Source organism: Girardinichthys multiradiatus, chromosome Y, assembly GCF_021462225.1.
Source record: "Girardinichthys multiradiatus isolate DD_20200921_A chromosome Y, DD_fGirMul_XY1, whole genome shotgun sequence".
NCBI classification, from domain to species: domain Eukaryota; kingdom Metazoa; phylum Chordata; class Actinopteri; order Cyprinodontiformes; family Goodeidae; genus Girardinichthys; species Girardinichthys multiradiatus.
In genome coordinates this window covers 33,300,882-33,443,965 of record NC_061818.1, presented here as the reverse complement: position 1 = coordinate 33,443,965, position 143,084 = coordinate 33,300,882, and the positions used below count along the sequence as shown (strand labels likewise).

General features: G+C 40.1%; 7 protein-coding genes, 2 long non-coding RNA genes and 1 pseudogene across 17 annotated transcripts in view; 1 reads left to right on the top strand and 9 right to left on the bottom strand.

Moving 5' to 3' along the window:
* Positions 1-2,660: 2,660 nt before the first annotated feature.
* Positions 2,661-5,905, bottom strand: LOC124864647. Its single transcript, XR_007037332.1, has 3 exons — positions 5,775-5,905; positions 2,820-2,861; positions 2,661-2,722 (listed from the first exon to the last, which is right to left on the bottom strand). It is a non-coding gene; the product is annotated as an uncharacterized LOC124864647 (long non-coding RNA).
* A 91-nt stretch (positions 5,906-5,996) lies between these two features.
* Positions 5,997-9,529, bottom strand: LOC124864176 (supervillin-like). Its single transcript, XM_047358841.1, has 3 exons — positions 9,415-9,529; positions 6,641-6,860; positions 5,997-6,530 (listed from the first exon to the last, which is right to left on the bottom strand). Exons 1-3 carry the CDS (start codon positions 9,426-9,428, stop codon positions 5,997-5,999), a joined length of 768 nt encoding a protein of 255 aa, XP_047214797.1. The 5' UTR covers positions 9,429-9,529.
* An 8-nt stretch (positions 9,530-9,537) lies between these two features.
* Positions 9,538-15,068, bottom strand: LOC124864648. The gene is made up of 4 exons (XR_007037333.1): positions 15,030-15,068; positions 13,737-13,768; positions 10,427-10,488; positions 9,538-9,560 (listed from the first exon to the last, which is right to left on the bottom strand). It is a non-coding gene; the product is annotated as an uncharacterized LOC124864648 (long non-coding RNA).
* A 12,476-nt stretch (positions 15,069-27,544) lies between these two features.
* On the bottom strand, positions 27,545-33,419 carry LOC124864506 (cyclin-dependent kinase 6-like). Of its 2 annotated transcripts, none has more exons than XM_047359313.1 (8): positions 33,048-33,419; positions 32,541-32,804; positions 31,509-31,641; positions 31,260-31,427; positions 31,022-31,131; positions 30,850-30,900; positions 30,525-30,657; positions 27,545-28,526 (listed from the first exon to the last, which is right to left on the bottom strand). In XM_047359313.1, exons 2-8 carry the CDS (start codon positions 32,768-32,770, stop codon positions 28,413-28,415), a joined length of 939 nt encoding a protein of 312 aa, XP_047215269.1. In that variant the 5' UTR covers positions 32,771-32,804; positions 33,048-33,419; the 3' UTR covers positions 27,545-28,412. The 2 variants fall into 2 exon arrangements, with proteins under 2 accessions (XP_047215269.1, XP_047215270.1); XM_047359314.1 differs by having other exon boundaries at positions 32,541-32,799.
* Positions 33,420-33,522: 103 nt separating this feature from the next.
* On the bottom strand, positions 33,523-40,004 carry LOC124864175 (all-trans-retinol 13,14-reductase-like). The gene is made up of 10 exons (XM_047358840.1): positions 39,902-40,004; positions 39,530-39,771; positions 38,700-38,901; positions 38,431-38,628; positions 38,233-38,352; positions 34,880-35,018; positions 34,491-34,600; positions 34,244-34,413; positions 33,942-34,101; positions 33,523-33,842 (listed from the first exon to the last, which is right to left on the bottom strand). The coding sequence occupies exons 1-10, from the start codon at positions 40,002-40,004 to the stop codon at positions 33,682-33,684; spliced, it is 1,605 nt and encodes a 534-aa protein (XP_047214796.1). The 3' UTR covers positions 33,523-33,681.
* Positions 40,005-46,983: 6,979 nt separating this feature from the next.
* LOC124864040 lies at positions 46,984-57,855 on the bottom strand (annotated as a pseudogene).
* Positions 57,856-59,704: 1,849 nt separating this feature from the next.
* Positions 59,705-70,410, bottom strand: LOC124863821 (glycylpeptide N-tetradecanoyltransferase 1-like). Of its 2 annotated transcripts, none has more exons than XM_047358321.1 (12): positions 70,255-70,410; positions 68,133-68,232; positions 67,858-68,002; positions 67,625-67,743; positions 65,706-65,797; positions 65,435-65,551; positions 65,133-65,303; positions 64,938-65,046; positions 64,673-64,846; positions 64,421-64,585; positions 64,193-64,330; positions 59,705-61,200 (listed from the first exon to the last, which is right to left on the bottom strand). In XM_047358321.1, exons 1-12 carry the CDS (start codon positions 70,356-70,358, stop codon positions 61,180-61,182), a joined length of 1,455 nt encoding a protein of 484 aa, XP_047214277.1. In that variant the 5' UTR covers positions 70,359-70,410; the 3' UTR covers positions 59,705-61,179. The 2 variants fall into 2 exon arrangements, with proteins under 2 accessions (XP_047214277.1, XP_047214278.1); XM_047358322.1 differs by having other exon boundaries at positions 64,676-64,846.
* A 2,162-nt stretch (positions 70,411-72,572) lies between these two features.
* LOC124863697 (1-phosphatidylinositol 4,5-bisphosphate phosphodiesterase delta-3-A-like) lies at positions 72,573-107,033 on the bottom strand. Of its 3 annotated transcripts, none has more exons than XM_047358129.1 (15): positions 106,672-107,033; positions 92,020-92,187; positions 84,771-84,999; positions 81,181-81,310; positions 80,540-80,762; positions 78,600-78,801; positions 78,353-78,497; positions 78,059-78,211; positions 77,810-77,962; positions 77,574-77,724; positions 77,332-77,448; positions 76,946-77,124; positions 75,476-75,611; positions 73,661-73,816; positions 72,573-73,568 (listed from the first exon to the last, which is right to left on the bottom strand). In XM_047358129.1, exons 1-15 carry the CDS (start codon positions 106,763-106,765, stop codon positions 73,426-73,428), a joined length of 2,379 nt encoding a protein of 792 aa, XP_047214085.1. In that variant the 5' UTR covers positions 106,766-107,033; the 3' UTR covers positions 72,573-73,425. The 3 variants fall into 3 exon arrangements, with proteins under 3 accessions (XP_047214085.1, XP_047214087.1, XP_047214086.1); XM_047358131.1 differs by having other exon boundaries at positions 77,661-77,724; XM_047358130.1 differs by having other exon boundaries at positions 78,600-78,723.
* Positions 107,034-112,551: 5,518 nt separating this feature from the next.
* Positions 112,552-114,476, top strand: LOC124864314 (protein HEXIM1-like). Its single transcript, XM_047359049.1, has one exon. It carries the CDS (start codon positions 112,889-112,891, stop codon positions 113,990-113,992), a length of 1,104 nt encoding a protein of 367 aa, XP_047215005.1. The 5' UTR covers positions 112,552-112,888; the 3' UTR covers positions 113,993-114,476.
* A 2,505-nt stretch (positions 114,477-116,981) lies between these two features.
* The window catches only part of LOC124864312 (rho GTPase-activating protein 23-like), an 85,682-nt gene continuing 59,579 nt past the window's right edge, over positions 116,982-143,084 (bottom strand). For 3 of the 5 annotated variants that reach the window (XM_047359048.1, XM_047359044.1, XM_047359045.1), the window contains exons 6-24: positions 142,863-142,917; positions 138,858-140,472; positions 134,975-135,130; positions 133,979-134,045; positions 133,849-133,888; positions 133,364-133,501; positions 132,978-133,286; positions 132,802-132,863; positions 131,939-132,057; positions 129,782-129,900; positions 129,532-129,684; positions 128,345-128,423; positions 128,172-128,245; positions 127,998-128,087; positions 127,771-127,896; positions 127,643-127,684; positions 124,013-124,106; positions 119,882-119,913; positions 116,982-119,131 (exon numbers count right to left, since the gene is read on the bottom strand). In XM_047359048.1, coding sequence (XP_047215004.1) covers positions 117,743-119,131; positions 119,882-119,913; positions 124,013-124,106; positions 127,643-127,684; positions 127,771-127,896; positions 127,998-128,087; positions 128,172-128,245; positions 128,345-128,423; positions 129,532-129,684; positions 129,782-129,900; positions 131,939-132,057; positions 132,802-132,863; positions 132,978-133,286; positions 133,364-133,501; positions 133,849-133,888; positions 133,979-134,045; positions 134,975-135,130; positions 138,858-140,472; positions 142,863-142,917 — 4,759 coding nt within the window. In that variant the 3' untranslated portion in view covers positions 116,982-117,742. Of the gene's footprint in view, positions 119,132-119,881; positions 119,914-124,012; positions 124,107-127,642; positions 127,685-127,770; positions 127,897-127,997; positions 128,088-128,171; positions 128,246-128,344; positions 128,424-129,531; positions 129,685-129,781; positions 129,901-131,938; positions 132,058-132,801; positions 132,864-132,977; positions 133,287-133,363; positions 133,502-133,848; positions 133,889-133,978; positions 134,085-134,974; positions 135,131-138,857; positions 140,473-142,862; positions 142,918-143,084 lie in introns of all 5 variants that reach the window. The other 2 variants (XM_047359046.1, XM_047359047.1) reach the window with 2 other exon arrangements.

Below are 143,084 nucleotides of genomic sequence, written 5' to 3'. Positions count from 1 at the left end.
ACGTTTTTTGTATTAAAAACACTTTTCTTTTATTGGTCGGATGAAATATGCTAATTTTGTGAGATAGAAATTTTGGGTTTTCATGAGCTGTATGCCAAAATCATCCGTATTAAGACAATAAAAGACCTGAAATATTTCAGTTAGTGTGCAATGAATCTAAAATATATGTATGTTAAATTTTCATCATGACATTATGGAAAATAATGAACTTTATCACAATATGCTAATATTTTGAGAAGGACCTGTATACAAGGGTTGAACAATGAAACTGAAACACCTGGTTTTAGACCACAATAATTTATTAGTATGGTGTAGGGCCTCCTTTTGCGGCCAATACAGCATCAATTCGTCTTGGGAATGACATATACAAGTCCTGCACAGTGGTCAGAGGGATTTTAAGCCATTCTTCTTGCAGGATAGTGGCCAGGTCACTACGTGATACTGGTGGAGGAAAACGTTTCCTGACTCGCTCCTCCAAAACACCCCAATGTGGCTCAATAATATTTAGATCTGGTGACTGTGCAGGCCATGGGAGATGTTCAACTTCACTTTCATGTTCATCAAACCAATCTTTCACCAGTCTTGCTGTGTGTATTGGTGCATTGTCATCCTGATACATGGCACCGCCTTCAAGATACAATGTTTGAACCATTGGATGCACATGGTCCTCAAGAATGGTTCGGTAGTCCTTGGCAGTGACGCGCCCATCTAGCACAAGTATTGGGCCAAGGGAAAGCCATGATATGGCAGCCCAAACCATCACTGATCCACCCCCATGCTTCACTCTGGGCATGCAACAGTCTGGGTGGTACGCTTCTTTGGGGCTTCACACCTGTTTTCCCACACCGTAACTCTCCCGGATGTGGGGAAAACAGTAAAGGTGGACTCATCAGAGAACAATACATGTTTCACATTGTCCACAGCCCAAGATTTGCGCTCCTTGCACCATTGAAACCGACGTTTGGCATTGGCATGAGTGACCAAAGGTTTGGCTATAGCAGCCCGGCCGTGTATATTGACCCTGTGGAGCTCCCGACGGACAGTTCTGGTGGAAACAGGAAAGTTGAGGTGAACATTTAATTCTGCCGTGATTTGGGCAGCCGTGGTTTTATGTTTATTGGATACAATCCGGGTTAGCACCCGAACATCCCTTTCAGACAGCTTCCTCTTGCGTCCACAGTTAATCCTGTTGGATGTGGTTCGTCCTTCTTGGTGGTATGCTGACATTACCCTGGATACCGTGGCTCTTGATACATCACAAAGACTTGCTGTCTTGGTCACAGATGCACCAGCAAGACATGCACCAACAATTTGTCCTCTTTTGAACTTTGGTATGTCACCCATAAAGTTGAGTGCATTTCAATATTTTGAGCAAAACTGTGCTCTTACCCTGCTAATTGAACCTTCACACTCTGCTCTTACTGGTGCAATGTGCAATCAATGAAGACTATATATATATATATATATCACCTTCTGTCTCCACTGGGGCTGGATCGGGCTCTTTGTAGGAGGGGAGACTACTTGGGCCTCAAAGCACATATTGGTCTGAGGATGAAGAGAAAAGAAAACAACATTCAGAGACATTCATGATCCAGATGAATGTAAGCTAATGACTCAAAGTCACCCAACAAATATTTAAGGTACAAGATGTATAGAATTCACATGGAGGAGAGCTGTCCATTGCAATGCTTCAACAGCAGCAAGTTTGTACAACACATTTTACGTTTATTATCTAAGGATTTAAAGCTACATTTGTAATACTGCTTTGGGATTACAAACTGACTTCAAGGCTGAAACTATGAGGGTAAAATAAGATCCCCAAGAAGAAGCACAACATTGGATAAAGAAAATGCTCTTTTGGTGACAGACAGACAATCTTACAAAGCTACTCGCATGCGTCCAAAAGTGTGAAAACCACTAATTTCCAAAAGTGTGAAAACCACTAATTTCCAATATTCATACAGAGGAACATCTCCTAAAATAGCAATACCTATCTTGAGTGGGTCTCTTAAAGGTGGGAAGACATTTTTTTTTTTTTTTCTTTTTTTTTCTCTCCCTTTCATTTCTTCTGTAAAAAAAATATTCATTCTATGCATCACTCTATATGACTAAATTAAGCAAAAAAATACACTGAAAAGAATACCTATCTGTGCAGTTAACCCACATTTAAATAAGGTATTATGTAGGCATTCAGTAGAAAATCTATACTTGTATGTATGTAATAAACAGCCAGGGCAAGTGGTGTCAAATTCTGGAAGAGCAGTGCTGTTCTGGACAGGCAGACCACAAGTATTTCTATTTCTTTGATCACCTGGGTGTGTTTCCTGTTGAATCAAAGACATCTGCAATGCACTAAAAAGATGCTCATTTTGTTGGACATGTTTGACTCTGCATGTATTTAGTGCACACCCTGCTCCTTGTATTCAGTGTGGAAAAGAAGCAGCTGGAGCGTGCAAAATGTGCAAACGATGAAGTAAACTGCAAAGCTTTGTGAATTTAGCAGAGTTGGGCTTTCAGAGTGAGTTAAACTTCACGCTTTAGCTGCAACAATCACATTTATCTGAATGTGTGCGCCTTCAAAAACGTTCCACTGCATACTGAACACTCCAAATCATGACAAGCAGCATTTAAGGTCCCATGCACCAGGTCACGCAGTTACTTGATTAAAACACATGATATATTGGGGTGTATTGATAGCATAGACAGAGGCAAAGACAGGTTCCTGGGAGAGAAGAGAGAGTGGCAAGCTAAACCTGCTTCATTCAAGCTATATTTCGTTATGAGGATGAAGCGTTTCGAATCATATTGTAAAGCTTTACCCAGCACTGAGGTGTCTCACAAACAGGGCTTTCTGATTGGTCCTACATAAGAAAAACAAAAGAGGAAAATGATGTAAAGAATTAACATAACCATAAAAGAGTAACAAAAACAAACACAGTAAATATCGTTGATACATGTAACGCGGGTGTGTTGCTGCAGAAGAGATCTTTAGGTCATTAAGAGGGTAAAATTTAACTGGCACATTATAAGTCTGTTTGCATTCCACATTCCCACCAGCTGGTATAAAACGCATAACTGGTCTGAATATGCCTCCCAGTAACATGAGTCTGATCTCAAAATATTAAACACATACCAAATGCTTGTGCTGAGAGATGCTATATCTGGTTTCAGTGGCACGGATAATGGCCCCATCTAACTGCAGGTTGAGTCTCAAAATTTAAAGCCATCTGGAAAAGTGAACCCACTAACCTCTAACACAGCAAGCAAAATATTCAAATGAAATTGATGCAAAAATTTATCACATAAGCAGTACACTAGGTTTAAATGCTTTACCCATGGTAAAGAACGATGCTCTGCAGAATCTAAGACTAGATTTATTTTCACATGTGTATTTCCTTGAGATTTGGTGTATAACCCACACCAAGTAGTGAATTATGGTAAACTGGAAGGAAAAGGATGTGTGGTTTTCCACTTTTTAACAAATATAAGTCTGAAAAGTATACCATGCATTTGTAACCAGCTTCTGATACCCATAAATAAAATCTAATCTGTAAAAATACAAGTATAAATACAGCTACCTACCAAGACATGCCATCCACCTAAACTGACAGGCTGGTCAAGGAGCGCATTAACCTGAGAAGCAGCCATGAGGCCCATGGGAACTGTGGAGGAGCTGCAGAAATCTTTAGCTCAGGTGGAAGACTTTTTTGAAAGAAATGGAAGAAGAAAGCCATGGTTGAAAGACAGCCATGAAAAGTCATCTCCTCAGAGAAACATGGTGGCGGCATCATGCTTTGGGGATGCTTTTCCTCAGCAGAGGCAGGGAAGCTGGTCCGAGGAGACTGGAATATGAAGGGTTGTACAAAGTCTCCAGTCACTGATACAAACACATGCTGCAATTTTCTGTTGGACCACTTGTTTGCTGACCATTTGCACGTTGCTGGACGCTACCAGGCCTTCCGGCATTTTCGGCCATTTTGTACCGCAGGATAGTCTGTCCTACAAATCCCAGCGGCCACTGCGGCTGATAAGACGGGGCGTCCCAGTTCCGATGCCCCACTGAACCATATAAACGGACTATGAGACTGCCCACACTTTGCTTCACGTTGGAGACCGGACCAACATCTCATTCTGGAGAAGAGGTCCCCACGTGGATTTCATTTATTCTCCTTGTTGGCTAACAGAAAAGAAAAATTCATGAAAGATGTTTATGGAATAAGAAGGCCAGAAATTTCACTTTGCCGATTGAAGACGTGAGTTTAACACGTAACAGAAGAAAAAAAGCCTCACAGTGGTTTCAAGGAGACGGATTGCCACCTTGTTTGTTCCAGTCAACTGCTGACGGTCAGATCATATTTTTCCCTTTTGCCAAGGAGGCCAAAGGACAGAAATTGAACATTTCTTGGAGTTTAACTGCAGATGCGCAGAAAGTCTTCACCCCTTTTCTCTCTCACTCGCTGCCCCAGAAGGAAGACTTCAACAAGTAAAATCCACCCTTTTATTTTCATTTCTTTATTAGGAATAGCTTGGGCAGGGTAGAGGAGGGTTTTAGTGCGATGTAGAATCGCCACTTAGTGTGAAATGATGTTCTGAATTGTATGTGCATGCCATTGTTCTTTTGAAACGTGATTACTGTTGTTTTCTGAGGCCGCCGAGTCCAGCAAGATTGTGCTTTCACCGTGTGAACAGCTGAGAGCAGGTGCGCTGTGAAACTGGACCGCTATAATAACCTTATGGTGAAAATCAACCATTTTCTTTGTCTTCAACTTCATGTTTTATGAGTTGCTGCCAAAAGTTTTATAACCCTTTGTGTTCTCGAACATCCCCAGCGGCGGGGGATGTTTTATGGCTCACCGTAACTAAGCTATACTTTCTGGCGGGCCGCTTCCCAAAACTCCGTTCAACACCATATTCCTTTGTCATATTATCACCTTTGCCATAACTGCTGGTTTGATTCCATACACACCCACTGCTGTTTTGTTTTATTTTGTTTAGTGAGATATATTTTTTTCCTTCTGAGTAGAACTTTGCATGTTTGATTAGGTGAAGATTATTGAATCGGAATAGCGAGGGAGATCAGGCTGTTGATTTAATAAATATTCACATAGATAAGAGAAGGCGTTTTGTGTTTATTGTGTGCAAGAGTGATTCGTCAGTCAAAATAAGGTTAAAAGTTCCCCATGTTTCGGTAGAAACAGTTGATTAAACAGTGACATCTCTGGTAATAGTTATCAATTATTACGGAGTATTTAACGGTTGTAATTATCAAAGGCGTTGAGCCACAATTACAACATCAGAAGACATCCCTGGTTTCGATTCATAAATGAGGATTTTTGGTTAAGAAATCTTTTTTTTTAAATATGATTTTTAATTATAATTATTGATAAATATTAATTAATCAATAATCATAATCCCAACATTTCAAACATTTATAATTGAACATTATTTGAAAACCATGTATCGGTTAATCACAGGAAATCCCAATAAAATACACCAAAGTTTGTGGCTGTAACATGAAAAAAATCAAGGGGTGTAATAACTTGTGCGTGATGCTGTATTTCTCCATAAAGAGATATTTTGGTAATTTTTGGAGATAAAACATGTTGTGTTGAATTTTTTACTTTTCTATTTGGCCTGGTGGGTCCAGAAAATGTTTTTAGATGTCATAAACTAAAACAGTTTTAAAACATATTTGGGCTGTTATTTCAAACAAAATTCTTAATTGATAAATGTTTGCAGTGATGCGGGGACATAAATTCATCTCTATTTCTCACCCCTGCTTCTTCCTGTAGTTTAGGCAAGCAAACTCCGACAGAGACCGAAACTGTTGGTTTGGGCTTGTCTTCTTCAACACTCTGCTCTTCAGCTTGTGTTCTAAACAAATCACAATATAATTCAAATAAAAAAGTTGTTTGCTATCTGTGTTTTTATATCAGAACCATTATTAGGTAATAATATTGCATGTGACATCTATAAAGAACAACAGCTCATATGACTCATTCAACTTGCCCAGTAACATCTGAGCTGTTTGAAGCTGAGGAAATGATCTCCTGTGGTGAGCTCTGAGAAGGCCACTCCTCCTGAGGAGCATCCTGCTCTGACAGGACTTGTGTTGGAGTCTCCCTCCTGTTTCGAGCTCTCTGCCTCCAGGGAGCTACTTTGACAGAACTACGCTCCACTTCTGATGTCTCTCTCTGTGATTCCAGCCTCTCAACTCCTTCTATCCTCCCAAACATCTCTGCATCTGTGCAGTCTTCACCATTCTGTTGCTGGTTTTGTGGCAGTTCCCGACCTTCGTTCTCGCTCCACTCTGAGCCTTCAGGCCGTCTCTTCTTCAGGATCCCCTTCAAGCACGGGTCAGAATTGTACTCCTGTGAGCCCTGGTGTTTTGATTCAGGTTCTGAAAGTTCAGATTTTGGTTGTATAAGGAGCACCTCGCTGGGTTTTAGATTAACAAACGAGGCCTGCTGTCTGTCGTACAGATTAGGGGACAAACTGAAGGCAGGAAGCTGAATGGGGCCTTTCTGAAGCTGCAGAGAAACATGAAATGAACATACAAAAGTCAAATAGACACAAAGCAGAGATCATGAATGTCATTTCTGAGTTTACCTTTGACTCCATTTTTATTTTTTTCCCTTACCAGATTGACTTCGTCTACTGTGATGGGCTGGATACGGTACCGAGCTCCTTTTTGCTTTCGCCTCTCTGGGGGTCCGCCGGTGGGGCTGGCCCCATTCTTTCCATGTACAGACAGTCTGTTAAAGAGGGCCAGCTTGTCTTTCATGCTCATCTTGCAGCTTTCACCTCCGTCCCCCACTGATTCAACCTGCCCAGACCGGATATCTGCTGATGGAGGAGTGCTGCAAATGTAACAAAATAAGCATCAAACATGCAGAACTGTCATAAGAATATTTATTATTTTTAAGACCTATAAAGTATTGAAAACACATTGGTGTGTACTCCATGTTCCTTCACCGCCTTTATCACACACAGTGTGGTTTATTTTTAGTGAATCCACCACACTCCATACAGCAGCTGGTGATACAACTGTAGAGCTAAAAAAGATCTGCAGTTTGATTTTGCCCAAGTAACTTATGAATGACTGCATGAACTAGATTTACATCTGTATTAAAAATGTACATTGTACAGTTAAGAGCAAAGCAAAGAAGCTATATAGCACCATGTTTGTAGAAAAGCCCAATACAGCATTTCAGCACAAAGACCCAACCAATACCAGTGTCAGTCACTGACATCCATCCACCTCTATTCCACCTCTGAGCTGCCAAGCGAGGTAGTCACAGCTCTGCATCAGCTGATTTATGAAAGAATTATGTAAGGTTTAGCCAATTAGGATTAATCTTGACGCCAGAGATTGTGAAGTAGTTATGGCAGGCAATCTGTGCGACTGCCACCCCAACAGATTTCAGGCTGGGATCATCGTGGAGCAGAACAGATCAATGGTACTGGTACTGCCAGAACAGTTCTTTCAAGTAGCAGTGGCATCAAACGCCACAGCACACCGCCCTGATGCATTTTACCTTTTAGAACGGGAGATGTCTGTCACACATTTTATGCATAATGAGTTGAACTCCACCCAGTGAATACTTTGGTTCCATGATGCTGGCTTGAGTTTTAAAAGCTCACGTCTGCAAGACGTGGCCAGTGTGATCTGGGATAAATGAATGTCAAAAGGCAGCTCAGAGAGGAGGCTGTCTTTGCGGCTTTATTGGGGAAGTGTTTTGTGAAAGAGGGTATTAAATCAACCATGATCTCCTCTGCATACTAACATACTGAAGAGTAAAACTAAGGTCTCTAGGCCAACCACTAAAACATTGCCCAACCTCGGTGATGCAAGGGGGCTGGAATTACACCCAACAGAATAGCAAGTTCATCACAGAAAGACTGTAAAAGGAAAAGAATCGAGGTGATGCAGTGGCCCATTGAAAGTCCAAACTTCAGCCTGATTGAAATGATGCGTGGGAACATTAAAAAAGCTGTGCAGGAACCAATGCCTGCAACAACAATGTGCTGAAGCGAGCTTGTGTAGCAGAGTGGGCCAAATTCCCTCCACAGCAAAAGACAGACTGAAAGAAAATGATTACTTTAGGATTTTGCTGCTAAAGTTGGTTCTAAAAGCTATTGACTCATGGCGGTTACTTAGTATTTCCACTGACTGTGTGTTGATTTTTGCAAACCAGCTGCACCAGTATTAAGGAGTTAATAAGTATGTAAGAGTAATAAAAACACATGAGATTAGTCTTTCTTAAAAGACTAATGTCACAAATGTGCCACCTATATCCCAGAAGAAAAAACACGGCAGACCTGCTACTGTAAATATGCTCCAAAGTAGTTGTCTTAGCTTGCTAGTCCAAAAGAAATCCACCAGTGCTCCTAAGACTGCACTCTTCTGGACTGGGGTCTCCGATGTTTCTCTGGGTATCTGTAACCGTTGGAGCCATTTCTCCAGGTTGCGGGTCACTGCCCCGGGTAGTCCACAGGCACTACCTGCTCTCTCTAGCTTCTCCCTGAGCCATTGGTATTTTTCCACTTTTAGTAAAAATTTTCTTGATGTTTCCATCGTTTAAGATGGCCACATTGATCGCAACAGCTGTCCTCTGCTGCTTATTTTATCAGTCTGTATGTAAAAGTTCTACAGGATCTTAGCTCGGTTATTTTCCAGCATTTTGGGATGTGATTTCTACTTTTGTCCTAGGGGTCACCAGTTTCTGAATATACATATTTATATATGAGTTTTACAGCATTTTACTCCACGTGAATCTAGTGGCAGCTTGCTGAGGACTTGGTGGCAGCAGAAACTGAGCTTTCAGTAGCCACAATAAGGCACATGCTCATATAAAACTGTTCAGGCCTTTGGATCAGCAGTATGTCTGGAGGAGGAAAGAAAACATATGCTGAAAAGAGCACCATGCCTTCATTAAAGCATGGCAGAGACCCAGTGATGCTCTCTGGCTTCCTTGCTCCTCTTGTACTGGAAACCTGCAGCCTGTGGAGGGAAAGATGGAGTCTATCAAGAATCAGGAAATCCTGGGAGAAAATGTCATGCTGTATTCCAATATGTCAATGATCCCAAAGTTCACCAAGGGTTGGTTTCAGAAGAAGTCATGGAGGATACTAAAGTGGTAATGCCAGTCGATGGACTTGAGCTCTGTTAAAAAGCTCTGGAGGGATTTTGAATAAGAAGGTTACAGCAGGCAAACCAAGCAATATTAATGACCTGGAGGCTTTGCCTGTAAGAAGTGAGTTAAGATTTCACAGAAAAGTTGTCAGTTTTGTTTGCATATTTTGCTAATAAACCTAACTGCAGTGGGGGTTGAATGATTTTAGGTGAAACTGCTTCACAAAGTAAAACCATTTTATTATTCAGCACTGGTTTCATAGCACATCCCTACCCACCTTATTGCCACCATTTCCTCACAGGTGATTGGCTGAGTGAGAAAGCGATGGTCGTTGCCACGGCGCGTCCTCCGTTCATGAAAGCTGCTGCCTGATCGAGGCTTCAAGAGAGCAGAGGAATCGGGGGCAGATGACTTCTCCAGTTCCTCAAAAGGCAGAGAAGGTATTAATATCACCTCGTCAAGGCAGAAAAAAGATCCCAAACCTTTCCCCAAAGGTGGAACCCAAATGTAAGGTTTTAGCAAGAAGGCTTGAACTTCTGAACACCCTAAAGATGACGAGTGGTCTTGGTCAATAGTCCAGAACTTATAAATCATCTACAGCAGATCTTCAAGAAATAGGAAAAACAATTTGAAACAGAAACTAAGAGTTGCATTTTTCTTCAGTTTTAAAAAAACTCCAGGAAGCCTGAACTGATTAAGAGTGTTTAAAAATTAGAAAAGAGCCTGGTTACGCGGTAGAAAATTTTAAATAAATGCGAGATGACTCAATACTTTGCAATGTCCCGTATTTATGTAAGAAGGCAGGCAAAGTGGCACTATAACTAGCGGATAAAGCATCTTGGCAGCTTACGTCCAACAGGTCACGGTGTAACCAGAGACTTGCATGTATCAGTTTCCCTGCTGCCAGTCTCTACAGAGCAGCAGGCTAATTATACCACAGCTGCTGGTTGTTATTGGCACTACAGGGTCTGGCACATTTTCACCTGAGTCACTGGGACTAAAACTGAAACGTTTCAGCTTCTGGGTAAAAAAGAAATATCAAGGCTGATCCATATTACCACCACATGATCAGGCTGTTCTGCATGATCAGAAAAGTGTCTCTAAGACTGTTCGAAGCACAGGTCAGGAAACTGTTCTTTTGACTTTCTGTCTATTTCTCAGCAGGCATAACAACTCCATTACATCAGTACTGCATTAGCACTTGTTAAGTTTAGGTTAGAGTAGCTTCCTTAAGGAAATAAACTGATTGAGAGTAGCAACGAGGTTCCTGTTTCAGAGCACAGACTTACTTTAAACAGAGACATCTTGGCTGCCACGCTCATTTTGGATCTATCATCTGTTTTCACATCCACTGGAAAGGAGAATTTGGAAATTATCAAGGTGTGAATGTGGAGGGAAAGCATTGCAACTCAACACACTTAAATTATTGCTACATACAGGTCCTTCTCAAAATATTAGCATATTGTGATAAAGTTAATTATTTTCCATAATGTCATGATGAAAATTTAACATTCATATATTTTAGATTCATTGCACACTAACTGAAATATTTCAGGTCTTTTATTGTCTTAATACGGATGATTTTGGCATACAGCTCATGAAAACCCAAAATTCCTATCTCACAAAATTAGCATATTTCATCCGACCAATAAAAGAAAAGTGTTTTTAATACAAAAAACGTCAACCTTCAAATAATCATGTACAGTTATGCACTCAATACTTGGTCGGGAATCCTTTTGCAGAAATGACTGCTTCAATGCGGCGTGGCATGGAGGCAATCAGCCTGTGGCACTGCTGAGGTCTTATGGAGGCCCAGGATGCTTCGATAGCGGCCTTTAGCTCATCTAGAGTGTTGGGTCTTGAGTCTCTCAACGTTCTCTTCACAATATCCCACAGATTCTCTATGGGGTTCAGGTCAGGAGAGTTGGCAGGCCAATTGAGCACAGTGATACCATGGTCAGTAAACCATTTACCAGTGGTTTTGGCACTGTGAGCAGGTGCCACGTCGTGCTGAAAAATGAAATCTTCATCTCCTTAAAGCTTTTCAGCAGATGGAAGCATGAAGTGCTCCAAAATCTCCTGATAGCTAGCTGCATTGACCATGCCCTTGATAAAACACAGTGGACCAACACCAGCAGCTGACACGGCACCCCAGACCATCACTGACTGTGGGTACTTGACACTGGACTTCTGGCATTTTGGCATTTCCTTCTCCCCAGTCTTCCTCCAGACTCTGGCACCTTGATTTCCGAATGACATGCAGAATTTGCTTTCATCCAAAAAAAGTACTTTGGACCACTGAGCAACAGTCCAGTGCTGCTTCTCTGTAGCCCAGGTCTGGGGAATGCGGCACCTGTAGCCCATTTCCTGCACACGCCTGTGCACGGTGGCTCTGGATGTTTCTACTCCAGACTCAGTCCACTGCTTCCGCAGGTCCCCCAAGGTCTGGAATCGGCCCTTCTCCACAATCTTCCTCAGGGTCCGGTCACCTCTTCTCGTTGTGCAGCGTTTTCTGCCACACTTTTTCCTTCCCACAGACTTCCCACTGAGGTGCCTTGATACAGCACTCTGTATTCGTTCAGAAATGTCTTTCTGTGTCTTACCCTCTTGCTTGAGGGTGTCAATAGTGGCCTTCTGGACAGCAGTCAGGTCGGCAGTCTTACCCATGATTGGGGTTTTGAGTGATGAACCAGGCTGGGAGTTTTAAAGGCCTCAGGAATCATTTGCAGGTGTTTAGAGTTAACTCATTGATTCAGATGATTAGGTTCATAGCTCGTTTAGAGACCCTTTTAATGATATGCTAATTTTGTGAGATAGGAATTTTGGGTTTTCATGAGCTGTATGCCAAAATCATCCGTATTAAGACAATAAAGGCCTGAAATATTTCAGTTAGTGTGCAATGAATCTAAAATATATGAATGTAAAATTTTCATCATGACATTATGGAAAATAATGAACTTTATCACAATATGCTAATATTTTGAGAAGGACCTGTATAAACAAAAATAGAACCGCTAGTGACTATTCTTTTTGAAAGAGATTGAGATAAATGGAGAACTGGTACATGGTTTAGGTATTACCACTTTATGCTCATTTTGCTTTATTTGATGGTATTTGTTCATTTTCTGCAGGAATAAAAATAAACTTTTTATTTTTGGTTAAAAAGACATCCAAATTTCTCTAATGGTTTACTTTAAACGGATAATTCAATAAAATAATCCAGTAAAATAATCCAAAATGCCAACAATTTTGAGCTACGGTATTCTGCAAAAATATCTACATGAACCTTTCAACATTTTGTCAGAACAAATATCAGTGTATTTTATTTAGATCAACACAAAGTAGCATATAACTGTAAAGTACAAGAAAAGGGTTTTCAAAATGTGTAACTAGTAAAAAAAACTGAAACATCTAACATGCATTTGTAATCAACCCTCTTTACTTTGATAACTAAATAAACTCCAGTACAACCAAATGTCTTCAGAGGTCACCTAATTAGTACCTAGATACCACTAATGTGTAAATTAATCTTGGTTGAAATGCAGCTGTTCTGGGAAGGCCTCAGAACCAATCATCCACCGAAAACCGGCAGGTCAGGCAAGGAACCCCTTAAGAGAAGCAGCCAAGAGGCCAGTGGTAACTCTGGAGGAGGTGCTGAGATCCACTGCCTAGGTGTGAGAAACTGTTGACAGAAAATGAACAAGAACAAGAAGAAGACCGTTGTTGAATGAAAGGCATAAAAAGTCCTTGTAATGTATAGTGAACAGCAAACATGGAAGGAGGTGCTTTGATCAGATGAGAAAGAACAGCTCAAAATATCAGTCTCTAGATGTCAGCGGTAGTAGAGGTATGCTTCATAAAATGTCCTTCTGTAATTGCAGCAGAAGGTGGTTAGTATTGACTCATAGGGGCTGAATACAAACACAAGTTACAGTTTTTAGATTTTTATTTGTGAAAAACTTTAAAAACTACATTTAATTTCCCTCCCACTTAACATTCGGCATTTATTTGTGTTGGTCAGTCACATAAAATCCAATAAAATAGACAAATTAACAGTTTTTTCTGTAGTGTACATTATCATTTTCAAAAATATATGTATATTTAAATATACATATATTTGTCAGTAGAATAGTTTTGTCTGAAAAGATTTTGTTCACACAACTTCACACCACCTTAGATGAAATACAGTAGGAAATAGTCCGATACATAAACTGTATGTGCAATAAAAGGTACCCGTTTATGGTGTGTTTTACTAGAGGACTAAACCACTGAAAGGCTCGTCTGTGTATAGACTTGTAATCTTTTTCTGCTGAGGTCAAATAAGAATAGAAGTGACTTTGTATCAAGCCCACATAGTTTCTCAGTCATAAACCTATCATCACTCACCAAATTTAATAAAGTGAGCATCCAAATATAACCTGGTTCATTTCCCAGGCAGTTACAAGAATTTATCAGCGCAACTCTGCAAGTTGGATGGACAAATACAAACTGTATTTCCTACAAAGCATGTAAAGAAAAAGCATATTCTTGCTGTAACTAAACTCTCTTTGATGTTTTGTTTCTGTGCTGAAAACATATTTTAAAAAAGTAAAGCTCTACCTTTCTTGTTGTTTTCCTCTGCATCCATGAGCCTGGAAGAAGAAACCGTAGCATGAAACATGAACATTGAGTGAGAGCTCTGTGTGTTCCTGCTCAGAACCAGCTTTATATTTATTGTAAATGTCCTTGTGCTTTCGTTTACGGACTCAGAGAATCAATATACTGTGAAATATTTGCATTCTTGATGAAACGCCACAGTTGTTCTCAGGATGAAGGACAGACTCATGCAAATCACCCATAGGTCTCTGTTTAAAGCCTCACCTAAAGGGTTATTTTTTAAACTGAAGAAAGGCTAAATATCAAATAAAAATCTGTTTAAGTTTAGACAAACAACAGAAAGTCCAAAAGAAACATGTGAGCATTGGATGATGACTAAATTGAGATTTCCGTTTGAAATATCTGAATAATATCAGTTAATTTATATGTAATTTTTATATATTTGTATTTAATGACTTCCTGTTCCCTAGTGTATAAAAATAATGCAACACAGAGGCCCTTTCTTTAAGCAACTCTTTAAAATTGGAAACATAACAGAACATGTAAGGTTGTTGATCTACAAGTCATGAAATGGCTACAAGCAAATAATTTCTCACCTGAAAGAGCATAAATTAAAAAGTCTTAAACAACTGGAACTTTGAACAAGGCTGGACTAGCACCTAAGTCTAGCTTGCTACCAAACACAGTGAGAAGGATGGTAAAGAGGTAAAAAAAAAATATCTCCCCGAAGCTAACAGAGCAGCGAAGAGCAGGCAAGTCTCCATGGCAACCATTCTGTTTAGATACCAACCAGTTGTTGTTGCCTTTTCTATCCTACCATCTCCAGCATACAGGTGTTGAGTTTGCTAACCGATAATGGCTCTTTACCTGGAACCATGCACTGGAACAAACACTCCAGGTGGTTTAACCACCTGGCTCCTTATGCTCATTGTTGAGTATGGTGGAGGATCCGTAATGCTGTGGGCCTGTTTTGTTCCAAATACCCTGGAAATATTGCCAGAATGCCTGCATTTTTCAAATACCAGGACATTTTTACTAGACAAAAAGGAATGCTTAGAGATCCCCATTTCCATATGCTTCAACCTTGTAAAATGTCAAAGGAGAATCCCTAGAACTGCCCTTTTAACAAGGTATTAATAGTAGGATTCACATTAATAGTGACACAAAATATTAAATATTAAATATCAAGTATGTATATATAGGCTAACATAAAAGCTACATTTATTTCAAAGTTTTTTTAAACAATCTTTAACAGAGTTGCTAAGAAATATGGAGGGCGACAGCAAAAGTTCCTACCCGGTGCTCTCCTCCATCTCATTGGCTGTGATTGGCTGTCCTGAAGCGCTCGCTGGTTTTGTGGCCCCCTCCTGATCCACCTGGAAGGTAACGCCTGGTCCGCCGCCGGCCTCCCTCAGAACCAACAGCCAGCTCCAAAGAGGACGTGGTTTGGCCAGCCTCAGGATCACTGGTTTCCACAAACACAGAGAAATAACGGAGAAGAAAATGCGAAGATGAAGGCATATACTCGGATAAGAGTGACTCAGTTTGGATCACGCACATGCAGGTGACCCTACAGTTTCTCCTGGCCTTCTCCGCTCTCTATCTGCTGCAGGAGGACACTCCTCAACTGGCCCACTGACACCCGAGGGTGGAGCTGTGGGGCATCGGGTCTTGGATGGACATGGTGCCCGTCCTCACTCTGGACGTTTGCAGAAGTTTGGCAACTCTGGCTAAAGGGGGGAGGGAGCAGGTTTAAATGCAGGAAAAGTGAAGGTAATTCAGAATGGCAAAGTTTTCCATCAAGTGTTGAAGTATTGCAGAGAGAGATGCACCTTCAAGAATAAACAAAGAGTCTCCTCTCAACAACACCAGGTCTCAGATCACATGCGATTTGGAGCTCTCAGTTTTTAATTAGCGGCAAAGGCCACAGAGCTACTGAGGAAGTCAGGTAGTCAACAGCAAAGGTTTACTGAATGGGTGCTGGGATTTACATTTACAACCCATTACCTGATGAAGTAGCCTATACTGTGTACATGAAGGTCTAATTACAGCAGAGTGGACAGCATTGGCCGTCCATTTGCCATCTACTCAAGCCCTTAGGATGTTTTGTCCTGGATGACTGAGAAGCTACACCAGCATAGGTCAACACACCTGCTCCCTAAACATGTGCCTGAACTATGAGGGACAGACAGACAGATTTATTGTGACAGACCAACACAAAGTAGGACATAACTGTGAGGTGGAAAATAAGTTGTATTCAGTGTGATGCCCCTAAATATATCCAGTGCAACCAACTGCTTTCAGAAATCCGCTAATAAAAACGTCACCTGTGTATCTTTTATTGTCAGTATAAATTGAGCTCTTTTCTGAAGGCCTCAGAGGTTTGTTAGAGATCATTAGTGAACAAGCAGCATCAAAAAGACTCATGAACACAGCAGACCAATTAGGTCTAAAGTTCTGGAGAGGTTTATTGCAGAGTTAAAATATAAAACAATATCTCAAGCATTGGACGTCTAACAGAGCTCTGTTTTATCCATCATCTGGAAATATATGGTACCACTGAAAACATATCAAGACCTGAACTGACAGTACGACCAAAAGGACCATTAAATCAGAGAAGCCATAAAAAAGCCATGGTTACTCTGGAGGAGCGGCAGAGATTCACAGCTCAGGTGAAAGGATTTTTAACTAGCAGTCGTGTACTCCACAAATCTGTATTTTACAGTTAAAGTTAGCCACAAGCCATGTAGGAGGCACAGCAAACATGTGGAAGATGGTCATATGGCAAGAGGAGACCAAAATGTACATTTAATCTTAAACATCAAACACCAAGTGTAGTGGAAAACACAAACCCTCTATAACACCCGGACCACACCATACCACAATATGAAACATGGTGTTGGCAGCATGTGTACCAGCCGATCCACCTGCTGTCTGTATGCAGATTCATCACCATCCTGGATCAGTCCAATGACAGTGGTGTCATCTGCAAACTTAAGGAGTTTCACGGACGAGTCCGGTGAGGTGCAGTCATTTGTGTACAGAGAGAAGAGGAGTGGGGATAGAACACACCCCTGGGGGGCAACAGTCCTTATTGATCTGGAACGGGAGAAGATGCTCCCCAGTCTCACCTGCTGCTGTCAGTTCGTCAGGAAGCTGTTGATCCACTGACAGGTGGAGGCTGAGACGTTGAGCTGGGTGAGCTTCTGGTGGAAGATGTCTGGTATGATGGTGTTGAAGACCGAGCTGAAGTCTACAAACAGGATCCTGGCGTATGTCCCTGGACGGTCGAGGTGTTGCAGGATGAAGTGTAGGCCTAAGTTGACACCATCATCTGCCGACCTGTTTGCTCGGTAAGCAAATTGCAGGAGGTCCAGCAGGGGGCCTGTGATGTCTTTCAGGTACTTCAACACCAGCCGCTCAAAGGACTTCATGACCACAGACATCAGGCTACAGGCCTGTAGTCATTTAATCCTAGGATGGTGGGTTTCTTGGGAACCGGGATGATGGTGGATCGTTTGAGGCAGGAGGGGACCTCACATTTCTTCAGTGATTTGTTGAAGATCCAGGTGAAGATCGGAGTGAGTTGATTTGCACAGGCTTTCAGGCATGATGGGGAGACGTTATCAGGTCTTCCAGCTTTCTTTGTTTTCATGCGCTGAAAGAGCCTATTTACCTCTTCCTCGGAGATCTTTATTGCAGGCAGAGGATCTGATGGTGGGGGGTTGGTTACTTTATGGGAGGAATTTGTTCCTGACTGGGATGTAGAGGAGATGGTTTGAGGTGTGAACAGCTTCCTGTCATGTCTACAGTAGAAGCCATTCAGACGGTTGGCCAGGTGAGGATTCTGTTCAGGATGGGTGGGGCTCCTGTACTGCGCCCAACCTCCATTGTTGTGAGCTTCTTCCTTATCCCTGCGCAGGTTCCTGAGATGTGGAGTAAACCATGGCTTGTTGTTCACAGAAACTGATGTATGATGTCACCACATCAGTTAGTTGGTTTAAGTCAGTGGCTGAAGTTTCAAAAACAGTCCAGTCTGTGCAATCAAAGCAGGCCTGTAGTGTCTGCTTTGATTCCTCAGTCCACTTCTTAACAGTGTGAACCTTGGGTTTGGAAGCTTTTAGTTTCTGACAGTACGGAGCTAAATATAAGGCACTACCAGAAGAAAAGCTGTTAGAACAAACCTTCCCCATTGTGAAACATGGTGGTGGAAGCATGATGCTATGGGGATGTTTTTATCTTTCCCTACGGGGACAGGGAAGCTGGTCAAAGCTAATTGGAAGATAGATGGAGATAACTACTGGACACTGAAACCCTTCTAGAAAACCTCCTACAAGCTGGCAGGTTCCCCTTCCAGCAGGGCAATGACCCAAAACATATAGTCAGAGCTGCAAGGAAACGGTTTAGATCTAAGGACAATCATGTTACAATGACCTAGTCAAAGTCCAGACCCTAACCCTAACCCTAAACCCAGACAATCTATGACAAGTGACAAAATGGTAAAACATTTAAGGGGTTTGGGTAGCTTTATGTTCTCATTAAAGAACATTTACTAAAACCAGCTGATATTACAGAACTCACACAAAACTACATTTTGAAGGCCTACCAAAATACTTTAACGTGTATAAAACCACAAATGCTTTGCCTCAAATCCTCCCTATTTTCCTCTGACTGTTGTTCTGTGAGATAAATTTGTTTTATTTCATGTGGGCAGCTATCTAATGAGCAGCTAGATATGCCTAATTCATATATGTTACTACCTCCATGAAATATGTTTTTAAGACAAAAATATACCTAAGACAATTTCATTAAAGCAGAGCAACAAATCATAATCTCCTTGACAATCCTTTGGACTGAAACCTTAAAATGAGACAAAATCTGTATCATACACAAGTGTTTTTTTTTTTCTTTTTAGTGTGGCTCATATACAGTAAAAACCTATATATGAATACAACCCATTGGTTTTAGAAAGAGTGAACTCATCATTCTTCTCTCAGGCAGGACTCACCTTCTCATGTAGTTTGGCTCTGCAGGAGCATCGGCCTCGACTCCATTTCTAACTTCTCGTGTTCTGCCATTAACTCTTTCACTGGAGCCACCTGGGTGTAACACCCCACCATGGGCTGGGGTGGCTGAGTTGTTCAGCTCCTTTCCATCCCGTCTCACCCACTTGGAGGGAAGCTCCTCTAAATCTCCATAGCGTTCAGCCAGCTCTCGCCTCCTGTCGGCCTTGTAGCGGGCGATCCGCTCTGCTCTGGGCTCCAGAACTGGCTTCTCTGTTGCATCCATGCCCCTCTCAAGGATTTTGGTATTTATCTGTTCATCAAGTAACTGCAGAGCATGGGGGAAGGAAAAGCAGATGGGTTGTTTGTCTCTCAATTTTCAGATCGAGCAAAGCACAGCATGAATTTTGCAGCAATCAGATTCCATCGGACCTGAAGACTTTTTAGCTTTGCTCATTGGTTTCACTTATGAGGTGTTTAAGACCATCTGTCCCTTTGTAAGTGAGATATTCTTCCTAAAAGATGAAAAGAGCCATTTTGAGTAACTATTTCCGGTAGATAACGTGGGATTGGCTAAACTCCACCTCCTCTAAAACTCAGACGCAGACACTGAAACTGTCCTAACAACTCATTTTTCTCCATAATCAATTTCCCATTTTTATAGAGACTATGGACAGATAGTTTTGCAAAAATATTATCTCTTGAACAATTTGACTGGCCCTCTGAGTCTGCATGTGGTTTACGATATTATTTAAAAACATTGCATTTATAATGAAAATAAATTACACACAGGTGAACTCTATTCACTAGTAAGGTGACTTCTTATAATCAATGGTACAGACTGAATTGCATTTTGGGGTATCAGAGTAAAGTTGGATGAATATATTTGCAAGTTTTCAAAGCTTTATTTTCCCAAACCCCTCAAAACTTCACATTAATGCACTGCTTGTGTTGGTCTATCACATACAATCCCAATAAGACCTATTAAAGCTTGTGGTTGTAAAGTGTGTTCTGGGGGTATGAATGCTTTCTGCATGGCACTATAGATTTTCCTGTCAAAATTTACAATTTTAAAACCAAGATAGAAAAATCAGACCACATTTCTAATACCAGAATAATGTGCTTTTATTCATGTTGTTTTCCAAAAAAGCAACAACAAATGTTGAAATGTCTTAGGCAACCTGTGACTACTTCTAAAACTATGAAAACTATTGTTTTTCTACTCTATTCTCATAGGACTGACCTCTTTGAGGGACACATACACAGTTGTGACATAACCTGGTAAAACCTGCAAATATGAGTGAGCCGCGACTCACTTTGCAAAGTGTTAACTGTATGTTTAACTATGGATAAAAACAACACATCATTGTGTGTTGAGGTACAGCTGAAGTCTAATGCCAGGTGTGAAATAGTTTTGTTACATCTTTGTTGTAACTCCAGCAGATCTTCATGCAGTCATCTGCATATTAAAAGGTCAGCAGTCCAAACACAAAATTCTGAAGCATCCTTAAGCAACACACTGGCCCTGTGGATCAATAAATGTAGAGTGCTTGGAAGTTGTCTTAGAGGTAATACACTTAGATTGGAAAAGCTCAAAGCACATGCAACACTTCCCACAAACCTTCCTTGGGTTTTCTGTCATTACTTACCGTCTTGCTTTGAATATTCTAATCATTTGTTGAGGCTATATTAAATACTAAATACTTTAAATTTCATACATTAAAACAAATTAAAAACCAAACAAAGTTTTATTACAAGATTCCCTCCATTCTGACATTTGTGGGGTCAATTTATGGCTATTCGAAGCACAGCACAACAAACCTATAGGACTAGTTAGAGCACAGAAAATGTAAAACTGTATGAAATCGCTCTTGCACAGACCTACCCCAGAAAAAGAAAGAAAAATTAAAGGTTTGTCATCATTTGTGTGTAAAATGACTATGTGGCAACACTTGGCAGTTTTTAAAATGCGTATCGTTGATCTAGTTCCACTTCTTTTCCTCTCGTCCGTGTAAGATGATCGACACCAGCCTGCCAAGTCAAGAATCTCCTCTTGCACTGAAATTGAACACCACAGCTCGGCTCCACTCAAAGAACAAGCTCGATGGCACACAATCTGCTGACCTTTTCTGAAAAACTACTTTAAGGAACCTGCATCACCAATTATACTGCTTTCCAACGTATTTAAGCACACATACACCATTCTGTTTGAAATGACACGTTCCCAAGCAACATGGACACAAAAACAAACTAGAAAAGTCCCTTCAGTCTACAAGGAAGACCTGAACCTGTTAAATATTTTTAAATTGACATAACATACTTAAAAACTATAATTTTTAATCAATGATGAAATGTGAACAAGTGCAAAGTACTTTAAAATTCCCAAACGTATGGAGAACTATTGATCGAAACCAGTTGAGATTACATGGACTTCTTCCTCCATTTAAGAATAATAGAAACAAATGAGATGTGGCTCAAGATTTTTTGCACAGCACTGTATGCAGAAAAATAAATGTGTGTATGCATGTCTGTGTGCTTTACTAAACTGTGGATGTCAGCATTCCTACAGCAGGAAGCACAATGAAAGAAGAACAAAGAGGTGGCAGCCACAGACGCTGTGCACCAGATGAATCTGCCGTGAGGCTAAATGGATGTTCTGGCAGCAGAAGTCCCACTCTAAAAGATATTCATTTTAGCGGTTTAGCTGCTATTCTCAGGCTGGTGGATTGAAATATGGACAGATCTACTTCAAATGAGACTTGGTCAAGACGGCACACAGTTACAACCTGAAGATTTGCCCTTAACTACAATATTACATAAAACTGTTTAAACAAAATCAAATAAGCAAGAGTTAGCATAATATGGAAAGAGCTTCCAGCTAAAAACCAGAAGATGCATACTGCAGTCTAAGATAGCATTAAACTATCTCAGAAAGAAAAAACATTAAGCTCTAATTTACTTTGAGAATGAATCTGAGTGGAAATAAGAAATAATGCTGTTCTACCAAATTTAGAAAAACATCCGAAAACTCTTAAAGGAAACCAACTCTAGTGGGTGTCTGAAGGTGTTAAAAATTAGCTTAAATAAGATAGCTTACCAAGTTTAGCTTTGTACAAAAGAATATGTGAGTGTTGTTATCTCCTTAAGCTTAACAAAGGCCAAGAAAGCCTTTGTTAAGCCTAAAGTACACAGTGATGCATTGTATTCAGCATAATTGTAATAAAACATAAAGAACAGTGTTTCAAAGAATGTAAACAAATGTAGAAGAAACAGCATCCAAATGAATATGATCAACGTTAATCAATAACATTTAAAAATGTACCTTATTTTTAAGAGTATAAACTAATTCCAAGAAAAACATTGTTTTTTTTTACCAAATGCTCAATTATGTACTCTACTTGCACAATGATCACCTGCACTGTTGTATTGCTCTTGCATCTTATACTGCTCTATATTTACTCTCACTCACTTAAAACTGTGCACATATATTTATATTATATTGTAGATATGTTTATACTGTTTAATTTGTACTGTATTGCACCGACTACGCCAAAACAAATTCCTTGTATGTCCAAAAACGTACTTGGCAATAAAGCTTTTCTGATTCTGATTCTGATTCTAAAGGGCAGCCTATCATCTATCTGCGTAAAGGTGCACTTTAGCAATACTTGCATGTTATTTATGAAAATGTTCAGAAACCTGGTAGTACAGTTAAAGCCAGATGTTTTTATACAGTATATAAAAAACTGTCAGACATTAAATCAGACCAAACATTTCCTGTTTTAGGTCAGTTAAATTATTTCTATTTGCTTAGTACCAGAATAATGAGAAATAATGAATTTGTTTTAATACTTTCTTCAAAGTCTGCAGTCTACCTACAAAAAGATTGTTTTGCCTTTAAAAATTGAAAAGCTCAAAATTTTATTTTATGGCTTTGTAAGCTTCTGATAGGTCAATTCAAAACACTTAATCTAATTTATGTGTAGGCACAACTGCAGATACATTTTAAGGCAGCATCTTAAAATGCTTCCTTTTGTGACAGCATGGGAATATCAATGGAACTCAGCCAAAGTAACCGAATATGCTCCAAGGTGCCACGTTCTTCTGTTCAAACAAGTATATCCAAGTATAAACACCATGGGAATGTCCAGCCATCACCCGGTTCAGGAAGAAGACAGGTTCTATGTTCCACAAATGAATTTATTTTGGTGTGAAACGTGTATCAACACCAGAACAAAGATGTAAAGAATCAGGTAAGAAAGTGTCATTACCCAAATTAAGCCCTGTATGGATATGGGCTGAAAAGCCACTCAGAAGGAAGAAGCCATTACTCCAAAAGCAAGATAAAAAAACTGGATTATCATCTATGTTTGGATATAAATCGTGTGATCTGCTTAACCTAAATTGAAGTGTTTGGTCATTGTGATAAACCTTACATGTGGAAGAAATGAGGGGAAGCTTGCAAGACCATGTCAACTATGTAGTACGGTGTCAGCAGCATCATGTTGTGATATAGTGAGGGCTTTTTGCTGCAGAAGGGACATGTGCAATTCACAAAATAGCTGGAAACATAAGAAAATAACATTATGTGGAAATATTGAAGCAACATCTCAAGACATCCTTTCAAATGGACAATTACTCTAAGCATAAACAAATTAGTTAAAAAGTTTCTTAAGGAGAACGAAGTCAATGTGTTGGAGTGGCCATCACAAAGTTCTGATCTCTATTCCCTAGAAAATTTGTGGAAAGAGTTGAAAAAGTGTGTTTTAGCAGGGTACCCTACAAACCTGACCCAGTTACCTGTTCTCTCAGGAGGAATTCCAGTAAACTAATGTGAAAAGGTTGTGAAAGGAAACACAAAACGTTTGACTCAGGTCAGAGTGCTATAAAATACTAACCAAACATATGTAAACCTCTGAATTAAAGAATAATTAACAAAACATATTTCTCTGTCATTATCCTATATTATTTCACAAAATGAACAAATTTTGATAACCTTAACTGAGCACTTTTTATACATTGTATGTAAACTTCTGGTTTCAACTGTAAATGCATCAGCAACAATAAACTGTTTTCTAACTGAATGTCAAAACAGAAAAAGCATAATGAGAAATCAATTTAGACCCATGCTACAGATAATTATAATAAGCTAAGATCCTGTGGGAGACAACCAGCTCAAGTAATCATGTCACCACATGATAACATCTGAGCATGTGCTTTAAAAAAACAAGAGAGCTCAGTTCTTCATGTAAATCAAGGAATTCCCCGAGTTCCTTAAATCATTCCCATGTATGCTTTTGTCATTTCTGGCTAATCACAAGAAAGAACAGAGTATGGTCAAACCTTTGCAAAGACCAACAGTTATGTGAGCTGGAGGATTGTGGACATGAGAGAGGAGTATGCCACCGAGGCTCAACAGGGATCAGAGGCTTCTAATCCGGGAGCACTTTCAACACAAGCTGGAAATACACCCAGCAGCAGTGAATGAGAAGAATGAGACAGAAATGGATCTGAAGTTTGGCAGTGGGAACATTTTCGACTAAGTTCAATTAGTTTTACAAAAAGCCCTTAATTACAAACTGAGTAATTTAATACTGACCTTCTAAAGTAGCCATAAGAATTATTTGAAGTGTTTAAAGTTAACTTTTTATAAGAAGGGGATGTCGGAGTTCTGCAGTAGACCAGATTAAAAGGCTGGCCAAGAATAAGCTTACCAATTACACCTTCCCTGCCGAGTTACCTGCACCAAAGCTCCCCAATGATCTCTGCAACTTAAGCACACATTCTCTAAGGATTTTCCTGCATAGTGGAAAAACAGCCTTGCATTGCACTGTCCATGGGTAAGATTCACAGGTAGGCATTTTACTATTGTCTGCAAACAGAGGCATGCAGCAGGAGGGATGACAGGAAGGTCTTTCTCTCCACCTTATTATGCACCATAATTCATCTGCTTCCACTCAAAGTGCATTTCTGCATTATGCATAATGTTTAAAACTTCCTGCATCAATTACAAATGAAATATACAAACAGATTTTAAAGCTTCTAACACGGATGAGATGGTGAGAATCTTCACAATTCCTCCCTAATTATTGCATATTTATACTGACAGCAGATCATGTAAATAGGACGCCACAGTACTCAGTGGAAACAGTTTCAATGGAAACCTTAATAGTTTGGAGAAAACAGGAGCGAAATTTCACATTCCGAGAAATACTTTAGGGAAACCCTTACAGGATCACATCGGAATTGCTGCGTAATTTGTGCGTAAACTTTGGGTAAAACATGTTTTAATATTGGACATATATTTAAACATCAGTTTCGCACTGTTAGTTTAACCTTTTTTTAACTCAAGACAAAAACTTTGAAAATCCGAACAACAAACTTCCGCATGTCAAACCAACAGGTGGGTCATTTCTGTGGACATGAGGGTAATAGTTCAACGTCCATTCCGAACTGCTGCATGGTTGTGGGCTATTGGTGCGTATTTCTAACCGTTAGGTACCAAACTTTACTACATGCATATTAAACAGAAATGTATACTTACACTGAATGGGCCCCGGGAGCCTTATTGCAGCCGGTGGTCCCTCCCCACTGATCCCTCACTGCAGCGAGTCGCTCCAAATGTAGTCACAGTCGCCGCTGGGGGTGGCTCTGCGTTTGAAGGGGAGAAGGTATAAATAGATGGGCGAACCCTGGGACGCCCATGAGGCTGGACCGGAGCCGGACGTCAACGCGGTCGGCTCTCCCTTTGGGCTGGTGGTGTGCGAGTCCTGAACGAGTCGTTCAAAACTCACTGACTCGGGAATCTATTAACTCATTCCCTGACTCCTCTCTGCTATTACTGGCTAGTGAACTACAAAGAACACACAATATGCAACTGAGCCACCGCTAACTTTATTTATGTTGATATTTCAACTTCGCCGCTGTATGGGCAAATTAACTCAGACTCAGTTTGGAGAGTGACTCACAATAACGAGTCAGTAAAAAGAATCGCATTTCCCTTCCCTGCTTTGAGCTGTTGTTTACATAAACCCCTAAAGCTACAAGCCAGAATTGTAACACCAAACTCGCCTTAGGTATATTTTGTCATCTATATAATAATATAATGGTCAGTTTGTCTGTTTAATTTAGCTTTTTTTTTTTTACAATAATTCAATATTTAATCAATATAAAATCTAGCCGCTCAAAAACGAGCTGACGTACATGCCTGTAGTGACATCACATGAGATGTAATGCAGCTGATCAGTCATTATGATTAACTTTGTTTTTCCCCAAATTTCTTTAGACTTTTTTTTTAATTAAATCTCCCTTACAAATGTTTTAACTAGTTTTCTGAAAAGCTGCAACAAAACAAACTATATGACAACCGTGTATGGATTACAGGAAAATCTGACAATGGCCATTTGGAAACAGGAAAAGGAAAGATTGGTCAGATTTTACTGATTTACAGCAACTATTCTGAGCCAAAATTATTGTAAAATCTATCTCGTCTGATCAATGTGTTCCAATAGGATGATTTCCTATTCCAATGAAGTTTCCTGGACAACTGCTGCATCTCATACTTTTGATTGTTTTTCAGACAGATTTATAATAAGCCTAATAATACCAGTTAGCCCAATCATGGATGCATGTGCAGGACAACTTAAGCCTTCCTCATCATTCCTGTAAAAATGAGTGAAGTAGTAAGACCAAAATCCCATCGCTCAGCAGTTGAAAGTTGGTTACCTAAAGTAGTACAAACAGCATACAGGTACCAGTAAGTCAAGAAACTATTAGGTGATGCAAGCAAAAGTGGTGAAGATGACTACACATATCAATCAAATGGAAAAATTTGAACAGGAATAAAAACAGATTCATACCATTTAAAGTCCTTCAAACAACCACTGTCATCTTCACTGGTTGCTTCAGCTTTGCAGCAACCATGAAAGCTGGAGGGGCCATCAGAGCAATACACTGGCTCAAACATGTAAGGATTGGTTGCAACCTTTGCCACTGGGTTAACATCTATAAATCAAAGAGTTATTTCATGTCTGGCTAATAAAGCAAATCAAACCACTGTATGCAAGTTTCAGCATTTTGGCAGACAATGAACAAAAAAACCTGCTAACGTTTAGCAGACAATTTTCATTTTCCAATCTATGTCAGGCATTTACTGAATTTTTCTCCATTTCTAAAATATAGAACTTTATTCTTCTTTTGCTTTCCACTTGTCTCCTTTTCTTGTTTTTATCAAGCACATACAGGTACATAACATGGTGACATGATTAGTTACAACAGCTCATGCCGAACTGGTGAATAGACCCTTTATAAAGTGAAACAACTGGTGTTCATCTCTGAAAGAAAATCTTTGGTGTTTATTCTGAATATATTTTATTTAAAGTTAACTAACTGTGTCATTTATTTTTCCAGTTTGCTTCCATGTTTTTCTTTTCCCAACATGTGGGATGCTAGCTATGCTTGATTTTAGGTCACTCCTTCTCAGCTGATACCGAAAATAAAAAGGACAGGGTTTCATTAGGCTCGCTTAAAAGCAAAATGTTGCTGAGAGTTGTAAAACTATCATGAACTGGGAGTCGTTGAACTATTTCATAGAGAAACATAAAGAAAAATAATGGCATAAATTAGATTCTTTAAAAAAATGTAAAAGGTACAGAAAATGTATAAAAGTTTACTTACATACAAAAATATTACATTTTCAGCTACAATTAAAGAACAAATTAATTTAAAAAAAATGTATTTGTATTTACCTATATTCCAAGATCTCACTATATTTTCTGAAATTGTATAAACCAAACGTATTCTTTTTAATTGGAGTTCTTTATTCTTTCCTCTTTTTATTTATCATCTCAACTGTCGATTATTAATAAATGAGACAATCTGAGTTGATAATTTCACTGGATTTTCCAGAAATTAGCTTGAAAACGAGAGAAAGATGAGTTGCAGGTTAAGAGGAATCAACCCACTCCTTATAAACAAACCAAACCTACTTCAACAGTGCCCTCTTCTTTCTGCAAGTGAAATTACATCTAATAAAAAAGTAACACAAAACACAGAAATATGTCTAACTGTGTTGAATTTAAAAGAACAGACATGCATGAAACAATTATTTATAGACATATTTCATGAATGAACAACATAACTCAGAAAGAGAAAAAATACTCACAATATGTCAATAAAAAAGTAAAAACAGGTGCAATCTGCATCCATTACACCATACATATCCTCCCAAAAACAAAATGAATCACATCTATAAAGTCCTGCAATGCAACAAAAACTCTCTTGTAAACAGAAACTTGTCAACTTAAAAGGTGCTCATAATGTGTTTTTAGCAGCATACAACCAAACAGACTCCATATGTCTAACAGTAAAACTTACCAACACAGAAACTGAAAAACATACTGTTCCTTCTGCTACGTGAACTTCTATAAGGTTTTAAAAAAAAGGTTTCTGGGTTTGAGAAAAGTATCAAAAATAAATCTTACTTTCCTAAAGTTTTTGTGCCATAAGTTCCACAATCTGTGAGTCAAGCTTGTTTGTTAGAAATGTTCAGGCAGTTCCCCACCTCCAGTCGGACCACAGTTTCTCATGATGCTGCTGATTAAAGCTTTAACAGCTGGGGTGAAGAAGACGGTGGATTTTATGGCACAGCGATGCTCTCTATATAAGACATTTCTGATCACAGCACCTTTGGTTCCTCATTCAGCTGGAATCTTAAGTGCTTCACAAAGAAAGGATGAGTCAGGGCCTTGGCGGCGGAGATGCGGCGGCTCGGATTAAACAACAAACAGTGCTGCAGGTAAGAAGATTTCACACCATGTTAGTACATTGAAGATAATTGCAAAACAAAGCTTCAGTGTTGATGCTGTTTTGTCTTAATCATGGGTTGATCTCCAGTAATCATGACTTTATTTTGCTTTTTGGTCAGTTTGACGTGCTGCATTCCAGTAAACATCTTTCAGAGATGTTGGAACACAATCAGTTTTTGTTCTCCAAAATAGGATTTTTTTTCCTGCAGAAAGTCCAGTTAAAGAAAAAAAAAAAAAAAAGACAGCACAGTTTTGTTTTTATGTCATTATAAGACATGTTTCCACTCAAACTACTGTTCTATGATAAATCTGCATTAAATATAAAGCCTTAAAAATAAATGTAAAGCCTTCAAATTAATTTATCTTTTATTGCAGCTGTAGAGTCAAAGTTAATAAATTAGAATATGGGTTCAGACGAGGCTCGTTTGTCAGCTTAAAAGTACCCTTTGAAAATAGGAACCATTAAACAGGTATTATACAAATTCTTCCTTTAAAAATTATTTTTTATTGGTCTACTGTAATAATCTAATCTTAAATGTTGTGTTTTTATAGGCTGCAAGCAGAAAATTATCATAATTACCAGAAATAAAGGCTTGAAAACATCAGTCTGTGTGGAATTAACCTATATTACATGGTTTCATTTCAGTTACTGAAATTAATGAACTTTTCAATAATATACTAATTTATTGAATATGACTGTATTATCTCACTCTGAAAAATGTAGAAAAATATTACCTTTAACTCAAGGACATTGATTCAGTTAAAAACTATTTCTATGTTAAGAAATAAAATGGGAATGTGCAAAGTAACCATTGCTATACGTACTGGGATGCCAGCTGTTAATATTTTGTACCAATAAGACATTGCTTAGTCTTCTCCTATAATGTTTTACAATGCCAGAGCATACAGAGCCCAAAAATCTCTCTTCATTGTCTAGACTCCTGCTTCCTCTTTTAAACTCTCTTTTTACAACTTGCTTCACACGTTCTTTTTAAGGTTTAGGTTTTGGAACAAGGATGCCAATAGAAAAACACTGCTTTTATGTCACATGATTTTGGCCATATCCTTTGGAATAGAAAAAGGCCCACAATGTCACAGATCCCCCACCATGCTTAACAGAAGGGCTGAGATGCTTTTTCACATTGTAACCCCAACTGAGTGTTTGTTACTGAAAGCTCAGTTTTTGACTTATCTGACCAGTTCAAGTACCAGTACAGTTTAGCGAACTCCACCATTTATGTTTGTGATGGTAGGACAAAAATGCTTTTCCCCATTTATATAAACTCTTCTGTGGTGGCCATTGAGGAAGACTGACTGTGTCTGGTGAATCTTTTCTGTGTTGATTTGGCTATATGTTTTTAGGTCTTTATCACTTTCAGTTTACTGGTGGGGTAAACTGGTATTCTCCTGGTATTTTCAAACAGCGTATGCTACCGTACAATTTAAGAAAGTTCCCTCCACATGTGGAAGACAAACAGGCTCACAGCATCACAGATCCTCCAACATACTACACCATATAGTGGCTATGAGATGCTTCCTCACATGTTTATTCTTTATTCTTTATTGTTGCAGAGAAGTCCAACCTTAGCCTCATCTGACCACAGCAAAAGGTCTACTAAATTCCCTAGATTTTAGCAAACTCCACATTTATATTTGTGATGTTTGGACAGAAAGTGCCAGCACTGTGAAGAAAAATTTAGAAAAAAAAAGAGTGCACACTGTCCTTAACAAAATCACCTTCTTAAACTGAAAAAAGATTGCTATTTACTTGAGTGATCAGTGGTATTTTAGCTGTGGTTTATCAATGTCCCTTTATTTCCTCTATTAAGCCTTTCATTATGGAGTGGTAATTTATTCTCCATAGAATATAAAGAAACATGTTCTTAATAGCAGCTACTGTTTACTTCGGTTAGTGTGACTACAAAAACATTTTTGCAGAGTTTGTGGAGTTAAACAGGGAAAATAAACATAGATGTGCTTACAGAGAGCAGATCGTTCTCATCTTGGTCCAGGTTGGGCAGCAGCTTGGTGCAGGAGCTCCTTGGCCCCAGGCTTTCAGAGTACAAGATAGGGCTTTCTCGAGGCCAGTCCTCCTCACTAGGCAAGCCAATCAACCTGCCAAACAGACGACAGGAGCTGAATAAATACAGAGCCAGGTTTTTAAGTGATCTTCACCAATCGTCTCAACAGGTAATAGCCATGTTAATAAAAGTTTAATAATTAACCTTATGATTAATTAAGAGAAATAATTTCTGCTAATTATTGGGCAACATGGAGCAATAACACCTGACGATATTTTATACTCACTCAAAAATTTGTTGTAGCTGCTGCACCTTTGTGTAGCCCTTGAACAATGGCCTGCAGAACACAAGAGCAGGGCTGCAGAATACTGTGCTTCATCGGTGTTTGTGTGAAATGTTACAGTCCTAAATTTAAGATGAAACTCCAGAGACAGATATTCGTGTTTATCTTTCCTCACCTCAGGAGGAAAAGCTCAGCAAAGATGCAGCCAGCACTCCACATGTCTACTGAAGACATGTAAACAGCGTTTAGCAGTACCTCTGGAGCTCGATACCACAAGGTCATGACCTAAGTAGAAGTCAGAAAAGAATTCGAGACAGAAACATATTCAAACAGGGGTGGAGGAAAAGACAAAAAAAAAACAGACTGTTCTGGTGCAGAATATCAGTAAAACGTCTGACTTCTGTAACACTTACACCGGGTGTAAGAGCGACATTAAAGGTTTGAATCCGTGCCAGTCCAAAGTCTGCAATCTTGATCTCCCCATGATTGCTGACTAGGATGTTCTCCGGCTTTAAGTCTCGATGCAGGATGAGGTTTGTGTGCAAGAAGTCCAGTCCTCGCAGCAGCTGCTGCATCACATCCTGGGACCAACATGGCAGAAATTCAACAAATCTGTCCCAAGAGCTGCAGCGTTCAAGTAAAATCAGATTAGGTGTTCTCACCTTTGCCAAGTCACGGCTCAGATCACAAGCAGGAGCCTTTGACAGGAACGTGGACAGGTCCTGATCAATATATTCCAGCACCAGAGTGAGGTCCAGGCCCAAGCCAACAGATACAGCAGATGCATCTAAGAGCCTGCAGAACAGGTTTGACTGTAGACATTATAGATATCATAAAGTAAATATGAAAAAATATAAAATGCCTACAATAGAAACAAAGTCCGAGAGTCTGTGAATCCGGTTTATAAAAAAATCATCTAAAATATTCTCAATTTTCAACCCCACCAAATTTTTCATTTTCAGACTGACACAAAACGAGAGACAAATCAAGACTCTAGCAATTAGTTTCTACTGCAACATCATTATACATTTATAACTGCAACAGAAAGATCTCTGAACAAATATAGATGAGTCAGAAAATCTCTCTGTGCAGCACATACTCATGTATTTTCACAGATGTATCCTTAATAAAAGCCATTTGGTCTTATTTGGTTCACTTTTTCTCCATTAAAATATAGGCTAAGGGTTGGACTTAAACTCTGCTGTTCGTCTATGAGGCATTGCAGCACGTTACAGGCTTTTTTGAGAAAAGCTGTAAAAATAAGAAAACGAAATAAAAATGTAACCCAGTTTTGGTGGAGCACACATAAATTAAAACTTAAGTTATACATGTGAATGTTTTGGCTTGAATTAACAATGCATAAGAATAAAGGGAATAAGCTAAGAAGGTGCAAGGTGCGTCTATCATTTCACCAATACATGTATATCCAATACCTGTGTTCTTAATTTAAAATTTCTTCAAATTTAATAACAAAAGAAAGCATCTGCCAACATAAACCTATTTTAACTCATTCCCCACAGGGAAAATTGAGATAACCAAGTTAAGGACAAGAAAATTCAGCAAACTGAAAAAAATGTCTCTTCAAGAGAACATGTCAATAAAAATAGCTAAAGAAATACAGTATTTATTTACTGTAAACCATAAAAGGTGAGCTCAGTTTGACTGTATTTGCAGGAAAAATCTAACAAACTTACTTGACTATGTTCGGATGGTTGAAGTAGCCCACCTTGCGCAGCAGCGCCACCTCCCGGATCATAAAGGGAGGGATTCCAGACTCCTCAGAGACCCAGCGAAAGTTGAACTTCTTCACCGCCAGGAGGCGCCGTTTCTCCCCAATCTCTCTGGCTTTATACACTTTCCCGAAGGAGCCTTCACCGACCTCCGCCAAAAGCTCGTAATGCAGCGATTCAGGGAACACGTCCATTTTTCCACTAAATTCAGCAACAGTTTAATCTGAACTATGGAGGAATAATGTTAAGTTTAAAGAAGCAACACATGAATATGTCGTGTTTTCTTGCTTTAGCTGCACTCGGAATAAGCTAGCAAGCATGGTTCTCTAGATAAATATTTTGCAAGGAAACGTGACGGGATTTAATTATCTGTAAGAAAGCAGCAACAAAACCACTCATCTCATAAAGTTATGATGCAGCACAAAATTTTTGATCTTCTATCATTTGCACAAATTATTATTTTTACTTTACCTCGTCGACTCGCAGCAAAATCACCATCGCCCGCCAGCGGTGGAAAAATGTATTTGCATAATTCTGGCCAGCATAAATGATTATGAGAAAAAATAAATCACACCCCTTTTAGTCGCCAGCTAATCAGAAAGCTTAAAGTCTCAATTTTAACTGTTGCTGCTATGCGTTCAGGGGGAGCCAAGGAGTAAAATACGCAGTGTGTGTGTAAAAACATAAAACGCTAATATAAATATAATGAGGATGGAGTGTGCTTTCCAGGAGAGAAAGAACAAGAAAGATTTGTTAGGTAGGAGTTATAACATGTTTGTTATTTGCAATCTTTTATACAAACAATTAAAATTGCTAAGAGCAACAATTCAATCATATAAACATGCATAAATTCAAGACAAAAACCCTTTTTTGTGAAATTCTGAGTGCCTGACACTCCCTGCTACATGCATCAGACTTGAATCATATTACTGTCTATTCATAAAGCAAGCAGTTTAACATGAATTAGTGCAAAATGTGAACATGCCAAAGCAAAGACATGGTATATTTCTGTTCAACATGTGTGCATATAAATTAATTCGTAAGGGATTTAGCTCTTAGTGTGTCATTGAGCTGTGATGTTGCAGCATATTATTAGTTAATTTAATTAAATGGAAGTAGCTACTCGTCCTTTAGCTTCTTGTTTATATTTTGTTTTCATTGCCAAGACGAAGGAATCCAGATGGAGATTTCGATTAAGAATAACCGAGCCACAGGTGAGAGCTCCAGCGAGGCCGGCAGCGAAACCACACAAAAACACATCCTGTCCTGCAAACAGCACATGGAAAACCATAAGGTGTGAAAAATTCAGGAGGAGGGAACACTAATCTTTATTTTCAGTTTGGTGTAAAGAGGTACAGGACACACCTGTCAGATAGAGGTTCTTCAATGGAGTCTGAGGTCTTATTGTAGCGTTGAGTTCAGGGCTGAATTGAGCGATGCCGTGGTCCACTCCGTAGATCTCACCTTTGGGTGCTCCGATGTAGTGTGTGTTAGTGATGGGGGTTCCAGCATCGACGTACTCTATCTGTACAACCACAACACACTTCTGAGTACTAAGGACAGCTAACCTGGCTATTTATACACATTGTAACTCTCTAGTATACTGGTAAAATATTTACATTTTTCCAAAAGCAATAAGTAATAAAAAACAATCCAAAAGCCTTTACCTTGTCTCTGCTGATCTTTGGAAAAACATCCATCACCACATCCAAGGCCGACTTGATGAATGCTTGCTTCAGCTCTTTGTAGTCGGCCCCTCTGTTCGTCACTTTGCCGTCCTTCCACTCCTCAAACCACGAGTATTTGGCAAAACTGACCAGGCTCAAAGTAGACTTTCCTAGATAAAAAAAAGACAATGATCAAGAAAGCATTCCAGATGAGGGTTTATTCCCATCATCGAGTCTCATCTAGTACCTGGCGATCTCTCCTCCCATGATGGATCTTTGGCTGATGGGGAGGCAACAAACAGCAAGGGGATTTTTTTAGAAGCCTTTTCTCTCTCCTCATTCATATATTTCTCCATCCTTTAATAAACAGAGATAAATCTGGTGAATTTACACTAACAAGCTGCTTCCCCATGCTTCCTGGATCAGTAAAGTTTGCATTAAAAATGATCATGTACTGTTGCTGCTAAAATCTTGACCACCTAATGATTGCATTTTGTCAATATGCACCTTACCATGATGTACTTGGAATTTGATTTTTTCAGACTATGTTAACAGAAAAAGTACAGGACGAATAGTGTTAAACAATAAATGCAGATTTTCCAAAAAAAACATGAATTAAAACAGAAACAGGCATACAGTTCATCAAAATTGTTCTCAGCAAAGATCCAGTAGTTGTTTGCTTTCAGGCCCAGCTCCTCCTTGGTTCCATTCAGACCCACAAAGATGCTCAAGCCTCCTTCACCGTGCTTCACCATACTTAGCTGCTTCTGAATGTCTGCAAGGAGAATAATTTAAAAATATCAATCAATCAATCATTATTTATGGAGCCCTTTACACACCCAGAGTGACCAAAGTGCTGTACAAGTCCATAAATTAAAAAAAAACAAAAAACATAAAGTTAACAGAGCCTTACAAAAGTATGCATATCTCAAAGTGTTTCCCATTTTGTAACGTTACAACAACAATATTCTATGTATTTAATTAGAAGTTTTTATAATGGACCAACACAAAGTAGAATAAAACTGTGACGTTGTAGGAAAAGGATCCACTGTTTTCATATTATTTGGGAAATAAAATTCAGAAATTTGCATTAGTATTCATCCACTTTACTTTGATATCTCTAAATCAAATCAATTGCAATGTATTGAGTTAGCCTTAAATATGTGACATTTTTAACCTCAGATTTGTTCTCATGTCATTTCCAGTATTCTGGCTTGAAGAGATTGTTTTTATTCAGGCACACAACTGAGGCCTTCAGGTCTTCACAGCAATTTTCTGTCTTACACACAAATAGACTGTGTGTTGTGGGTAATTATGAAAGCGTGATGGCTTAAGTCATTCTATGAATAATTTGGTACAAATAATAATTATTGTGTCACAGTTTTATTTGAACATGCTATCCCTTGAATAGCAATAGGGTAACAATGATACTTTTCATGTTTAAAGTCTTCTAAAGGGCCATTGTGATGTGTTTTAAGACCCTGGGTCCACCTAAAACCTCAGGGAAATATCTCCATCCTTGATAAGTTTACCCGAGGGGTTTCCATCCAGAGGTTACACATCCTTTGCCAACACATCATCCTAAATGGATACTGGTCCTAGAATTGATCCTCCTTAATGGAGTAACATCAGACAGACACTTGTTGCCTCCTCTCATTACTCAGAGCAACCCAGGGAAACCGTAAGGATGTTGAATCGAGACTCTTCCCGAGACTGAGAGCCAGAGATCCAGAAAGCAACAGACTGCATTTCCAATGGACACAAGGTGGAAAGATTCTGTTACTTGTCTGATGTCGAACTTGATAAGAACGGATGTGGAAGAGAAAATGTCGAACCCTTTTGTCCACTTTTCATCTTAAATTAGATAAGAAAGAATCAGATAAAGTGGAGATCTTTTAATACAAGGCTCCACGAAAGCCTGAGGAAGTCTGGATAACCATTAATGCTCAACTGAATAAATGACAAGAGTTCCTTTGTTACTTCAGACACTCTTTCATTCTTATCTGTAGAAGTGGATAGTTTTTTCTTTGTTCATCCTTATTTTTGTTGTTGATTTATTAATTATTTATACCCAGTGTATATGTGTACTTGTATTAGTTTTATTAATAGTAGATTTACAATGTATTTTACTGTGATTTTCTCATAATCATCGGATGATGTGTTTCTAATGAATCTTACGCCTGAAAAACAAATTCAACGCTTGGTTTCCTTAAATTTATGATATTATTTGTTCTGGGAAAGTACATTATTCTTGCCAGATGGTAAATAGACTGTTATATTTCAGACTAATTTATTAATCATACAGTACTATAATTTAATAGTGCTAACAAACAATAGCTGATTAGCTTTATCACTCGCATAATTACTAAATGAAGTCCACATATCTATAATTGAATCTCAGAATAAGTCGGTTTGTTTGTTTAGTTAAAAATAAATAAATAAAATATTCTAGCTTTGAAAATCTCACAGGTCACTGTTTATTCCATTTTTTAAAGTCCTTTAAAATAAAAAATATTTTTAAAAATAGAAAGAGTACTGCATACCACCACTGCAAGCATACATTTGCTGAACAGACAGGCCAGGGTAAGCAACAATCAGAAAAGCAGCCAAGAGGTCCATAATAATTTTAGAGGAGCTACAGAAATCCACCGCTCAGGTGGGGGAAATCTATTGACTGAACCACTATTACTCATTCACTCCATAAATCTGACCTTTTTGGAAAACTGTCAAGAAGAAAGTCGTTGTTGAAAGAATGTCAGTTTGAAACAAGCCATGTAGGAGACAGCAACCACATGGAAGAAGGTGCTTTGGTCAAAGGAGACCAGATTTAACATTTTTGGCCTATATGCAAAATGCTATGGTTGGTGGAAATCCCTCACTGTTCATCACTATTCCCATGGAGATATATGGTAGTGGCACCGTCATGCTGTGGGAAGCTTTTTTTCAGGAGGGATGGCGGAGCTGTTCACAGCTGATGGGAAGATGGATAGAGAAAAAGACACTGTTAATGGCTGCAAAAATCTTGGGGCTGGGGCGGAGCTTTACCTTACAGCAGGGGGACACCCCTAAACATATATCCAGGGCTACAATGGAGCAGTTTAGATCAAAGCAAACACATCTCATAGAATGGCCCAGTCAAAGTCCAGGTTTAAATCTAATTGGGAATCTGTGGTTAGACTTAAAACATATTCATATTCAAGGATGTTAAAGTAGCAGCTTAGATTATTTATCTCCGGCAGCGAATTGTGTTTATTTGCAAAACTGTTCAGGTGATTGTAATAAACAAATTACACAAGAACAGTTTAAATAGTTAAATAAAGCAAACATTAAAAGGATTGTGTCCAAATTTCACACTAAATCCAATTTTCAATGACTACCTTTCGTCTCAAATGTATTCAATCCTACCAAAAGCAGACATTTGCGAATCAGGTGTGGTCTTCCACATGCAGCCTAATCAGGTGTGCTGGAGGTAGAACACCTCCAACACTTAGGCTGTAGGTGCTAATGTTCCATGTGGCTAAGAACTGACCATAGACTTCAGAGATCATTGTGTTTAACAAACAAGGAAAAGGAAACAAACATATAGCAAAGACCCTGAATGTTCCCAGAGATACAGTTGGAAGCATAGTTCACCATTTTAATGGGAACAGTGGCTATGGCAGCTTATAATATTAGCTATGTTGAGATATATATAAACTGTTCTTGTTTGATTGGTTCATATTAAACGGCTGCTAATTTGTAAATTTGACCAAAAACCTACTTTGCCATAGGGGCTGAATTGTTAGTGATTAGTTGCACGGAATGGGGAAAAAATTAAACCAACTATCTTTAACATTTAAGCACTATTTTGTGCTGATCACACAGTATTTCAGTAAAATAAATTGAAGTTTGTCGTTGTAACTTTACAAAACCTTAAAAAGTTTAAGAGAGTGTGAATATTTTTGCAAGACATCATAAGGTACTTAGACCATCCATGAATGCTGTCTGATCTGGCATGGCCTGGAGCTCCTTGGGCAGCAGCTTCTCGTAGGTATTGAAGATACCAGCATCAGAAATGACCATAGGGGCATGGACATGCACCTCCTCTTGACCTTTTAACACACTCACACCTGAAAAAAGAAGAAGCAAAAGCTATGGATTCATCTTATCAACAGACTAGCTTAATGAACTCATCAAGTCAAGCTCACCATAAGCTTCCTTTGCATCGTTGAACAAGATACGGTTGACTGGGGCTCGAACCAGAACGGCGCCCCCTGCCTTCTCAATGATGGGAATCATATGGTAAGCAATCTCACTGCTGCCTCCTTTAGGATACCAGGCTCCGCTTAGGTAGTGGGTTATCAGCAAACTGTGCAAGGCAAAGCTGGCATCTTTTGGTTTGTTCCCTGAAGATCCAAACAAAACATGTTAGCAGTATGCGTGTGAATAAACATCTCCTAAATGCAGCAGGATGTACCGTAGGTGCCAAAGATGTAGGTAAAGACAGCTCTGAGGTCCTTGTTTTCTGTCAGCTTGTTGACCACATCTGTCAGGCTGCGTGGCGCCATATTGAAGAAGGAAGACAGATGTTTGACGAGACCAGTGTGGATCAGGAACTTGGCCAAGGGTAAAGGACAAAGCTTCTGCACAAGAAGGAGCCAGATGCCAAACTCAGTTTTCTGCAAACAAAAACACAACACACACAGAGAGTCACGGGAGAACACCAAGGACACGCACTTTTATACACTTAAGTCACATTTTCATTAGGATACCATTTTAATTTGGCAAACTAAACACTGTTGCTTTGGTTTAAACAGTTATTGTTTGTTTTCTCAAGAAATGTTTCCCCAAGACTGAAAAGGTGCAGATTTTCTCACCTTACCTTAACCTTGAACTTCTCCCATTTCAGTTTCTTTAAGATCATAAATATCACAAAAAATGGTCAGCTCAAATGTTACCATCTAATCCATTTTTAATTCACAAATAAAATATCTGTAGTTTATTATCTTCCAGGGATGTCAGCCAGAAATCTGAAGCATAAGATTAGGAGTCATTATCTTCTTAGAAATTATGATTTAACTTTGAAGTGAGCATAAAAGTAGGAGTTCCTTTATCTTTAACCAATAAGCTTAGCACAGATTAAAACTACCCTTGCCAGGAACTCTGACCTTTGATTTTGATGAGCCAGCAGCTGAAATTTGAATAATAGACTTTATCAAAGTGCACTGGAACAAAAGGCATTTGTATCTAGAGGGGTCAGACCCTTTTAAAACTAGTTTGTCTAATTCAGATGTCACATGATTCTACCTTCACCAGCCTCATGTAGTCATCAATAGCCTTCTCCTCCCCTGGGAAGCGTTTCTTGAGCTCTTCAGGGAAGCGAGTACTACCACTGTAGATGGGGTAGGAGCGGCGGTTTTCCAGAGGTCCCAGAATGACGTGGTCGTATGCATTCTCCAGAGGCTCCCACTGCAGCTGTCCATTGGACATCTGGTCCAGCAGGCAGCGAAAAGGCGTGTGGCCCAACAGGTCACCAATGTAGTGAATTACTAGGGATAAGACAGAGTTAGTCAAATATATATATCTTATAATAAATAATTGTGAGTTTTTACATTTCTGCTGAGAGTATAGTTATGTTTGTTTTCTTAGCATATTTGAGACACACAACTACCATCTTACCAACATCAAACTCAAAGCCCTTCTCTGTGAATGTGTGGCAGCATCCCCCGGCCCGATTGTGCTGCTCCACAACCAGAACCTTCTTTCCAACTTTAGCTAGCATCACAGCCAACCCGAGTCCACCGATGCCACTACCAATGATGATTGCATCCAGGTTGTCTGGTACTTTACTGGCAACAAAACCTATAGAAAGACAAAATATGAAAACGTGTGGTTGGTTAAAAAGTGAGGAATAATGATGAACAAGTTTATTCCAACATTAAGCCAATACATGTTTCCTGCATGTTAAATTAGAGATTTTATCTAAGACCACAGTGTCTACAACCAATGGTTTCCGAATGTCAACTTCACAGAAGCTAACTAAATAATATATCAAAAACTAATATGTTAAACCATTTTTCTGTAAAGACAACTCCCATTCCAGAGCTGAAAAATTTTACTTTGAAATATACATATTCAATAAATTAGAATATGCTTTCTGATAGGACTTGTTTGTTAAAGGTACGTCTTGAAAATAACAACCTTTTAGCAGGTATTACACATCATTTTGATTAGGCCCAGATTTCTGCATTAAAATATATTTCTATTAGCCTGATGTATTATTCTATTATTAAACGTCTCTTTTAATTAGCTGCAAGTGAAATCATGATAGTTAACAGAAATTAAGGCTTTAAAACATCAGTGTGAGTGTAATAAATTGACTTTTCAATAATATCCCCATCTATTGAATGGTCTGTATATTTAGATGAGTACAATAAATGAGATCATTACCAGAGCAAACATCCCTTTTGAATTTGGAAGCAGGTGTGCTTAAATTAACACCTTTATTTCTACAGCAATGTGACCAACTTATTTCAACTTTAATTCTATTTTTTAGAAAATAAACCATTTAATACGCGCACGTACACAATTTACACGACTTCTTGTTATCGTTAGAAAGCCAAAATGCCAGTCTTCATTAATGGACTGACCTTGCTTCAGCACTTTATTTTTCACTTTCTCGTCGTAAACCATCTTCTTCACTGGTTCTCGACAGTCCTTCGCAAAGGGGTTCGACCCTGAGTTGCCGAAGACATACTTAAGTATAAATATGACCAAAACTATGCAAACAATGAATAAAATTGTAAACATTTCAGAAAATGTCTCTTCACATCTCAGTTACCAACTCAAGCTGTATTAAATCAGTTCCTTTCCTCGTTGAACGATATCGCACATTGGCGAGGACAGTAGCCAATCAGAGTATTAGGTTTCTTATACGTCATGTGATTCTAACCAATGAGCGATATGCTTAATATGACGGTAAGGCATGTGTTTTAGTACACAGCTGAGGCTAAAATTGACCCCAGTCTCATTTCTAAGCAGAATAAATTACACCTCACAGGAATATAAACAATTTATTTAGTTTTCTATTACATTGTGAAGAGTTTAAAAATATTCCGACATAAAGTTTAAAGTTAGTCGTTTTTCTTTCTTTCTTTTTTTTTTTTTTTTCCAAAAAACTGTATTAAACTATCATGTGAAATACCTTTTTGGATTGCTATAGAAAATCCTAATAATAAAATCCCAAAACATTTGAAATTCCTGCTCTGTACAGAAAATAAAACACACACACACACACATACACACAAAACATCCAAGCTTTTTTTAAACAGAGCTGCACAGTGGCGCAGTTGGTAACACTGTTGCCTAGCAGCAAGAAGGTCCTTGGTTCAATTCCTGTCCAGGGGTCTTTCTTCATGGAGTTTGTATGTTCTCCCCTTGCATGTGTGGGTTCTCACTGGGTACTCTGGCTTCCTCCCACAGTCCAAAGACATGCCTGTTAGGTTAATTGGTCTCTCTAAATTGCCTTTAGGTGTATGAATGAGTGTGTGCATGGTTGTCTGTGTGTTGCCCTGCGATGGACTGGCGACCTGTCCAGGGTGTATCTCCCCCATAGACTGCTGGAGATAGGCACCGACTCTCCCGTGACCCACTATGGAATAAGCGGTAGAAAATGACTGACTGACTTTTTTAAACAGACTCAAGAAATGTTAATAATAAATCCAGTCACAGATGACAGATTTTTTTTAGATCAAGAATAGAAAAAAACTATTTTCTACTCTGGAGTGGCCCACAGGGAGAGGCGGCGGGCTGGTGTGGGTTTGCTTGTTGCCCCCCAGCTCAGCGGTCTTGTGTCGGGGTTTACCCCAGTGGATGAGAGGGTCGTATCCCTGCGCCTTCGGATTGGGGATAGGTCTCTGACTGTCGTCTCGGCCTATGGGCCGAGCGGTAGTGCAGAGTACCCGGCCTTCTTGGTGTCCCTGTCGGGGGTGCTGGATAGTGCCCCTCCTGGGGACTCCATTAATCTGCTGGGGGACTTCAACGCCCATGTGGGAAACGACAGTGACACCTGGAGAGGCGTGATCGGGAGGAATGGCCTCCTCGATCTGAATCCGAGTGGTGTTTTGTTATTGGACTTCTGTGCTAGTCACGGATTGTCCATAATGAACACCATGTTCAAACATAAGGGTGTCCATCAGTGCACTTGGCACCAGGACACCCTAGGCAGGAGGTCGATGATCGACTTTGTTGTTGTATCATCAGACCTTCGGCCGCATGTTTTGGACACTCAGGTAAAGAGAGGGGCTGAGCTGTCCACTGATCACCACCTGGTGGTGAGTTGGATCCGCTGGAGGAGGAGAAAGCCAGACAGACTTGGCAGGCCCAAGCGCATAGTGAGGGTCTGCTGGGAACGCCTGGCAGATGTATTCAACTCCCACCCCCGGGAGAGCTTTGACCAGATCACGGGGGATGTTGGAGACATAGAGTCCGAGTGGACCATGTTCTCCGCATCTACTGTCGATGCTGCTGCCCGTAGCTGCGGCCGTAAGGTCTGCGGTGCCTGTCGCGGTGACAATTGCAGAACCCGGTGGTGGACACCGGCAGTAAGGGATGCTGTCAAGCTGAAGAAGGAGTCCTATTGGCTGTGGTTGGCTTGTGGGACTCCTGAGGTGGCTGGCGGGTACAGTGAGGCCAAGCGTGCCGCGGCCCGGGCTGTGGCAGAGGCAAAAACTCAGGCCTGGGTGGAGTTCGTTGAGGCCATGGAGATGGAAGACTGGTTGGCCTCAAAGCGATTCTGGCAAACTGTCCGGCGCCTCAGGAGGGGGAAGCAGTGCTTCGCCAACACTGTTTAAAGTGGGGGTGGGAGGCTGCTGACCTCGACTGAGGACATTATCGGGCGGTGGAAGGAGTACTTCGAGGATCTCCTCAATCCTGCCATCACGCATTCCGTGGTGGAAACAGAGGCTGGGGACTCGGGGTTGGACTCTTTCATCACCCAGGTTCAAGTCACTGAGGTGGTTAAAAAGCTCCGCAGTAGCAAGGCTTCGGGGGTGGATGAGATCTGCCCCGAGTACCTCAAATCTCTGGATGTTGTTGGGCTGTCATGGTTGATACGCCTCTTCAACATTGCATGGCGGTCGGGGACAGTGCCTCCGGACTGGCAACACTGGGGTGGTGGTCCCCCTTCATAAGAAGGGGAACCGGAGGGTGTGTTCCAACTACAGGGGGATCACACTCCTCAGCCTCCCTGGTAAGGCCTACGCCAGGATATTGGAGAGGAGAGTCCGGCCGATAGTCGAACCTTGGCTTCAGGAGGAGCAGTGTGGTTTTCATCCCGGCCGTGGAACACTGGACCAGCTCTATACCCTCTACAGGGTGCTCAAGGGTTCATGGGAGTTTGCCCAACCGGTCCACATGTGTTTTGTGGACCTGGAGAAGGCATTTGACTGTGTCCCTCGTGATGCCCTGTGGGGGGTGCTCCAGGAGTATGGAATTGGGGGCCCTTTACTAGGGGCCATCCGGTCCCTGTACGAGCGGAGCAGGAGTTTGGTCCGCATTGCCGGCACTAAGTCGGACCTGTTCCCAGTGCATGTTGGACTCCGGCAGGGCTGCCCTTTGTCACCGGTCCTGTTCATAACTTTTATGGACAGGATTTCTAGACGCAGCCAAGGGCCGGAGGAGGTCTGGTTTGGGGACCAGTGGATTTCGTCTCTTCTTTTGCAGATGATGACGTCCTGCTGGCCCCCTCGAGCCAAGACCTACAGCATGCGCTGTGGCGGTTCGCAGCCGAGTGTGAAGCTGCTGGGATGAAGATCAGCTCCTCCAAAGCTCTCAATTTACCGGTCGGTCTACGTTCCTACCTATGGCCATGAACTTTGGGTCATGACCGAAAGAACGAGATCACGGATACAAGCGGCTGAAATGAGCTTCCTCCGTAGGGTGGCCGGGCACTCCCTTAGAGATAGGGTGAGGAGCTCGGCCATCCGGGAGGGGCTCGGAGTAGAGCCGCTGCTCCTCCACATCGAGAGGAGCCAGTTGAGGTGGCTCGGGCATCTATACTGGATGCCTCCTGGACGCCTTCCTCGGGAGGTGTTCCAGGCACGTCCCACCGGGAGGAGGCCCAGGACACGCTGGAGGGACTATGTCTCTCGGCTGGCCTGGGAACGCCTTGGGCTCCACCCGGAGGAGCTGGAGGAGGTGTCTGGGGAGAGGGACGTCTGGGTGTCTCTGCTGAGTCTGCTGCCCCCGCGACCCGGTCCCGGATAAGCGGAAGACGACGAGTACGAGTAAGAATAGAAAAAAATGGTTCTCACCTAAAAAAAGGTGAACTGCACACTTCGGGAAGTTCTAGTATCTTCAGAGTTTTGTTCACGAATGAGGGAAAGGAGCAGGAGATGGGTAGATGAATTGGGTTCTTGTCTGCTGTAATGTGGGTTTTGCTCCTTCCCTCTATGTTCAAGAAAAAAAATAAATCCAAAAGAACCAAAGCTATCAATTTGAGATCCCATACACGGTAGGCTTAAATTAGTCAGCTGAGACAGGTCAGGCTACGGATTATGCCTCCAGGGCCCTTCCCATTGGAGGTTTTCTAGGTATGTCCCACTGAGAGGAGAGCCTGGAGCATACCCAAAACCAGCTGGAGGAACTATACAGGGCTGTGAAAAGGTGTTTTCCCCATACAGGTTTCTTCTGTTTACACGTTTTTCTTTTTATCTCACATTAACGTTTCAGACCATCAAGAATGCACACTTTAAATTATACTTTTATTTATCAAGAGAAAACGCCACCTGAATCAACCTGCCCGTATATGAAAAAAGTAATCACCCTCCCTAGTTAATCAACAATGAATAAATATTTTTGGAAAGTTGATTACTACCAGACCTGGGGAGCATCAAGTAATAACTTGAATGGAACCTTTCTGACAACACAAAGTAGATCTCAAAAAGCAAAACATTATGCCCCAATCTAAAGAAATTCCAATGCAGATGAGAATCGTTGACATGTATCAGCCTGGAGAGGGTTACGAAGCCAACCTAAGGGCTTAGGACTCCTGCAAACCACAATGGGAGCCACGGAGAAAACATGGAGGTGTGGGAAACCTTCCTAAGAGTGACTGGCCTACTACAATTACTGCAAGGCATCAACAACTCATCCAGGGGGTGACAAAACAACCAATAACATCTAAAGCATCACTACCCAAGGTTAAGATCAGTCTCTTTCCTGCTGTTCATGATTCAATAATAAAAAAAAGAGACTGAGCAAGAATGACATCGATGGGAAGAGTTCAAATGTGAAACCCGTGCTGCCAAAAAGAACACAAAAGCCTGTTACCCATGAATTTTAGAAAATATTCTGTGGACTGATGAGACAACAAAGGAGCTTACTGGAAGGTATGTTTCCTGTTACATCATGTGTAAAACTAACAATTTCAGAACGAAACATTATACCAACATTCAAACATGGTGGTGGTAGTGCAATGGTCTGGGGCTAGTTTGCTTCTTCAGGATCTGGATGACTTGCCATAACCAATGAAGCTATGAAATCCGCTTTCTACCAGAAAATCCTGAAGCAGAATGTTTGGCTATGAAATTTTTTATCTTAAGGGCCAAAGCACTTGGTTAATATAGCAGGACAATGATCTGAAACACACCAGCAAATCTACCTCAGAATAGTTGAAAAAAAAGGTAGGTTTTGTAGTGGTCTAGTCAAAGTCTAGGTTTAAATCCAATAGTGTTGTAGTGGGATGACTTTAAAATGGCTGTTCATGTTTGGAAATCCTCAAATGTGGGTCAATTAAAATAATTCTGCAATGAAGAGTGGGTCATAATTTCTCCACAATGATGTAAAAGAGTCATTGCCAGTTGTTGCCACCAAAGATGACAATAACTTCTTAGATTTAGGAGGTAATTAGTGTTTTCAATATAGACCAATTGGTTGGGATAACATTTTCCCTTAATAAATGAAATAATCATTGGAAAACCGCATTTTGTATACATTTAGGTTACCATTTCTGATATTAACAATTTGCTTGATAAGATAAAACATGACAAAAATATAAAAGCAGAAGAAATCTGTAAGGAGGGGAATAGTTTTTTTTATAGCACTGTATATCCTGTCTGGCCTAAAAACACCTGAGATCCTTCAGAAAGAGTTAGTGTTATTGGGGAGACGAATGTTTCCTTCCTGAACCTGTTACCTCAGGGACATGATCTTGGATAAAGAAAGAGAAGGGATGCTGGAAAACAAATGGCAGGCAAACAATGACAGGTATGGATTAAACTGAATATAAGCCAATGTGTTTAAATAATAGGATCAAAATTAACAATTAGCTGAAGCTCAAAATAAATTTATTTAAGGTTTTACATGTGTACAGAAGCCAAACTGCCAATCACATGTGTGCTTAAAATTAGGGGAACATGTCATCGGTGTTTAATAAAAGGTAAATAATTCAGTTTATTTATACACCCCCAATTCACAACACATGTCGTCTCAAGGCACTTTTCAAAGTCAATTCAATCGCACCATACAGATTCCAAGTTAAATACATTAATTCCTGTTGATCCTATTAAACAATGCAGTCAAATTCATTATTCAAGTTGATTAAAAGGTTTTCTAAGAAAATAGGAACAAACAATCTGAATAAATCGCCGGCAGACAGATAAAAAATTATTTTGCAGATCTGTCCCTTTAGTGACAATGAAATTAGTCATTATTATTTACTTCTTTGCAAACAAAATCAACATATATACACAAACATTTCAATATAGGCATTTCCTCACTCGTCATTATCCAACCTGCACCAGACTGTGGACTCCATCATTCACTATAAAACCTCACCAGATTTGACAAAAGCTGTGTAATCAAACTGAAGAATATGTTGAAATACAGTAAATAAGAGCAGCTACTCGTCTTTCAGCTTGTTGTTCACATATTTTGTTCTCTTTGCCAAGGCGATGGTTTCCAGATGCAGGTTGCGGTTGAGAATAACCGAGCCACAGGTGAGAGCTCCGGTGAGCGCGCCAGTAAAACCGCACAAAAACACGTCCTGGCATGCAAATGGCACATTTAAAAACCATTAGCTGAGGGAACACTAATCTTTATTTTCAGTTTGGTGTAAAGAGGTACAGGACACACCTGTCAGATAGAGGTTCTTCAATGGAGTCTGAGGTCTTATTGTAGCGTTGAGTTCAGGGCTGAATCGAGCGATGCCGTGGTCCACTCCGTAGATCTCACCTTTGGGTGCTCCGATGTAGTGTGTGTTAGTGATGGGGGTTCCAGCATCGACGTACTCTATCTGTACAACCACAACACACTTCTGAGTACCAAGGATAGCTAACCTGGCTATTTATACACATTTTAACTCTCTAGGATAGTAGCAAAAAAATTAAATCCAGATGAAAATACTTTAAAAAACAAAAGAAAAAGGTAGCTATTATAATAGTAAAAGTACAAAGAAATGCAGCACATTCAGGCAGGCGAAACCCCTTGAAAGCACTCAAAACTACCTAGAATTATCCAGACTAGTCACCAAGATAATACTTTTTTAAATTCTCTTGTAGATATATGTTTTGTTAATGTATGAATCAAGCATAGAAGTTTAACCATCTTGGCGTCTTATTTACAAGCGATAACAGGATGGATCGGGGCCTTTTCTGTAGTCTGTCGTGATCAGTGATGGGAATAATAGCATTAAAATAAACGGCATTACTTTTTTCAGTATCGAGTAATCAAACAAATTACTTTTTCCATTGTTACAACACTGTTACTAACGGTTATTAAATGGGGTGTGTTATAAACTATCTCACTGAAGCTCTTATCATCTGTCGTGGCTCTCAGCCACAGAAGCTAAGCTTTTTTCTTTGGTGAAGGGAAGAGCAAGGAGCGAGACAATCGCATAAGTGATAATGATTGGCTAAGGTAGAGTAAGCCTTCATGGTTAGCCGATCAGAGGCAGAGTTCATTTACACACAAACCACAAACGCACAGAGCAGCCCTGCTCAGGCAATCTAGCAGATGTAAGCTGAAACAATGGCGGGTCTGGAGGGAAAGATTGTGTTTTCAAAATGGAAGTACAGACACTACTTTATTCTCCGTGAGGTAAAATGGCAAGAACGTACATGTGAAGTAAATATTAAATGTTTGGTACAAGTAGGCTACTTGTCTATGTAATTCCACTTTATGCAACTGGCTTGTGAAACCTTAGAAAAAAATCTAAGTTCGTAGACACATTTAAAACTTAAAAAAAGTAACAATAGTTACGTTCCCTGTTAACTAGTTACTTTTCTAGTGGAGTAACTAGTAAAGTAACTAGTAACTATAACCAATTACTTTTTCAAAGTAACATGCCCCACACTGTGATTGTGATGAATAGGAAGGTTAGCCAAAAAATGAAGCACTTGTTTTACTGGTCCATCTATGTTCTGACCTTCATGTACGGTCATGATGTGAATGTGGATTGAAAGAGCAATATCCCTGATAGAAGTGGCCGAATGTGCCTCCTCTGTAGGGTGGCACGGCTCAGCCTTTGAGACAGGATGGGAATTTCTGTCATCCATGGGGATCTTGGAGTAAAGTCAGTTGATCTAGTTTGCCACCTTGATGGCTCCCTTTACAGGTTTTCCAGGCAAGTCCACCTGGGAGGAAAACTTGGAACAGACCCAGAACTCGCTGACAGGACGCAAAACGGCTCCATAAAACTTCCCTGGATCGCAAAACAAGGGTCACGTTTGGGACATATCTGTAAGGCTTAAATTATTTATAATCTGTCTTAGTCACAAGTTTCCTGGAGGGTTTATGATTCAGTTCCACAGAGTAAACGCTGCAAGGAAATCACAAGTTAAGGCTGGTTGTGTTCACAACTGAAACCGTGTGCTTTAGTTGTGCTTAGAAAGAAATAGTTGGTACCTTTCTGTGGACTTTATAGTGAATTCAAATAAATTATAAAACATACACTCTGTGACAGTCATTGTTTACGCCTTTATTGCTAAAAATCAAAGATTTTTTATGATTGTGTCGAAGGCTTTTCTCCCACATGCTCTGCGGCTGAAAAATAAGGCGGTCATGGCGGACGGATTACCTGCTCAATATGAACTCACATATTAAGAACCACATAGTTGAAACAAGTATGAGAAATGGCAAGGGTAAATGGAAGTTCAAGCAAAATAACCTCCTCAGAATAAAAAAAGGTAACAAACTTTCCAGGTTCTAAAGTCAAAATGTGCCCTAAATTGTCAGATAATTAAATACATAGATAAAAAAATAGTAGGTGGGCAGATGGATGGATGGATGGCAGACTAAGAGACTGCAGTAAAGAAGGAAATTTACCTTTTTGTAAGTATTGATTTAAAGCTATATTTATCACCTGATGGTGGTCAGAGGGCCCGGTGGGGCCAACTGTATGGCAGCTGCACTTCTGTCAGTCTGCCTCATGGCAGCTTTGGCTACAATGCAACCTATTGCTGTCAGTGTGTGAATGTGTGAATGACTAATTGTAGTGTAAAGGACTTTGGGGTCATCTGACTTGATAATGAGCTATACAAGTGCAGGCCATTTATCATGGTGCATGTGAACTCACCAGACAGAGAAAACAAGCCTTTACCTTGTCTCTGGTGATCTTTGGAAAAACATCCATCACCACATCCAAGGCCGACTTGATGAATGCTTGCTTCAGCTCTTTGTAGTCGGCCCCTCTGTTCGTCACTTTGCCGTCCTTCCACTCCTCAAACCACGAGTATTTGGCAAAACTGACCAGGCTCAAAGTAGACTTTCCTAGATAAAAAAAGACAATGATCAAGAAAGCATTCCAGATGAGGGTTTATTCCCATCATCGAGTCTCATCTAGTACCTGGCGATCTCTCCTCCCATGATGGATCTTTGGCTGATGGGGAGGCAACAAACAGCAAGGGGATTTTTTTAGAAGCCTTTTCTCTCTCCTCATTCATATATTTCTCCATCCTTTAATGAACAGAGATAAATCTGGTGAATTTACACTAAACATTCAGCCTGAGCAGCTTGAATCTGTAACATCTGCATTAATAACAACCTTGGAAACATTTGACTTGAGGTTTTGTACAAGCAAAGACTACATGGTATCTGCCACTGACACTAGAACAACCAGGAAGTACATTATATATATATATATATATATATATATATAATGTACTTATATATATATATATATATATATATATATATACATTGAACCGCAGAGGGGGAGTCATTCTGACCCCATAGAAACAATATAAAACGCTGCATGCTCAGCTGGCAGTGAGCTTGATAGCACAACAAACATGGTTTAATAGATATTTATTTAAAAAAAAATACAATATAGGTCTTCCTGTATTAACAGGGTTAGTTATACTCACTTGCTGACAGAGCAACAAACAAGGTTATAAAATAGCTCTATGGCCTTTGCATATTGCAGCAGGCTGTAAACTACAGGCTACAGTCATACTGATGCAGAATCTGGAATAACGAGCAACAATGAAAGACTAAATGTGGAAGCTTTGGCCTCATTTCAGGACATGATGGCACAGGATTTTGGACTAGGGAGAATTACGTTGGTTTGCATGAAGGAATCCAAAGTCAACAACTTCAGTCATCAATATTATTTAAAAACAAGGCTGAAAATGACCCTAAAAACACGATGGAACAATTTTCCAGCGGGGAACAGATGACAACAGGCCTGTTTGCTGGCATCAGTACTGCATCAAATGCAATGACTCTCTACTGCAACCCGATAAATTGCATCTATGAGCTCTACAGACAATCTCACACAGAGTATGTTATCACATAAGGTCCTACAAAGGCAACAAGCAAATAAAGGAGTAAGAACTTTGGAGCAAAATGGCAAGCACACATAACGTAAACCTATAAATGCATTATATGGACAGCTGTGTGCTGCATGCTGTGCCTGCTCTTCATACTTCCAACTCTGTATTGGGCAGGGGAAATGAGGTACTGAATATTTTGTGAGAGTGTGTTTCAGCATTTATAAAAACATTTTGTCAACAATTACAAAGCTGTCTAAAAGTCACAATTTGTTAGTCTCATTTGTTCATAGTTTATATTTTTTTGGCTTCACCTAATTCAATAAAACATGAGAGTTTCCTATAGCTACTGTACATTTAAAAATATTGAGCGTAAAAAAGCTATTTTATAGTTAAATTAACACACAAAAAAATATTTTGTGTTTTTTGCTGATCAACTATCATTTCATTTACAATGTATAAAACTGTTAATTTTTAGCATAATTAGCTGTTTGAATGTAATTTTCTGTGATTGTTAAGGCACTTCTGACATGGACGCAAAATGTCTCTCTCTGGTGGCCATAGGGGATATGGGACTCCTCGTTGCTCTTGTGATTAACAAAAAGTAAAGATATGCTAGATTCAAGAAAAAAATCTTATAGGAATTAAAAGAGAAAACATACAGTTAATCAAAATTGTTCTCAGCAAAGATCCAGTAGTTGTTTGCTTTCAGGCCCAGCTCCTCCTTGGTTCCATTCAGACCCACAAAGATGCTCAAGCCTCCTTCACTGTGCTTCACCATACTTAGCTGCTTCAGGATATCTACAAGGCAGCAGAATAACAGCAAGCTGCCGAAAAAATGTCTGGCATCAGCAGCACAGAAATGCATTCAGGCCAGTGAGAATGCTGTCTGACCTGGCATGGCCTGGAGCTCCTTGGGCAGCAGCTTCTCATAGGTATTGAAGATACCAGCATCAGAAATGACCATAGGGGCACGGACATGCACCTCCTCTTGACCTTTTAACACACTCACACCTGAAAAAAGAAGAAGCAAAAGCTATGGATTCATCTTATCAACAGACTAGCTTAATGAACTCATCAAGTCAAGCTCACCATAAGCTTCCTTTGCATCGTTGAACAAGATACGGTTGACTGGGGCTCGAACCAGAACGGCGCCCCCTGCCTTCTCAATGATGGGAATCATATGGTAAGCAATCTCACTGCTGCCTCCTTTAGGATACCAGGCTCCGCTTAGGTAGTGGGTTATCAGCAAACTGTGCAAGGCAAAGCTGGCATCTTTTGGTTTGTTCCCTGAAGATCACATATGAAACCACAAACACTGAGCAGCCTGCTCACAAAATGAATTCATGAAATAGCAGAGAACTGCTATAAGTCAAGACTCAAATCCAATTCTAAATCTGATTGGAGGGAAAAAGCAACATCAATAAAACTCCAAAATCGCAGATTTTACATTAATGTGGGTATCATATAATAGTAAATAATTTTTTTAAGAGCAAATTTCTCCAACCAGAGCCTTGATAAAATGTGGAAAAACCAATGTCAACCACTGTCATGTGTTCTGGATATGTCATCAGTCATTTTCTACCGCTTATTCCATAGTGGGTCGCGGGGGAGCTGGTGTCTATCTCCAGCAGTCTATGGGCGAGAGGCGGGGTACACCCTGGACAGGTCGCCAGTCCATCGCAGGGCAACACACAAACAACCACGCACACACTCATTTATACACCTAAGGGCAATTTAGAGTGACCAATTAACCTAACTGGCATGTTTTTGGACTGTGGGAGGAAGCCGGAGTACCCGGTGAGAACCCACGCATGCACGGGGAGAACATGCAAACTCCATGCAGAAAGACCCCCGGCCAGGCATCGAACCCAGGACCTTCTTGCTGCAAGGCAACAGTGCTACCAACTTTTTGAGTCTTACCACAGACTTTCAATTGAATTTGGATCTGGAGTTAGTAGGGTTGAAGCCATGCCATACTGTTTCCATTTTGTCCAACGTGTTATTATTGTTTTAAAACCTAATCTTCCTTTAAGCCTTTTCACAACATTCCTTCTACCGGTCTGTATGTACTATACAGAGACATTTAGGAGACCAAGTCAACAGCATCTCATGTGATGTTCATTGTTTGACCAAAAAAGAAAATTAAACTATCACCAGGCGTACCGTAGGTGCCAAAGATGTAGGTAAAGACAGCTCTGTGGTCCTTGTTTTCTGTCAGCTCGTTGACCACATCTGTCAGGCTGCGCGGCGCCATTTTGAAGAAGAAAGACAGATGTTTGACGAGACCAGTGTGGATCAGGAACTTGGCCAAGGGTAAGGGGCAGAGCTTCAGCAGAGCCAGGAACCAGACACCCCGCGCAGTTTTTTGCAGACAAAACACAGCACACACAGATGGTAACAGTAGACCAGCAAGGACACTTGAGTTAAAACAACTGTTCCATTTACATGATAATCCAACATTTCTTGGCTCCCTAATCACCGCTGCTTTGGTTTCAGATGTACATCTGAGGTGTTTCAAGGAGGTTTCAACAGCTGTTTATCCTAACATGTGAATACAACTAAATACAAACATTACTCATCATCATTACGAGGTTCAGGAAGCAAGGCCGCAGGATTTGTGATCTTTGTCTCTCTGTTTTGTTTTCATTTCAGCCAAGCAGTGTTCAAGAAGACAGAACTAAAAAAGGATTAAATGCCAGTACTCACAAACCTATTAGCTTACTAGCTAATCCATTTTTATTTGGAAAAATTTCACAAAAGTTCACTGTGTTCTTGAGATGTCAGCTATAAACCTTAAGCATTATTTCAGTGTTCTAAATACAATAGTATAGCAGGCATTTGTGGCCCCCTTTATCAGATATACATGAGTCTCAAATGTCACCTGCCATCCAGGGAACACAGCAAACATGTTGAAGATGATCCTTAAAAAACATAACACTATGCATCACCCCACAGTAAAACATGATGGAGGCAGCATCATGCTGTGGGAATGTTTTTATTGGATGGATGGAACTAAATACAGGGAAATTCTAAGAAGAAAATCTCAAAGATGCAGCAAAATACTTGTGACCATGCAGAGATTCACCTAGCAGCAGATTACGAACCCCATTAATTCACATAGACCGACACAAAGTAGTGAAGAATAGTGAAGGTGAAGTAAAAAGATTCATCGTTTTCAAAAGTTTTATAAATAGAAATTGTGTGTTGTCTGCATGCATTCAGACCTCTTGACGCAAAATCACATTTTGCTGCAATTGCAGCTGCAAGTGTTCCAATGTGTTTCCCTACCAGCTTTGCACAACCAGATACTGAAATATATATTTTTTTAAATAGCCCGAGCTCACTCAGGCTGGACGGACAGCACCAATATTCAAGTCCAGCCACATATACTCTATTGGATTTAGGGTCTATTCTTTGACTTGGCCATTGTAATACATGAATATGCTTTGATCCAAACCATTGTACCTCTTGAGTCCTGCTAATGACCTAAATGATTCATGTGTGTTAAAGCAGAGAATATGCAGAGATATTTCTAAAAGTTGCAGGAGACCATTGAAGTTTATCGTTGTAACAAGAAAAAATTTGAAAAATAGAGTTCAGACACTGAATGGTTGTATAATGTCCGTCTAATCCAAGAAATACATGATGTCACAGGATCGACCAGGAATGGGTGAATGATAAAGTGAACTATATGGAGGTGGGTTCATGAGTGTTTATGTTGTTGTTATGTGTATGTAGAACATTGATCTTACAAGGACTTTGAACAGATGGCAGTCAAAATCCAAATAATGCAGTGTGTTTATGTCGAGGCCTACTAGGAGAAAAAGCATTGCATGTAAGGCTAGAGACTGAATCATAAGTAAGACTATTTTGGAAATGGTTAATGCTATTATCAGTTTAATATAACTTGTCACGGGACCCTACCTTCACCAGCTTCATGTACTCGTCGATGACCTTCTCTTCTCCAGGGAAGCGCTTCTTCAGCTATTCACAGAAGCGAGTGCTGCCGCTGTAGATGGGGTAGGAGCGCCGGTTTTCAGGAGTTCCCAACACAACGTGGTCAAATGGGTTCTCCAGCTTCTCCCACTGCAGTTGTCCATTGGTCATCTGGTCCAGCATGCATCGAAAAGGCTTGTGTTCCAAAAGTTCACCGATGTAGTGGATACCTGCAATATGTAACGGTGTTATCACAGAAATTGCTTCAACAAAATAATTTTCATCAATTATAACTTTCACTGGAACAAATTTATGGTGCTTTTTAAATGTATTTTCTTGCATATTTGAAAGACATGCGACAATCATCTTACCAACATCAAACTCAAAGCCCTTCTCTGTGAATGTGTGGCAGCATCCCCCAGCCCGATCATGCTGCTCTAGAACCAGAACCTTCTTTCCAACTTTGGCTAGCAACACAGCCAGGCCGAGTCCACCAACACCACTGCCAATGACAACTGCATCAAGGTTGTCTGGTACTTTACTGGCCAAGAAACCTATCGGGGAAAAAGGGTAAGATTAGGCAATATAACTGTGGTTAAAAAATATATCGAAAGCAAACAAACATGTTTGTTTAATTAGATTTAATTTAAAAACACTTCATATGTCATTCTGATAAAAATTTTAGAAATGAAAATGGAATTGGTCAAAATGAGAATGGGCAGCTAAGACCTCAAAGAAAACTGGAAATCAGAAAAAGCCTGATCAGTGCATCTCCAGCGAAAATGTTCAGTTATTGAAGTTACAGTCTTTGATTCTGTGAAACCTTTTGTTAACATTAACTCCCATCTCAAAGCTTTGATGTTTTACTTAAAATAAATGTGTTTAAATGAGCCCAAAAAACGGGACAAATTACAGGTCCTTCTCAAAATATTAGCATATTGTGATAAAGTTCATTATTTTCCATAATGTCATGATGAAAATTTAACATTCATATATTTTAGATTCATTGCACACTAACTGAAATATTTCAGGTCTTTTATTGTCTTAATACGGATGATTTTGGCATACAGCTCATGAAAACCCAAAATTCCTATCTCACAAAATTAGCATATTATTAAAAGGGTCTCTAAACGAGCTATGAACCTAATCATCTGAATCAACGAGTTAACTCTAAACACCTGCAAAAGATTCCTGAGGCCTTTAAAACTCCCAGCCTGGTTCATCACTCAAAACCCCAATCATGGGTAAGACTGCCGACCTGACTGCTGTCCAGAAGGCCACTATTGACACCCTCAAGCAAGAGGGTAAGACACAGAAAGACATTTCTGAACGAATAGGCTGTTCCCAGAGTGCTGTATCAAGGCACCTCAGTGGGAAGTCTGTGGGAAGGAAAAAGTGTGGCAGAAAACGCTGCACAACGAGAAGAGGTGACCGGACCCTGAGGAAGATTGTGGAGAAGGGCCGATTCCAGACCTTGGGGGACCTGCGGAAGCAGTGGACTGAGTCTGGAGTAGAAACATCCAGAGCCACCGTGCACAGGCGTGTGCAGGAAATGGGCTACAGGTGCCGCATTCCCCAGACCTGGGCTACAGAGAAGCAGCACTGGACTGTTGCTCAGTGGTCCAAAGTACTTTTTTCGGATGAAAGCAAATTCTTCATGTCATTCGGAAATCAAGGTGCCAGAGTCTGGAGGAAGACTGGGGAGAAGGAAATACCAACATGCCAGAAGTCCAGTGTCAAGTACCCACAGTCAGTGATGGTCTGGGTGCCGTGTCAGCTGCTGGTGTTGGTCCACTGTGTTTTATCAAGGGCAGGGTCAATGCAGCTAGCTATCAGGAGATTTTGGAGCACTTCATGCTTCCATCTGCTGAAAAACTTTATGGAGATGAAGATTTCATTTTTCAGCATGACCTGGCACCTGCTCACAGTGCCAAAACCACTGGTAAATGGTTTACTGACCATGGTATCACTGTGCTCAATTGGCCTGCCAACTCTCCTGACCTGAACCCCATAGAGAATCTGTGGGATATTGTGAAGAGAACGTTGAGAGACTCAAGACCCAACACTCTGGATGAGCTAAAGGCCGCTATCGAAGCATCCTGGGCCTCCATAAGACCTCAGCAGTGCCACAGGCTGATTGCCTCCATGCCACGCCGCATTGAAGCAGTCATTTCTGCAAAAGGATTCCCGACCAAGTATTGAGTGCATAACTGGACATGATTATTTGAAGGTTGACGTTTTTTGTATTAAAAACACTTTTCTTTTATTGGTCGGATGAAATATGCTAATTTTGTGAGATAGGAATTTTGAGTTTTCATGAGTTGTATGCCAAAATCATCCGTATTAAGACAATAAAAGACCTGAAATATTTCAGTTAGTGTGCAATGAATCTAAAATATATAAATGTTAAATTTTCATCATGACATTATGGAAAATAATGAACTTTATCACAATATGCTAATATTTTGAGAAGGACCTGTATATTTAAATGATCTAGAAGTCAAAATAACATTACACGATCTGAACACTACCAGTTTAAATTTTAACGCTGCACATATTGCTTTGCAACCATGAACTTTACATCAATGTCATAAACTAAGCTATGAGATTTAAAGTGTTTTGACGAAACAAACCAAACTATATTCGTGACTTTACAGCTTGCATGAGTTTCTACTGTTTTGACTGCAAACTTATCTACATAAACTCACCTTGCTTAAGGACTTTATTTTTCTCTTTCTTGTCGTAAACCTTCTTTTTCAGCGGCTCTCGACAGTCCTTCTCGAAGGGGTTCGGACCTGAGCTGCCGAAGACATATTTAAGTATAAAAATGACCCAAACTATGCAAGCAAAGGATATAATTGTCAACATCACGCCAGTCTTTCTTTGCAATGGCCTGTCAACTGTCAACTCTGAGTTCACTTCCCTGTTAGTTATATAAGACCGCCCACATTACTGACAGGAGACGACAGTAGCCAATCACAGAATTGGATTTCTTATACGTAAGACAATGCCGTCCAATGAGCGACGGGCACGATATGGGAGTTGTGTGTATGTTATACTGCTTGGGTGCAGCTACAATTGACTTTTATAACATTAAAATCTAGACACAGATCATACATTTAAACAAATTATTAAGTTCTGCACAACATTCTAATGTGATTTAATTAAATTTTGCCATTAAAAATAAAAATAAATAAATAAAGTTTATTGATAGTGGTTGCTTTGATTTTTTTTTCCGGTGTCAAACCATGCAGCTAAGCCTTTGCTAAATGTATGTAAAAATGTCAAATAAAAAGCTAGATGGTTAAGAATAAGAAAACAAATGGAATAACTACTTTTGGTAGCAATGAAAAATATACATCCCATATATATATATAGGTATGGGTTTCTTTTATTAGTACAGTGAATTCAAGAGGGGTGGTCCTGAAAAGTTGATATGAATGAGTGGAGCTCTCTGTGGAATGTAGGTCAGGTCAGTTTGCTGGCCAATCAAGCAGTGGTATGTTGGTCATAAAGCAGGTGTGTAAACTTTCCCCTCTCTCTGCTCCCATTTCGTGGACCTCAAAAAACTTGGATTCTGTGTCTCTCCACCCTTCCTACAGACTCTGGGACCTCGTTTGTGCACCTTTTTCCATACTTAATATAAAACGATTTGAATAAATTACCCCTTATGTAATGAATTTAAATGACTTTCATTTATATTTAAACATTTAAACAATAATCACATTTTCTGGGATGTCTCTATATGTGTGTATGCTTCACACACCTTTCTGGTTTGAATGTATCTTCAGGAAAACAGCTCCACATACAGGGCTAGCACAGTTTTTAAAGCACTATGAGCCATGTTTGGTGTTTTTATGAGTATCAACAGTTACAGAAAATACCATGTTTGAGGTCCTTTTAAGAACGATCAAATAAATTGTGGAAAAACATGTTTTAGACCAATATTTAATGATTTTTGGTTCTCGACGTCATAGTTTCATTAACTTTCTGCAGTTTTGCATTTTTTCCTGTACTCGGATCTAAATAAATTATTCATTCATTCATCTTCTATACTGCTTATTTCATAGTGGGTCATTGGGGGCTGGTGCCTATCTCGTGTAACTCTACGGGCGAGAGGCAGGGTACACCCTGGACAGGTCGCCAATCTATCGCAGGGCAACATGGAGACATACAGGAAAGACAACCATGCACACACTCATTCATATCTAACAGCAATTTTAGGGACCAATTAACCCAATAGTCATGTTTTTGGACTATGGGAGAAAGCCAGAGTACCCGGTGAGAACCCACGCATGCACAGGGAGAACATGAAAACTCCATGCAGGAAAACCCCCAGGGAGTCAAACCCAGGACCTTCTTGCTGCAAAGCAACAGTGCCACGGTGGCGCTACCAACTGCGCAACCGTGCAGCACATCTAAAGAAATTGATGTGCTGTTAATCACATTTAATTTTGTTTAGGTTTTTATTGCAAACTCAGTTTGTTCAACTGTGAAACAGAATATTTCGTCAACGTTTTGTATTTCCTAAGGGAAAGAATTGAACCTCATCCAGCAGCAGTGAATTTGCAGTAATCTGGCCACATGCTGGTTACTCATAGTTATAAGAAAAGCAACATTTGTGTATGAAAACATCTTCACCTTTCATGGAAATAAATACACCTGAAACTTCAGAAAAAGTTAATAACTGAATCTGAAAACTTATTTTTGCAAGATGTATGATTTTGAAATATAAATATACAGCCTGTTTGATACGTTTTCCAACAAACTCGCATCAACTTCTAGAAGTTATTTATTTTCTGCTCCAGAACAAAAAAACCTCACTGGCATCTTCACATTCATTTCCTGCACCACATCACAGCAAAATCAACTTTTTAGATTTTTTTTTTTTTTGGAAAAACCAAGTTTTACATAAGAAAAGATTTCTTAGAAGCATTTCCCCAGTCATCAACCGTGCTCCTCTGCAAATTGTGACTCCATCATTCCATTGCTCAATCATATAAAACCTCACCCAGTTTGACAGAAGCCAAGTAGTCGATATGCAGGATATGTTGAAATAAATCATGCTGTGTAGTAATATTAGTGTGTTGTCTTGTCCTTATCATGAAGTTAACTGGCACAATTATCAGTCCAGCCAGGAAAATCCAGCACACTAAAACTCCATGTTTGTTTACATTTAAATAATTTAAGTCTTTATTGAAGTAATACATCTCAACTTAATTCTTGGACTTTCCCATAACGGTTACTTGCATTCCAGGCTGGAAAAGTAATTTAGATTTCTCTTCTTGCCTTGAAACCTCACAGATGTTTAGGAAACGTAATTTAAGGAGTGTGTGGGACCACAAGGGGGAACAATTTTCAACTGGGGACACATTTAAATTAAAAGACAGTATTACAAATATGATCTCTGGTGATAAGCATGCAGCACAACCACCCCATCAGAATGCCTTCAGCCCCTTTGTAGCAGTCCAGCCTGATCAATATGGATCTGGGTTTCTTTTATTAGTACAGTGAATTCAAGAGAGATGGTCCTGAAAAGTTGATATGAATGAGTGGAGCTCCAGAAGATGAAAGCCAGCTCTGGGTTTAATTCAAGCAGTGCTGAGCAACCTTAATGGCTGCCGGGAAACATTAAAAACAAAAAGGGGTCAAGAACAACAGCAAAGATCTAACCGGAAGCCCTTATCTTAAGTTTGTTTTTGGTATTTATTAACCACATCTTTTTGAGCCTCCTTTTTAAAATCTCTTTCACCCATTTTGTTTTTTTATTTCTAAAACTTAAGAATTACTTTTATTTTAGTTGTAAAAACCACTTCCAATATTTGAAGAAAAAACCAAACAGTAGATTCTACTCTGCATGTGTTAAGCCATTAACTGTAGTTATGTCTGACATATATGTACAAGTACTGTAGGTTTCACAGATAGTAGTAGCCAGTAACCCATGAAATCAGAGGGTGTGTGTGTGTGTGTGTGTGTGTGTTTTGGTACAATTTAAGACAGCTTTCAGAGGAAATACAGTTGTTTGCAATGATAAACTACAATGGCTTAAGGTCCATGTGGTTGAGGGAGGGGGAAGACCTGAGGGCTCTCCCAGCCCCATACACCTGGCAGCAGTAGTGCAGGTCAAAGTTCAAAAGGTCAGAAAGTAAAAATGGGTGGTGTGTTTTCTTTTCTGAAAGCATGAAGTCATCAGTCCATGGTGCGGTCTTCAGGCCCATTGGTGACGCGTGCTTATACTGTAAAAGGATGTCACTGCAGAACCAATCCAACCTGGCAAAGAAACAGTGGAGCCGTTAGCCAAAAACTGCTCAAAGGAATTTTAGACGGAGTAAGGAATATGAATGACCAGAAACTTTTACATGTTGACATTATAAAATTTGCCCAATACAAAATATAACTGGCAAAGGGAAAAGAGAAGTGGAAAATCCTTCTGGAGAAATGACTCACAAAATGTCATCTTAAATTAAATTTTTTCTGGTACTTTAGAGAAGTATATAAAAACATTTTTATTTGTGATATTTAAAAGCCAAAATTTAAATTTGATGGGTATATTGTTATAAGACTATCTATAATAAGAATATCATTAAAAAGGGTATTTATTTCAGTGATTCAAGTCAAAAACTCAGCTCATTTTATTTCAGTTCATTTCGATGACTACAGCTTACAGCTAATGATGGAAAACCAACATTCAGTTTCTCAGAAAATTTAAACACTACAGGTCCTTCTCAAAATATTAGCATATTGTGATAAAGTTCATTATTTTCCATAATGTCATGATGAAAATTTAACATTCATATATTTTAGATTCATTGCACACTAACTGAAATATTTCAGGTATTTTATTGTCTTAATACGGATGATTGTGGCATACAGCTCATGAAAACCCAAAATTCCTATCTCACAAAATTAGCATATTTCATCCGACCAATAAAAGAAAAGTGTTTTTAATACAAAAAACGTCAACCTTCAAATAATCATGTCCAGTTATGCACTCAATACTTGGTCGGGAATCCTTTTGCAGAAATGACTGCTTCAATGCGGCGTGGCATGGAGGCAATCAGCCTGTGGCACTGCTGAGGTCTTATGGAGGCCCAGGATGCTTCGATAGCGGCCTTTAGCTCATCCAGAGTGTTGGGTCTTGAGTCTCTCAACGTTCTCTTCACAATATCCCACAGATTCTCTATGGGGTTCAGGTCAGGAGAGTTGGCAGGCCAATTGAGCACAGTGATACCATGGTCAGTAAACCATTTACCAGTGGTTTTGGCACTGTGAGCAGGTGCCAGGTCATGCTGAAAAATGAAATCTTCATCTCCATAAAGTTTTTCAGCAGATGGAAGCATGAAGTGCTCCAAAATCTCCTGATAGCTAGCTGCATTGACCCTGCCCTTGATAAAACACAGTGGACCAACACCAGCAGCTGACACGGCACCCCAGACCATCACTGATTGTGGGTACTTGACACTGGACTTCTGGCATTTTGGCATTTCCTTCTCCCCAGTCTTCCTCCAGACTCTGGCACCTTGATTTCCAAATGACATGCAGAATTTGCTTTCATCCGAAAAAAGTACTTTGGACCACTGAGCAACAGTCCAGTGCTGCTTCTCTGTAGCCCAGGTCAGGCGCTTCTGCTGCTGTTTCTGGTTCAAAAGTGGCTTGACCTGGGGAATGCGGCACCTGTAGCCCATTTCCTGCACACGCCTGTGCACGGTGGCTCTGGATGTTTCTACTCCAGACTCAGTCCACTGCTTCCGCAGGTCCCCCAAGGTCTGGAATCGGCCCTTCTCCACAATCTTCCTCAGGGTCCGGTCACCTCTTCTCGTTGTGCAGCGTTTTCTGCCACACTTTTTCCTTCCCACAGACTTCCCACTGAGGTGCCTTGATACAGCACTCTGGGAACAGCCTATTCGTTCAGAAATTTCTTTCTGTGTCTTACCCTCTTGCTTGAGGGTGTCAATAGTGGCCTTCTGGACAGCAGTCAGGTCGGCAGTCTTACCCATGATTGGGGTTTTGAATGATGAACCAGGCTGGGAGTTTTAAAGGCCTCAGGAATCTTTTGCAGGTGTTTAGAGTTAACTCGTTGATTTAGATGGTTAGGTTCATAGCTCGTTTAGAGACCCTTTTAATAATATGCTAATTTTGCTTTTGTGAGATAGGAATTTTGGGTTTTCATGAGCTGTATGCCAAAATCATCCGTATTAAGACAATAAAAGACCTGAAATATTTCAGTTAGTGTGCAATGAATCTAAAATATATGAATGGTAAATTTTCATCATTACATTATGGAAAATAATGAACTTTATCACAATATGCTAATATTTTGAGAAGGACCTGTACATAAGACCAATTAATAGGAATTTTAATACATACGTGTTATTTTATGGCCAACGCAACCATGGAGAAACCCGCTGACTTTACCCCAGTCCAGCAGTCATAAGCCTCTTTCACAAAACATTTCTGTCATGAACCTGTAAAGACGAGCTGCTTCTGAGGTCCCTTTGGCCGTTTGTAAAAACCAAGTCAAGGTGAGTGACATCCCACAAACAAGTCGGCAGCGCGGGCCGAGAGGGGTGTTGTGCGGCGTTAACATCAGCACTACTTCTAAAATCTGCATTGGGAGGGAAGAGTGCTCTCCTCATACCAGATCAAACACAGGCATATCCAGGTCATTCATCTCATAGATGAATGTGGCAAAAAAATCAAACTTATTGCTCAGGTGCTAATCTTTTATGTTTAATCAGTAAGAACAAAACTTATTTGACAAATAATGGAAAAAGTCATATTCTTTTTATCCTTCCGATTAATACCTCATATGAGTTATAGTTAAATAAGAAAGTTTACTTATAACCATTTGGCATCCAGGTGATCTGCTCCTCCAAATGTTGCTATTTTATAAAAGATACCGGCTTAGTTTGGGAAAACAATGAGACTTGTATAGCTTCCATTTTTTAGTTCAGTGTAGTGATGATCTCTGCCTCATAATTCGTTCCCTGAAAAGCAGCAAAATGGACTATACTGATGAGCGTTTCTGAGATGTTATATTAAAGTGCTCAGAGGGGTGACAAAAAGGTTGAAACCCGGTCATATTAAGCAGCTGGCTCTTATCCCTCAATAAGAAAAACTGGAATGAAGAGACAGACCAAAAAAAAATGCCTGACAGTAAAAGACTGAGCCCGCTCTTAAAAGAACAAACACATTTTTAACTTTTACTACTTTCAGAGTCTTTCAGGCAATTTTTGTGCAAATACTATAAATTTTGTTTTACCTTTTCTGCTCCCATGCTGGGACACTTCCAATTGTACAGATAATACTGTAGGTTCCCATCCCCAATGCCAAACTTAAGCTTCTCCAAGAAAGTCTTGTTTTCCATTAGATCCAGTGCATTAAAGACATCGAAGCCTTTCTGTAAAAAGGCACAAAACAGAATGAGATTGCCTTGTCTGAAAGACACCCAGGCAGCTCATGTAAGTTTGTAAAACTGTGGGAAACAAACCGATTTCGCCAGAATGAGAGCATCAGACATCAGGTCCAGCAGTGGTGTGCTGGTGTGCACATTGTAGAAGGAGTACGCTGCTTTAAGACTGCGATGTACAGGGTGATTCATTATGGTGGAAGGCAGTGTGTAGAAACTCAGGAAATCTGTCACTTTGCCTTCGTTCTGTCAGGCAATAAAATCACCATTACCAAGATGTCTTTATGAAGGTGTGAGTAATCTATGCGGAAATGTTAACCTAAATATATTCACCACCTCCACCACGTATGTGTCAATAATGGTCTCCTGCGGGAGCAACCAGTGCTCCACCTCCTCCTCGTTCATGGCAGGAACCAGGTTGAACTGGCTAAAGTATTCTCGGAGGAGGCGATGTACGACTGGCACATCCTTCTTGGTCATTGGTCGCAGACCAGAAGTCTTTGGGGACTGAAGGAAAATTAGACAAGATTAAAAACATGACAAAAGAAGAATTTAGTTAATGATCTGAGTCTAAATCTGTATCCATTCTCCCACCAACCTCAGGCAAACGGTACAACTTCATGGTGCGCTGCATAGTCATGTTCCTGCTCAGATGGGAGAACTTCACTTCAATTAGTTTTCTGGGGTTCAAAGAGCGATGCCAGTACCTGTGCACATGAGAAGTGAATTAAAGGAGGCAATATTCAAGGCATTACATCAAGTAAAAAGAGATATTCCCTTCTGCCATACAAACCTGCAAGTTCCCACAGGTTTGGGCAGAACCACTCCGGCAGTGTACACCGCCTGGAAAATACCCTGAAGGTTGACCCGTCTCGTGATCTCTCGGATCAGAACTGGAGCGACCCGTTTAGCTCGCAGTTTCTTGTGGACGCACAAGAAATTGATCTCTACCATTTTCTTTTCTCTAAATCACAAGAAGAAGTGATGAGACATAATGACTTTGCCTGGTGATGGACTATTTCCATGTTTAGTCACGGGACACACCCTCAATAAGAAACATAAATAAAACCACCCCACGTTACTGGGTTAACGTACATGTCATATATGCGGATGGTGGCTGGAATCGCACTGATAAATCCAACCAGCTTCTGATTGGAGTTCACTCGAACTCCACAATGCCACTGAGGCAGCCAACCTGGAGGTCGTAAGGCCCTAAACAAGACCCAGGTGATTCATTTTGATGTCAGAATACCAACAAAAAAAAGGGTAGATATTTACAGTGTACTTACACAGGAAATAAATTCACCTGTAAAACTGAAAAAAATTAAACTGTAATGAACTTCATTTATGAAGCTTTGAGAATTACCAGAGCAAGAACTCCGGGGAGTAGTCAAATCTGAACATGTTGTCATCGTCTTCCACGTAGTTCTCGTTGAGGAGGGTGTAGAGCTCCTTAAGCTGAAGGACAAATGATACATTTTAATTGCATAAATATGACTTGAACTACAGCAAACAATAGTAAAGAAGCATGTTCTGTGAGCTCATTTCTCCATCATCTGTTACCAGTGTAAATCTGACACTAATTCTGTCTGCATGCGTGCGCAATGACAGTTAAACCCCCCCATGGAGTGCTCTAATTTCAGTCTCCCTCAGACAGGAATATACCCATCATTTAACAAAGTCATTCAGATCATTTTAAACAATTGGTATATCTGCATTAAAGCTTACGTTACTTTTGTTTTAATTAATTAATAAAAGACAAAAATTGGCTTGTTTAAAATAAAATAAAAATCAGTGTTGTGCACTTTGACAGTGATAAATGCTTTGTTGAACTTTGAACCTGATGGGGTTTTTATACCGAGGGACGCTGTCCTGTTAATATTAAACATGGCTCTTTTCAGAAGAAAACTTGGACACAGGCATCATCCTCTGGGGGCTGCTGTTACTGAGAAATACAGATTTTATATTATTCTGAGCTACATCTGCGTGCCAGCTTTTGTTGTTACCCCTCAGGAACCTGCTGCAGGAAGCGATTATGTCCAGGTGTGGGTTTGCAGGTACAACAAAGTCTAAAACCACAGGAAAGTGGCAGCTGAGTGCATTCTGTCACTTTCTAGTAGAGGCACATGTAGTCAAACTAACAAAACATATGATGATTTAATTAATGTGGGAAAGGGGGCCAGTTGACAAGCTTAAAAAGCATCAAGCAACAAAGGAGACAGGCGAGGAAGAAAGCTACTGAGAAGTCTAAAGCAAGGTTAGGTTATAAAAGAACATCCCAACTGTGCACTTCGCAACCCATCATCTGAAAATGGAAACAGTATGACACAACTGCAAAGCTAGGAAGACATGGCTGTACATCTCAACTTACATTTCCAGCAAAGAGCGCAACAACCAGAAAATAAGTCAAGAAGCCCATGGTAACTGTGGGGGAGCTCCAGAGATTCACAGCTCATGTGGAAAACTCTGTTGGCAGGACAACGTCTAGTCAACACATCCGGCCTTCATGGTAGAACAAGATTGTTGAGAGAAAGTCCTGTTTGCCACAAGCCAGGAAGGGAACACAGCAAGCATGTTTAAGGAGGTACCCTGATCAGATAGGACCAAAATTTAACTTTTTGGTCTACATGCAAACCACCAAGTGTGGAGAAAAATGTAAGTTGTTGTCCCCACTATTAAACCACCATGCTGTTCTTATGCTTTCCTCCAGCAGGACAGGGAAGCCAGACGGCATTGAAGGGCCGGTGGATGGAGCTAGATGGAGGGTAATTCAGGTAGAAAAACCCATTAAAAGGCTGCAAAAAAAAACTGGGAATGGGGCAGAAGTTCTGCTTCCAGCAAGACAATGACCCTCAACATATAGCCAGAGCTACAACGGAATGATATAGATCAAAACAGATGTTTTGGCCTACATTCAATAGAAAATATGTGGCATGATTTGAAAAAGTGATGTTCACAGAACCTCTTCATCTAATCTGAGTAAGCTTGAGCTATTTTGCTACAAGGAATGGGTTCACATCTCGGTCTCTAGACCCCAAATGGCTTTCAGTAGTAATGGCAGCAAATGTGGTTCAAAAAAGTACTGACTAAGGTGGCCTTGGTTAGTACTTTGTCTTTACCTTCCACTTCACCATTATTCACTCTGTGTTGTCCTTATAAATAAAACAACATGCATTTGCTGCACTAGGTTATAATTAAAGAAAGTAAAATGAAGAGAAATGAAGGTTTTACTAAAAGATTGTTTCATTTGAACGTTTGCTTGAATTAAGCTTTACTGCGTCTTACCACAGCAGGGTTCCCCAGGTCGAGGGTGTCCCAGCTGAAGCCCTGAGGAAGGCTGTACGGCTCTTCTCTAATGTGGTCTTTATCAGGTTCGATAGAGCCGTGTGATGTTACAGTCTCCCCTGAAGGAAAACAAAAAAAGATGGCATGAAGCACAACCCTGCAATAAAGCGCATGAGGCCCAGAGGATTTTTTTTTGTTTTACAAAAGAATAAAAGCTGTGACGATCATTATACCAAGCTTGGGAACAGGTTGCGTGTCCCAAAACTGATAACTCCTCCGACTGGCCTCCTCCATGGTTTTGGCTGGACCTTGGCCAACGGAAAACAGTTCGATGGCCTTTTGGATCTCCTGTAGCTTATCAGCTGGCAGTGAATTCACCTGTTCAGGGAATAAAAAAACAAAAAACAGTTCAGTTGGTGTGCTACTCCACACTCTGAAGATCTCTACAGGTTGCATTTTGTAGTTGTACTTTAGATTATCTTTCATGCTAAAACAAATGATTTTATGCCTTGGCAAGAGGATCTGGAGCTACTTCTGTGGCACCAGCCTTCTTCTTCTTTTTCTGTTTCTTTTTCTTCTTCTTGGCACCAGTGTCATCAGCCCGGTCACTGGAAAACATGAAAGATATATTGTGCCTGGGAAAACCTTGTCGTGATGACAAATTGAATTGATTACTGAATGTATGATAGAAACAGTCACATTTTAATTTGTGTAAAGGACAAAGATAAGTTATAAGTATAAATCCATCCCAGACTCAATCCCCTTGTTAGTTTTTTGTTTTTGATAAAACAAATGCAATGAATGTAGGGCTGCAACTAGCGATTATTTTGCTAAGCGATTAATCTGTGGACTATTTTGTTGATTAATAATCAGAATGCAAAAGGTGCTTAATAAGAGATTATTTTTTCTTACAGAGTTTGAATCAGGTGAAGCTACAGCTTATGCCACTCAAGGAGTTATTTTGTGTACAATTTTTGCCTAATTACTGCTGAGTGGGTTGTTCTTTCAGCAAATAGCGTGTTTTAGAGTCTGTATACTTCAGTTAATGATTATTCAATTACTAAATTAGTTGACGATTATTTCAATAATCGATTAATCGTGATTAATCCAATTAATTGTTGCAACCCTAAATGAATGTTTACCATTAAGCAAAAAACACAATCAAGAAACAGACAAATTATATTATTATGGCTGTTGTTAATCTAGGTAATAAACACTATATTCACATTGTATTTACTTAATCTCTGTTTGTGTTAATCCCTTCTATTGGCTGTGTAGAAACAGCTGTGTGCATCTAAGCACAGTGCCATGTTTAGCTTTAAAGCAGGTGAGGAAACAGCCATAGCTGTCCATCAGCCAAACTGAAACAGATAAAGTCACAACAGGCAGGACTGATAGTACTGATAGTCTTCTCCAAACCTACTCCCATCCATCCTGAGAATGACTGGATACTTACAGAGGATTATCTCTTTAGTGTCCAACAGAGGACAGAGGCCAGGCTCTGGGCCTGTATTTTAACCCCCAACCCCCTCCCTCCAGTGCTGATGGTGAATCACATGACCTCTGGACAAGAACTACTTGGTATCCAAGCGTGTCTACATACCCATGTACAGGAGGTCAGTGAGTGACAGGGACAATGGACAACAAAACATTAAATAGTTTGTTCTCCATGCATCCATTGCAGTAGAGGAGGAGCAGCTAACAATCAGAACCATTCTTTGTTTGCGTGTTGGGTGGAGGACTGAATTTCCTGCTGATTTATTTCAACGGAATGACCAGGGTCATCACTTTCCCATAAGACCAAAGTGATACCATGTTGTTAATCTCCAAAATGTTTTCAGAATAAACACATGCAACACCATGACCTTATAGAAGCCATGACATAGGAGGGGTCGCAAATGAACTCTTTCTGCAGCTGCCTTTAAAAGCTGAAAAGCTGTGGCTCGCAGCTTAATGAATGGCCAAGTAGGATTTCCATCAGAGCCTAGTTTCCGTATGAGCTCTTCTGAGTTTTGCATCTTCTAGACTTTGCAGATATGTGTCAAAACAAAAACAAAAATAAAAGCTCCCAACACACAATGGTTACAAGAGTCGAGGCACATTATCATCAAAACGTATCCGCTCGTTTCGCTTTTGATTTTGTGTTCAGGCTCGGACAAAAGGGGTTTGACAGCTTTGTTAGCATGGCCAGCTAACTCGTATCTGTCAACCGCAGACAATCAGCTGCCACCTGCAAGAAACTACATGGTGCCACTTTGTAAAATAATAAACATCAAAGTTTTAGATTCTTTAATTTTCACGGAGGACATGGAAGTATGTGATTTGTCGCAAGACCAGTTTCCAACCTCACTTTGATCATTCTTTGACCCCCCCAACGACGCCTTGCTGGAGGCATTTGATGCTAAATTTCTTCTACGTTACTGCAAAAAACGTTCCCTCAACCAATCACATTACAGAGTTAACGCGCAGACATCGGTTGTAACCAATAGGAAGAAAGCTAGTAGGCTGGACTTTAACGACCGACAGTTGCCTTGCCTTCTCGCTAAAGCTTCGGCTAGCATTCGCTTCGGCGTAAAGTAAGATAATAAAACCCGTAAACCGCCGCTGTGTGAATAAGGCTGCCACATTACCCGTCGTCCAAGTGGTGCTCTTCATTTTCACAGTCGCTACAGTGTCCGTGGTCCTCTACATCTTCTTTCTCCGGGATCGGTGCTGTCTCATTCTCATCCGCCATCTTCGACCAGGAAGTGAGGGTCCACGGCGTGCGCTGGTCGCCTTTAAACAAGCCTTGACGCTATTGGCTCAGCTGGGGAGGCGCCTTTAATGTCGCCCATGGTGCTCATGTCAAAGTGTTTGCTGTAAACAATAGCGAAATCAATGCAATAACAACAGTCATGACGGAACGTTACCTAAGTCTCACACAGTTCAAATAATTTTAAGAATATACAGGACATGTTCCCTAAGATGTCGCAAATATTTACACGGTAAAACCTTTTTGGATTCCCTAAAGTTATATACAGTATCTTTTAGAGAACCTGCTGGAAAATCCTATTATAGTTAGAACGGTGTAAATAATTTTACGAACATACTGGGAACATTCGGTGAGGTTTACAGCATGTTAAAAATTCTCAGAATCTATTGGGAGCGTCCTCTTCATAGTCACTGAAGATTACACAGTGTAATTTATTTTTGGAAGCCACAAATAAAATTCCTTATTGGTCAGACAGTGTAATTCTTTTTGAATACCTACAGAGAGCTTTCCCTAAAGTTTTATGCAGTGTATCATTTTAAGAACCTACATGGGAATGTTCTCTAAGGTTTATACAGGGTAAATCGTTATGAGAACCTATTCTCTAAATGGCACTTGAAAGTTACACAGTGTAAACCATTTCGAAACCGATAGAGAATAATCTCTAACTGTTCTGTAAAATTTACACAATACAATTCAGTTAGAATACCTGTGGAGAATGATCCATAAAGGTCACAGTGTAAAAATCGTTTTGAGGACCTGTGTCCTCACGGGAAAAAGTGCCTCTTTAGCATGAATACAATACAACAAAAAAATCAAAGAAATTCCTTGAATTATTCTGTTCCCGTTTATATTTCTTGATTGCAAAGAATATATTAGCATTGGCATTTTGGGTTTTTTCCCCATATTTATTTTAAGGTATGCACATAATTTTATAAATCTATTTGTTCTGTATATTGCATACAATGTCATATGGAATCATTTTAAGTTATATTTATGTACCCTATCTATGATCAATGATTCAAACAGAAGATGGACCAAGTAGGATTTTCATTAAAAGCTTATTTTACAATCTAAGTAATAAAATATGGATTTTTTTTGATTTGGTTCCATGTAAAAAGGTGGATTGCTGCCTCCTGGAAATGTGTCATTCTTGGGTGAAGGAGTATCTTGCTGGCTTGTAAAACAACGATTGCAGGACAGAGTGTGGGGGCTGCTTCGGTTTGTCAAGGCCCATCTATATTGTGACTCTCACCTTTCATCATGGGCTGCACAGTGGTGCAGTTGGTAGCACTGTTGCCTTGCAGCAAGAAGGTCCTGGGTACGATTCCCGGCCGGGGGTCTTTCTGCATGGAGTTTGCATGTTCTCCCCGTGCATGCGTGGGTTCTCACCAGGTACTCTGGCTTCCTCCCACAGTCCAAAGACATGCCTGTTAGGTTAATTGGTAACTCTAAATTGCCCTTAGGTGTATGAATGAGTGTTTGTGTGTTGCCCTGCGATGGACCTGTCCAGGGTGGACCCTGCTTCTTGCCCATAGACTGCTGGAGATAGGCACCAACTCCCCTGTGACCCACTATGGAATAAGCGGTAGAAAATGACTGACTGACCATTCGTCATGAGATAGGGACCAAGACAGAAAGAATAGGATGTCTGAAATTAGCTTTCCCCACAGGGTGGTTGTGCTCAGCCTGAGATGGGTTGAGGAGCTCCATCCTGCGGTAGCTTGAAGCAGAGCTGCTACTCCTCCACACTGAAAAGAGCGAGCTGAGGTGATCAGGCATCTGACCAGGCTGCCTCCTGGACACTTAAGTTTGCAGGCTTTCCTGTGCACTAATAGGAAATCCTGGAGTTAATCCAGAACACAGACAGACTTTGGCACCAATATTTAAAAGATTATGGTAAATGTATGCTAAGACCATGTATAATAATTTTCAGTCTGGAATAGAGTGTTTCCCAGCTATTTTCCAGCTAGTGCAGCCAGCGGTCAATTAAAAGAATAATTGCAGTTGTGTGCCGTATAGTAATTCACCCTGGAAAAGAATGATTTAAATAAATCAAAAGATCCAAATTAATATTCAGGCCCCTGGTGAGCTGATGGATCAGAATTGTACATCCACACTAGCTCTTGATGACATTCAGAAAGCAAACGGTGAAACCAAAAAAAAAAAAAAAACACGTTAATAAGACAAGTCTCAGACTAAGATGTTATCAGTGCTTTATAAAGATGCAACCTCTAAAACACTGCAGTATTTCTTCACAAACCGTACAAGTAAGAATCTACAAAACACAACCTTGTGGTGTTGAACTTAGAGGTTGTAAACATTTGTTGCTGTTAGTGTTAAATAAGGAACTGGCAACAAATTATTAACCCGTTTGCCACTTAACTCGAGACATGGACTCTACATGCAAGTTCAACACTAGTTCAGTTAACACTTTTTCTCAATATGTGTAAAAGATAGGCAAACACGCCATAGCTACTAATTAAATTCAGATAAATATTATCTACATTCTAAAATCATTTTAAGTCAGACTGACTGAGCAAACTCTAAGACATCATAAAAAATACAATTAGTTAAAAGCTTAGTACATCTGAATTAGAGCACAGTGTTTAAATAGTAAAAAAAAAATACTTTTTAAAGCCAGAGCTAGTTATGGCTAGCTTTCTTTTTATAGCACCCATAGCATCTAATGATAAATTGCTCTGTTTTTGTCAATTTCATCTCATTCTTTAAAATTTAACATATAAAATGCTGAAACATTTCTAAAACCTACATTCCAAAAATCAGTTAAAACAAATTTGCTCTATGCAGAAGTCTCTAAGTGTTAGCATTAAAACATAAGTGCCCAGTAAGGGTGTTTTAGAAGACTCAGCTTTTCCAATCTTCATCTTCTTTCCAGTACTTTGCAGCAGCTGAGCAGAAATGGACCACTTCAGGTCCTGGTGAGGAGAGGGGCTGGCAGTAACAGCAGCAATCCCCTCAGATAAAATTCTTCTTCCTATGAAGACCTTTTCATGCATAAAAATTTATCTTCATCTGGTTCAGGCACGTTTCACACTTTGCCTTTCGCCATGGCCATACGCTCTGCCACACTCTTGACAGGAGCTCCTTTGCGTATGACTTTTACATGGATGAAGAGAGTGGCTGGGGACAAACTGGAACCATCTGCCTTCAGTAGGTGAACATGACAATATCCTGAGAGAAAAAGAGAGGTTTAAAAATGTTGCAAAACAACAACGTGGGAGAATGTGACACTACTGAGATGAGGCAGAGCCTTTCGTGAGCACCTGTGCGGAGGCTTGTGAAGGGCAACGTGAACTGTCCCACAAAGTCATTTTTGGCAGCATGGTCGTGATCTTCCACAACAAAGCGCACCAGAGCCAGTTCAGGAACCTGCAGCTGGAAACTCAGAATGCAGTCCCATTTTGGGTTGAAACCTATAGCTGTAAATGCATCATCCCGTGGCTTACCTTTCAAACAGCTGACATTAAAAACACCTAAAGTGCTGTTGAAAAGTATTTGGCCCCTTATAGCTTTTTCTATTCTTGCTGTTTTGTCACACTTAAATGATCGTAAGATCATCAAACTAATTTAAACATCAGACAAAGACAATTACAGTAATACAGAAAGCAGTTTTCACATTATTATTTAATAACTAATTTAAAAATCTGTCCAAACCAACCTGGCCTTATGGAGAAAAGTGATCACTCCTCAAACCTAATAACTGGTTGTGTCACCCTTGACAGACAACTGGCATCAAGCATTCGAAATAATGGCAGAAGTGTTTTGCATCACTGTGGATGAATTTTGATTCATTGTTCTTTGAACGAATGTTTTATTTGAGCTACACTGGGTGATTTTCGTACATGAATGAACTGTTTAAGTCATACCACAGCATACCAATCAGAATAATACCAGACTTTGACTAGGCAACTCCAAAATCCTTTCTTGTGTTATTTTATTTTCTCACCACGGAGAGGTTTAATTGCTAGTGTGGTTCAGATCGTTGTCCTGCTGCATAATCCCAGTGTGATTGAGCTAAAGGTCAAAACCTGATGGCCAGACATTCTCCTTCAACATTGTTTGGTAGAAAGCAGATTTAATTGTTTTATTAATTAAAAAAATTCATCCAGGTCCTTGAGCAGCAAAGCAGTCCCAAACCATCACCCTACCACCACCATGTTTGACAACTGGTATGGTGTTTTTATTTTCTGAAATGCTGTTAGTTTTATGCCAGATGTGACAGGATGTATGTTTTCCAAATTGTTCCACTTTTATCTTGTCAGTCCATAGAATATTTTCTCCAAAGTTTTGGAGATCATCAAGACGCTTTTATGTAAATCTGAGATTTGTGGTTTTGGTTTTTTTTTAATCAGCAGGGGTTCTCGCCTTGGAACTCTCCCATGGACAACCTTTATGCCCAGTCTCTTTCGTACTAGTAAATCATGAACTCTGACCTTAACTGAGGCATGTGAGGGCTGAAGAGGTTAAGATGTTTTTTTTGTGACCTCCTGGATGAGTCGTCTGTGCGCTCTTTGAGTATTTCTGTTTTCTCTGCTTCTGGATAATAGCTCTCATTGTGGTTCACTGGTTAGAAAAGGCTTTCTTTTACCCTTTCTACTCAGATACATGATGAAAACTTTGTTTCTTGTCTGTTTTTGAATTTCTTGAGATCAGGGCATTGCCTACACAAGGTGCTGCTGAAGCAGAACAATAAACAAACCATCAGGGACACCACCCTTCCCAGTACAACTGTTTATGCCCCTGAACTCAGGCAAATGGGTCTGCAGGCTCAGAACCAAAACTGAGAGACTCAGGAGTAGCTTGTGTCTTCATAGTATAAGGCTGCTCAGACTGGACATGCCACACTGTCTGAAATCCCCCTGGGAAAATTCACCACTACAACACAGCATATTGTACATTCCTGTGTGTACTCTTTTCCATACTCGCCATTTGTAAAATCATTATGTCACTTTTTCCATTTGCCAAATTTATGTTATCATATTAACTAATTAACATTATTAAACTCTAGCTGTTTTAAAACTGATTACACCTTGATGCCAGTAACCTACGGTAATTAGTTTATTTGGAGAACACATTACCATTGTTGTCAATGTGGTGGTTTTTTTTCCTCGCCTTATCTATATCCACTCCATGGATTTCAACCAGCACCTGTGGGTCCACGATCGAGCTGGCTTTCTCTGTGTTTATTTTTGGCAGTTGTTGAGCAGATATGATCTAAAAAACAAACAACCCAAAGAGCAAGAATATTGGTAATGAAAGACGGAGGAGAAATGTGTTAAAGTGTGTTGATGTTGGTTATTTGTCAAGCCCCGAACTGGAAACGCAGAGAGTAACGTGCAAAGTTTTAAAACCACCATTAATGTTTTCATTATTACGTATTAAATATAACAAAATGGTTATGGATGGCAGAAAATAAAATTTTACTTTCAAAACAAGGATCGGATTGCTGATATCCTAACTTTGTAACTGTTTTTGTCTGCCACGTTCTGTAACTTTTTACAAACAAGTAAGTTACATAATATACTTTCACTCATGTTGAATAGACATATGTTACTTAGGGCAAAGCTACAACCTTCTTTCCAATGTAATTTGTCATCTTAAAGACACTGATTTGGCGAGATAAACATAAATTTAAGCTGGAGAAAGGAAAGGAGGACTCATCTTGGAGTTATATTCTATCTCTACTGAGGGGCCCTCCTCCGTTAGGAGGAAGTGCCCCTTACCTACCAACGGGACATTGGGACCAGGAGACTGTGGATAAAGAGACAATTAAAACATTTTTTAGATTCATTAGTTCTTCCATTAATAGGAGAATCACAAAACTCAATGTTATGTGCACAGATTACGGAAAAAAATAGAGAAAAGGCAGTTAAGAGAATGAAATCCAAACCACACAAAAATATTAAGGACCACAATGGCCGGACTGGGTCAAACTGAAAGCTGTGGCGGTGGTTCGAAATCATGGATGCCATTTATGGTCATAGTCCCACAAGTTGTGGACAGGAGGGTGGTCTGGACTCCACAACTGCATTGTTTTAAAAGGCCATGATGTGAGACCTTAAGTGTTTATTTCACTTTGAAAAGCACATGAAGCTGACAGCTGGATGTGGGGCTTCAAGCCACACTTCAAGCAGTCAATGGAAACAGCAGGTTTCATGACGAATAGAGTGAAGTCAAGCACAGTGTAGCTCTGCGGTGCTGGAACCATGAATGGAAAAGAGGCAAATGTCACCAACAACCAAAATGTGAAGATTTGTGGAAAACATTGACAATTTATAGAAACTGTCACAAAACCAAACAAATGAGCGCTGTAATAACCAGGTATGATGTACACATAGCACTTTGTTCTGTATGTATTGTAATTTTGCTTTTGTGCTGTAATGTATGCTAAGAAAATAAGAAAAAAAGTATAAAAAAAAAAAGAAAAAGTCCTGCTTTCCACTAAACTCAAACCAGTACAGTAACCAGAAAAATAGTTAACATTACAGGAAATTGTTTGAGTTCATTTGTTTTAAAAAAGCTCAATTTTAACAGAGTACACAGCTCACCCGTATGGTGAGCTGGGTGGGGGTGTGGCCGGGGCCTCCGCCTGTGTTCTCAGGGTCAAAGTTGGATGTTGGGTTGCACATAAAGGTGGATTTTAGAATATAACCACAGCGACCATTGGGGAGAAAGCGACCCTGGTTCAGGTCCATCTGCTCCCCAGGAGTCTGGAAGTTCAGAGCCACTGAAGGACACAGAGAGGGACGTGAAGCCAGCAGCACAGCAGAAAATAAAGAAGTCACACAGAAATATGAAACAACAACAGTTAATCAAAAATGAGCAGGAATGAAAGAAAGAATATTTTCACACAGCCTAAGGATGACTTTTCTACGTAAACAAATCTAAACTGCTGATCGGAGCAGCATCCCGGCTCTTAGTTTTGATTACCAACCCATGTGGCAGCCGCAATTCCACATTTCCTGAGGATCAAAGTTGGATGACTGGAGACGCTGGCCAGAGGGGTAGATCCGGCTCAGGTGCCTGCTATTGTGCCGTACAAAAAGCTTCCCTGCATATGAAAAGATAGAAAACAGCATGCAGTGAAGCACTGGAGGATGATCACACATTCAGCAGACCAAGCTGCACATAAGGCTTCAAACCAGAAATCTCTTGTGTTATTTCCTCTGTTTATACCAGAGTCTTTGATGAGCCTGATTGCTTCATTTTCAGAAAAAGAAGACATTTCATCTGGATGTACATTAGATGTATTTTCAAACCCACGGAAGGAGACGCTCTTGCAGTACACTACCAGCTCCGGCAGCTCAGGGCTCAGTTTGGAACAGACCTGGGAAACGAAAACAGGTTAATTAGGTTAAACATTTGGTTTCAATGTTTCTCAGACCTGAAAAGTCTGAACCATCCGAACTGACCCTTGCAGGGTCACTCTTGGGTGTATTCTTGTTCATGCTCGCTTGTTCGGCTTCAGAGCTTGAGAAGAAGCTGGTGAAGCTCCCATTCTTTTCCAGCTGACCAAGGTGAGAAATGTGCCTCCTCCCCTTCACCAGGATATGCCCCCTGAGCTCCTGGAAGAAAAGTCATTGGTAAAAATGGTTTAATTAGAAAACCAGACATCCTGAGAGATTTTGAAAGAACTCAGCTGTGTGTGTGGGATTGTGTACTTCAGGCGAAGGCAGCTCTTTTAATGGCAGGTCGCTGAGAGGTTTGGTGAGCAGTTTCTTTCCCAGAATGGTGTGAAGGTGTTTGGCCATGACAGCCTGCTGCTCCACAGAACAGTGGTTCTCGAAGGACAGGATAAGAGGGTACGGGGATGCCTGCAGGGTGAAAACACGCACATTTAGGCAATGATAAACAGACACAATGCTTAACAGTGTATACCAAAATAACAACTACAGGAAGTGCTGTAGAATGTTTACTGTAAGAAATAAAAAACGGGAATAGGTAGTAAGTCATACCTTAAAGGCGTACTGGTTGATGGTTTCAATGACCTCCTTAAAGGGAATTTTGGAGGTTAAGGTGTGGCCATGGTAAATGGTGGGCTCACCTTTATCTCCATCCCAGCAATCCAGCTTCACACAGCGGCAGCCCTGATTCAGAGCCCTGACAGAGACAACACAGACATGTAACACCACATATTATTGGTCTGGTGTGTGGTTAAAACTAAACTCTTCAAAGAGGTTTCATTTCTCTGTGTCAACACACCGGATGTAAGGCTCGGTGCTGCTGGTGCTGGTGATCTGGTCCTTGGTGAGGTAGGCGTTGTGCGACGAGGAAATGAAGTAGTGGGCCAGGGGGCAGGTCATGTCCTGGTAGATCCAGCAGTGATCTGGGTTAAAGACGTCATTTTCCATAGACAGCATGTACATTGTGAAACCATCCTGCGTCATGAAAGACTTATTTTGAGCTGCAATAAATGGTGATAAGCTTCAGTCAGCGTGATCAATTTAAAATGATTGTTGCAGTATTGCTGGTGTGTTTGTGGGCTATAGCTAAACTATATAGTGACGGACATAAAAATCTGCTTTTGTCTGAGAACATATAGCTTTACCAGCTCTGATATTTTTGGGCAGTGAATGCACCATACCTACAGCCATGTGGAAAAATTAAGAAACCCTATGACACCCTGTATTTTTTAAACATATTAATATTTAACATAAATTTGAACAAAACTTCCAAAAGTTCAAGTAATATAAATAAACAATAAGAAATGAAGAAATTGCTTTTAAAATAATCTGTAAATTGTAGTTAAAAATAAAATTTCAAGGAACAAAAATAGGAAATTCTCACAGTAAGTCCCACTTACAGTTTATGAGAATAACATTATTTAACATTTTAAATTATGTTTGCCAAGTTTAACCTCAGGTATTATGTTAGTGTGCTCCCGACTGAGCTATAAGTAAGAGGAAATGCCATAATAAGATCAGAAGAGTTGTGTGAGGCCTTCAGAAAGAAGCTTATAAGACTGATAGGAATACCATTTCCTGGTCAATGAGACCATTTGGTGAGACTAAATGTGGGAGACATTCAAAATAAGTCCCAACCTACTCAGGTTTACCCTAAAAGTGGACTGCAAGATGCTAAAAGAGGTCTCAAAAAACAAAGGTTTGGCTGTTTCATGTTTTCTCCATTTGAGAATAATGGCTCTTACTGTGGTTTACTGGTGCCGCAAAGCCTTAAAAATTGCTTCCTAACACTTTCCAGACTGAAATATATGTCAAATCACTTGGTTTGTCATCTTTCTTGAATTTCCTTAGATCAGGGCATGATGTTTTGGTTTTTGGAATATTTGCACCTACATCATATTGTCATACAGGTACCATTTCAATTTACTTGATTCTTCAAGTCTATCATCAAGCCTTGGTGTGGTAAGTGAAACTGAACTCCACAAGGATGTGTTTAAAAAATGTTAATTCATGATTCAACAAGTGAGGAATTACTTTTTTCACATAAAGCTGCTTTAATTTAAATTGCTATGTGTAATAATATTTATTTTGCATTTGGTTTTAGTGGAAAATGTGTTCAACTTTAGTTGATCATCCAATTTATGCTAAGGTTTCAGTTATTAGCTCTTTGTGAATCAGCTTGTTGGGAATAAAATAGTATATTAAGTATATTACTGGGATTTTTCATAGATTAACTAACTAAATAGAAATAAATTGTATCTTTGTGAAAGGCTGCTGGTATCTAAATCCATGAAGAGCCAAGTAAACATTGGTTCTCTGCTAAGTTGTCAGTTATTTGACAGCATAATACATTCATAGGTGAGATTTAAGTGGCTCAATAAACATTCATCTGGAAATGATCAAGATCTGGACTGAAAACAAGTACAAAAACAACTAAAGTAAAAATAGAACCTTTAGAAAGACTGAAGAAATATTGATTAAAACAACTTAAAAAGATTACATGAAAGTCTGGCTTATGGAAATAATGAATTAAGGAATTTTTCATTTGATCTTAACTTCTTAGTTAAACCATAAAAGAAAACCACTTCTATGCAACAGCAGGACTAAATTGCAACCTCTGTGCAGTTTATGTTTCCAGACATAATTACTATTATGACTTCTTCATAAAACTGAAATGTCGACACAAAAATAAAATGAGCTCCACCTTTATTACTGTAATAGCTGGTTTTAGGGACCTACCTCTTTCATACTCATAGGTGAGTATGAGATTTTGAGCATGATTCAGTGAGGCGTTTTCTCCCTGGTCTCCCAGGAAGTCACGCAGCTCCGCAATAGAAAGCACAGAACCGTTGCTGGAGTAGTGTCTGAACACGGCATCCAGCTCGGGTCGTCGCATGAGCTCCCTGCAAAACTCTTCGATCTCATTGTGATCCAGGCGGCCGTCGCAGGATTTGTCACAGCGCTGGGGACGCACAGCAAAGAAAATATACCAGATACAATATGTTTTTTTGTTATGAAACTGTTTCAAAATCCTGGCTGGACATAATCCAGTCCAGCTGTGAACACTTTATAAATATGGTGAGTGAAGGGGAAGCATGAAAACAAGAGAATGCTGCAACAAATCCCTGACACAGCAAGCAGTAATTCCACCTAAATAAAGAAATAACCTCTCACAGAGCAGATAAACATGCAGAGGGGAGCTTTGTTGGCCCGCCGCCTGGTTAGTAATTGAACACAGACTGGAATTTATGTAAGAAAAAACACTCTAATCAGATAGATAAACTCTACATCTTAGAGTTTCTGGTCACTGACTTCAGCTGATATTAGTGACATGAAACACAGAGGAAACAGATTATGAGGCCCAGAGTTATGGCACCCACCTTGAATAAACAATGAGTGTGCTGCTCATTCAGGTCAATATTGATCATCGGCAGCAGCCCTTTGACCTCGTTGTAGGTCATGTTGCCATCCTGGTTTTCATCTGCCCGCTTCAGGTAGCCTCGAATCCAATTGTAAGGAGTTAACAAAAATAAAAGGACACTGAAACATGAAGACACTTAGCAAAGACTGTACTCAGGTGGACCAGGATGCATTATCTCACAGACTGAAAAACACTGTCATTAGCAACCCTAAAACGTCTCATTAGAAAACAGGACCCAAAGCATTTTTGTAGTTTAAACTTTTTTACTTTGATTGGATTATTTTAATAATCTATGGCTTCCTCTTTTTTCTGGGATATACATAAGACATGAAAAAGAGGCCAATTTAACATAGCCATTTTCCAAAATGGGAAAGACAAGAGAACATGTCATTCAAGTAAAGCAGGTGTCCGCTGACCTTTATATGCCAGAAGACCGCTAGAGGAAAAATGCTAAAGACTTGGGTCTCAAAGATTCTCAGAGTCCTCTCAGAGAGATCCTAACTTAGCCTAAAAATTCCTGCCAAGGACTCCTAGCTTAAGAGTGATTCAGTTCTCTGCTGAGAGCGACTCTGAGAAAGGAGATGGCAGTGATTCTTATCTTAGTGATGGGGTGTAGTTGACCTCGTTTCTATGTGAGACGCTGTCTGCTAAGAGATGTGATTGGTTGTTGCAAAAGAAAAAAAAAATACAACAAAAGCACTCCTAGTAATCAATGGAGAGAAATTAACCAATCATAGAATTTAGACTGGATTAGGAAATGTTTAAGTCATGATGATGAAACCTAGCAAAATTACATTAATTGTCACACAGCATCAAAATGTTTTAATGTACCTTATTTACATGCTCGTCATTATTTTGTTTTGCTTATTATTATGTTGGTTGTGTTTCTACTTAATCTATTTGATATTAATGTGGACACTTACTTGTCAGCATTTTACTTTGATAATCCTCTTGTATAAAGTGGTTTGATTTGGTAAATTGGCCAAAACAAAACGGAGAAAAAAGGTGGAGAAAACCGAACTGGACAGAGGAGCAGAGCCTGCTGTTGGCACAGTTGGTGGAGAAGAAAAGAGGTGTCATATGTTGAGGTTTTTGTTGTGGACCAACATGCAGATGCAGGCAAGGAGTCGGCATGGCGAGGCAGAACGATGATTTATTTAAATAAAAACAAAGGCTAAACTCACAGGTAGGCAGGCAGGATGAAAACAGAGAGTTTAGGAGTCCAGGTCTAACAGAGCACAAGAAACGAAGGGAACTTGGCGCAAGGAAGGTGACGCAACAAACTAGCCTTGAACACAAGAACCAAACTAACTAATATACAGAACGAGAACAAAGGCGGGTAATCGAGAAACAGGGAACAGCTGTGGCAAGGAGGCAGAAGGGACAGGTGGAAACAATAAACAATAAAGAGAAACATAGATTCTAAGCAGAACAATAGATAAAATAACCAAAACATAAGAAATATAGAATAACCAAGAGGTAAAGGAAACAGGAACTGGAAGGAACAGAGGAATAACAAGAACCTAAGGCCTAAGCAAAAGGAGACCATAAAGAAACCCTGACTACGAAAGTAAACACTGATAGAACAAACTGAGAATGAAGCAGAGGAAATGAGGACTAGAATAAAAGTAACAGTAACTAAAGCTATCCTATAAAAGGAGGGACTGGAGAATAAAGATAAATAGAGGAAACAGAGCTAAGAGGAACAATGAATGTAAAGGGGACAAAAACTGAGTATTTAACAACTAAAAGAGGAAAACTAATGACGAGAGGAGAACACACTGGGAGGCAAAAGGAAACCAGAACTGTCAGAACACAGAAAGCAATAAACATGAATACAAACCCTCAAACAAGGAACATCTAGCACAACAAAACAAAACCACAAACAAAGTACAAAATGTCACATCCCGACAAGAGGAGTGTTGAAAAGGTAGATTTGGTTTCGGGATCAAGGTGCCAACAACTTATTTGACTTTTTTCAATTGTTTCCAAATGTTTATTTTTGAAAGCATTTTTATAGTCTGTAAATATTTAAATAATTCTGTACTATATTATTTGTTTTCACTCTTTATTCATGGTTATTCGTTATTTTTTCTATTATTTATTCATCCTTCCTAACATTACCTTACTAGAGGTGCACCTTTAACCTGTCCTGCTGCTGATACCATTTAATTTTACCATAGGGGGATGATAAAGTTTATCTTATCTCTATATTAATAATTGTTTGATTGTTATAGAGGTTTATGTGCTCATATTCTCTGCTTTTTAGGGGTGGATCCCTGGACAATTGAGCCAGTAGTATCTAATTAATTCACTGTCATATGGAGAATATCTTTCCTTTCTCTGTCTTTCTGCCATCTTCTCTGGTTAAGATAGTCTTAGGCTCACTAAAAGTCGTGCTCAATACTCTTAACATTTTTTCACTTTAGGAGCTCTCTTAAGGCTTAAGGTGCTTTGTGAATAGCTTATCTTACTGAAATAAAATTCCAAGAAAAATCTTAGATTTTGAGAAATTCTAATATTTTTCCTTGACCCGAAGGTTATCCTGCCATAATACAGTGAGAAGCAGGGGAATGGAGGTAAATAAATAAATAAATATTACTGTTAGAGTATTAGACCCTATCTAAATGGCAACAAGCTGTTTGAGAGGAATGCCAGGAAAAATCCTTTACTGTCCAACCATCACAAATGTAATCATGTGGAGGTATTTAAACGTAGCTGGGAGTTTAACTGGAAACCAGCATTTTGGTCAGATGAGCAGAATATGTGCATAAGTAAGTCACCCTACCATAAAGTTACCATACAATAAAGGTGTGGGTATGTTTGTCTTCTAAAGACTCTGGAAATCCTGCTTGCATTATTAGCTCTTTAAAATACAGGAAAACCTTAAACAAAAACCTGGTGAACTTTCTGAGAAAACTAAAAACAGACCCAGGTCGCCCAAATTCAAGGCCTCGAGGGTCAGTTTCCTGCAACTTTTAGACCAGTCTCTGGTTCAACACACCTGAATCAAATAATAAAGGCCTTAGTATGCAGTCAAGTTCAACAGAACTCTGCTGAGGAGGCAGCCATTTGATGCAGAAGTGCTGGGCCAGGGACACATTTAAAAGTTGAAGAACACCGACTCTTGAGGACTGGAGTTCGAGACCCCTGATCTAAAAAGATTATGTTTTTTTTTTTTTTATCTACTGAATAAATTGACTTAAATTAAAGGTTGGATTTCAGTGTGAGATTATGCTGCTTAAATTAAAGATGAATTTATTTGAAGTCTTTTTATGGATCTTTACCAGGGGTGCAAATAAATGAGGAGGGTAGTGCAGATAGAAATACACAACACCATGGATAGTCATAGATCTGATACTGTGACTCAGTCTAACCTGAGCGTAATTGACAGCATTAGTTTAACTTTATTTAGAAGTGCTTTTGAAATGTAATAATTACTTCTCATCTCAGTTATGCTCAGTGCATGTGATTGCAGAGTTAGATACCTTAGCAATGCTGCCTCAGATACAGTGGGTTTGCTTCTGCATATATATTCTAGCAGGATATTGGTCGAGCTTGTCCTTCTGTGTCTTGCAGGTGACACGCTCCTTTAAGAAGCGGAGGCCTCGCACCCAGCGCTGCGCCTCTTCAGCTGAGGGGCACATCAGGTCCAGGCTTTTCTTGGATCCCTTGAAGATCATTGTGAAGCACTGGTCGTCCAGCGCCGTCCCGGACAGTCGCTTTAGAGCATCCGACTGGCAGCCTTCGCGCACACAGTCCACCTCTGTCACTGCAACTGGTGGTAAAACACAGGCAGAGTTTGGCTTGATTGCACGAGTACAGCAGGAGACTGCAACAACACACAAAGCAGCTAAAGGTTGGCTGTTGTAAAGGGTTGTAAATCTCGCTAAAGCAAACAAATTGTAAAGTTTAAGGTTGTGAAATCAAAGTCAAATCCTAAACATTTAGTTTGTAGATAAAACTTGACCTGAAACATTTCATTATGCAGCTGTTTTTTCAGGTGTGAATATTTGTCAGGCTTTTATTTTAACAACTGCAAGACAGAGCCTTTCCTCACTTGACTCCATCAGGTTCTTGATCACAATTACCTTTTGTTGAAGCAGCAGGAGCTTTTCTAAGATTTGTAAATCTGTAAATCTCACATTTAAGAAGACCCCACAAGCTCTCAATGAGATTTCAGTGAGGTGAGGAAGGGGTTGGTCATCTTTGAGGCCGTTTTTAAAGCTACGACCTCTTCCTGAGCCTCTAGCCATCATCCAACATGCCCACGAATGTTGAGTGTGTGTGCATGAAATATCTGAAGGATCCATCAGGCTTTTATTTGCCTGATTTTGATCATTTAGACAGCATTCCTAAGCTTCAGAAGTCATGTTTCAGCTTTTGCTGAATTTAAAGATTAATTATCCAACTACAGTATTTCCACCTCTAAGAAGAATTAAACGCAATATGTCTCTTTCATTGTACCGGAGCATCAAACACATCTTTTAGTAGCATGTACAACTGTTTAAAGTAAAGGCATTGTACAATGTTTACCCTATTCACTGTTGACTAAAAGTCTTTTTGTACATTTTACCTCAGATTATCTTCTCTTAGAGTCAACTGAAAATCCTACAAGCAAAATTACATGGATTGTGTTTGGAACATTTGCAGAAATTTAAATCAGATCATACAATGCCATTAAAATTGTAAAAATTCAAAAATCCTAACACTGTAATTATGAACTTCAATGTATGTTTATTATGATTTTATGTGGTAAGCCAAGACAAGGTACTGCATAAGTGGCAAGTTGAAGGAATTTGATATGTGATTTTTAAAATGTTTTATAAATAAAAACCTGAAAAGTGAGGATTTGTAATTAACCCTCTTTACTTTGATATCCTTAAATAAAATCCTACCAACATCCTGAAGAAATCACCTAATTATTACACAGTCCACCTGTGTGTAGTTTAATCTCAGCAAGCAGCTATTCTATGAAGGCCTGATTGATTTGTTAGAGAGCATCAGTGAACAAACAGGATCAAGGAGACCATTGAACACAACAGACAGGCAACAGGTAAGGGAGAAGTTCGAATGCAAGGTTACGTTATAAAACTATATCCCAAGCTTTGGACATCTCATGAGGTGCAGAGGTGACTCTTGGTCTTCCTTTCCTGGGGCGGTCCTCATGTGAGCCAGTTTCTTTGTAGCGCTTGATGGTTTTTGCGACTGCACTTGGGGACACTTTCAAAGTTTTCCCAATTGTTCGGACTGATTGACCTTCATTTCTTAAAGTAATGATGGCCACTCGTTTTTCTTTACTTTGCTGCTTTTTTCTTGCCATAATACAAATTCTAACAGTCTATTCGGTGGGACTATCAGCTGTGTACCGTATCCACCTCCTGCACAACACAACTGATGGTCCCAACCCCATTTATAAGGCTTGAAATCCCACTTATTAAACCTGACAGGGCACACCTGTGAAGTGAAAACCATTTCAGGTGACTACCTCTTGAAGCTCATCAACAGAATGCCAAGAATGTGCGGAGCAGTAATCAAAGCAAAAGGTGGCTACTTTGAAGAACCTAGAATATAAGACATTTTCAGTTGTTTCACACTTTTTTGTTCAGTATATAATTCCACATGTGTTAATTCATAGTTTTGATGCCTTCAGTGTGAAGCTACAATATTCATAGTCATGAAAATAAACAAAACTCTTTGAATGAGAAGGTGTGTCCAAACATTTGGTCTGTACTGTAGCATATCTGCTAATCTAGCAAGACATGATCCCGCTGAATTGACAAACCAGATCACTAGTTCATTAATCTGAGAAGCAACCAAGAGGCCCTCAGTAACTCTGGATGAGCTTCAGAGATCCACAGCTCAGGTGGGAGAAGATGTTGATAGGACAACTAGAAGTCATGCACTCTACAAATCTTGTCTTTAGGGAAGAGTGGCAAGAGGAAAGCTATTGTATAAAGAAGGGTATAAAAAGTCCTGCTTGCAATTTGCCACTATCAATGTACGAGACACAGCAAACATGTAAAAGGAGGTACTCTGGTCAGATGGTAACAAAAGTAAATTTTCTGGCATGCATGCAAAAGACTGTTTGGCGAAAAGAAACACTACACATCACCCTGAACACACCATCCCCACACTGACACACAATGAAGGCAGCATCATACTTTGGGGACAAGATGGGCAGAGTTGACAAGAAAATGAATGGAGTCAAATACAGGGCAATCATGGAAGATTACCTGCTGGAGGCTTCAAAAAAGATCAGACTGTGGTGGAGGTTCACCTTCCAGCAGGATCACAACACCAAACATACAGCCAGAATTGCTATGGAATAGTTTAAATCAAAGCCTTTTCATGTTTTACAATGGCCTAATCAAAGTCCAGATATATACACAACTGAGAATTGAAAACTGATAGCTATTTGAGTTATGTTCCAAAGAAGAATAGGCGGAATTGTTAGACTGTATATCTGAAAAGCTGGTAGAGACATACCAGATCACACAAATGAACTGGCTCCTCGCTCTATCACAACATTTATTCACTTCAGAAGCTACTGTGATTCTGCAGCCACAGTCTGTTGATCACCCAGTTGTGCAACAACCAGTCTGTCCTCACAATAGCCACGTTCTCTCACTAAAGGCCATAAAAGCCTCCTCCGCCCACCTCTTCAAATTATCCCACATTCTTTCCCTGTGGTTTTCCCAGAGATGTGGTAGAAGTAACATGTATGTATCTGTGTTTGGAGTCCAACAGCAGAACATTTAGGAGGTGGACTGTAGGCTGAGTGATTTGGAGCATTAGACACAACAGTTCATACCTGCAGGCATCAGATAAAACTGGACCCTGAGAGGCTAAAAAAAACAAATCCATAAACCAAGCAAAGCCAAGTTTGATCTTCAGCTGCCTGTAAAGTATGTCATCATCAGTGATTATCTGATTGTCTCATGTAGCTTTGTTGTTATCGCTAGAGGGAGTGTAACAGTCTGAATGCATCTATTTTTAGCTGCAATACAATCAAGAAGGCCGTCACCATGAGCTCAACCTGGGCCTGCCCACTTCCTCACCCTGAAGGTCTCTCAGAGGTTCAGCATTAAACTGCATTTCAGCATCAACACAAACAGAGCAGGAGCACGGGAGACAAAGGTCGGGCAATAAAAGAAAGTGAGATATTATTTCCATTTACGTCAGCAGACAACTGTGCAGTAAACCTTCATGAAATGGAGAATTCAGTATATCAGCTGTAGATTTATCACCCTTTGGATATAATTTTTGTTTGCAATGCCACATATCAGCCACTCACTACATATATCTTTGTATATACACGGGGCTTCAAGAAAAAATGTTTTTTTTTCATTTATCAGGTCAGAGATTAGCAAATAATTTGTCATACAAATCGCCCCATTCATATTTCTTCATGTGATGCAGTAATGACAAGTAAAGAAGAAAGTGAATGCATCTGGATAAAAATAGATCAGCATTATGTCAAAATCTGTTAAATTCGTATTTGACAAACAGGAACAAAATATTACATGGATTCTTTATCGCACAGTTTGAGGATGTTGGTATCCTTATTCTGCTTGTAAAAATAAAAATATAAAGAGCGTTTTGGTTCTTTGTTTAGCATTTTAACCAGACCCAATTTAAGAACCACAGGTTCGGTTCAAACCTGAATTTAAAGTTGTTGATTTTTGCATGAGTGTGCATTCAGTCAGTCAGTCAGTCAAAATGATGTGGCAAATTAAAGCCAAAGCACGTGATTTACACATAAATCAATGTAAAAATCTATTTGTTTACCAAACAATATTCGATTTTTGTAATTTTGAAAACTGAAAGAAGGAAAAATATTTTTACAAAATTGACATTTTTTTTGTTCTGTTTGTGTAAGAAAGAGAGAGTGTGTGTGTGTGTGTGTGTGTGTGTGTGTGTGTGTGTTATTTATTATTTATTCATTTCCTCTTGCTTTATAAACTGATTGGACAATTTAATTTCATTGTATAATGACAATAAAGATGGTTCTGAGTTTTCCAAACTCATCCTGACCTGGTACTGTACTGCTAAATATAGACACCAGCCCTCTGTTATTGTAGGAAATATCCATGGAAAAAGGTTGGGTGGATATTTGTTGTGGCCACGTGACATTTCTCCATTCATACAGCAATTTCCTCCTCAGAAAGACTTTTCAACTCTGGTAGAAAATTATACCAATGTGTTGGCCTGCATGAAGCCTCAAAGCTCTCGATAGGCTGCTGTCTGAAACAATAACTGCTGTAGTTTTCTGAGTGTCATGAAATTACTCACATGTGCCATTTATATTATTTGCAGTTCACATTTTATTATATATATATGCACAGCTTTTAAATTATAACATTTAGGAAGTCTCTCACCAGCCACGTGATTAGGTGCCCCTTGGGGTGGGGTTGGACGCCCTTTTTGCATTTATTGTCTTAATTCTTCCTAACATAGATTCAACAAGGTGTCAGAAACATTCCTTAGAGATTTTGATCCATATCGACATGACGGCATCACGGTTTTTGCAGATTTGTTGCTGCATGTCCATGATAGGGATCTTCCATTCCATCACATCCCAAAGGTGCTCCTTTAGATTGGGATCTATTGACCGTGAAGCCCATTGGAGTGCAGTAAACTAATGTTGAAGAAAACAGTTTTAAATTACTTGAACTTTGTGACACGGTGCTTTATCCTGGTAGAAGTAGGCAGAAAAATGGGTACAGTGTGGTCATAAAAGGATGGACACGTTTAGTAGGTACTGAGGGACCCAAGATTATATTCCACCCACCATTACAACACCACCACCAGCCTGAACTCTTAATACAAGGCAGGAGTCCGTCTCCTTTGAATGTTTGATGTGTTGTGGGTTAAGTCTGCACAATATATTGCATATTTATGGGTATAAAAATATCACAGAACTTAATATGCATTCTGAAAATAACCACCTGGACTTCAATAAGTGTTAGCTAATTATTTAAGCACCTTGGATTCAGACTCTCTTTGCCTGTAAAACATTTAATGATGTGTTGTTGCAGCTTACGAAGTTTTCAGAAGGTAAGTTGGTCAAGTTATCAATGCCAAAACAGTAGACCCCAGCCAGAAGTAACCTTTTCAATAAAACTTCGGTGTTTCCAGTAGCTGAATAGACTACTCATCACCTGGGATCAATGTTTGAAATTAACCCAAAGCAGAAAGATATTAATACATTTTTGTGAACTATTTATCGCAACATTCACCAATCATCTCATAGATCACTTGTCTTCCTAATATTGTGCATTCCTGCTCTGTGTTCAGAGATGTTATCCTGCATTCTTCGGTGGTAATGAGTCCTTATTTAAGTTAATGTTGCCATTTCATAATCTGAAACCAATCCTCCCATTTTAGTCTAACCTTAGCCAACTCACTTTTATGCACACAGCTATTGCTCACAGGATATTTTCACTTTATCGGAGCAGTATCTGTAATCCCGGGAAATGGTAGTTCTTCAGAAATACTCAGACCAGCCCTACCAACAGCCAAGCCACCTTTAAAGTCACTTAAATCACCTTTTATCCTTATTCTGATTCTTAGGTTTAAACTTCAGAAAATTGTCTTCCCCACAACAAGATGCCTGAAAGGCAGTGAGTCACTGTTTTAAAAAAATAACCTGAACTGGTGTGCCTAATGAGGAGGCTGGTGAGTGTGTTTTTGTAGATACTTGGAAGGAGTTGAGGTATATGAATCATTTTAGAGAATCATGATCTCTGGGTAAACGATTCTGAGAAAAAGTGATTATTTATTTATTTCAGACACAGAAGATATAGTCCATACAAAAGAGAGAAAAAAAAAACAAGAACACAGAAAGTTAAAAAGCTTTTCTAAAAAGGCTCAAATGCCAATGAGTCCATAAAATAGAAAAGTATCGCATAGAGCTCAGTCTAGGGCTGGTCAGTGTGGCAATGATGGAATTTACAGATGAGCAGAGCAAGCTTTAACATGTTGCTACACTAGTAAGTTTGTTTCCAGGTATAACTCAGACATTATCTATCATCTGCATGCCACAACACAACATCCCACTGTATCAGAATGACAAAGCACTTATAAGTTTTGTCTGTGAATGAATACGTAAATAGGAAGAACACTAAAGAAGCGTAAGAACCTGTTTCCTGTTAAATATTCAACACTATAACAGGTTATGAATCATGTCTAACCTTATGAGTTTGCGAGGTGATGACACAGATGACAGGTTTGAAAGACAGGTGGAAGGAGCTGCGCTTCGCTTGTTTCCAATTATCTTTTTGTTTCAGTTCCTGCCAGCAATGATAAATTCCTGTTTGCCTGTGCATTACTTAATACTCATTTCTCCCACTTGAAACAGGAATAAATGTTAGGATCTTAATGGACCTGTTCTTTATGATCTACTCTGCCTTTTCAAGCATTCATATTTGGATTAATTTTTAAAGAGTGTAAAAGATTTACGACGACAATAAACCTAATGTTGAAAGAAGCATTGATAGAGATAATTTTGAGCCGGTTTTATTTAGTTTTAGATTAGAAACATTTGATTGCAGCGTGTGTGTTGTTTGCAAGTTGACTACCTATGGGTTGTGCTAAACTTTTGGCAGATTTTGATAATGCCCAAGTTTCCTTTCCTCTCATTCCCAAAGACAGTATATGTTCCTGGGAGGGCTTAATCTTTCCTCCTTCTTTCTCTTAACCTTTTCCTGTTAGATAATTGTATTATTCTTCACCAAAAATCCAATCCCAGCCTTCTGATGATCACTTTGCAGACACTGCTTCCAGTCCATCTTACATGTCTGTTGGGATTTGCCTTTGCGGGAGCTTTTTGTCGTCTCGCACCACACAGTGAGCCCGTCCTCCAGCAGCCGCATGCTCCGGCTCTTCTGCCACCTCAGAGAGCGGACTTTCACCATGCTGCAGCCTTGCATCATCACACGGATGTCCTCATTGTCCAAAATCCCTGCAGTCAACACAGACAACAGAGAAAAATGACTTATTTAATAAAAATAGAGCAGCAGGGCTTTGGAAAATGTGTCTTTATAACCACAGTGGAACTGATTGCCCTCTTTTATTAAAGACTCATGCTGATTCAACAGATATTTGAACAGATATAAACCTCAGCTCATTTTTTATATACAAAACCTTAGTGAAGCCTGAAGATCAGTGTTCACTAGGGAGTGAGTTTGAAAGGTTACCTTTATGCTTTGGCAAAGTAAGTTTCCACCAAATAAGAACGACACAAATTCATTTCCCTTATTCTGGTATGCATTTCTGTTGTTAATCTGTAAATGCATTAAAAAGTTTTATAAAATCAGCAAAGCATGGTTGCTGTGCATCAACTATAATCAATTTAGGGTTTTATTGCAAGACAATTTTACATTAATTTTATGGGTAAAAATTAACATAAAAACAGGGTCTTAAAAAAGAAATCAGAAATAACCTTGATCTTTAGTAAAATGCTAATCCTGATTCATTTTCAGTTTATCAGTTGAAAGAACCAACTAATTAACAAATCATTTAGTGGGAATCTGAGTCTGACACAAAAGAAGATTTGGTTGCAAACAGCGTTTTTCTGTGCTAATGCTGTCTGTCCATATTTAAGGGAGGCTTTATGCATGCGTTTAGGGGAAAGCCCACCTATATTTATCAGGATTTTAATGCAAATTCAAGCCAGAGGAAATGGCTTCATATTCTCAAAGACTGTTGCTGTTTGAATTACGCAGATTACGTAGAAAAAAATACAGCCTGTAGAAAGCTCATATGAATTCTGGTGCAGGAGAAGATCGAGAAGACTGGATTTACAAAAAACAAAATGGGTCAGGGATGTCAAAGAAGGTAGACTCGCTCTTCTCTTCCAGTGAGATCCACCTATAGGTTTTCCACAAATTGTTCTCTAAACACATTTATTGTTTAAATTATGCTTGAAATCATATTGCTTCTTGAAATTCAGAATGCAAACGTTATGCCCGCAGAACATGTCAATAGATGCTTCACATCCAGAGGTCCGAACAATATCTTTTTTAATTCATTAAGTGGAATTAAGAGGATGTAGTCATGACCAAGGTTTTTGTCAGGTGCGGTGTAACGGAGCACCCCGGAAAGCAGACGAGCAGGCAGCATGATGGTAAGTGAAATGGTTTAATAAATGAAACTTACTTCAGCAGGTGGTGGCAAAAACAGACATGGACAGGCAGGCAAGACAGGCTTGGCAAAAACTTGACATGAGTCGTAACACAACAGAGTGAAGTGATCCATAATGTTTCCGCGAGGAATGAACAGAACAGAGGTGTATATATGGAGCAAGAACCAGGTGAAACGAGGAGACTGAATGCTAGGTGCAGGTGAACCGGATAACGTTAATTGACCGACTGGACAGAACAAAACGTGGCTGAAGCAAAACAGAGACCCTTGAATACAAACTTAAACACAACTAGTAAACCATGGAACTAAAGCATAACCAGATCCAAAAAACCTAACTTGACAAAACATGAACTAGAAGACAAAAACTAAAGCATGACCAGGAAAATAACAGAAGCATGATTCAAAACCAATCGAGAATAACAATAATAATAATAATAATAAGAAGAAGAAGAAGAACCCAAAAACACCCACAAATTATGACAGTTTTTTTTATTATTATTCTAAAATAATTACAAGTTGGTAGAGTGCATTTGTATAGATAACTTACAGTATGATACATGTTTAACCTTCAGGTCTCATACACCTAATAGCTTCCATCGGCAGGACTTTATGATTGTGTCAACATTTATTAGATGTCATCAGGTTCAGAAATCCAGTGCAGAAATAAAGTGAATGGCATGTGAACAACAATTGGAAAAATGAAGGGGTTGCGCTGAGCATTTGTTTTTCGTGTAGACAAAGAGGTAAATTCACAAAACTATAAAATCTGCTCCATTTTCTGCCCAGTTCAATTTGAATTCAATTCAGTTTATTTATATAGCAACAATTCAGAACAAATATTGTCTCAAGCCAAAAAAGAAATCAATCAGCTTCAATTCTGCACTTAATTCAGAAAGCAAATGGCACAATATACACTGCCAGTCAAAAGTTTGGACACCCCTTCTCATTCAGTGATTTATTTTTATTGTATTCCTATCTCTGGGAATTCCTTCAGGCCTGTTGGAAAACCATCTCACGAAGCTCATGGAGAGAATGCCAAGTGTGCAAAGCAGTAATCAAAGTAAAGGGGGGCTACTTTAAAGAATCTATAATCTAAAATTAGTTTTGAAGTATTTCACAATTTCTTGTTTGCAACAAAGTTCTATACATTTTGGTTAATAGTTTTAATGTATTCAGTACGTTTCTACAATGTAGAAAGTAATTAACGTATGGAAAAGCTATTGAATGACGAAGGTGTGTCCTAATCTTTGACTGGTAGTTTATATGCAGATGCAGAAAAATTAGGCGTAGACTAAATCTTTAGTTTGCACAGACATTTAGCTTTGTGTTTTTGGCCCAAAGTATTTTCTCTGGTTGGTCAGTATTTAAGCATTTTAATTGAATGAGGCTGAATAGTGATGAGAAAAATCATTAGTAGTAAGTCCAGTCCAAAGATTGTGATTTCTCAAAGCCAGGCCCAGGTCAAACCAAGCAGTTACACAAATGTTTCTCAAATCCCACTCCAAAGGTTCAAAGATACAGACAGGTCTTTTTTTAATTGAGGCCAAGAATGTAAATGTTGGCAACAGTTCAAACATTCAGGTGTTTAACCTGTTTTTTACAAACATTCAGGTGGAAAACTGGTCTGATAGATAAACAGGAAAGACTGGGTCGGTTAATTACGGTGTTATGGCTGAGCTATGAACCTTGTGGAGTATGACAGCACGAAGTCTCAGCTAAGAGGGAATAAGCAAAAGATTCACACCTTGAAGGAGCAACCATTAATGCTTCTCAACTGTTTTTAAAACAACGGCTCCATTTGATAGTTACAATTCAGGCTAAATACAGAAATCAATCTGAGAGTTGAAATATAACTTTTTTCCAGTGCATGTCATCTATTTTCATTATATCTCCACAGTCCAAATGTACTTTTTTACATTTTTGATACAAGAGCGCTAGTTTGAGAGTTTTGTTTAAGTCTGTTAAAACCGATGTTGTTAAATATCAATAATAATTCAAAAATATTTTTAAAGAAGGGTGTTGTTTGGTAAATGTTGTTAGTAGTTAGAACCTCATTTTGAATAAATGAAAGAATTTTTCTGCTGTCATAAAATATCTCTAGTGTGAATGACTCTCTAATGTCTTCATGCATGCACAGTGGCTTGCAAAAATGTCCCTTGAACTGTTTCACATCTTGTGACATAACAACCGCAAACTTCAGTGTAATTTTTAAAAATTTGATGTCTCGCACCACACGATGAGTCCGTCCTTTGACTACTTCTAAATATCAGTAAGAACCGATCCCTGCTTTGAACTTGCCAGTGCTACCCGTGTCTGTTAGAGCTCCCCTCACACCACAGCACATTCAAACCATGCTTCTAACATCAACCGTGTCCTCCCCCCAGGACTATGACCTGCATCATGGGGGGCTGTGCTTTCTGCTCTGCTGCTCCAAACCTGCGGAAGACCCTCCTTTACAAACGTAAGAGTCCCAGAGACATTGGAAAGTTTTAAAAGGGGAATAAAACCTTCCTTTTTGAGAGACATTTTAACCTTTAGATCCTCTGTGCTTTTATTACCTCTTTGCTGGTGAAGTTTTAGCTGCTGTTCTGCCTGCAGATTTTTTTTTGTTTTACTTGTTATGTAGCACTTTGAGATTGTTTTAAGATGTAAACTGCTTTACAAATAAAGTGCATTATTAAGATCATTAAACTTCACCACACCTTCATCTCTGACCTGTCTGCTGTGTTCCTTGGTCTTTACTCTGCTGCTTGTTCACTGATGTTCTCTAACAAACATCTAAGGGCTTCACAGAACAGTGGAGATTAAATTACACAAAGCAGGTGCACTCTATTTACTAAACAGATTGCCTCTGTAGGCAAACTGAGTAAAGAGACCTAAATATAAACATACATGTACACGTTTTTTAGATTTTAATTTATAATAAACATAAAAAATGTATCCTTTGTCCATTTTATGTTAGTCGTTCACATAGAATCGCAATGGAAAACTTTGTGTGTATGCATGCATATAACTACATACATAAAGTGCCTTGAAGAAGTATTTTTTTCTGTTTCTACACCATGCGGCATAAATAATCAACTTAGAATCTTGACATAGCCCTCAAAACTGAATCAAATCTTGAAGTGCCCTGAGAATCCTGTGCCTACTGAGAACCACTGCCAACCAAAAAGTACACAGAGGCCCATCTCACATTTGCAAAAAACATAACAAAACATCATAATTATCTCCGATAGTACCAGCAAGATCACCTTTGTAGTTAAAAAAAAAAATGTTTCAGAAGTGGCCTAGTCAAAGCTGGACTTAAATAAATTTGAGAGGCTGTGGTTTAACCTTCAAGCTTTAAAACTCTTAAATGTGGTTGAATTATAACAATTCAGTAAAGAAGTTTGGGCAAATTCTTGATGGCAGTTGTTGCTGCTTTTCACTTGAGCTATATTCTAATTATGTTTTATGGATTAGTGTCTGAATTTCAAAGTGTATAAAAGAAAGTGTCCCCATCTTACAGCAAAGTGTATTTCTCTCACCCATATGTTTTCTTTCAGCAATATCTTGAAAGCTGTTCTATTTGATAAAGGGTGGATATTTCTATGCATCCAAAGGTTGCTTTAATATAACATATGTTCTGAAAGAACTTAAATGAAGTGTAGTCACCAAATCCAAGCATGGTTACTGTAACATCTAAGCTAGCTATAGCATAGCTTATTTTTTTTATCAGGGAACTAAATTGGATGCTAACAAATGTTGTTAACAGCAGGGTATTTGGGTATTTTGCACAAATGGTACAAAATCAGGTCTAATTTTTGTCCTGAGAACGAGCTAACTACAGTGCACTACTTACACATCAGAATAAAAGGGTGTTTTAGTAGGGTGTCAGTTGTTTTACAAAGTTGTGTTTCAGAGGTTTCTTTTAATGTGCAACCGAGCTGCCATTAGTGATGATATGATGCTTGCCCTAAACTCTTTAGGAGGTTAAAGCTACCTTCAGCCATGCCTGAACCATCCGGATCTGTACTTTGGCCTTGTTGCAACGCTGGCATTCATGAGAAAAAATAAAGGCCACTAGTGTCGAAAAAAAATAAATAATTTATAGCACGTTATGCTGTATTTTATACAACAGTAGGCCTGGAAATGGCTGTTGCTTTTACTGTCCTGCTGTACATTAGTTTAACATTAATTTTACCATAAAATTATAATACAATGGCTACTGGATACCTGTTGCCTGTACGTTATGTTCATCTTAACAATAAATAATTTACAGCGTACAAACAGATGTATGGACGTGCTTTGGTCTTCAATCCACCCCATCTAAAAAGTAGCTCGCCTATGCTGTCCAACTGAAGATAACATACTCTTTACTTTCAACCTCTTCACAGAACATCCCTTGAAAAAACGTTCTGATCTGTCCCTTTAATGGATCCATGCCTCCGTAATTCTCCGGGGTTGAAGAGAGAGATCGTCCTCACAGAGCTTTCTCAGCCCAAACAACTTAGACTCACATGTTTCTTCTGGGTTTTGCTCCTGCAAGGCTACCTCTGAAGATTTGTCCACTCACAGATGGCATGGCTCCTTTCTCCTCTCCCTACAAATCTCAGTCTTCATTGTTTCAATGCCAGAAGGATGACAGGGTTGGGGCTCTGAAAGCTAAAGCACACACAACCTCTCCTCCCTACATACTATTCACCCCGCTGAGCTCGAAGACAAAGGCAACCCCCTACCAGAGCTCCATTCATAACGAGCGGCCTGCTTTTCCAAGCTGTTACAACCATGTGATGCATTCCCACAAGCAGCACAAGGACCTAATTAATGCAGGTCAGTGACCACACCAAGCTTCCTCAAACAGCCATAACTCAACTTATTGCTTTCATTTTTTACCATTAAATGCATTTTATCTCTTACTAATAATGCAACAAATAGACAAACAGTGGCTGATAAGTCTTTTCAAACTACTTCCACCAATACTGTAACATAAATCCTGTATAACTTAACTTAAAAAAAGCAAGTAAATCTGTGAGGAGGAAAAAAATTATAAATAAAAACAGATGGAATAACCAGGTCGCAAAAGTGTGGATACCCCTAAACTATCGTTTAGTTACAACACTTTTTGTTTCAGTGTCAGCAGTCTTCTTGGAAGGATCTATTAACATTGCACATCTTGCACTGACAATATTACCCCTGTGCACCTTAGAAAAGTTCTCTAAATCTATCAGATTGTGAAGACATGTCTTGTCCACAGCTCTGTTCAGTTAACCCACAGATCTTCTCTTAATTTAGACCAGTGTAAAACTTTAACTTTCTTGTCATTAAATATTTTTTGTTAATTCACTGTATGCTTGGAAACACTGAAATAAACTCTTTGTTTACTAGCAGATGCCTAGGGAACAAAACTGACTCGTAGTTTGACCTGATTATAATTTCATCCACCCCAACAGAAACCTAAGGTATGCCCAGATAATGATGCTGCCACCACTTTGTTTCACTATGGGTATATTCTTTTGATGATGTCCATTCACTTTGGTGATATTCAGTTAATTTGAACATTCAAAACTGGATGATGAAATTAAATTAATGCTCACACTTATTACAACTGGGTTACTGCACCTCTTATTTTGTTATTATTTGTTATAACAGATCTGTTTGTTTTTTCGTTGAATAAAAAGGACAAAGCTCACATAAGAGTGGAACATTATTCACAAGATTTATAATGGTGTCATTTTTTTTTACATGACAAATGAATGGAGGTGTGTAGATTTTTAGGAGCCACTGTTGGCCGGCAAATAAAGGCCTGTACATATATTACAAGCACATCGGTTAATTTATCCTTGAATGTTCTGTACTCCTCTGAAAGCTTAGCTGTAAATTTTGTAAACAGATTGAAGGACAAAACTCTCCAGAGGGTTGAACTTTTTTCTTTTCATCGTCCCACTACAGAAACTTTGACCAGCGTCCATCTTAACAGCTTGTTAAATTCCTGCCTGCAGACTGGTTAACAATCCTGCTACGTCTGTGAGATGAGCTTCCTCCCAATATTCCCAACACAATTTAACCTGGCACGGAAACCAGAAAAACAAGATCCTCAGTTATGCATAAGTAGCTCAGATATGACAGATATTTTACATCACCTAACTTTGAAATACAGACATGGTATGTTTTGATCTTCAAAAGTCAGGAAACGGCAACAAGACAACATCTAATCCCCTAAACTTGTCTGAATCTACAGTCAGAGCAACAACTAAAAAGTTTAAAACAACTGGAACTGTGAAAAATAAGGTTGGATGAAGATCCAAGTTTAACTGACATCATGCACAAGGAGGAGGATAACGAGGATGAATGCAAATAAAATCTAACTGATGGAAAAGTGCAGCAGCAAGTGGCATCTTGGAGTTGCCAGGTCTCCATAACAACCAGGTGTTTTAAGACAGATCTTTACCAGTGGTGACTATACTTGTGGAGGTGCTTTTTAAAAGAAGTTATGCAGTATTTTTAACTCATAATAACTTGCACGGTGGTGTGGTGGCACAGTTGGTAGCACTGTTGCCTTGCAGCAAGAAGGTCCTGGGTTCGATTCCCGACCGGGGGTCTTTCTGCATGGAGTTTGCATGTTCTCCCTGTGCATGCGTGGGTTCTCACCGGGTACTCCGGCTTCCTCCCGCAGTCCAAAGACATGCCTGTTAGGTTAATTGGTCTCTCTAAATTGCCCTTAGGTGAATGAGTGTGTGCATGGTTGTTTGTGTGTTGCCCTGCGATGGACCGGTGACCTGTCCAGGGTGTACCCTGCCTCTCGCCCATAGACCGCTAGAGATAGGCACCAGCTCCCCTGCGACCCACTATGGAATAAGCGGTAGAAAATGACTGACTGACTGAACTTGCAAAAATGCCCAGTTGAAGCTATTGGGGAAGCGTTTTAAATGTTTACAAAATGTCATGCTTATTCATCAAACTGTAATTAATGTACGCCATGAGTAGAATTCATCTTCTGGAAATAGAATAGAAATATTCTCTATTGAAAGGCATTTGCCTTTCAATAGAGAATATTGAATATTGAATATATTGAATATTGAATATTGAAGCGTGCAGATTCACACAAATTTAAAATATATATAAAAACATAAGAATAAGAGATTGTTCAGTATGGGAAACATTTACAGCATAACAAAAATACTGTACAGTTCCTAAAAATAGCATATTCAGATTGTATGAAATGTGCAACTAAGTAGTCAAATTCCCTGTTTGTGCACACATTCTTGGCCAATAAAGCTGGTTTTGATTCTATTTTCCTCTCAATTTATTTGCTATATTTATATTTGCTTATTTTTGTATAATTAATTATAAGCCACCCTGGTCAGGTAAATAGATTGACCTAAAATAAGTGAAAAGCTGGCAAAGACCTTTAGAAAACCTGAAGAACTCATGTTCAAGATCTGTTTAAAAACATCACAAGAAAATCAGGCAATTTGGAAGCCTTTAAGAACAAAAAAGCGTATCAACTCGTGAGAGGACATCTGCAAAAGTTCTCTCCCATGATTTCTCTGCATGAAAAAAGGTTCATGTTTCTCTCAGCATAACAACTGTCACAAGAGCCAGCTAGCACAGATTCTGCACTAAACATATGGCACAAACATTTTAGGGTGTTCTGCAGCTGCTGCTGACCCAATTAAAAGTTTCTCAGCTTTGTCCTATAAGCATCAGAAGGCAAGCAGGAACCTTCTCTCTGCCTCGACTTCCAGTCTTCGACAGCAGATTTGCTGAAAGCGTGATAAGAAAAAGTACTCTGTTGTGATATAAAAAGCTGTCAAAACAGTTTGAGAAAAATAAAAAAAGGAATAGAAACTAAATGAGAGGTATTGAAAAATCCAGAACTGCAGCCAATGTTTGTTGGGCAGCTGATTATGAAATTACTGCAGACTCGGATGGAAACGAGCAACTTTCAGTTAAATGTTCCCCTTTCTTTACTTTAACTATTGACAGATCAGTGATGTTCTCATAAATAAGTGAGATACATCCGCACCAGGAGAGGCAATTTTAACACAAAACAGAAACAAATAAATCAGTCACACATAAAAAGAAAAACAAAAATCATTAATCACCATTTTAATCTGTAAATTGAGAAGCAGGATAATCAGATTAGGTGCTCATTATTTGGGAGAAATGCAACAACGGGCTGGCAGTAGCGTGAAGAATTTTTGAGAATTCTGTTGTTAATTAAGTCTGTGGTTTCTGTCATTACCACCATAGTTCATTAAGCTTATTTAAAGACTGAAAGTATTAGCATTCTTGTGAGACTTTAAAAGAACATTCCGCATGTTTTATAATAAAAAAATTCAAAGCAATAAATATCCTCTAACAAATTATCAGGGCCAACATATTTTACACAGGTAATAATCAAAATTATTAAAAAACTAAAATTTCATAATTTACATAATTCATTGAAATCTGGAGCAGCCAATGTTGAGCACATGGGTCAAGAATCAGAAAGACATCACAGGAGCGCCAGCTTTATAAAAGGGTGACCAATATGGTCGTTTCCCAACCACTAGCAGCAGTCTTGTGACACTGGCTGAAGACCTTTGCACTCAGTTTATCCGAGGATGACAAAGCTTTGTGGAGTTGTTAGTTCTGATAAGAGTAGGGATTAAAAAAGGGGGAGTGCAGGACTGAATGCCATTGGACTGATTTACAGTCACACATGGTGGCTGAAGGAGTCAGATGGGTGAGAGGCGGGTGACCTCACCTCCTTCAATATATATTATATTAGCAGGAGATTCAAATATAGCTTTGGCACTTAGATATCATACTTTTCAGCAGAGTGATACAGTTACACGGTTGAGACGTCAGTAAACCCTCAACAAGTGTTGGCAAATAGTCTCATCTCTGAAGCTTTAAGAGTTGGATTTAACACATGTTTGGCTTTATTACAGCACATTTCTGTGTGATTGCTTAGTCCATAAACAGCTACATCTCAATAATTTAAAAGTTATTTAATCCAAAAACCAAAAATTATATATTGTGTTTAACCCTTTCTCTCTCCTAGACATGGTGATTGACTGAGCTTTTACTGTAACTAACTGTATGTGCTCTCTTTCAGACTCTAACATTGAAAACTGGCTCAAAGTTTATCTGTTCTTTCTTTCTAGGTGAAACGACTAAAGGAGCTACATCCATTAACATTTACTTTTCCTTCCCATAGAAAGTACTCCTGCATCAGTGCTTCTGTGTTCTTTTTGTGTCTCTGCTCTGTTCTCTCTAATCCCCAGTCGGTCGTGGCAGATGGCCGCTCACACTGAGCCTGGTTCTGGTTCTGCTGGAGGTTTCTTCCTGTTAAAAGGGAGTTTTTCCTCTCCACTGTCGCTACATGCATGCTCAGTATGAGGGATTGCTGCAAAGTCAACGCCAGTGACTTACCACTGTCTCTACATGCTCATCCGGGAGGAGGGAATGCTGCAAGTCACTGACTGGATGCAATCTGCTGGGTTTCCTTAGATAGAAAAACTTTTTATCCAATTTGAATAAATAACTGAATCTGACTGCACTGTTCAATGGTTAGGATTAATTGGAATGTATGTACCTGACTTTTGTGAAGTGCCTTGAGACAACATGTGTTGTGAATTGGCGCTATATAAATAAACCGAATTGAATTGTAAATTATTAACACACAGAGTGATCCTCCACGTGTTTATTTCTGTTAGTTTTTTACTATGCAGAATAAGCAGTTAATTCTTGGTCAGCGTTCGTTTTGCATGAATTACTGCATCAGTGCGGCGTGGCATGTAGGAGATACGATTGTGGCTCAGACAAAGAATGGTTCAAGAACCCCTCATGAAGAACAAAATATCGAGGCACGTGACGTCGCCCGGTACGGCGGAGCCGGGGTCCCACCCTGGAGCCAGGCCTGGGGTCGGGACTCGTCGGAGAGCGCCTGGTGGCCGGGTTGCTCCTCGCGGGACCCGGCCGGGCCAAGCCTGAACGAGAGACGCGAGGCCATCCCCCAGTGGGCCCACCACCTGCAGGGGGAACCGTGAGGGACCGGTGCAAAGAGGATTGGGTGGCGGACGAAGGTGGAGACCTCAGCGGCCCGATCCCCGGATGCTTAGGCTGGCTCTAGGGACGTGGAATGTCACCTCGCTGGGGGGGAAGGAGCCTGAGCTTGTGCGGGAGGTCGAGAGATATTGACTAGAAATAGTCGGGCTCGCCTCCACGCACAGCGTGGGCTCTGGAACCCATCTCCTTGAGAGGGGTTGGACTCTCTTCTACTCTGGAGTGGCCCACGGGGAGAGGCGGCGGGCTGGTGTGGGTTTGCTTGTTGCCCCCCAGCTCAGCCGTCTCGTGTTGGGGTTTACCCCAGTGGATGAGAGGGTCGTATCCCTGCACCTTCGGGTTGGGGAGAGGTCTCTGACTATCATTTCAGCCTACAGGCCGAGTGGTAGTGCAGAGTACCCGGCCTTCTTGGCGTCCCTGTCGGGGGTGCTGGATAGTGCCCCTCCCGGGAACTCCATTATTCTGCTGGGGGACTTCAACGCCCACGTGGGGAACGACAGTGACACCTGGAGAGGCGTGATCGGGAGGAATGGCCTCCTCGATCTGAATCCAAGTGGTGTTTTGTTATTGGACTTCTGTGCTAGTCACGGATTGTCCATAACAAACACCATGTTCAAACATAAGGGTGTCCATCAGTGCACTTGGCACCAGGACACCCTAGGCAGGAGGTCGATGATCGACTTTGTTGTCGTATCATCAGACCTTCGGCCGCATGTTTTGGACACTCGGGTGAAGAGAGGGGCTGAGCTGTCCACTGATCATCACCTGGTGGTGAGTTGGATCCGCTGGAGGAGGAGAAAGCCAGACAGACTTGGCAGGCCCAAGCGCATAGTGAGGGTCTGCTGGGAACGCCTGGCAGAGCCCTCGGCCAGGGATGTATTCAACTCCCACCTCCGGGAGAGCTTCGATCAGATCCCGGGGGATGTTGGAGACATAGAGTCCGAGTGGACCATGTTCTCCGCATCTATTGTCGATGCTGCTGCCCAGAGCTGCGGCCGTAAGGTCTGTGGTGCCTGTCGTGGCGGCAATCCCAGAACCCGGTGGTGGACACCGGCAGTAAGGGATGCTGTTAAGCTGAAGAAGGAGTCCTATCGGCTGTGGTTGGCTTGTGGGACTCCTGAGGCGGCTGACGGGTACCGTGAGGCCAAGCGTGCTACGGCCCGGGCTGTGGCAGAGGCAAAAACTCGGGCCTGGGAAGAGTTCGGTGAGGCCATGGAGAAGGACTACCGGTTGGCCTCGAAGCGGTCTCGGGGTCTTGTTCACGAGTGAGGGAAGAATGGAGCGGGAGATCGACAGACGGATCGGTGCGGCTGCCACAGTAATGGGGGCGCTGTGCCGGTCCATTGTGGTGAAGAGAGAGCTGAGCCGAAAAGCAAAGCTCTCAATTTACTGGTCGGTCTACGTTCCTACCCTCACCTATGGCCATGAACTTTGGGTCATGACCGAAAGAACGAGATCACGGATACAAGCGGCTGAAATGAGCTTCCTCCGTAGGGTGGCCGGGCACTCCCTTAGAGATAGGGTGAGGAGCTCGGCCATCCGGGAGGGGCTCGGAGTAGAGCCGCTGCTCCTCCACGTCAAGAGGAGCCAGTTGAGGTGGCTCGGGCATCTATACCGGATGCCTCCTGGACGCCTTCCTCGGGAGGTGTTCCAGGCACGTCCCACCGGGAGGAGGCCCAGGGGACGGCCCAGGACACGCTGGAGGGACTATGTCTCTCGGCTGGCCTGGGAACGCCTTGGGCTCCCCCTGGAGGAACTGGAGGAGGTGTCTGGAGAGAGGGACGTCTGGGCGTCTCTGCTGAGTCTGCTGCCCCCGCGACCCAGTCCTGGATAAGCGGAAGACGACGAACGAACTTTGGAGTTGATGCAAATCAGTCACTAAGGGAGCATTACAATGGACCCCGAGCAGCTTGAATTCTTCTCCTCTTCATTCTTCCCACACTCTGGGAACTTAGTTTCCAAAAGAAATGCCAAATTTTCTTTAATCTGAAAAGAGGACTTTGGACCACTGAGCAACAGTCCAGTTCTTTATCTATTTAGTCCAGGTAAGATGCTTCTGATGCTGTCACTGGTTCAGAAAGGGCTCTACACAAGGGATGTGACAATTGTCATCCATGTCTTGGATATTTCTGTGTGTAGTCGCTTTTGAAACACTGACTCCATCCAGAATCCACACCTTATGAATCTCTCCAACACTCTTTAATGGACGTTGCTTCAAAATCCTCTTAAGCCTGTGGCTATCTCTGTTGCTTGTTCCTTAAACATTTTTCCTTCCACCAAGTTCTCCATTCATATGCTTCGATATAGCACTCTGTGAACAGCCAACCTCTTTAGCAACGACCTTTTGTGACTTCAAAAACTGCCTGCTGGACAAATGTCAAGTCAGGAATCTTCCCCATGATTGTATAAGCTATAACAAATGTATAAAATCACCATCTTTATGGGCCTTATGCAATGTTCCAATTTCTGGGAAAAATTTATTTAGGTTTTCATCAAACCAGCAAACCATAATAATCAAGACTGAAAGAAATAAATGATTGAAATATGTCTCATTTTGAATTAAATCAATTAAAAAAATTTAATTTTCATTGATATTCTGAGTTACTGAGAAAAACCTGTTTGATGTATATTGAAAGCCTGCCAAATGAAGCAGAAAATCATTAGGGTGTGGGCAGGATAAGTAAGTCAAATGGCACAGAGAGCCTAAAGTGTGGTCCAAATTTACAGTCATCTTGATTCTGACAGGTGCTCAGTGGCTGCTCCGCAGGAATCTATTTCGGGATAAGGTGTAGCTGTTAGAAAGAAGAGTTTGTTTGTAGGGGCTCATAAGGATTAAGCTGTGATGGGAAGGTAGAAAAGTCTGATTCACCTCCTTCTCCGCAAACACCTAATAGATTTCAGCTCTATTAGATGTGTCAGTAACCAGAGATTATCTAGTGACCAGCAGGAAACTCTGCCATTTACCATAAGAGCTCTGACAGCAGAGCTGCCGCGCTGTTTTCTTCAAGCACAACAACCTTAGCTGTTGAACTGCAGGTGAATACAAGCAAAAGAGGCGCAGATCCAAATCAAAAGAGATCAGGAGGTAAAAACAGATCTTAGTTAGAACAAGACGTATTAGAAGAGGCCCCAGTTTCAGTCGACGTACAAAATCAGTATCACATAGTCAGCACAATATGTATGTTTACATTAAGACATAACCAGCCGAGGCGCACTTCCGTTTCGCCTCACGGCTTTCTGACAACACTGAGATTTCAGACGTACTTACCGAGCCTCCTAATGGGGTCCGTGGTCCTCCCAGCCGCTGCCCCCATCTGCCCCTTATGGCCGGGGGTCGCTGACTTGTTGCCGCTGCCTAACATTGTTAAAACTTTACTGTAAAACTGTATTTTAAGCTTTCGGCTATTTTCCGGGATTTTTACGCGCGCCCTTACTATAGATGTGAGGACGCAGGTGTCTTAAAACTGCTCCAGAAAGACCCCGAGCTCTGGAGGAAACAGCTGAGAGCAACATTTATTCCCTTTTCCACGTGTGAAAAAAGTCCCTCCCCCGACTGGGATCTCCATGCCAGGGCGTTACGCGATTCCCGAGCCAAGCGTCGGCTCACAGCTTGTTCCAGACGCCCTCTCCTCGTCCCGCTTCTAATGTTGCACCAGCAAACAGGAACCCGGATAAAGGAGCGCAAAGACGCTCAATTAACTTCATAGGGCAGATATGGTTAATTCTCCTAAGCCAAAAGCAAAAGGTCCGCAATCTAAAACAAGAATATTTTTTTCAATCAATATTTATATGAGGGATCATTAAATTATTTTGTAGAAAATACGTACAATAAATACAAACGTGTCTAAGATAATTCAATCGTGCCTTTGATGTATTAAATGCCAAATTAAATGCTTTAAAGTCAAAATAATAAATACAAAATTGATTCCCCTATGTGTTAAATCATATATAAATATTTTTAATATTTTTATTTTTAATTATTCCAGTACGTCATTAAGCACTTTAAACTGTCCACAACTCGTTACGTTGTTCCTGACACAACTGCAGACCAATCAGCTTCTCTGTAGCAGTGTTAGCCCCGCCCACTGACTTCAATGAGTAAAGCTGCTATGCTGCAACATAGAACTATAACAATCAAATACAATAATACCTAAATATCTTTATTTTTTTAACCTGTCAGTACAAAAATGCATACCTGCAGTTATGCGTTTCTTAATTTTTTTAACATTTCAATAATTTTCAATAAATGTACAGTGCTGTGAAAAAGTGTCTGACTCCTACAGATTTCTTCTGGTTTTGCTTTTTTTCAACCAGGAGGTCACAAAACAGCCCAGAACAAGATCTAAATCTCCGCAGACCTCACTTGCCTTGGTTCAGATCTGAGATCAAGATCTAACAATAATAAAAAGAAACTGGGCATCCGTAAGGCCATCACCACTGCAGACCAAAAGGAACATGAAGACCCCCTCACATTTGTCAAAAAGACATATTGATGCTACCCAAGATTTTAGGAAAGATATTCTGTGGACTGATGAGACAAAAGTGGAGCTTTTTGAAGGTGTGTGTAATGTTATAGCGGACCTAAAACTAAGGTTTCAGAAACAGACCATTGTACGGATAGTCAAACATGGCAGAGGTAGTGTGAGGGTTTGGGGGCTACTTTGCTTCCTCAAGACCTGGACAACTTGCCATAATTGATGGAATCATAAATTTTATTCTCTGCCAGACCTTAAGTCCAATCACACTTTGGTAATGCAGCAAACCAATGAGTCAAAGTACAGTAGCAAGGCCATTTCTTAAAGACTAAAAATAATGAAGTTTTGGTGTGGCCTAGCTAAGGTCTAGACTTAAATTCAATTCAGATCCTGTAGTGTGACCTCAAACATGCTGTTCATACTCACAACCCCTCCAAGGTGACTGAATTCAAACTTCTGGAAAGGAGAGTAGGCTAAAATTCAACCACGGTGATGTAAAAGACACCTTCCCAGTTATATTAAACTCTTGATGTCATGTGTTGCTAAGGGTGGCACAACCAATACAATTAGGTTTAGGGGGCTATTATTTTTTCTCACAGGTGGGTTTGGATAGCTTTTCACCTTTAATAAATAAAATATTTAGTTTTTACTCAAATTATCTTTATCCAATAGTACATTTTGTTTGATGATCTGAAGCATTTAAGTGTGACAAAAAAGCAAAAATAGAATTAATCTGTGAGGAGGTAAACACTTTTTACAGCAATGTATTTATTTATTCAATTATCTACTCAACCTCTTATGTTACTGATAAACTACAAATTCTTGTGACACTTTTGGGTCTTAATTTACCAAGGGAATGCAGCTCTTCTTTCTTTAAAGATGGCGATGTCTTGAAAAAAGATTTTTGAAAAGAAAAAAATTATGGAACTAAGAAATGGGCATGATTTAATAAAATATTTTATAAAATATCCTTTACGGCTGTATGCTCAGGCATAATATTTGATTGGGCATCTGCTCTGCACATACTCATTTAAAATGTTACTGTTTTCTTTAAAATGAGGGATGCCATGAAAAAAATGTTCCTCTTATGTATAACTTCTATAAATAGACACTAGAACAAACAAAAAAACACCATTTTACATACTTTCCTTTTAAGGAAAGACACGTTACAGATAACCATCGGTGGCCTTTATTTTGAAGGCCAAAATAATCCCCTTTTCATGACTGGTTCCATCAGTAATGAGGAATCTATTTTTGCAATAATCTGTTCTTCCAAATAGCGAGGCTTTTTTTTTTACAGTGATTTACTGTGAAAGGACTTGCACAGGTCTAGGGTCGGAAAAAGGGCAGCTTACATCTCTGCAAACCCCACACATCCTGGACACAAGCTGTTTAGACTTTTACCTTCTGGTTGAAGCTACAGAGTGCTATTTGCAAAAAACACCCGCCACAGAAAGTTTCTTTGCCCAGACTGTCTTTCTGATAAACACTTAACAGTCATAGTGTCCAGATCAATTCAATTCAATTCAGTTTTAATTATATGGCGCCAATTCACAACACAAGTTGTCTCAAGACACTTTACAATTCAATCAAATCATACAGATTTCAATCAACACCATGCAAGTTTGCACTAATTCAACCAAGTCCTTCTCCTTTGTAAAAACAATGTATACAAACATAAATATATATATATATATATATATATTTTTTTTTTTTTTTGCCCTTCTTAGATATTAATATTTAAAATGTCTTCACTGAGGAACTGAAGTCAGATTCCTTGTTTGTGTGCACAAACTTGGCGTAAAAAGCTGATTATGATGCTATTTAAGCTTTATTTTGAAAGCCAGCTTCAAAAAAAGATTTGGTTTTCCTTATATGGGTGGACCAACATAACGCCGCTTTAATTTATCAGTAATTGGGGCAGAAGCGCCATCTGTTGACGATTTGTAATACATGCACAACTTCAAAAACAACGCTCAAAAATAAGCTTTATATGGCCTTAAGTACATACAACACATGCTGCCCGCGTTTGTTGTGATCTATTAAACAGAAAGTATGTGGTCTTTTTACAGTACATGAGCACTGACTAGGAGCTTAAGATAAGAAGTTATAACACAGACAGCAAAGATAAGCTGGGAAACCTTCCGAAAGAATTTGATCAATCCAGGAGAACAAATGGTCAATGGCTGATTTGGGGAGTTGGAGTTAGAATGTTTGAGATAATGTGTTTCTTTGACTTGGTCGCCTAATGCAGCCTCTGCATCAATTTCAGAATTAAACAAAAAAGCCCCATCTGCACTTCCTGTCTTTAATGAATGAACCCCCCGTGTCATTTGCTTTAATATTAACTGGAAGAGTTCATATCATTCATCTCCTCTCAAATGCAGCAATAACCAGGTTAGACTGAGTAAGAGATTAAGTCATGTCTGCTAATCCTCAGAGGCTGTGATCTATGCAGGAGCAGTTTGGGCTGTGTAGCTGCTGCTCCTGCTCCTTGATTTGAGAAATATGGGAGCAGCTCTGGAATGGTTTCCCAGTCTTACCAGTCGTCAGGGTTTCAAATAAACAGCAGTGTACCACCATTCTCAAAGAATTCACAGTTCAGCTTGCTTATTCGCCAGGGGTGAAACTGGGCCTGCTTCTATTAGTAGAAGTAGTTTGCCTGTGTTGTTTATGATTTCTGATGTCTACTGGCAGGGTTTGGGGAAACTGGTAAGTCCCAGTGACTCCCTGTAAAAAGTCACAGACCAAATAACCCATGTCTCCTTTTTTAATGAAAACAAAATAATTTATGTAAGCTGCAAGCATACTATAAAAGTACATGGATCTGATAGCTAAGCATTTTACAGTTGAAGATAAACACGGTTTTGTAAACTCAATAATTAACACATTAAATTATGTTTATTTCAAAAATGTGAAACACAAATAACACCCCGGGGTATGATTTCTTTATTTGCATCTATTTATTTTAATTTTGTATTGTGCAAAAGCCGAGAAAAGGTTATATGAAAATTTTAAAGGTCAAGTATAAGGGAAATGTCATTTTAAAGCTTGTTAACTATCCGAGAACTAAAGCAAAGATCAGACACTGACTACTTCCTGAAGCGATGGTAGTTAATCGAAGTTGTTGTGCGACTGTTTAATATAAAAAAAATGATTCCTGATTTGCTTATACTATATCACAGGCTGCGATACGTAATGCTTTAACGAGACGCAACAAACCTTACATTTATGAAACTAAAGGTAACGCTGTACTGGAAAACTTGCAAGGGAACAGTTTCATTCCAGGAATTAAACGGAGCCAATGAAAATACGCTGGCCTTGTCAACTGAGGTATAAATACAAATATTTCTGTTGCTGGCTGTTAATAATTTGCCAGTATCGTAATTCGAGCGTAAGTTTAATAGAATGCTATACAAAACCCAACACTTTTGCTTTATTAACTTTAATTGTGATAACATAACACCGTCGATCAAGCTAGTTAGCTTGAGCTAGCCTAGGTTTATGCACATTACATTTTTCCTGAAATACGCCCCTATCAGGAACCACTTTGCACTCGGGGCTGTCATTTCCAAGATTCAGGTTAGTTACATTTTGATTCAAGTGATTTGACAATAACATGGAAAGAATGCAGTGTTTTAATTTGCGAGCAACACCACGCAACGCTTCGTTCGCCAACCAACGTTAACAGCTAACGTTAGCTAACTTATCCATAGCTTTTAAAGCAACGGTGCAAAAACACTGTACATTTGGGGCTGCCAAGAAAAACGGATCTACGCCACTTCGTCAATGGTAGCAGCATTATTAAACAGGTGTGAGATCGCCTGACCCACCCTTTGATAACGAGGGGTTCGGGAGTGTGGCCGAAGCGGCCGCTTCATAATGAATGTCGTTTGTTTACGCGTGTTCAGTGTTCACCCCAAAGCTCCAGTCCTACGACGTATCACTCCGCACAACACGTAATGCTAAAACAAACTCGTTAAATCCTAAAACAGCACAGAAAATCATTTTTTTTTTATCTAGATACCCCTTCAAATTGATTTGATTCAGTGGGTAGTTTGGATTTTATCATTACTTGACATGAATACTAAAAGCGGACTAGATTCTGTGTAAGGATTGCTCCATTTTCCTCGCGATACAGGAGGATTCCATTTTATTGCTGAATTTCTTATTGACTTTTTGGGCTCCAAATAACCGTGTGTTGAACATTTGTGAGTATGATATACCGTTTTTCCCTTATGATAAACCTTTAAAGAGTTTTAAAGTATTAAAACCAGTGTCTATATCAAAACATCCACTTGCCACCCCTTGCTTGGTAAATAGTAGTGTCCATAAAAATGACCGGGACTGCTTTTTTAGGGGTAGCTCGCGCTCTTTCGATTGACAGCACAAGCCGTCCAATCTGAAAATTAATTGAGTTTAGCAACAGCAATGTTTTCCTGCAGTCCAATCAACAAAAAGGAGGGCGGGCTTTTTTGGGCCAACGATTGTACTCTCTGATTGGTTAAAAATCTCATCAGTCATGATAGACTTGTGGACTATGTAGTTTCAGGAGGATGTCGTACACGTTAGTTCTGCTGCGAAGATAACAACATATCCCAGAATTCAGTAGACGTTAGAAGCAGAAGCATGCGCACAGAGAGAGGCGGAGCTGCTATATAAACACGGACTCCCTCTTCTTCAGTAGCACAGAGGACACAGTTGTGACGGTGAGACATAGTCTCTGAGTGAACGCGTCCGTTGACAGCACTGAAACAGTTAATGGTAGTTAGCGACAGTTGCTCTGACAAATCCTTGGAGGAGTAACAAGTGCTCACTTATTCGGAAGTTTGTCTCCAGGCGTGAAAATCAACTTTCTTTAAACATTTTAAGTCCTTCTGGAAGTCTTATTTTTTTCAAATTTTTTTCAAATTTTTTTTATCTTTTAACGAACTTTGACTTCCTGCCGTTTGGGCACGAAACAAATTTAAGATGTGTTAAAGCGGAGCCAATAAGGAGGATATCATCAGAATGACAGAGCCAGCGGAACAGACCCATCGTATGTTAACTTCAGGCAGTCCAGCAGGTGAGAATAGCGGGGACGCTTTGGAGCATCTCCCAGCCAACAACCGTGGACCACCGCAGAATGGCGAAAGGGGGCGACAGAGAGCGGAGAAGCATCAGCGTCGGGCTGAGAACTGCGAAGATATCAACACAGACGAGTTATGGCAAATGAAAGGCGGACGGAGGGAGGTGTGTCCCCCTTCAGCAGCCGGAAACGATCTCTCCAAGTACCCGAATGCAACGGAGCCTCACAAAACAACCGATGCTGATGCTTCACCCGATGGTGACCACAATCAACGCACGACAAAAGGTGAACACGGCCCACTGCAGGAGACCTTTAACCGGGCAGGAGTGGAGAATTTAGTAATCGACTCCGACACTGGCTTAGAAGCACGTCTGGGCAAAAAGAGGCACAGACGCAGGACCTCCAAGAAGAAACGCCACTGGAAGCCTTATAACAAACTTTCATGGGAGGAGAAGAAAGCCCTGGAGGAGCGGGAGACCGTCAGGGCTTCGCGGATGAGGGAGGAGATGTTTGCCAAGGGGCTCCCAGTCGCGCCCTATAACACCACTCAGTTCCTGATGGACGAGCACGACCGAGAGGAGCCCGACCTCAACACAGAAACCGGGGTCAGGCGACCCTCTGGGGTCGGCGTTCGTATGGAGGACACTGGGAGCGAGGAGGACCTCTTCGACAACGAGGAGGAAGAAGACGACGACGGCAGCGGGGGAGGAGGCAGCGACGGCATCGGGAGGCCCGGGAACGCAGGTGGGGAGTATCTCCAAAGAGACTTTTCCGAGACCTACGAGATGTACCACGTAGAGAGTCTGCAGAACATGACAAAACAAGAGTTGGTGCAGGAGTACCTGGAGCTGGAGAAGTGCATGTCCCGACTGGAGGAGGAAAACAACCGCCTGCGGCGCGCCGTAGAGCCCGGGGCCGCCGCGGATAATTCCCAGGTCCGTCTCCAGGAGATGGAGCTGGAGCTGGAGAGACTGAGAGCCGAGAACTCTGAGCTGCTCCTGCAAAACCAGCCCACTAAGCAGAGTGGGCAGGTCGCTACGAATTAAAAAAACTCGGTTCTAAAAAAAAAAAAAAAAAATGGGACTACTGTTTTGTTGTTGTTTTTAATGTCCTCCGTTTTCTGTAATCAGTCTGTCATCTGGACAAAGAAGTCGTTGCACTGCGATGCAATAACCTACCTGTCGTTTCTTTTCTATTTGGGCTGTAAGCGGTCCTGTTAAATTTTCTTCAGGAGGAAATGTAAATACTTCAAATGAATATTCTCATTTTTTATATATAAAAAGATGTTTAACAACGCCAGATTTGTTTTTCCAGTTAAACTTTATAGGACTATCCACTGACAAACTGTTCCATGTTTAAAGGAAAAAAATAAACGTATCTAATTTCCTCTGCAGAAATTAAATAAGAAATGACCGCAAATTAGGGCAGCTTGCCGATACTTATTTGTTTCTGCAAAAGCAAACTCCAGACTTGTCATTTAGACAGTTGTGTGTTATAACTGGTTCAAATAATAAAAAAGTTTTGATTTAATGTGTTATGTTGTAAAGCTTGTTCCTGTAAGCTACAGGAATCACTACGAGCTGCAGTGAGGAACTGCTGTTTGTTGCTTTTGATCACATGGCGTTTCCCTCCCTTGCTAGGATGCGAAATTGGGCCAGACAAACATCATCTGTGGGTCCTCAATGAACTGTAGCAACTGGGGGAAGGGGGTTTGAATACAAGCATTATGGAGGGTGTCCCATTCAGATTTGTTGCATCCAGGAAGAAGAGCAAAAACTATTTAGAATGTTCCCAAAAGAAGCAAAACTATCAGAACATGTAAAGTTCTGAAGGTTGAAATGTGTATAGGTTCCTACTACTAAAGCAAATGCAACTTCAGAATGCATAAATATTCAGCTACTGAATTTAAAGAGAAGCGGCCTCCGATTTAGATGCAGTTTCATTTTTAATTGCAGAAGCAAACCATTAGAAGGCTTGAGAAAACATATTCATCTGCCACCTCTAGGGGGCGATACTCAGCTCTTGGTTTAGGTGCAAAAATTCAACACACACAACTCGTTTTTTAAACATACTTCTGTTTATTTACATCATATACCATTGCTTTGAAGCAAACAGCCACAAGGGAAAAAAAATCAGGCGGACAAGCATTATTATTTTTTTTTAGTCCAGTCTTTTTCATCAGTTATAGTCAAAGCAATTCCAAAATGTACACAGTTCAGTATGTTACATACTAAGATTGTATGTACAAAAATGTTTAGTTTTAAAATACAACAATAAACATTGGATAAAATCACATTTCAGTACATAACACATCAACTGATGAGGTTTGTTCACCTTTAGGAAATTTGATATCTGGCAAGACCTAATGTGGTTTTAAAGTAGGGCTTGTTAGGTGTACCATATTCACACAGACAGATGACCTCAGTTTGTTTCGGGGAGAAAAAAGCAGCAGAGGGATTTCTATGCCTTTATTTGTTTCCTTCGTCTTTAGCAGCTGTTATAAGCGCCTCTCGTTGAAGGCGAAGGGAGTGCATAGATGTGTCCTTGGCTTGAAGTGTGCTTTTCTTTTCACTCGGAGTTTAATGCACACGTCTTTGGGTCGGTCGCCTTAGCCAGGCCATCAGCCACATCAGGGGGAGGGAGGAGAACCAAATACAACATAAGGAAATAAAGAAAAAGATGACACCTGCACATGGCACCGCAGAACAACACATTCCAGAAAATCAGGCACTTGTAGAAGAATCTCGAGGTACGAAAAAATTGGAACTTTATTATCATTCTTCACTGGAATATTTGGTCAGAGAAGTTGTTTGTGGTTCTTTATGATGGTTTAACACAAAAGATAAGACTTTCCTATACAGTTCTGTGAAAAGGTACTCCCACCCTACATATTTCTTTTTTGTCACACTCAGATGTTTCATATTATGATACAAAGTTTAACATCAAAGACAACTTGATTAAGTATTAAAAAGCTGTTTTTATATTAGGATTTTTGGTCCAGTCTTGTATTGTTGAATCTCCCAGCCAACAACTGTGGCTTTAGATATTGTTCTGGTTTCTTTTGTGACCTACTGGATAATTCATCAATACTCTCTTGGAGTATTTTGTCTGACCAGCCGCTCCTGGGAAGGTTCACTACTGTCCAACAATGGCTTTCACTGTGGTTCACTGGAGTCCCAAAGGATTAGAAATTTCTTCTGTAACGCTTTCCAGACTGATGTATGTCTAAGACTTTGTTCTCTAAACTTCGTTTAATTTCTTTGGATCAGGACCTGATGTGCTGCCTTTTCAAATATTTTTGCCCTACTTCATGTTGTCAGACAGGTTCTATTGAAGTGATTTCTTGATTTTACAGTGACGGAAACTAAACCGAAACCTATGGTCAATCACACTTTTTTCATGATTTAACAAGGAGGGACATTACCTTTACACACAGGGCCAGGTCGGGTTGAACACTCTTTTTCCTTTGATAAAGAAACAAATCTGTAAGGAGGTAAATACTTTCCACAGCACTGTATCTAAAGACCTGTTTTCAATTTCTCCACTGTACCATTTCTCTCAGTCAGTTAGGATTTATTAGAACCTGACCTTATGGAAAACTCCCTGTCACACACATCCCCCAAGGTAATAACTGTGACGACAGATGAATTCTCAGTGGGGCTGGGCTGAAAAAAGATCCCAAACTAAAAAGGTGAAAATATGACATCTGAGGTAACGCTCAGTAATCCCAGACATGAAAACAGCGATGAGCTCAGCCGTTTGTCACGACGAGGTGCCAGCAAACTATCCCAAAGTTTGCTGGATCTGCTAGGTTCGCTACATGCAATTCCCAGATAGGTTTGTTGATGGATCTTTGCTTAAAGTAGATCACTTTCATTAAAAGTCATCATCTCAGGAGATAAAGGTACTCTGCACAGTGCTGTGAATCAGAAAGGCCATCTATGGAGAAATAAGGAACAGGTTGCATCGTGTTTATCTCCCTCGAACGGGTACGTTCAAGAGGGTCAATCACAATAAAAGTACATTTTTTTAAAATTTAATACAAAATATATAATATATATTGAATATAAACAAAAAAATAATATATTAAGGGAAACATTTCAAGTAACTTCTTGAAGGAAATGACTGCACTCTGTGCATGTTTTGTAAACCATATAAAAATAACTAAAAATTACAGGTGAAAACAAACATATTTATATTTACAAAGGTTAACTTAACAAGGCTTTGTACAAAATGCTACAAAACGTGATCATTTCTGCGCAAACACTTATAAACATTATTAACAGGTAGAGACAGACATCAGTATCCATGTGTTGGAAAACGCCTACCGGTTGGACTAAAAGCTGAAGTTTTACAGTGAGCGTGGTCAGGAAGACTGATACCAAAAAAGAAAGAAATCAGTTGACTTTACTCCTGAAACAGTTTTCTAACTCCGTGTCTGATAATATTTTGTAAAATTTACCATTAAACTACATCAACTAAAAGCACCATGTTTCTCAACCAGAGCAAAGCTGCAGGACAGCGCCCTCCTCTGATCACCCGAAAGGATCTTTCATCTATCCGACCAGTCGGGAAGAAAGGGATTTCTATTTTTACTAAATTGGATATTTTTGGAGATAACACAGATAAAGGTGAGTTCGGTTTATGTCTTAGCACTATTTTTGAGTGATTTTGTTTTTTAAAAAGCAAACAAAAACCCCTAAAGCTTTTGCAACACCAGAAATGCCACTTGCCATACAAATGGAGGCTAAAAGGAAAGAACTGAATGTGTTGGACCTGCTTAGCCCTGGAAGTTCTCACAGGTACTGGTGGAATCTGGAGGTGGGGACTTGGCATGTAACTGGTTCTTGGTCCAGGTTATCTGCTCCTTGAGTTAGCCCCTGAGTTTTCACCTGGTTTTGGTTCATGGGGGACAGAGGGAACTCATTGACGGTCAGCGGGGGTCTCTTTTCGGATGTTTTGGTGGGTGAAGCCACTACGGTGTGTCTTCGCCACGCTCGTTTCTTCCTTCGTGTCTCAGGCGACGGGGGTTTTCGCAGCCCCACACTGCGCAGGTCGTCGGCAGAGCCCAGCAGTCGAGCCCGGACATGTTCAGCTAAAGACCTGCCGCCCGGGGCGGTTGGGGTGAAGGAGGCGGCTTCGTTGGGCGGCAAGGCGGATCTGGACCGGGATTGTCGCAGGCTTTCCTGGCTGCTGCCTGAGGAAGGGTTGATTTTGGAGGTGTCTCTCCTTGGTCTTGGTGCACTTTCGGACACAGAGCCGGTCCCCTCACCCTGAGACTCCAGCAAGTCCAGGGAGCAGGCCTTGGTCTTCTCCGACTTTAGTTTCTTTCTGGCCAGAGTGTCGCACTGAATCAACTTGTGGGAGTTAAAGGAGGGCCGCGAGTGCAGTCTGTGAGCGGTGGAGGAGGAGGAAGAAGAGGGCGTGTTAGAGCGAGCTCCTTCTTCATTCCTCTCTGCAGAGTCAGTTGTGTGAGTGATGGGAGTGGCCTGGAGGAGGTTTGCGGGTGAGAGGACAGGGGGTTTGCACTGTGAGTAGAGGAAGCTGCGAGGCGTTGGCGGTTGCGGGTTTGCAGGTGTTGTCGAGTGTTTACTGGGTCTCTCCTGGGTAAGAGAGCGTGAGGCGAAGCCGCTCTCATTGTCCGTCTCGCTCACCAGCTCGCTGGGCTCATCATCGGCATCGTCGCCCCTGCCCTCTGACCCTAAGCTCCGCCCTAAGGTGGAAAGGGTGGAGTAACCAGAGACAATAGAGTGAGCATCATCCGGTGCTCTCCACGGCTGCCCCTTCACCTCAGGCTGCACTGCCTCTTCCTGCAACAAAATAGCTGTCTGCCTTCCTCCACCCTCTTCCTCTTTAAAGCACGGCCGACTGGAAACAACCACGACTACCTCCTCTTCTGCCTCCTCTTTCCCTCCACCTTCTACAACTTCCTCATCATCATCGTCCTCTTCCTCCTCTCCCTCAGCTCGAAGAGCAGTTTCCGCCACTGGGTTCCCTGCCTGCTCCTCCTCCTCCATCCCAATGTGCCCCGCTTTGAACGGTTCGTGCTCTGAGTCATCATCGGTGCTGCTGCCAACACGGCGGGCGAGGTGGCGCTTCCTTCGCTTGCGGCCTGTAACGGCGGACATGATGGACAGAGCGAGGAAGTCCTTGGCGGTAAGGTCTTTCTTTGAACCCCATGACCCCTGAAACAGGAGGAGATACTGCAGTAACACTGACATACTTTCTGCCTTACATTACAGTTCAGGTTAGAAGTTTAAAAACCCTCATGTCATGTTAATTTTGGCCCAAAAATGGTCAACTTTCAACCATTAAGCTGTTGATGTGAAGTGAGGTGAAACAGTTTGGAGGAACACCTACTTCTTCTGTTCACTTTGTCCAATGCTCTAATAGCACCGGTAGGGAAACAGCACCACAGAATGATGCTGCCAGCACCATGCTTGACAGTTGGTCCTGTGTTTTACCATTTCAAAGCCTCAATTTGACTCTTTGTCCAAATCATTTTTAAACTTACATGCATAAAGCTGGTAGTTTCTTATTGTCAAAGGATTTGTTTGACAGAATTCCTTAAATATTCCGATACTGAGAACAAACTGGGAAAGTCCAAGGAAGAATGAGAAGACATAAATAAGAAGTTAAAAGACCTTTAGAGCCTTCTGCAACAAATATTAAAGATATTGTAAATCCATGGATGTATTTGAGCCTGTATGTATCATTTTGACCTTTTGTGGAGACATTCCAACAATTAATTCAAACTTGTGCAACTAATTTTGTCATCACAAATGTATTGCAGTTTTATGTTGTACAGTTGTTCCACCCTGGAAAGAAAACAACTTTAATAAATCGTGGCCAAACATTCCCACGATGAGTTTGTCTGAACTTCTGACCAGAATGTTATGCCTAATAAACCGTTGTGTGTGTTTGAGAGACACTACCTTTGATTTAGCCGAGTCACTGTTGGTTGAGTCTGTGGAAGAAGAAAGACAGACATCAGACGGTAAGAAGAGCTTAAATTAACAAGTCGAAGCAGTCATGGTGGAGGACGCAGAGGCCGATTCAGGCTGTTTTATAAAAATTATTTGTAATTTTGGGCTAATTTAAGCAGAATTGTTTGTTAAGTCACTTCCCTTCCTGCAGAAATATTCTCAGGAAAGCCTTATCTGGCTCATTGGAAGCAAAATATAAAGCAATGAGGACAGACTTAAGACATTTACACAGAACCGTCCTCTTTCTGACAGAATAAACAGAAATTCACGTGGAGATGGGATCTTCCACTGTGTCCTCTCACCATGTCAGAACCCCGAGCAAACACACCGGTTTACAGACTGAAGCATTTAGAGGGAAAGACAATGATTTGAGGGGAAGCAGCAGGTGCATTAGGAACCCACAGCAAACACTGATAGCACCGATCATTGACAGGGAAGGAAGTAAGACACACATTTTCTCACAAACACAGACACACAAAGATGGAGGATCAAATTTTTTTCACAATTTCCTAGACGGTAAAAATTACACCTAAATGTTTATTTAAAAAAAAAAAAACTATCCAGGATATGAGGGCAGGCAAGGTGTTAACATACATTAGGAATATGATTAAACTCTTTATTTAAACCAGCATCTTAAAAAACGAAAATACTGGTACATTCAGTTCATTTTACAGCATTTCAAGCCTAATATATATTTCAGTGAAATGACATGACAGTAGAAATTATAGTAGCAATTAAAAGTGCAGAAAATATGCTTCACCATAGTCCTCATATACATGATTATAGCTTGTCTGGCTACAAAAAGATAACCACAGCCTTTAATATAAAAAATAAAAAAATCACTTATTTTCTTAATTTTTATCATTTCAGCAGCAGCAGCTTTTACCACCATTCCCTGAAACATTTAAAATTACATTTTCTTATTAAATAGAAATATTAAAATCAACATAGGACAGTTATTTTTGATTATATACATGTGAGTATAATCAATTTTGAATATTAAAAATAAACCCTGCATAGAGAATACAGTTTAAGAAAAATATTTTCAAAACGTTCATTCAAAGCAGTTCATCATTTAGTCCTTTTGGAGTCGAGGTTTGAAGAAAAATAAGTCTTATGTAGTTTGAGGTCATCACCCCTAGGTGGCAGAGCAACCTGTTCAGTGCTACAAAACCTTCAATCAGGAAATATAATGATAAGCGTAATTCAAGTGGACAGCAGCAGAAGAATCTCAGTCATTGTTGCTTATTGTGATTTCTTGCCCAATTTATGCATTGCATGTGTGGATGGACAAGCAACAACCTAATTAAAGTTAATTTCTTGTACGAGGATGAAAGGTTTCAGGGTACCGATGCACTCTGCACAGCAGTTACTACCATTTCACAAGATTTCTTTTTACATTTAAATTTAAATAAAACAAGATTATTTCTATTTTTATTTACCAGTAAAGAGGGATCTTTAAATATAGAACATAGTTCAGGATTATATTTGAAGATCTGCCAGTGTTTTTTAATTTTGATTTTGTATTGGCAGAGTGAGATGAAAATTAAGTAATGCACATAACTAAAAACGTATTTTGTTTTCTTACAGTTTAGGTAAAATAGAACCATCTATTTTAAATCCAACTCAAAGGCTTCTGTGAAGCCTGAAGATGGGTAACCTCACTGTCTAAATCTATCTCTCATTTCCTCAGGCTTTTGGCTGTATGAAATCCACTGTAGAGTGGCAAATCATTCTCAGATGATAAAACTGACTAATAGGGAGGTTATTTTTAGTTGGAGTATGGGGAAAACTTGTGGCCAAGATCGGCATTTTATTTGTTCCTTTTTGTTAGATAGTTGTAATTAAGGAACCCTTATCTTTCAGAATCCCACATGCAAAAAACGAACTTTGCCCTGACTACAGGTTGATGTGAACTGTAAATAGCTATCAAAGCTGTACAGCAAAGTAATAATATGAAAACCAGATATTTCTTCCATCCTCACACAAGCAAAAAATTTTGTTCAAAAGTGTTACAACAGGGGCATCCACATGTTATATAAACAATCTGCTGCTCCTGTGAGGTTTAAACAAAAGCTAAGCCAGCATAAAAGCACAATACGCTGAGATGATCCAGGTTACTCTGCCACCCAAGGGTGGTGACCCCAAACCACATGTGGCTTATCTGAGTAATACCCTTCAAACTTTGGCTCCATAAGGACTGAATAATCAACTACTTTTAAACATATTCCTTTAATACTTTCATGAGATTTTACAAAATTGTACATTCGAATTATACTCCACACAGGGTTTATTATAGTTTATAAAAATAATACCTTTGCCTATGAGATAATGTTCTTTTATATGGGAGCCCACATTATATCTAGTGTTTTCTGTACACCTTCTAATATTAGGATTTTATTGGTTACACACTTAGAACCAGACACATTAGAGTGTGTTTGCCTGATGAAGGTCTGCAAAGTGTTTTGACTACCTACTGTCTGAAATGCTGTGTTTTATCATCTGTTTTGAAGACCCCATCAGACCAAGTCCATGGGTATTATTGTGTCTACTTCTGTCAGAATGAAAAAAAGCCAAACAGTATATCCAGCTTGATAAAACCAATCAAGTTCCAAAGGAAAAGGTCCTTTCAGCTTGCTTGTATGTTTCTGAGAGAAAACCAAAGCCCAGAATGGTAAAATGCCTCTAGAATATCAAGGCCTGCTGATTTTCTAGATAAGATCAAACTTTAAAACAACTTTCACGCCATTGTCGGCCTAATATGGCATCCTGTATGTAGTAGACTGATGGTGAGCTGCGGTCCATGAGGGGCGGTGACCTGCACTTTGATTATAATTGGCCCCCATCTTGCTACCCCTTTGAAATGTATTTTAGAGGTGCTCCTGTTGAAATGGAAGAATTAACTCCTTAACAGGTCACCATTTTCTGTAGTCACATGTGGAATCAGGAAAATATTTCAAACATCTATGTTTTATAGCTTGTATGCTTAAACTGAGTTGCCATAGCAATTTGAGTTTAGGTAATCATTAGATAATTTAGATTTTGTTTGCATTAGGAATACTAATGTGAGGAGCAAAAGGATATATTTTTTGTTCTTGAGCAAACAAACAGCATCATCATTGTATATGCTGCTGCATTTGAGCACAATTATTGCTGAGGAGGATTATGACTAAAATTCTTGGTTTGCACTACTAAAGCTGAGCCATTTATTTATTAAAGAAACTAAATTGCTATTAACCCTGCAGCTCTTTTCAGCAGAAAGCAAAAAGTTTTGGCTCACAGCTGTGATCTGGGAGCTTCACACAATAGATTTTATCCTTACCACTCAAACTTTGAATTGGTACATCAGAAATAACAACACCTAGAGTCCCATAAGAGCCAGGAGTGCGGGTAGAGGAGCCTGATGATTGGGGCCACATTGATTGAAAAACAAAAAGCATGGAGGATGAGTGAATCGCTGTACCTGCAGTCAGAATGAGTTGCTTCTCTGGGTCAAGTATACACTCTGAGTCAGAAACAGCAGCTTTAACAGCTTCAAGTCACCCATTAAGTTATTAGTCAAACCAGGACGACACTGAAGGGGCAGGGTTCTTATTTTAAAGAGACCTCAATCTGACAGTGACAGGGAAGACGCCAACCTCCAGGGGAAATGAAGACCATGGAGACGTTAGCAGTTACCACAACTAACACACTCGCTCAACACACACACAAACATTGCCAGGGGAGTTCCCGTCCTACCGCAGTGGCTGCTCCACAGGCTCAGCTAAGAGAAGGAAACGCAGAAACGCACAGAGAGAAAGATGAGCAACATGGAAGGAAAAAAAAGAAGTCAGCAGAAAGGAGAGAAGTGTAGGCATGCTGTCAAACACAGAGACACTCAGAGTGCTAACAGATCTCAGGATTCAGTTCTCATGCTGCATTCCAGTTCTGTTTGGAAAGTTGGACATTTCATTTCCAATTTAGTTTTGGAACACTATGTGACATTAAAAGTCAAAAGAATTTACACTCTTGTCCTAATATAACACAAAGAGAGTAAAAACAAGCATTCAATTTGAACGATTTGTAGCTTTGCTGGCTCACCTGAAGCCTCCCCGAGCAGAGCAGTCCTGCCGATGTTGGACAGAAGGTGGTCAATGTTGGGGGCAGGCTGGACGTCCTCGGTGTCCACCGGGGTCTGGGGAGACAAGTGGAAAGACCTGATCTTTAGAAGGCAGAAATCGGGAGTAAAAATGTGGAACTTTTTATCCATAAACTAGAGCTTTCTCTAAGTAGATGAAAGACTTCCAAACTGCTGAAAATCCTTCACACCAAAGCCAAAGCTCAATAATTAACTGAGATTTTATAGTAATTATTTAAAGCAACTGCTGCACTTGGTACTACATTTAGAAATAAAATAATGAACAAACTACAAGGAGATGCTTCTGAATGTGTTTATTGATGCATACTTCATTAGATGTCCAAGAAATCTTTTACAAAGATGCCCTCTGGATTCAATTTTCTTGGCTGATTTAGAGTTTTTTTAAGACTGATGCATTGATTTTTTTTTATCTCCCTTGAAGAACTCTAAACAGTTAAAATATAAATTTTGTCAGGTTAAAGGTTTGGACTTTGACTGGTCCAGTGTCGCATCAGCTACTCTGCTGGGATCATTATTTCTCTCTTTGACATCTTGTATCTTTGTAGTTCTGGTTCTTTCATTCCCAACTTTTTCAGGTATAACATGACCAGAACTACAAGGGTTACAAGGAGCCATATGCCGTGGGTTGCTTACAGTCAGTGACTAATGACTGAAATGACTCTAATATGTAATACTGATCAGCTAGAGGTTAATCTGTTCTTTTGGTTTGATCAGTAGGGCCATAATCTCTCATATTTAAAACCCACCCAAACCAAATCAGAATAAAAATAAATGGAAATATGATGCAATACAATGTTTGTCATCAAACAATAAACAATTACATGAAATATGTGTGATTTCTGCATTTTTAAAATGTTTTTTTGTAGCACAAGCGGCCTATATTTTTACATTTCTTCGACAGTAAGCTGACAGGAAAGGGTTGGAGAGAGGGGGAAGACATGCAGCAAATGTCGCCTGGGCCGGGAGTTGAAACCACAAAAGCTGTGTTCAGGACTGAAGCTTCTGAATCTGGGTCTTGCGTTTCAACCCCTGTGCCCCCACTGTAATGAGTATTTATTGCCTTCCTACATAAACTGCAAAGAACAAGCTGACATGCCAAGGTTTAAGTGCAAGGGTAGGAATGGGCTTGTTTACCATGAGATAGGGGACACAATTTTAACATGTAGATATGAAATGGGGGAGTTCTGTTTGGACAGAAAGTCTCATATTTGACTCTAGGATACTTTTTGCATCAACAGGATTTGATGAATGCAAGATAGCCAAGTCTTTTGACTGCAAGCCCATATCATTACCCCTCCACCATGCTTTATCACAGTGTTTGTGGTAATATGCTGTGGTTGGTTTTAGCCTAACATGCTACTGTGCATTATTACCAAATATCTTTATGCAGCTCCCATCTGTCTAAAAAACATAGTCCCAGAAGCCATGTGATTCATTCAGGAGAAACATTTTAATCTTCAAAGTCATCACCTGTTCAATCTTTTTCCAGATTTTCTACCATGAAATGTAATATTTGACATGCTAACTGTGTCTGTAGAATCCCTGAGATGTGGCTCTATGTTTTTGTGTAATATGTTGTTTCCATTTGTATGTAACCTCTTTAGCTTTAGAACAATGGACTCCAAAGACCTCAGCAAGAACGATATTTCTCAAGTCATTGCTCACTCAAAAAAACATGATTTGAAGCTTTCGGTTAACTTCAAATCATAGACATCATTGTATGACTGGGTTTTAAATATATGTCATTAAGGGTTACTTAGACTTAATGTTATTTGTATCTCTCTTAAAGTCCCCTGAATACACACCTGTGTTCTGTACAGAACAAAGCGCTCATCCAGGGCCAGGAATTTCCTGGTTTGCGCCACAATACCTTTACTTTTTCTTTTTTAAATTACTGACACTGGTGACATTTTACCTGGGACGCTGGCTGTGTGATCTGTAGTTTTTAAAGGGAATCATTTAATTTCTGTTAGCTTGTAAAGATCGGGCACATGCAACGGGTTAAGCTTTAACAAAAGCTCAGTTTAGTTATCTGAAGCCTTTCAGCGACTGTTTATCTACTGATTTAATTTGCCCAAATTAAATATCACATATTAGAAAATGTCCTTACTTGGTGGAATAATATCCAGAATCCAAAACTAAATTTGAAAGTAGTGTTCAACTATTTAGTTTCACATTTATTCTTTAATTACAGAACTATTCATATTTGAATGATGCAAGTCAGTTAAAGAAAAGGTGCCGCTGCCCCGATAATCAATACAACCTGATTTATTCTCAAATTAAGTCAATGTAGTATTATAGACAAAAACAATCAGACTAAACAAACAGCTCAACATGTCATTCTTGTGTAATTATTTACAGCACAGGCTGTAAAAACTACATGAACGTTTGTGTTTACGACTTCTCCAAAAGTTACTTTGGAGTCAGGCGTTTCAGTTACACCGATGTGATTGTAGGTTTCAGTCAAAGAGGGCAAGTCCTTTTAAAAAAAACCTTTCTGTGGCTAATCCCCACTCCTGATATAACAGCACATCTGACAGGTTGGAAAGGAAGCCTCATCTTAACTGTGGATAAAGGAGTGATAGCTTTGTGTTTCTGCTTCGCTCTGTTGACTAATATGGAATAAAAGGATGGCCGCACAACATCTGATAACCTAGAGCTTAGGACAGATAAATAACGAGCAGCAGGAAATTAAACACCATAAATGCAAAAACTAAATAAAAAATTAACTTTACAGAAATGCTGTTGATTGATCTGGAGAGATGATTAATCAGAGGATAACAGAAATATGAGCAAAATAAATGTAATAAATATAAAACATTTATAGTTTTGCTTGATTTATAGAACAAAAATGGGAAATTCAGGAACTTTTCCAAAGGCTTTATGAGTTCATTTTTGGATATTTTAAGAAAAACAGGACCTTTAAATATGTTTAATAATATAAGAGAAGCCAAAAACGTATGAATGCTAAAATGCCGATCATCATCTTGAAATGTGGGTTGAGGATTCTAACCCCTCCCTGGATATGTTCCTTAAATAAAACGCCAGAAAAAGCCCAAATCCCACCTGAAAGCATAAGTTAAGACAAAATCCTAATGAAATACATTCAAGTTTGTGCATTTAACATGAAAATGTTCAAAGGACTGAATACTTTTGCAAGGCACTGCATTAAAGCTCCTTTAGTTGATGTGCAATTTGAGAAATCAATTAGGCTAATTCTTCATATGGGCTTTTAAATATAAGCTATATACTTCATCTATCTGATTGCTTTCATTCAAATTCATTTGTCATTTTTATGCTTTTTCAATGTAACTGCTTTTATTGTTTTATCATTTTATATTGGTAATTAACTAGTCATGTTTTACTACCACTGCCCTTTGAAGATAAGCTTTGAAGAAAGCTCTGACCTTGGCAAACTAAACAAGACCTAAACATTGAAATGGTACTTATTATAGCCAAACAAAAATAAAGGACAGGTATTTTACATTTAATAAATACTGTAGTCTTTTATACAAAATGTTCTGCATTTGAACTTTGTTTTAAGACATGCTTGCCAGTACTAGAAAGCCTACCTTCTCATCCTTATCGAGCTCATCTGTGAAAAACCAGATGCACTGTAACAGTGACAGAGACGGAAACATTCAGCATTACAAAGCCTTTATGATACGTGCAAGTCTTAACCAGTATGTGTTTGTCTCACATGTTGGATGAGCGTCTCAACGATCTTGTAGCGGTCGGGCATGTGGGTGACCATGTCTTTCATGTTGTCCTCAGAGGTTCGAACCAGGGTCGGCCCAAACACCAGAGCCAAATTACGAGGCTCCATCTGAATGCACCAGGAGAAGAAAAAAAAAACAGATGAGCTGTAAGGATTCTGCAGAAGATGCCTGACCCAATTTCCCACCCACAAAATGGCATTTGACACACCTTGTTTTTATCGGAGTGGTCTGCAACCGTCTTCAAGTGGCTAATGAGGAATTTCAGTGTGTGGTAATAATGATCAGGAAGGTCTCGGATCTGTAACAAAACAACAGGCTAACCTGTTCAACCAGCCAGATCCATCAATTTTGCTGAAGTTCTTGGGGAATAAAGAACACGTACCATTTTCTTCATGGTCTTCAGTCGCTCCGATGCATTCTCCATCCGATTGGCATTGATAAAGTCGTTGTACTTGTCTGTTTAATGTTGGACAGATTAAAGCAAGTGAGTTGAATGATTTGAATAAATATCCAAGAATGGCATGCATAAAAACTTGTTGGAACGTGTGGACTCGCCATTGGTAAACAGAGGCTCTGGAAGCTTCCTGAAGAAGGATTTGAGTAAACTGCTGACAACGTTGAGGTCCTGCCACTTCTAAAGACAACAACAAACACAGACATCACAATATTTCATTTTCTAACCCTGCTAACCAAGTTTCTCACTGATTAAAGACCTGTTGCAAACTTTTTAGACCCAGCAGATGTTAAGTCTTTCACATTTATTTTGAAATCTAAATTAAATCACTTTATCAGAATCAGAATCCGCTTTATTGCCAAGTTCGTACATACAAACAAGGAATTTGACTCTGGTACACTTTGCTCTTTGATTTTGTTTTCGCATTACGGAATATACATATTTACAATGTACACATATATAAATAAAAAAGTGCATTTGCAACATCTGTATGCTGTTGTTCTGTACTCTATTGAATGTTCAACAGAGAAACAGCCTGGGGGAAGAAACTGTCTCTGTGGCGGCTGGTTTTAGTGAACAGTGCTCTGTAGCGGCGGCCTGAAGGTAAAACTCTGAACAGTTTATGTGCAGAGTGTGTGGGGTCTGCAGAGATTTTAGCAGCTCCTTTCCTGACCCTAGACCTGTATAAGTCCTGGATGGAGGGAAGGTCAGCGCTGATTATTCTCTGATTTATGGTATCTATGGCCCCGATTTATGGTATCTATGGTACCTTAGGAACCTGGGAAAAAACAGAAACTGGAGGGAGTAAAGAAGGACACAACGAACTAAGGACTTATACAAGAAAGGATGGGTAAGAGTAAGGACACAGAGGAGGATTGAAGAAAGGAAGGAGAGAAAAAAGGAAAGAAAAAAGGAAAGAAAGCAGGAAAGGGCTGCCCAATGAAGAAATAAAAGGAGGAAAGGAAAGAAAGAAAGAAAAAAGAATGAAGGACACAATGAAGAAGGAAAGGAAAAGAAGACACAAGGATAAAGGAAGGTATGACACCAGGAAGGAAAGAAAGAGAAGAGGGACACAATGAACAAGGAAGACGAAGCAAGAAGGAAGGATGGACACAAGAAGGAAAGAATAACAAACAAACAAAGGAGGGGCACAACCTTTAGACAATGGGATACATAATAAAAGCTGAAATTAGAAATATTTTCCATACTTTTATGTTTTTTCATCCATACTCGTTTAGACTGTGTAGCTCTGCGCATTATATTAAGCCGCCTGCTTGTGTTTTCTCACCTCTTCTGCAGGGTTGATGTCCATACCCTTGTTGAGCTGTTCCTGAAGCTGCAAGACGATGGCGTTATTCCCTGGAACTCGGTATATTCCGGTGTATTCCAGGCCCATCTCCTCCACCAAACCGCAGCAGAACTCAACGATCATTGGGATAAACTGAGAAGGAAGGTGCAAAGCAAACAGAATGTAGTCTAAGATATTACAAAGAAAAATAAACAGCATTTAGAAACAGGCAGGGTCAAAAGTGGCTCACCTTGTTGTTTGTACCAGGCTGACATTCCTCCAGCCTCACACCAAAAGCTTTGGGCCCAGCTTTCTTTGACTTCTTCATGATGTTAATTCCCCACGGAGACTTTGGAGGGCTGCTCTCATCTGGACACATTTTTTAAAGGAACTGTTTAGGAGCTAATTTTACTGAGTACATAAAGTAATATACAAAGGTTTTAGAACAAGCCAAATTTCTTAATATTTTCTTCCAAGAGGCCAAACTTCAATGCAATCTTTTAAAAAGGTCTTGATCAATAGTTTTTCAGGGTTTTTAAAGCTTTTTACAGTTCAGTTGACTTTAGGTCCAATATATTGACTATTACCTTTCCATTTTCAGAAGAACGTTTTTTTTTTGCTTGTTTAGTTCTTAACACAGACCTATTAGTTGTTCAGGTATAAAACGTGTCTCCAATAGACAAATAATCAAGACAAATTTCAAATTAGATGTTTAGGCCCCTTTCAGGAAATAATATTAATTTGTGATTATGAGTTTGGGACACAAACAGAGCAGAAATCCTGGATGTTCCTCCAGAGTCCATCTAATACTGAAAACACTTCATTCAGTAAAACCTGATGAAGATAATGACACATTGAACATGGTGCACAATAATTTTACTTGCATTTGATACATTGCCTGCATTTGGACACCATACAAGAGGACCGTCACCCAACACGCATTTTATGATTGCTATGAATGACATGAATGACAAAATGCTCTAAAAAGTAGCGTTCATGGTTTCGAGATTATTAGTAACTATGAATTAAACTTTCCTAAAACATACAATTATTCCTATTTCTTTGAGAATCTTTGAGCTTTGAAAAGCTTTTAAAAGCCTGGGGAAATATTCCCTAAAACTTCTTTACAACATGACAAGAAAATCCAGCAGCTTGGAATGAAACTATTAGGAAATCTAGAAGGCGGTGTAAGTCTTTTTTCGTTATATTTCAGTTTTTCAGTGAAGTTTAAAAGGTTTGATCAGTTTAATTTCTGTCCAGTTCCTCTCAACAATGTACAGCCATGTTTTTCTGGGTGCATTTTATTGTTCTCAATGTGAGCTTATATATTCCTAATTAATAATGTACCTCAGATCTTTGTCAGTCTTTATTTATATATATGTTTAACATATATATAAATAATCTGAACCGAAACTATCAGTGTAGTTATGCTGCTATAGGCTTAGGCTGCTGGAGGACATAACGACCACTTTCACCCTCTTCGCTACATTCTCACACTACTCTGCAATTTTGCATTATTTGCTGTTATTTCAGCTTTTAACCTTGTTCTCTCTTTTCTCTTCCTAGGAGCTACACCTGGCCTGGCTCTGTGTCTGCCTGTGACACCTTTCTGGAGAGGGGAATCGTCCGAGCTTCTGCTGGCAACAACTTAATGCTCACCCTCTATCGATGATCCACATGGCCCTGTCTTTTAGTGTTTAACCCTTTCTCTCTCCTAGACATGGAAATTGACTGAGCTTTTACTGTAACTAATTATATGTGCTCTCTTTCAGACTCTAACCTTGAAAACTGGCTCAGAGTTTATCTGTTCTTTCTTTCTAGATGAAACGACTAAAGGAGCTACATCCATTAACATTTACTTTTCCTTCCCATAGAAAGTACTCCTGGATCAGTGCTTCTGTGTTCTTTTTATGTCTCTGCTCTATTCTCTCAAACCCCCAGTCGGTCGTAGCAGATGACCTGGCTCTGGTTCTGCTGGAGGTTTCTTCCTGTTAAAAGGGAGTTTTTCCTCTCCACTGTCGCTACATACATGCTCAGTATGAGGGATTGCTGCAAAGTCAACGCCAGTGACTGTCCACTGTCTCTACATGCTCATCCGGGAGTAGGGAATGCTGCAAGTCACTGACTGGAAGCAATCTGCTGGGTTTCCTTAGATAGAAAAACTTTTTATCCAATTTGAATAAAAAGCTAACTCCGACTGCACTGTTCAATTGTTAGGATTAATTGGAATGTATGTACCTGACTGTTGTGAAGTGCCTTGAGACAAACATCTGTTGTGAATTGGTGCTATATAAATAAAACTGAATTGAATTGTAAATATAACTGCAAAATAAGACAAGAAGAAAACTTCTGTTCCTTGTGAGTTGTATATAGTTGCATGGCTACTTTCTGTTTCTGCCACACTGACCTTTGCCATCTTGTTTTGGGGAGCGGGGCGCTCCAGCTGTGTTTTCCGTCTTATTGAGCAGGAACGGAGACATCATGCGTTGCATCCGGGGAGATGAATCTGGCTTACTTGATGTTGGACTGCAGGGGGACAAAGAGTCACAACAGCATAAAGTGAAAGCTTATCATTTACATCTTGAACACTGGTATACTTATCAGTGTTTCCCCTGTTGTTATATTGGAGGGGTTGCCCACCCCTTCAACAACTCCCTCTTCCCCTCAAGTCAAATTTATTTTCTAAATAACATAGATCACAACAGAAGTCATTTAAGATCACCTTTTCTCTGTAAAACAGGTTTATACATTGTCCTTTATTGAAACAAACAACATGATCTTCTTAACAACACTGTTTTTTCTGCCTGTACGACTTTGTGCTCTCTGTATCACTTGTGGTGACACAAATACGGACACACAAGTGAGAACACACTCCTTCTAGCAGCAACAGCTGAGAAAGATATCTCAACCACCTGAATAACAAGATAAAATATCTGCATTTTTCAAATGTCCCCAGAGTTGTGATGATAGCAGCACTGACTCTCTTGTGAGTAGCAGCCATAACTCTCCTACTCCATATCCAACTATAGAAAACAGTGCTCAGGCCCCGCCCCTTGCACGCATTGAAAATCGACACGGCAGTGGCCCAAGATGACAGTCCCAGGGAAACACTACTTATAAAGACCTCTTTTTCTGATGCAAACTGGGCAACGGCAGGATGTGCAATGCCGCTGGCTAATTACAATAAGTCTTCTTAAAATTAGCTAAACCTGACAAAAATCTGTTTGTCAACTTTGTCTGCAGAGCACAAGCAGTTCTCAGATAATTTACCTTTGTTTTCTGTAGTCATTTAGCTTCTTACTGATGAGAGCCTGTCTGGAGAATCCAAGCTCCTGCAGAAAACAAATAAAACTGCTTCATGAATGTGTGATATATTCCCCTTAGTTCAAAACAAAGAAAGAACAGAACATGTGGAAATCTGACAGGTAACAAGTGTGTCCTCTGACCTCGTTGTCCGTCTTGTTGCTCTCTCTGATGACCTTTATCCAGTTCAGCATGTCCTCCCTGTCCTCCGCCTGCAGCAGGTACTCACAAAAGTCCTGGGTGGTCAGCCGCAGGGCATGCTTTCGCTTGGTCTCGCTGTATGCAATGTCCACCAGGCAGCCCCGGATGTTGATGGGCAGCTCGTCCTCAGCCGCGCCTCCAATTGAGGCCCCGCGGAGTACCGCCTCCCTCTTGTCTTTGTAGAGGAACAGCGAATGGGAGCGGAGAATGGAATAGACTCTCTTCCACGGCCGTAACCCACTACCGACTTTCTGTAATTCAGGGATTATATGATATGAGTAACTCCTGTCCTTGGGTGTTCCCAAAATAATCCAACCCCGCTGCCCACCTTTCCCTTCTCTGTGAGGATTTGTTTAAACTGCAGCCATCCTTCCCGTCGTATGTCGCTGTAAGTAATGTTTCCCAGCTCTGAGGTGGAGTGACGTTTGGAGCGAACCTCCTCGACTGTCCCAATGGTGTCCAGCAACTGAAACGTATACAGGAAGATTGAAATTTTATGCTAAAAGCACTTTACAACTTTCTCTTTAATCTCTCTAAATGCAACATTTAAAGCCTAATGAAATACTATATATTTGTCACACATGCAAGGCAGAGCTAAGATTAACTAAAATCCACATGTGGGCAATTTAATACACTGATTTTTTTGCAGCAACATTAGTTTAATAGTAGCATTCTGTGTCTACAGTTAAAAAAAGAGTGATTTTAATGTGAAAGGAAAAATTTAAAAGGAAATTTTCCCATTAAAAGAGCTGGTAGAAATCACACAGATCTCTTGCAGCTGCAAAATAATATATGTAACTGTGCAGAACTCACCCCATCTCCGAAGAAACTCTTAACTCTTTTTGGTTGCCTTCTGTAAACCCGTCAAAAACAAAAAACAGGTGTAAAAAATCTGCATGTGTGTGTTGAGTTGTCCTTTTTCTTCCCATCTCCCTGTACTTACAAGGAACGTTCCTCCCTGAATGTGTTGAGTCCTTCATCGCATGACTTGGAGCGTTCCGTGGTGATGGCTAGGAGATAGGAGGAACGGCGACTGGATTTAATACAGCCTGCTTGGCACAAGGGTGAATCGGTGGAAATATGGAGATGAAGAAAGGAGAATTAAGAGACAGAGAGAAAGAGAGACAGAATGTTGATGCAATGCCAATCACCCGAAAAGACGGCGTTGGATTAGGTGGTGGGGATAGTGAGGGAGGAGGTCGAGGGTTTAAACTGGGATTGACGTGGAGGAGATTGACGGTGGGGACGTGAACTAGAACAGTGGGTTAGATTTAACTTTCCATGGACTTCTTCTACACCACTGGCATGCGCATTTTTCCTCTGTCAACACAAACTAGCATGCATTTGTGAAATTTTGCTAAATAAGAGCATCATGCACCAATGGGTTGGTCTATATCCAACAGCTAAATTTGTCTGTCTAGCACTGCTCAACATTTCTTCTTGTCAAGGACGTTTTATCTTTTATTAAGTCCTGAACATGAAATTCCACACTATTTGAAGTAATTAATACCCTAATTTTAACTTTGAATTAATAACTGATTAACAGGTAATCACATTTTTATTATTGATACTTAATAATAAATTTATTGATAATTAACAGTCAGTTAAACAATAATTAACTGTTAAATAACTACTAAAAATGCTAATTACAGCTAATTAACTAATAATTATGAGGTTATTAACTGCCTAACTGCCAAGTATGCTTACTTACTCTTAAATTATAAGGTAAATAATAGGAAAAATTCTTGAGAAGAAAAATTAGAACAGTGAAGAAAGCGATGAGAGACAAAAAAATCTTTGAATTGAACATTTTAAAATCTCATGCATGCTTTGATAATCCATCACTGACATCAAAAGCCACAACTAGAGATCTAATTTCCTGCTACATGCTTTGACGAAGACTAGAGTGATAAGGCGGACGAGGAGGGGGGCCACTCACTGCAGTTGTGTGAGAAGAGCCTAGTAGGGGGGAAGGTGAAGGTGGGGGAGGCGGGGCTGGTGCCCGCAGGGGGCGCTGAACTCATGCCGCTGGACACAACGGAGGAGGCCGGCACGTGGCGGGCACGCAAATCAGCACCGGGGCTGGTTGGCTCGTCTGTGGGAGGGAGGAGGTTGGGGAGGGAAGGGGGGAAGGGAAATATGAAGGTTTAAAAGACAGGTCGGAGAAGGATAAAGGGAAAGGATTAGGTGTTAAAGAAAAGAGTCAGAAATAAGGAAATGCAAGGGTTTAAATTGGGAAAGGTGAGGATAGGAAAGGTTTTAAGAGGACGACGAGTAGCCCAATAGTCAGATACTGAACAAGAAAATCAATTTCTTCCAGCAAAATCAAAAGCAACATGTGTGAAAGCAAAAATGTTCTGGATCTCTGTACATCAGACACAGCTATAGAACTGGTAACTGAAGCTGTTGCCAAATTAAAACCTGCCTCATCCTCTCCAGAGTGTTTAAACATACCTTTAACCAGAATAAAGTGAGAAAAACTCCCACACAGATGTAGTAATATACTTTAAAATGTAAGAGATAAAACAGTACCTGCATCGTCTGTTGCCATAGGAAGGGCTACTAAGAAGCTACCAAAGGCAGGTGACAAGGACCTAATGGCTGCAGGTTTCAGTTCTTTATAAATATCTAAAGCATTGTGGGATACTACACCATACAGGCAAACAAGGTTAAAGGTCAGGAAATGCAGTTTTTGAGGGTAAATAAATAAAATATAAATATTTACTATTTGTTTTATCTAATGGAGGAAGTTTCTTTGCTCAGCAAATCAAAGGTATAAATCATGTCAAAGGGGTTCAAATGTTTCAGAGTCTGAGTTCACTTAGAGGGATATGAAACCCTAACACACACATGCAAACACACGCTTACCCTTACACTTCCTTAGAAAGAATGGGATCCTAGCCTGATATTTGCATGAAGCCAGCAGTGGTTGATATAAAGCTGTGCATAGTGGAAACAGCAGAGGGCAGCACCACCACAGAGAGACAATTGACCCGCAAACTATACAAGCCTCTCACTTGAATTACTTTTGTGTAATTTCATGGCTTTTCAACTATTCCATTTCACAACTTAAAGACCTACAGTAATTATAATTACTCCCTTTTGCTTATTGTTGCTTTGTCTATGATGCATTCCTTCTTGAGCATAGTGAGAGCACATGGGATGGAAAACATTCCCAGTCAGAAATGAGGAATCTGCCTGTTTATGACACAATCCAGAAATAGTCAGTCAGTGGGTTTAACGAAGCCGCACATTAGAAGGCAGACCACAGAAAGACAGCGACACCCCAGCAGAGGGAAGCAAAATCCTGTCCCACAGCAAGTTTTATCTCCACAGTACATCCCACAACAAGTGTGGAGTGGAATAATAAGAGATCGGGAGCGAAAGGAAAAGGGGGATGAGAATCAATGCTGATTTAATAAAGAATTAATTTATTCTGAAAAAGAAACAAAAAACCTCACTACTAATAAAAATAATAAACGGCTATGTTTACTAACCCTGTTACATTTTATTATTAAGAAACAGCTGAACAATGAAGCTGGACTGTGTGCAGACATTTTGTTTCAAAGCTCGTAACTGCAGTTTTTGGCCAAATTTCACTTGAAAATACGAGAAACAATTTTCATTTTTGAATAAAATGATAAAGTAGTCTAAAATTATCAAACATAATTGCTTAAATCAAATTTCACTTTGTTTTTCAACTTACTAGGTTTAACCTGGAGAACCAAAATATCTTAAAAGACTACAAAGAAGACTTTATGATGACGTTCTTTTTATAGATAGATTTTATAGAATTTTCTTTAAAGCTAAAACTCATTTATTTTAATTTATCTGTTGCTTAACAGAACAAGCTTTGAATGGTTTGGATAGGACTTAAACTCATGAAGTTATGAACCCTTAAACCTTTATGAAATGATCCAGAAAACAGCAGGGTCATCCATGGGTGAACATTTCTGATCATAAGTCCTCAACAGAAAGGCATAGAAAGCTGAAACTTGCTTTGTTGTTAAAGTCTTCTACTTTACACAAAAGTGGTTATTTTGGTTCTCCTCCTTGGCGTCCAAGTTAAATTCAATTTAACTAGTTTGCTCTTTTCTTTACATGACTGCCATCAGCTTTACAGATAAGACAAAAACCATGATGTAGGATCAGAACCTTTAGAATCTGACACATGTACATATTAAAAAGGCAGAGAAGGGAGAACCTCTGTATCTCAATTAGATCTTCCTGACTAAAGGAATTCCCATTCCTAACACTAATGAAGAAACATCAGAAAAACGAAGAAAAAATCTTGCTAAAATTGAAAAAAAAATGTGGACATAAATAGCTCTCCCACAAATTCATATTCATGCATCAAGAGTTTGTTGCTCTAAATTTCCATCTTAGTCTCATTTGACAAATGCACATGGTTCCAGTTAAACTCCCAATAGAGATTAACAAACTATGCACATAAATGTTCGTGATTTTAGGACAGAAAAGATTTTTTCCTGTTGTGCTATAAAACATAGCATGATGATAGCATCTACTGGTTGCTGTGGAGACTTGTGAGGCCAAGATGCCACTCTTTGCTGTAAGTCTCCAATAGTTAAAATCTTCCTGACTGTGCATAAAGGGACACAACTGGTGTCCTTATCCAACTTCGTAGTGTGGCTAAGAGAAATATGCCTCTGTGTCATGTTAATGTTTATACCCCATGGAAACAAAAAATTGATGGATTGCCAATGAAGAAATATAAATCTAAAAGTATAAATAAAAAAAAAAGCTTTACTTTTTAGAGTTTGTTAAGGGGACCAATAGTTTCAGAACATGTTTTTTCCCACTCATTGAAAGTACTCAAATTAACATGCTTTAAAAAGTTTTTCATGGTGACATTATGCTACTGGAAGAAAAATTGATTTATTTTAAAGATTTTTAAAGATCACAAACTCAAACTATACAGCAAAGATTCACGATAAATGACTTATGTGCAATATAACCTTGTCTCAAAAAACGTATAAAACTTTTAATCAAATTTCTAGTATTTGATAAAAAATGTTATGAATGCATATATGGCCTCAGGCACAGCCAGCCTTTTTGCTCACTATCTTTCAAAAAACAAGAAAACCTGCAGCGTATGAAAAAAGCAAGATCCCAAATAGTGTCAGATTGTATCGGCATCCATGACAGCGAGATCGGGAGATAAAGACAGAAAGAAAGAAAAGAAAATGTCTTGTCTTACAAGAGAAACTACCCTAGTTTCAGTTTAGGGCTAATAAAACGAGTCCCGGCTTGTAGCTCTTGCTGCTCAGTCTCATTTAAGTCAGGTGAAGCTGTGAGGCAAGAATGTGGTCACATGCTCAATGGATTCCCTCAAGATACTGACCCTCTGAGGCAGAGCGCAGCCTGGCACAAATACCAACGATCATCACAACATGTAATCAGTTGATTTCAATCTGTTCAGGGTAAGCAGCACCTCTTTAACTCACGCTCTGGTGTAAGGGACAGAGGCAACTGCCACAAATTAATTTGCCTGGTTTTGACTTAATGGCTGCCGTTCGTGCCAAGCGATAGAAACCAACCTGAAGCCTGGACGGCGGCTTTACTCTCAGCCCTTACTGAGGAAAACGCAAGTTTGGGAATGACAGCAACATATGTAGGCTTCAGCTGCAGCATACAACAAAGCAACATCAGGAAAACCTATACTGATTCAGGCTAGAAAACAGCGGGGGTCTAACAAACACAGACAAACACAAATACAGAATGGCAGCCTCTAAGTGAGAGAATGGACACAAAAACGATAAATGCTGACATCAAAAGAGAAGGAAGTGCAGCTATGAGCTTACCTATGAATGGGATAGAGGCCAGAGAGTCATCCTCTAAAGAAAGGGGGGCAAGGTTGCCATTTGCTTTACGAGGGGCTAACTCTTCAACAGACCCAGGGTGAGCATTTGTGTCTTTGGGATCAGGAGTAAACAAAGCGGGTTCTAGTTCGTCCATAGTTATGCCATAGTGGGGATGTCTGTTGACGTTCCTCCGCCCAGTCGGGGGTTTCTGCCTCAGTACCACCTCCTGTGTTTGCGCTGCCATCTCTGCCGGTTCGTCCACTGCCCCTTGTTCCCTCTCATGGTTTGTTGACCTGTACACCCTGTCTTGGGATTCTGGGGAGACAGAGGTGAGGGCAGTTGAGGCAGAAGCAAACAGGGGTGCTGATGATCCCTCTGGGGGACCACTTTTAGGGACTGGGTTCCAGTTCAAATGGGGACCGGAGTAAGACGGGTCCCTAAAAGAGTGAGCTTGCTGCAGGATGCGGCTCGTCTTGCGGTAAAAAGACGGGCTGTAGCTGCGGTAGCCCACCTGCTGCTCGTCCATGCTCTGTCCAGCAGGAAGCCACCTGCTCTGTAGGGTGGGCCGTTGATGTGGCTGAGAGTGGGCCTGGTTGTTGGTTTGGGGGTGGTGTTTAGACTGTGACGGTCGAGGCACTGGAGTTGATGCTACGATGGTGTGGCACCTTGTTCTTGGGTAGGCGTCAGTCCTGCGGGGTGGCTGGGAAGCCTGTTGGGGCCACGGCTGCCTCTCAGACCGAGGTGAGACCAGTTCTGCTGATGCTCGATCCAACATCTCCAATGAGCGGCCATGGCAATTGTACTGGGCAAGCAGATTTTCAGAGCGTGTTCGAGTATAATCAGAGCGGCCCCTATTGTGTCCTGCTTCCCAGTCTCCGGTGGACCAATAGGGCTCACCCTGAGGTCCTTGTCCTGACTGCTGTAGTAAGAACAGCGTGTCCTTTGAGGCGCTGTGTGGCCAGTCACCTGCTCTCTGCTTTTGCCTCCTGTACTCACTGAGCCGGTCTTGAGAGTAGCTGCGGTGGCGGGTTTGCATGCTGCGTCCTGAGTGCTCAGGTAGCTGGCTGTAGTACCAGTCAAAGAGGGCCTGGTGGCAGCGTTCATTGCATCTATGGCGTACAGGGGGCATAGCTGGACTGGTCCAGGTTGAGCTGGACTTGCATGGCTGTGCTTGGGAGGACCCACCACTCTGGTGGTTGGGATGGTGGACTTGCAAAGGGCTGAACAGAAGACCTCCAGATGAGAAAGACGAAGAGTAGGAGCACCTCCTGGTCTGACCCTGAGGCTGCTGGCTGGTCATAACGTACTGGCTCTCCTCTGTGTGGCGCGCTGGACTGCTTTGACCCACTTCACCTGGCTCACCTGCCTGCCCCTCCTGCCAGCTGGCTGGGCTGGCAACACCGGGTCTGTTATCTAAGGGCGACGAAGGGCTTGAAAACCCTGGCCAGCAGCTCCTGCTATCCAGGTGGTTCTGGCCCATGGGGGAGCAAAGCGGGGCTCCAGGATGGGGGGCGGTCCTGGTACGAGGGTAACAGAAGGGAGGTGGTTGCGGGAGGTTCTTAGCTCCCCCGGCAAAGCCTTCGTTCCCGGTCAAGTAAGCATTTTGGGAATATGCCTGCAGGAGAAAGAAAAAAAGAGACATAAGTGAAGTAGAAAAATGTTTTGATTTGATTATGACAACATTAAGCTCTAAGTTATCAAGGACAAATAACGTTTGTTTTTAAATGAAAAATGCTTTAACAACCCATACGATTTAAGACACTTAATGCTTGAAGAGAGTGGAATACTTCAACTTATTCACCACAGCTCAATCAGCTCTCAATGCAAACACACGTCCACTAAAGAAATGCATCCAATCCCCAGAGGAAAAGCAAGAAAACAGATCACCCTGCAGTCTGCTACACTGACTTGTACATGCAGTATCTTCTTCATGCTTTAACAGTAAGAAAACAAGCTTATGCTCAAAAACTGACTGCTTATTGATTCAAACAGAAAAGCAATCTATTTTTCTATTCTTTAGACACAAAATCACAAATTATTGTTCTTAGACATTAACTTAAACATGATCAGACAGTTTAACAGAGTCAAAGCCTCTCCACATTACACAAATTCAGAACAACAACTGCATAGGGTCAAAACACACACCGACAGTCCTTACAAGACTCTCCGGCTGCTTAAAAAATGGTGTCCATCATATTTCACAAAGTCCTAATTAATAAAATCCTTTTTGCTTCTTTTTCTTTACGATTTCCTGTCTGAGGATCGGCTTGTTTTCCCCTCTCAGAAATCCGTCCAAACTCCTTATCTCCACCCTCTTGTTCTCGAACTCATTCCACCCTGTGGGAGTGTGGAAGGAGGCGCAGCTCCAGTGATGTCATAAAAGGAATGCAGGAGATACAGCGGTGAGAGGAGGAGTGTGAGGACAGAGGAGTGGGTTTACAATGTAAGAGCGATGCTAAATATTTTTTAAATAAAAATCGCAGTGTTGCCCTGTTGTCTGGGGAAACATGAAATGTTTCTGAGAGGAATTGCTCAAATGTGGATCGGCGTGTTGAAACGTTGCTCCGGGTCAGTGGGAGGGGCAACAGTCAATGCATGTCAGATCATGCAAACGAGAAAGGAGCAACCTGTGGAGCGACAAAAATGTGTTGCTGCATATCATGGGCGTGTATAAATAAGCGCAGAAGCTGTTTTGTTCTAAACCTCGGCAGTTGAAATACAAGCAAACGTTAATGGACGGTGTAATTGAAAAACAGAGCAAAGCCTTGTGAGTCATTCTCCACATTCTTTAGCAGTTATCTGATGAGGTGACTTTGAAGATAAGCACAAGATATCCCAAACTGCTCTACAGTGACCTAAAAGAGGACCTAGGGAAGTACATTAAGCCTCTTTCTGTTTTGGTGGTTATAAAATCCAAAACACCCTCCTTGGTTATTGGCAATTCTGGAAAAGACCTCTAAAAAGCATTTTCTTCAGTTCATCTTTTACTGCAATAGCTCACATTAAAAAAAAGGAAATCCAACCTTCACTTCAGACATATGGCACCAGATTTTATTCAAAATGTCATGGTATATCAACAAGTCCATAACACCATTTACTTTGACAAGGTTCCCTGGGCGTTTGGTAGAGACGCTTTGCCTGCTGATGGTGGTCAGAGGGCTCAGTGGGGCCGATTGTATGGCAGCCCCACTTCTGTCAATCTGCAATGTAGCTCACCACTGTCACATTGAAAAGGGGGGGATGAATGGGTGGATGACTGATTGTAGTGTAAAGCACTTTCGGGGGTCTCTGGGGACTTGATAAAGCACTATACAAGTGCAGGTCATTTACCATTTACCACAAAGTCATTCTTTTTAGTTTCACTTCAGAGCCACCTGGTCTCATCTGACCAGAGCAAACAGTTCCAGTCAAAATCCTACTAGTGTTTAGCAAATTCCACAAGCTATGTTTATTTCCAAAAAACAGCTGCCATATAGATAGCATCTAATGATTGTAGTTGGAACTTGGAGACCCGTAGATTCTACTTTTTGCAGCACTTCTCTAACAGTGAGAATTTCCTCAACTATTCTCCTAAGGGTCCTCGTCTAGCCTTGTTTGTCACAGTCCAAGTTTTAAATGTCTTAGTTATTGCTGTGACCAAGGATATGGGCAAATTTAGGTGAGTAGCTGTGTTTTTATTTCCATTTCTTGAAGCATGTGGAAGATCAACACACATCCGCCTCACTTGAAGGACATGTTCCATCTATCCCATTTTGAAGAGTGGATAAGAGAAATAGGACTTTGTGTCACATCATATTTATGCCTCAACCAAACAGGAAACAATTAAATCAGAAGAAAGAATTCCCTCTGATCTGTTGGATTCAGTATGTAGTAATTGTTCAAAGTGATTTTTAACACTGGATATTTTACCAATTAAAAATGCACATAATGTCACTTGTATTTGGGTACTGGAATAAAGACTTTTACAAGTCTTAACCGGGAGAGATGCTGTAAAATCATACTTACCAGCTGAAGAACATCTTCATCTTTTGGCATAATGGAGAGCTCCAACACACTCTCGCTGTGAAACACACAAAGAGGGAGATGAATGGAGGAAAGAAAAAAACAACATGGAAAAAGGAAATCCATATAATTAAAACAAAGGAATTTATAGCCAAAATCAGCCAAAATGTGTTTGCTTTATTTTATGTTAAAAAGACACTATTTAGAGAACTTCAACTGCACCTT

Excerpts from the sequence above, each read along its gene's own strand:
- LOC124863821 (XM_047358321.1), bottom strand. The coding sequence starts at position 70,358 with ATGGCGGATGAGAATGAGACAGCACCGATCCCGGAGAAAGAAGATGTA. Across the intron at positions 64,586-64,672 it reads ACACATACGTGGTGGAGGTG|AACGAAGGCAAAGTGACAGA; the intron begins GTGAATATATTT and ends ATTGCCTGACAG. Across the intron at positions 64,331-64,420 it reads CTCTCATTCTGGCGAAATCG|AAAGGCTTCGATGTCTTTAA; the intron begins GTTTGTTTCCCA and ends GCCTTTTTACAG.
- LOC124864506 (XM_047359313.1), bottom strand. The coding sequence starts at position 32,770 with ATGGACGTGTTCCCTGAATCGCTGCATTACGAGCTTTTGGCGGAGGTC. Across the intron at positions 31,428-31,508 it reads TGAGCCGTGACTTGGCAAAG|GATGTGATGCAGCAGCTGCT; the intron begins GTGAGAACACCT and ends TGTTGGTCCCAG. Across the intron at positions 31,132-31,259 it reads ATGTCGCTCTTACACCCGGT|GTCATGACCTTGTGGTATCG; the intron begins GTAAGTGTTACA and ends ACTTCTACTTAG.
- LOC124864176 (XM_047358841.1), bottom strand. Across the intron at positions 6,531-6,640 it reads CAGTAGACGAAGTCAATCTG|CTTCAGAAAGGCCCCATTCA; the intron begins GTAAGGGAAAAA and ends GTTTCTCTGCAG.
- LOC124864314 (XM_047359049.1), top strand. The coding sequence starts at position 112,889 with ATGACAGAGCCAGCGGAACAGACCCATCGTATGTTAACTTCAGGCAGT.
- LOC124864175 (XM_047358840.1), bottom strand. The coding sequence starts at position 40,004 with ATGCTAGCTAAAGTTGGAAAGAAGGTTCTGGTTGTGGAGCAGCACAAT. Across the intron at positions 34,601-34,879 it reads GAGAACAATTTTGATGAACT|GATGGAGAAATATATGAATG; the intron begins GTATGCCTGTTT and ends TGTTTATTAAAG. Across the intron at positions 33,843-33,941 it reads GAAGAACCTCTATCTGACAG|GACAGGATGTGTTTTTGTGT; the intron begins GTGTGTCCTGTA and ends TGCTGTTTGCAG.
- LOC124863697 (XM_047358129.1), bottom strand. The coding sequence starts at position 106,765 with ATGTTAGGCAGCGGCAACAAGTCAGCGACCCCCGGCCATAAGGGGCAG. Across the intron at positions 92,188-106,671 it reads GGACCCCATTAGGAGGCTCG|GGATTTTGGACAATGAGGAC; the intron begins GTAAGTACGTCT and ends TGTTGACTGCAG. Across the intron at positions 75,612-76,945 it reads CCACCCAGCTCACCATACGG|ATCATATCTGCTCAACAACT; the intron begins GTGAGCTGTGTA and ends TTTGTTTTTTAG.